The following is a 144,179-nucleotide window of genomic DNA, read 5'->3' as shown; positions in this document are numbered from 1 at the left end:
TGTTTCTTTTTATGACATTTTTCTTATTTATGTGATACTACTCATGGGGAAAGGCATTATTATTTTCATAACCAGAGTTGACCAGGCTTTCCAGCCCCCCATGTATTTTTTCTGCAGTAATATTTTCTTCCTGGAAATCTGTTATGTTTCTGTCACTCTTTCCAGAATATTCATAAATCTTTGGACTCAGAAAAGTATCCTATTTTGCTTTGCCCATATGACAAAAGTATGTTTTATCTTTATGCTTGGGAACACAGAGTGCTTTCTCCTGACAGTAATGGTCTGTGACCTCCATGTGGCCATTTGTCACATTCTGCTCATGGTTATGAACCATGAGCTCTGTATCTTGCTGATGCTGACTGGTTGTTGGATGAGTGGGATTCCTGTCACATTAGGGCAGACATGCCATATTTTCTCTCTGCCATTTAGTGGATCTACTCAAACTAATCACTTCTGTGACATCCTCAAGCTGGCCCATGGGAACACTTTTCTGAATGAGGTGCTGGTCTTAACAGTTCTGTGCTGTAATGATGATCCCCTTTTTGTTGACACTTGGCTCCTACAGTCAAATCATCTCTACCATCATGAAGTCGCCAAAGCATTCTCCTCTAGCTCATTTCACAATATAATTGTGGCTCTATTCTGTGCATCTGGAATCATTACATATTTATAACCCGAATTCAAACACCCTTCCAGAACAAATTTATCTCTCTTTTCTATATATGGTTACCCTGATGTTTAACCCCATGATATACATTCTGAGGAATAAGGATGTCTTGATGGCACTGAGAAAATGTCTCAATTTTATTAAACACACATTAACCACTGATTTGAATATCTGCACCCCCTCACACTCTACTTCAGCTTTCAACTAATCAGAAGGTATCTTTTACTATTCTTTTCTGCTTACTAATTCTTGAACTTGCCATTTGTGGCTAGACTTTTTGATATTACAGTTATATCCCAAGTGATTGTATTTTCAATAAAAAAAATCCTAATATTTTAGGAAATTGTATATTTAGTGGACTAGTCTGTCAGCACAAATTCACTTCTGATTTGACACCATTTACAGAAAACATATAGTATCTTTTATCTAATAATGCATGCCCCAGTATTTTCCCCTAAAAACCATAGTGTAAGTTTAGTTCCTATCTCCATTTACTGTTATTAATTACTTTAAAAAGATATCAGTTAGTAAAGAGTACTGTGTATGGAAAGCCTATAGAGAATATTTGTTGAATGACTATAGGACACTTAAATATGTATTAGTTTTCAGTGTTGAAAAGGTGGTATTTTAATACATTATATTCATTTAAATTCTACATTAATTCTACATTAATTTAAATGGTATAATGTATTAAAAAAAAAAAGAACATGACCTTTACTTCACATAATTTAGGGGAAAAATCCTGATAATTTGTAAACCTAAATATGAAATGCAGCATAATTCTTTTCAAGGTTATGTATATGGTCTTTCGTGACCTTGACTATGAAAAAAGAAATCATTTAAATAAGAGTAGTAGCCATAGTGAACAACAGTGATACGTTGAACAGAATTGATGATGAAGTACTCCTCATCCAAAGAAGCCATTCAGAGTGAACTTTTCAATTCACCGGGTCCATGACATATGGACCAGGAGTACATATGAAGAAGTACTCCACATTCAAAACACAGAAAATTCAGGAGGAAAATTGAAAGGAACCGAGATGAGGGATTTTACATAAAATAAAGGATAATCCAAGTGACAAGGAAAATAAAAATAACTCATTAGTAAACAGTAAAAGGCAATTTAAAACCAAATGAGATCTATGACACACTCCTCAGAAAAAGAAAAAAAAAATGTTAACTGTATAAATCAAGACTAGCCATACTGCAGGTGTAAAGGACATGGAGCAATGGGAGCTCTCATGGCTGCAGGCATGTGGATTGGGACAGCACTCTAGCAGACAACCTGCTTTCATCTAGATCAGTGTTTCCCAAACTTTTGACATATGTGTACCCCTTCTATAATTTTCATAATTCTGAGTACCCCTCGCACTCATGAGAACGTAGAATTAGGCGCAGCTAAGCACGGTGCAGTGCATATCCCCACCAAACTCCGGTGCAACACGTGCCCCCACCAAACTCTTCCCATACCCGCGGGGGTATGTGTACCACACTTTGGGAAACACTGATCTAGAGAAACTATTTTAAATTTTATTTTATTTTACTCTACCTTTTAATGAAATATATTGGGGTGACATTTGTTAATAAGATTATATAGGTTTCAAGTGCACACTTCTATAATATGCCATTGTCTGCCCACCAGCCAAAGTCAAATCTTCTTTCACCACTTATTTGACCCCCTTTACCCTTTACTTCAAACTCCCTACTCCTTCCTTCTGGTGACCACCATTCTGTTGTCCCTGTCTATAAGGTTATGTTTGTTTGTCTTGTTTGTTCATATGCTGTTTTCAGTTTTACCTCATATATATGAGCAATATCATATGGTTCATGACTTTTTCTGTCTGACTTATTTCACTAAGCATGATATTCTCAAGATCTATCCATGTTGTTGCAAATGCCACTATTTCAACTTTTTCTGATGGCTGTGTAGCATTCCATTGCGAATCTTATTCCCAGGCATGTACTAGCGGAAATACATACATGTGTGTACCAGGCAAACATCTGAGAATTTTTATCTTTACATCATTTTATAAGGTTAAATCCTTCTCAAATTAGTATGGAAATTATTTTGACAATATCATACAAGGGAGAACCAATCAATAATAAAAGTTAATAAAACATAATTACATACAACATAAATCAAGTATATTGTTGAGAAAAACAAGTCATAATCTTACTGTATATATTCCTTTGGTTAAGGTTAAAAGACAGTATTTAGAATGCCCATTACATATTTTTCCTCTCTTTTCTAAATGTTATTTAACATATATTTATGATGAACCATAATCTAATACTCTTTATTTTTATGCCACACTTCTATTTTTCCTGAAACTAATTCAGAAAAATGAGTTGCCTTTTACCTTAAAAAATAATCAACAACAAAAATATATTCCAAAGTGGCAATAGTACTGATTTGTTTTGGATAAATGAATCAAGCCTATGTAAGAACTTACTAAAAACCAAGCCACATATATTTTCCAAGATTTAAAACAAATAAAGAAATAATGTCCATGTTTGTTTATGACTCATCGAGTCATAGAAATCCAGCCTTTCTGTTGAAAGCACTAGAAAATTTTGCATAAGTTATAAAACTCATATTTTAGAGGCATCATAGAGATCTGTGCGAAAAATGAATACATGACAATATCAAAATTAAGGTCAATTAACCCAATAAGAGGTAACCCACATGATTATTTTTACTTAGTTGGCTTACAATCTTTTGCGATTTCAAACTTGTTGCAATACTATATTATTGCATAACTTTATATGCATGCATGTTTTATTCATTGAAACAAAAATAAACACAATTGGTCAATGGTGCCTGCTTCATTTTTTTTTTTAACATGTAATGCATAGGAAATATCTGAGATTTTTTTTTAACTAAGTCATTGTTCAGATTAAAATATAAAATTTTACAAATAAAGTTTAGTATCTGCAATTATGTTTAAAGGATTATTTTCCTATCTTTTCTGTGAAATATTTCTTCATTTGTTTATTTTGTTTTTCTATTTATAGTTTGGACTGTTCCTCAGTATTTATGAATAAGCCAAGAGCACTTTACCTGAAATATCATTTGTAACTATTTTTTTCCATTATATTAATTCTACCTTATTTTATTTTAGGGAGTTTGGGTCTTTTTATCATGCAGAATTATTTATTATTACTTAGGAAGCTTTTTTTCAACTTCTGTGTTCTTTATTCTAAATTTTGAGTGATAGTTAAACCTTCTTTACTCCAAAATTATAAAATTCTTTTTTTCTTTAGAATACTTTTATCATTTTACTCTCTAAAACCTTTAAGCTTGTATATTATTTGGAGTTTTTCTTGCTACAATATGGAGTATTACAAAAATATAAGGTTTGTTATTTTTCCCACTAACACTGCTATTATCCCAGGAGCATTTATTCTTTATGTCCATAATTTGGCAATTTGGTAAGCTCTCTTCATTAAGTAAATTCTCGCTTGTAGTTGAGCCATTTTTTGGAATTTATACTCTGTGGCATCAGAAGATCTTTCTACCCACGCTTGAGATTACTCTGTGCTAATTATTAGGCTCAGAACTCCGTTTCCGCTGCGCGGCTTGTTAAATGTGCATCTGCAGTAGCTCAGCCCTGGCTGCCTCTTGCCCCTTTGCTGTGCTGTGCCCCACCTGGTTCCCCTGAGGCCTCTCACCACCTTCCTCTCTGTTTTCCAAGGTGACAAATGGGTCCTGATACTTTGTAATAAACTTTCCTAGTCACTTTCCAGCGTCACGTGACCACAGGAGTTCCCTATCTTGTCAATGTTTTCTCTTCATAAGCACAAACCCTTAGAAGTCACTACTTACTAAATAATAGGAAGCAACAGCCTATATTTATTATAAGAAATTGATTCCAATCAAGATCTTAAACAATATCTGTTGGGGAAAAAATCTATCTTCCCCAGAATTGAAGCCTGTTTTCTTGGCATCTTTTCTATTACCGCACCTGGACTTGTGCCATATCTCATTTTATTAGAAGTAAATTTTGGAAGTATAATTGAAAATTTAAATGTGTTGTTAGGTGGAAGAGATCCCTAAGGTAGAGATGACTACTTTTATTTAAAGAGCACCTTTGATTTATACAGAACAGAATATTTTAAAGGTGGCTTCAATATCTTTGATGAAACAAGTATGTCACCTACATTATTTAAATGTTTAAACCTGTATAGTGAGAAAAATCAGCAACAAAGTAAGAAAGGTAAATATTAACTACTTTATAAGATATTATGCTTTAATTAATATTTCTTAATTTAAAGTTAATATTTAACCTATAGAAAGAAATGTGTCTGTTTTAAAGCAACTCATATATTCTAATTTTATTAAATTTTACAATGAAATGATTATGTTAAATTAATTTGAAATACTATAAACTGTAGTATTGAAGAATTATTTTCTAGGTACAGTTAATATTTTAAAATACTTCATTTTGAGCTAACATGTAACAAATGAGTATAATATTTATGTATTCAACTTGATATAATAACAGGAGATTTAAATTAAAACAGACCATGAATAAAGTACAACTATTAGGAAAGCTTAAAAAATATTTGAAAGAAAAAAATTAAATTAAGGACTTCTAATATAATAGAAATGTTTAAGTTCCATATGTGTTTTATTAATTTCAAGGTTTAATTTGAAATTTTATATCAAATATATAAATATATTTGAAGCTTGGATAGCTCTTGATAGCTAGCAAATTATAATATTTTAGACATTTCCTTAATTATTTGGATTTACACAAGGAATTGAGACTGGCATTTAAAAGGAAATGACTTTAAAATTATTTAAAATAATCAAGTTTTATTTTCCTTGATTAATAAGTACTTAAAAATTTATAAGAAAATAGAGAAATATAGGTAATTGTGTTAAATCACAAGAGTAGATCTCTGCTTTTTCAACCTTGCTCCCCTCTCGAGAAAAGCATAAACAAATCTGACATATTTTATGAAACAGATTTATTATTTCATCACCAAAACTGGGTTTGTACAGTTAGAAACTGCATATATATTTTAGCACCAGAAATCACTTTATTCAAATAAGGGTTAAATTATTTTATTAAATGCTGCCATTCATAAATGCAACACATAAAAATTGGAATTTTATTACATTGTATATTTATCCTTTTCTCCCTTTTAAGAATAATGATTTCACTTAAACAGTTTTTGATGCTTTATTCAGTTTGGGAATCAGGCATTTTCTAAGACCTATATTGTTCCCAGGTAGAAAATAGTCACAGCCCTTGCCTCCAGATCATTAGTGATGGTAAAAGAAAAATCATCAAAAGGAAGTAGCCAAGTTGCAAGACTATGGGATGGATAGTGAGAGTGATTGCGGTATTAGGCCCACCGATTAGAGACAATAACATAAGCAAAAATATTGGCAGAGAATTAATCCAGTTTTAACACCCTGATGGATAGCTTTAAGATCTTAGTCCTTTTTCATTTTTAACATGTGCTACAAAGAAAAAGTAGATTAGAGGGTATTTTTTCATGCAGCTTAGAAGAAAGAGTAAAATTTAATTCAAATGAGTTTGAAATAACAATAATAATAGCTAGCATTTAGCAATGCTTTCATAAATGGCAGAACTTCTTCAAATTACTTTGGATATCTTAAATGCATTAACTCACAATCCTGTATTTATACATTAGTTAGCCAAGAAAAATTAAGCAACTTGCATAAGGCCACACAGCTAGCAGGTGGGAAGCCAGAATTAAAACCCTGTCCATCTTGGTAGGAATATATTGTTTATCCATGACACTATAGTTTCACCGTGTTTGGTGAACATAGTTCACTAGGACAGAGAAATGAAAGGCAGGGCTGGGAGATACTTGGGATACAATATCTAAGGAGGAACACACGTTCAGGATTGTATAATATGGAATCAGCCAGCCCTGAAGAAAAGTGAGTGCCTCTTAAATTTTGTACCTGAGGGGTGTCACTCACCTTCCTTTATTCCTGTCCTGATGAAAGAAAAGAATGGAAAAAGTATTCGCCAAGTAACTCAATAACTGTTAAGTACATTTTTTTGCTAGGCAATGTTATATAACACTGGGGACTAAAAATTTAAGAACATAATATCATATTCATAGTTATAATTATAGGATAATAATTAAAATTGATAAGCAATTTTACCAATAAGACTTCTTTAATTATCGCAAATAAAAAAGCAAACCGTATTAAACACTGGCTTTATTTAACACAGATTTAGGAATTAGGATTCCAACTGGAGTCCAATTAAGCACACACACACAGATTAAAATATAATAAAATAATAAAATAAAATAAGGCCATGATTTGCAATCATAAAACCTTTGTGCACATGATCAAAGTAGCCATCATTAGTCAGTTTCAATTACCTTTATCCCTTAAAAAAAGTAAGAGATGGTTACCTAAAATGTTGTGTTTTAAGAAACAACAAAAACAGTGGGGGGGCACACAGGGTAAATATCACAGGCAACATCATTCTCCCGCTGCTCACACACATGCACATTCCTGGCCATTCCTGTTTTCCCAGGGTTTCCCTCTTTGCTGTTTCTATCTGTATCTGTGTTCCCAGGCAACTGTTCTAGAATAAAACTCTCTTATTTTCCCCACTCAGTAATCTACTTAAAAATACTTTTGTTTTATACCACTATGTACAATAAAATATTCTCTCCTCTTTTTTAAACTACCTAATAATATGAACTGTACAATAAAGACATGTATGTTCAAGATAATTGGGTGATATAAGGGAAAGAAGGATTGCCACAAACAGTGGAAAATGTATGCAGAAGACAATTTTTGACATAGAGCTGTATTGTCAAGAACTGTAAATCATTAAAAGTTAGATCATATGGCAAAGGTATGGATCTATCTTCAACAGTTCCCAATTTTGTCAGTCTCTATGCAGAGCATGACATAGTTTGGTTTATTTGGGGGTCTATTCAAAAAATACAAATAATGATCTTAAAGGAAATTTCAAAGAATTTTACTGTGATAACTTATAGTATCTATACTGAGAGAATGGGAAATGTATCAATAGTAATATTCTTACATTAGAAGTAATCACAGTGATCATGAAAACCAATCTCACATCCACAAACGATTTAAAGAATAGGCACTGATCCATGAAGATAAAAATAAAAGCACACAGTAAATGTCCTCTTCCCACAGATGAAAAACCAAGAAAAAACACCGGAAGAAAATCTAACTAAATTGACAGAATTTGTTCTCTTGGGCTTTTCTGATGTTCCTCATCTCCAGTGGTTTCTATTTGGATTATTCTTATTCATCTATATCATTATCTTGATAGGTAATAGCACCATATTTGTAATTACAAAACTGGACCCTGCTCTCCAGACCCCCATGTATTTTTTCCTTGGCAATTTTTCCTGTTTGGAAATCTGCTATGTATCAGTTACACTCCCTAGAATGCTCACAGATCTTTGGACCCAACAAAGAACAATATCTTCAGTTGCTTGTGCTACACAAATGTGCTGGGTTCTTATTCTGGGAACCACCGAGTGTTTCCTTCTGGCCGTGATGGCCTATGACCGTTATGTGGCCATTTGTAACCCTCTGCACTACCCTCTAATCATGAGCCACAAGGTCTGTGTCCAGCTGGTGGTGGGCTCCTGGATCAGTGGAGTTCCAGTCCAAATAGGGCAGACCGTCCAGATTTTCTCTCTGCCTTTCTGTGGTTCTAACCTCATCAACCACTTTTTCTGTGACATCCCCCCAATACTCAAGCTGGCCTGCGGGAACATCTTTGTAAATGTAATGATCGTCTACCTAATTGTAGTGTTGTTTGTCATGGTTCCATTTCTGTTGATACTTCTCTCCTATGGCAAAATCATCTCCACGATTTTTAAATTGCCATCAGCCACAAGTCGGGGCAAAGCCTTCTCCACGTGCTCATCTCATCTTATAGTGGTGGCACTATTCTTTGGATCAGGTATCATCACATATTTAAGACCCACGACCCAAGACTCAGCAGGAACTGACAAAGTGCTGTCTCTTTTCTACACGATCGTGACTCCCTTATTTAACCCCATGATATACAGCCTAAGGAACAAGGATGTCATAATGGCACTGAGAAAACTGCTAGGTAAATAATTCCCTACATTTAAAACATTGGTCCATTTATAGGAATTGATATCATAGATTTTTTTTTATTAAATTTAAACAGCTATTTTTCTTAAACTCAATATATTTATTTCCAAATTGGAAGTTACTTATACTGTTGAGATACTTTTCTGTCTTTAGTTTTAAAGTTATGTATGTGTCAACTAGTACAAATAGCAAATCACTGTTTTGGGAGCTGTGTAATTTTATTGTGAAATGTTCATTCTCAATAAGAACTTCTGACAAGGATCAATGTAATAGACTCAAGTGTAATATCGTATTTCTTGTATCACATATTGGAAACCATATCACTCATTTTCATATAGTTGTCATAGTCATTTTTAAAACTGGATTTGTAATGGAACATTAATTAAAATTTTATATGCATTTAGGCAAGCAATGACTCTACAGAGAAATTATTTTTTAGAGCTATAAGCACCTTTCATTAGGAATGTTAATGATGTTTGTATAAAGATACTAGTGAATGTTAGGCTATGTACTAGTATATATCAAATATTTCCATATAATACAATATAACAACTATTGTTATTTAAATGTTTGCATATAAAAAGAAGAGCTCAGAAGTAGTCCTGGGAAGGTTCACATTATTATTTTTAAATATATTTTCCTAGAGATGATAGTTGAAATAGGAAAACTGGGGAAAAGGAAATAAATGTTTATAAAAAAAAGTATTTCCTATACAAACACAGTAACTATTTCCTATCACACACATACTTTGTATGCAACATATACACACACATCAGAAATGATCAATAAAAATATAATCATCAATGTTAACTATGGAAACCTCAGAGTAAATCACTCTACCACTTTTTTTTGTTTTACTGAAATTTTGTAGCTTATTACAATAAACCTGAGATATTTGTATAATCATACAAAGCAAACAATAAATTTATATTCATTATGAATAAGGAAAATCCTAATGGTTAATTGTTTGTGCTATTTCTCTATTTATATTATTTTCAAACTTTCATTCTTATCTAATGAATCCTTCATATAGGTAGGCAACAGATCTCTGCAGTACCTGGACCTGAGATGCAACACCAAGAACTGAGACATTCACAGTTAAAAAATAAAGTGGTGAAGTTTGACGGGGAAGGGCTGGAGGTGGTCAATGGGGGAACAAAGGGAACATATCTAATATTTTCAATAAATAATTATTACCAAAAATAAAATGTTTTTTAAAACACTTAAAAAAAAGAATGTGGTGAAGCTTGCGATGTTTTTCAAGATTTTGTCACATTTCTTTTAAATCTCAATTTTATTCACATTTATATGGGCCTGACTCGCTCCATGAAAGTAGGCAAGAGTAGTATTACTTTCTCTCTGGAAGAAAACAGCCAGAAGATGTATGAAAACCCCTGATAATAAATCTAAAAAGCAAAGCAAGTAATTAATGAGTCACAAAGAATCTCAAATAATATAGCTCTTAGAAACTATATAAATCTAATAATAAAATAAAAGTGTAATAACAACAAAAAATTCCAAGAAAATTTCCAAGCAAAAATTGTGAAACCCTGAAGCTATTATACATGGAAAGAGCTGAGACAGAAATTGAGAAATCCTTGCATTTGTCATTGTTCTTCCTCCCTATTATAGTTAAAAATAATGTTTAAGAGAGAAGAAATAACTGGCAAAAGAAAAAAAACATTAAAAATATTAATATCTTGAATAGATGTGAATGAATACATTTCTTTTTATAGAGAAGGGCAAATAAAAGCTATGTTCTTGGAGAAATGTTATTTTTTGCTAAATAAAATTTCACTCAGTAAAATTCAGTGGAGAATTTCAAAAATTATTTTGTCAATAACTAAGCAACTAACAAACATATCTAAACATTCACTACATTTAGTGGTAATAATGTCACAGAAAAGCATATATGTCACTAGTTTTTTAAACATAATGAATTTGTGCAGCTATGTTCTTTTTGACACTCAATGTTATTTTATATTAGTTCCAGGTGTGCCAGGGTTCTTGTCCCAGCATTACAAAGGGTTCTGCAATCTGGAAAAAGGAGCTGATGCATAGATTAAGAAGGAGTCTAAGGATGAAAGATAATTTTGAAAGGCATTGGGTGTCAGAAGAGCTTCAGCTAAAGACTAAAGACAACTCTTTGTCTAAGAACACCCTGCTATTTATTAACACAATTTGTCCTAAGGCAAGGTGGAGATAATACTACACTTCAAAGGGTAGGGTTTATAGAAGCATTGTCAGTTTTAGGAATAGCCTACAGTTGTTCAGGTGTTTGGCCAACAGGAGGCTATCATATGCAAATGCTCTGAGTTGTCTGGCAGCATGCAATAATTCTATTCAGGTTTGGGGGAAGTGCCTTTCCAGCCATTCCAACAGGTAAAATTTATATGTGGCTCAGCCCTGGTTGAGTCCCCCAACCTTCACCAACCTTTTGATGAAACTTTTGTCATTATGACATGTTGGAATTAGTTCCCAGCACAGGTGAACAGCATATTGGTTAGATATTTATATAATTTACAAAGTTCCCCGGTAAGTATAGTACCGTCCTGGCATCATATACAGTTACTATAATACTAGAGTGGACAAAATTCACGTATGGGTGGGGTCCCTAGACCAGGCCAGCAATCAAAACCTATCAGTTTTCCTGCTTCCCCCTCCTCCTTCCTTCACTGCCCATGTCTGCCACCACTGCTGCCCACCCCTGGTTCCTGCCAACCAGGGAAAGGGGCCAACCACCACTGTTGTGGGCAGGCAGCAGGGGTATCGGGGCCTGCTGGTGGGGGGGGGGGGGGAAACAGGGGAGAGACCTGGGAGGTTGGCCACCAGCTCTGAAGAGGGAGCTAATCCTCAGTCACCCCAGGAAAGGAGCCACATTCACCACCACCCACCCCTGGTTCCCTGTCCCAGCCCCAATCAAGCAATCAGGGTCTGCTGGCCGGGGCTAGGGACAGGAGGGTGGCTGGCAGGCCCTAAACGTGATCATCTAGCTAGCACATTACTTTCCCATATGACAATTAAAATGAATATAAAATCAGAGTTTATCTGCATCTGAGTTTCCATTTTCAGATCTAAATCTAATATGTGACCTAAAGAGAACTAAAAAGAAGGGAAAAGTAGAAGGCTTTAGTGATTCTGACAATGTTCTGTTTTTTGGTCTGGGTCCTGGTCACTAGGGTATTTTTTTTTTAACTAGTTGTCAACTTACCACTTAAGTATTTTCTATGTGTACTTAGTGTACCATGAGTCACCTAAACAGAAGCTAAAGTGAAAAAGATTCACAATACTAATAGCAAATTCCTGTTTGAATGTCAAATAACTACAGCTGTCACTCACTGACAGAAGTCAGAATTGATGTTCGACTTTGGAAAATTAGATGACAATTATCAGTTATGACTGTCCCTAAAATTCCATTTTTAGTTCTGTCTCCAATAGAAATGAGAAAATATGTACACTCAACGCTTATATTAATACAAAAATGATCAATGTTGCATTATTTAGGATTTGACAAAAAAAATTATAGAATGATTGTTCATTGGAATATGACACAGTAAATAGAAAGAATAAAATAGCATCATGTGCAACAGCCTGGAGGAATCTCATAAACCTAATATTGAATAAAAGAATACAGCTACTATTACAGGATAAAAACAGAATGATTTTAATTCTGTATATTTTATAAAACACACAAAACTGTCATATTGGCATTGATTTGTGCTAGGGCTCACAGATAGTCTCTGAAAGGTTTGTGGTTTTCTGGTTTTTGCTCAGGGTTTGGATGTAGGAACATTTTAATTTTCAAAAATTTACTATATATATAACTTTAAATGGTTTTCTAAAAACAAAGACTATTTACTGTAATATTGTAGATAACTGCAGGATTTCATTATTAACTTTTAAATCTCTAAAAGTTTCATATACACACATTTTCAAAATATTCTTATAAAATTAATAAAGCATGCAACTTCCATAGAATATTTCATTAAGTGATCATCTTTTATTACCAGATAGTACTACCTTGCTCATATATGAGATGTGTTAGCAACCCACAGTCCCTGCTTTTCCTATTTCTGCAACAGGAAGCCTTACAAAACCTGGTTGTCCTTGATAGCATGTCATGCACTGAACTTATATGATAATGGTCCATGTCTCAGGGGCAGGCAACCATTATCTGGAAGGAGAAGATTATAAGTACACAGTAGTATATTTCGGGGCACCAGTGATATCAGGAAAGCCATGTAGGTACAGGATATTTTTCTCACTTGTTTGTCTCTGATACCTTAAATTCTACCTTAACACTTCACCCTCACCCATAGTTAAAGAAAGTCTTTCTATTAGAACACAAACCCATTGGGAAGAAATTGAAATTATCCAATTTTCAGGAATATATTGCTACCCATGCTCCAAATTTAATGGGGACTGGGCATTAGGTCCAGAGGGCTTCCATGTTTATAAAGGAAAAGCAGATCCTGCCTGAAGGAAGAGTAGCCTGAGGAAATTGCCATCCCTGGAGAGGGAGCACCTGAGGGCAAAGTAAGTGTGGAAGGGAATCGGGCCAAGGATGACCCCCGCCTCCTCCAAATATACTCCAGAGAAGCAGAGACTGCCTGCTAAGGTCTTGGATCCCACACATACAGCACTCTCTTGCGTTTTCCTGGTAGAAATTGTTTAGGTGGGTTTTTAAACCACCTAACATACTTTTTAAAGGGCTGTATTTCTTTCTCAGTCACCCAGCCTGCAGAAAACAACTGATGATAAAACCTATAATTATAGCCAGCTGTCATTCCTGAGAGACGACGTGTTCAAGGTTCTCATTCCTGAGAGACAACGATGTGTTCAACACCCAGTGACGAGGCACAGAGATGGTGATATAAGGTCATTGAGGAGACAGTGCTGAGCCGTCCTGCGCATAGACCAGATGGAACAGAGAAGCTGGTGTTCTGAGATAGGTGCTGCCATTTATTGTTGTTTTTCTAATTTATGGTTTATATTTCTTTTGTTTTTTATCTTTATTGACTGAAAGCATGGCATAAAACTTAAGAGGGTGTGAAATAATACACAAACTTTTATTTTGATTGATTTATCAGTCTATTTCAAAGGCATATTCACAAACACCAGGGAATACAATGAAATCAAGTATGGATTCTGGAGGTGGTAAAAATTTTTTAGTTTTAATCTCTTACCTGTAATTTTTATAACTTTTAAATGTTGTTTTAAGGAAAGCATATTTTTTAAAAAAAATTTATTTATATTTTTACAGAGAGGAAGGGAGAGGGATAAAGAGTTACAAACATTGAAGAGAAATATCAAACAGCTGCCTCCTGCACACTCCCTACTGGGTATGTGCTTGCAACCAAGATACATGCCTTTGACTGGAATCAAACCTGGGACCCTTGAGTCCTCAGGCCAATACTCTATCCACTGAGCCAGACCAGTTAGAGGAGGAAAGCATATTTTTTAAAAGATGTGTCTACAGGAGCAGATATCGAAAAGGAGTTTACACCAAGGGTTTGAAGAACTGCACCTGATCACTAGATCAATATTCATATTCACTTTCATTGTATTCTCACAGAATAGGAGTGGTCATGTGTGACATTATATATAACATAATTGGTTGGATAAAATATAACTGTAGAATGTAGAATTCAACTGGCCTCTCCATGATCAATTCTTTTAAAGCAAAGAGAGGCATATTTCACAGATATTCAAGAAAATTAGGGATCCAAAAAATAAAAATAAAAAATACTTCAATTCTTAGAAAATGGTAGCACAGTTTAGACATGATTTCTCTCTGAGGTTATCAGACTATGGACATATGAGAACTTTTATCATCTATCTGACACATCTTTTCTGTTGGTGGATAAATCATGTGGACTTGAGTTGATTAGGAGAAAGTAACTCACATAGAAATCCATCAGGCCTTCCTTGTGTCTCTGTCACCCTTGCTACCAGCATGCCTATGATCAGGTCCCACATATTCATTATAATCTCTGCTAAAAAGGAGCTGCCAAGCAAGCAAGGTTAGTCCTGGCACATAGCTCATGGAGACCCTGCCAGCATCTTCGCCAGCAACCACCACCCTCCCTGCTCCACTGGGTCCTAAATCACAGACCATCTCTATCCCTATTCATTGAGACCAGAAAGGACATGGGACAGTGTTATATCCAGAAGTCCACCATATCTTTGCCTACCCCACAAGTAAATGATGAGGGGGAAATAAAGTAATATATTCATTATTTTTACCCCTCACTTAACTATGTTTCTCTATTAAAGGATATAATAATTATACTGAAAAACAGCAACAATCTTGTCAGAAGTTGTGGATAACTGAACCAATTAATTTACAAACTATTGTCTCGACTATGACAGCATCTATGTCCTGATCTGTAACACAAGATTAACAAAAAATACCATAATACAATTAAGGTTCGTAAGGAAATAGCATGGTTAAACATAAAAGCGTGCCATAAACTCGCTTTGAAGTGCTACAGAAATGTAAGAGATATTATCATTACCATTTACTGATTTATGTCAGATTGCATATACTTCCAAAGAGTCAGGTTTCCTCATGAAGCCCTAGCAGTGTTTACTTCTTTTTATAATTACTAAACAATAGAAAGAATCAGCCACTTAACCATTAAGGTAGATGATGTTAACTCTCCACATCCATTTCGTTCCTCCACAACCAGGAGTTCCCAGACCTGAGTGATGGCTGCTGAAAACTGCACTGTGTTTACTGACTTCATACTCTTAGGACTTTCTGGAAGACAAGATGTGCAGCAAGGTCTCTTTGTGCTCTTCCTGCTGGTTTATGGCATCACCATGATCGCCAATCTAGGGATGATCCTGCTGATCAACATGGACCCCAGGCTTCACACACCCATGTATTATTTCCTGAGCAACCTGTCTTTCTGTGACATCTGCTACTCCTCCACTGTCACTCCTAAGATGTTGGTTGATTTCTTATCTGAGCAAAAAAAGATTCCATACAACGTATGCTTTCTTCAGATGTTTCTTTTTGGGCTCTTTGCAGCTGTGGAGTGTGTCATGCTGTCTGTCATGGCATATGACCGTTACGTAGCCATTTGTAATCCACTGCTTTATACAACTGCCATGTCCAGAAGAGTGTGCTTCCGGCTTGTGGCCACTGCCTACATTGCAGGTTTGATAGATATGACAATCTTCACCTCTTTCACTTTTCCATTATCATTCTGCAATTCCAACGTCATCAATCACTTCTTCTGTGACATCCCACCCTTACTCACCCTCTCCTCCTCAGATACAACCATCACTGAAATAGTGTTGACCATTTCCTGTAGCTGTGTTGTGGGGTCCAGCATCGTCACTGTCCTCCTCTCCTACAGCTACATCCTAACTACCATCCTTAGAATGAACTCAGCAGAGGGCAGACGCAAAGCCTTCTCTACCTGTGCCTCCCACCTTACTGCTGTGGGGATATTTTTTGGTACACTCTTGTTCATGTATTTCAGACCCAACTCCAGTTACTCCATGGATACAGACAAAGTGGCTTCCGTTTTTTACACAGTTGTCATTCCTATGTTAAACCCACTGATCTATAGCTTAAGGAATAAGGATGTGAAAGGTGCCCTGAGAAAAGCACTAGGCACTAAATTGTGTTCTGGGTGAAAGCATGTTAACTCAAAGAGTTTTTTATTTAGAGATGTTGAGAGCTCAAGTTCAGGTACTTTGATAATATGCTATAGTCTCACCAGTACAATTCTGGATATTTCTTTATCTATCTTTGTGTATAAATTAAGTGTAGGAAACACTCTTATTTTTTTTTCTTTATTGATTAAGTTATTACTTATGTGTCCTTATCCCACATTGCCCCCCACCTTACCCCCACTGATGCTCTCACCCCTCCCCCTGGTGTCTATGTCCATTGGTTAGGCTTATATGCATGCATACAAGTCCTTTGGTTAATCTCTCCCCCTTACCCCTACCCTCTCCTACCTTCCCTCTGAGGTTTGACAGTCAAATCGATGCTTCTCTGTCTCTAGATCTGTTTTTGTTCATCAGTCTATTTTGTTCATTATATTCCATAAATGAGTGGGAGATCATGTCATATAACACTTAATCTTTTCAAACTAAAAAAGAGTATCAATAGTTTTATTATATTGTTTTGCAAAGAGGGTCTTTTTATACCATTCTCTCTATTCATCGGAATGTCCCAGAGAGGTATAGGCACAGTCACATCACTCCCCATATCAATTAAATATATCCTTCTTAAAGTTCATTTTTAAAAAAACAACAACAACAATGAGTTTAATAAACTTGTTAAACCAGAGGGAGTTTTGGTGGTTTAATTTAGCTCATTTTTGGCTTCTTTCTATGTACTAGCATCATATTGTAAGTTTTATATCATAACACCTAGAAGTATTAAGTAGTAAATACTAAGGATAAATTTAAATCATCCTGCCTAACTCTAAGTTCCATAAATACAAGGCCTTTGCATGTCTTGTTCCACCATTATTTCTACTTTTCTGTTTACAATGCTCATTTTCAGGATGCCATTCAAAAACATTCATTGCAGCAATATTCACAATAGCCAAGACTTAGAAGCAGCACAAATGCCCATCAGTAGATGAGTGGATAAAAAAGTGGTGGTACATTTATACAATGTAATACTACTCAGCCACACACAACAAAAAAGCAATTTTACCTTTTGCAACAGCATAGATGGGCCTGAAGATTATTATGCTAAGTGAAATAAGCCAATCAGAGAAAGGCAAATACCATACGATTTCACTTATAAGTGGAATCTGGTGAACAAAATAAACTAATGGAAACAGACTCATGGATAAAGAGAAGACTGACAGTTGTCACAGGGGAGAAAGTTGGGGGCTAGATCAGAAGAGTGAGGGATTGAGCAAAAGAAAAGAAAAAGGACTCCTGGACACAGACAACAGTACTGTGATTACCAGAGGGAAGAGGGGTGGAGGGCGGGAGGAGAAGGTAAAGGGGAGATAAATGTTGATAGAAAGAAACTTGACTTGGGGTGGTAAGCACACAATACAATGTGCAAATGATGTTTTATAGAATTGTATACCTGAAACCTGTATTTTATTAACCAATGCAACCTAATAAATTCAATTAAAAATTATTGATTGAATGAATGTGTGTTCCCCTGCACGACTGATATTAAAATGACCCTTTATCAACGAAGAAGGCAAAAAAAACCCTTTCTTTGCTTAAATTAAGTCTTGTATGTTCATCTTAAACAAAATCCACCTGCACTTTTTCTTTTGGCCCAAGCTGTGTATCAGACACAGGGATCATATAATGTAGAGAACTTCTGGAATCCTTCATTTCTAAACATTCTGTCACAGGGATCAGCAGGATCAGCAGTTCTAGATTAAACTTTTTAAATTTTAATTTTAAAGAGGGGAGGAAAGGAACATCAATGTGAGAAGGATACATCCATTAGTTGTCTCCCATAGGCACTCTGACCAAGGAGGAACCCACAACCTAGGTGTGTACCCTGATGGAAAATTGAACCTGCAACCTTCTGATGCACAGGACTATGTTCCAACCAACTGAGCCACACCAGTAAGGAAGCAACTCTAGATTTATATTGCACTTCATAGTTTTTGGGGGGGGTTTGTGTGTGTTTTTTTACTTTTTTTTTCTTTTTTGTTAATTAAGGTATTATATGTGTACATATCTTACCATTGTCCCCAGCACTTCATAGTCTTGACAACATACTGTGGCTTTTCCTGCTTGCCCGCACTTTGGAGAACAGATAAATGTTCTTAACAACTACACAGAAACTGCATGAATGAAGTCGGGGATATGGGACCTTGACCTTCTCTAATGGCTACTGGGAAAGAGAACCTTATCTTCTTTTACATGTTCATGGCATTATACTAATTAATTTTTTAAAAGGGAAATACCCAGCCGAAACCGGTTTGGCTCAGTGGATAGAGCGTCGGCCTGCGGACTGAAAGGTCCCAGGTTCGATTCCAGTCAAGGGCATGTACCTTGGCTGCGGGCACATACCCAGTAGGGGATGTGCAAGAGGCAGCTGATCAATGTTTCTAACTCTCTATCCCTCTCTCTTCCTCTCTGTAAAAAATCAATAAAATACATTTTTTTTAAAAAGGATATACCCAGAGTTATTAACAAAAATTTATGTTCAATGAAATAAAACAAAGAACAAATAGTATTTACATTGCTTATCTATTTGCAATGTCTTAAATTGGTTCTCCGTGTATCTGTGAAATAAATCGAAACTGTGTTCTGAACACAATTTTGATAGTAGTCATTACTTCGTGGTTGGATGTTAAGCAATGCTAAAATCTATTCTAATAATTTAAGGTAATTGTACATGAAGTTTATACTATTATTGATCAGCTATTAATCCAGTTATAGAAAACAATATACAATTTCAGGTTTTCAGAGTACTCATTAATATTATGCCTAAACCAAATGTACAGAGTAGTCATTATTGACCTTAATCTGCTTTCCAAACTAGAAAAAGTATTAATAAATTCATTTGCAAAAAGTTCTTTTTATACACCTTTTCTCTGTTCATGGGTATGCCCCAGTGAAATGTCATAACCTCTCTACCCATGTCAATTCAAATTATTCTTATTATGATTCAATTTTGTTAATGATTTTAATAAATTTGCTCAGGTAGAATATAATATTAGTGGATTATATGAGGTATGTTTGTATCCTTCCCATGTACCAGAATCAGCCAATAAATATTCCATCATCACAGAAATATATAAGTAGTAAAAAATGAATAAGAAAATTTTAAAAAGCTGCTGCTCAAACTCATAGTCCATAAATGCAAGTCGCTTTTCTGCCTTGTTCATAATATTTTTACTTTGCTATTTACAATGTTCAGCTCCAGCATGACATTTTAAAACATTTATTGAATTAATGATTGTCCCCTACAAAATTGATGCATTTGAGCCTTAGTATATTCATCCCCCGCAAAAAAAAAAAAAAAAAAAAAAATCTTTTTATTTTATTTTGGAGCTTTTGTAATATTTTTAAAATTTTCAATTTGTTTTATTTTATTCTAGTATGTCATCTTATAGAGATTCATCTCTACTGCTTCATTTGGCCTCAGCTGAGTATCAGGGGCAGGGATCATTTCATGTCGAGAACTTCTCAAATCCTCTGTTTCTCCTCACAATGTCCCAATTATATCAACAGACATCCCCAGGATCAGCAGCTCTAGATTTTCATTGCACCTCCGAGTCTTCCCAACAGCCTGTGGATTTCTCTTTCTTCCTCATTTTGGTGAACAGATAAGGTCCTACTGACAACACTACAGAAGCTGCAAGAACGAAGGTTGGGGATTAAGGAGCAGGGTATTCTCCAATGTCATTGGAGGAAAGGACTCCATCTTCCTTGAAGTGTCCATAGCATTGTATTAGTTAAAATCATAGAAATAAAACTAAAATGCCTAATTTATAAAGTTTAAGTTGTAAGGGAATAATTATTAATAAACGTATGTACTTAAAATTTTTAAAAAACAAAGTAGTATTCACATGGGTGTTCAATTTGCAACAATTTATATTTGCTTTTGTAACACTAGAGATATTGAATTTAGAGCTAAGAAGGTTGTATAAACAAAACTTTCTACTCCTTCACTATCCCAACCTTAAACCTCTTTGTCTTGTCAATACCTCAGTTTTTCACACATTGTTGTTTTCTTGTCTAAAAGGGACATAAACTGCATCCTTTGGTTACCTCTTTGAGTCTCACAATTGGTATGGGTCTCCTCTACATGCAAAATTCAATTTGTCTTTCTCCTGTTCATTTGTGTTATGACAATTTCTTATTAGGCCAGCGGTATATTCATCCCTAAAAACAAAAACAAACAAAAAAAAAACCACCCTTTTTATTTTGTTTATTAAAAAAAAAAACAAAAAAAAAAAACAAAAAAAACAAACAAAAAAAAAAAAAACTTTGCAATGAGGGCAGCTGATGTGTACTTGTGGGAAAGAATCCAATGATGACTAATGGAAATGACAATATGTGAGATGACCATAATTCTGAGAAGTGAAGGAGATGTTGCAGAGGTGGAAGATACAAGCTAAACAATGAAAATATGAAAACCTAATTTCATTAGACATCTGCTTTCCCTGGAGGAGAATGTAGACCATGGAGGCCATGAAGCACAGCATTGAAATAAAGTCTGGTAAATGTCTGACACTGACCAATTTAGTCAAGGGAAGTGAAGAATTAAAGTTGAGTCTTTGGTAAAATTGTTGCAGCATTCACAGGGGAAAACACAGAAGCGGCATCTAATTAATCATGTTCTCACAGCACAGAAGAGTGGAGGCAGATCTTCAGAGATTTGTCCCAACAGTCATGAGGTAGAAATAAAATGCAATCTGCCTACTGTTGGTGTACCAGAGATAAGGACAGAAAGACCTGCTCATTTCAGGTAGGTTTCTAAATGGCTTAATGTAAAGAGTGTAGGACAAGGAAAATCCTTAGTTTTTGAGAAATGAAGAATCCTATTTGAGAATTTGGCTAATGAATTATTTTATATCTGCATACTCATTTAAATAAATTCTTCCTTCTAATAGCCAATAATATTTATTTGTTAAAACCTGGGTGAATTTGTATGACCTCATTTGTTTCTAGTATAAGAAAGTTAAATATTTTATTTATATTTTAATAAAAGTTTATAAGTAAACCATTACCTTTTATCGCTGTATAAGAGATATCACTGTACGTTTGCTCTTGTGTTTTTCAAATAATAACATAGATAACACATTAAAAGTATCCATGTCATTGTTTTTGTCTAGAAAAATAAAATAAAATTAGACCACTCACTGTCCACTTTCAAATTCTCATGTATCAATAGATACAGATGAATATACTGATTTTCATAGAAATAAGACAGAATCTTATATATCTCAAGAACACTTATTTATTTTATTTTTATCTGTACTTATTTTTATTTAAATGGAACAGACAGCTTAAAATAAGAAGATATGTCAATTTCCACATTTTATTTTGTTTACACTTCTTTTTATCACATCTCTTTGGTTTAAAAGGGAATTTGTCCTTTTGTCAAAAGTCAGTCCTACAAATGGCTTCTAAGTGCTTTTACAAACCAGGGAAGGTGAGTGATAGAATCCTTCTGCAAAAGATTTTTCAGGTTTCAGTAAACAGTATGATGCCACACATGGAAACAGTAGCATAAAAAGTTTCATTTAGGTGAGCAAGGGGGCAGGAGGAATGGAGACATCTGTAATAGTGTCAACAATAAGCATTCTATCTAATATAAGAGTAATATGCAAATTGACCATCACTTCAACACACAAGATGGCTGCCCCTATATGGACAAAGAATGGCTGCCACAAGATGGCCAGCAGGGGAGGGTAGTTGGGAGGGACCAGGCCTGCAAAGGAGGGCGGTTGAGGGTGATCAAGCCTGCAGGGGGGGTGACCAGGCCGGCAGAGGAGGGAAGTTGGGGGCGACTAGGCCTGCAGGAAAGTACAGTTAGGGGGGACCCAGGTCTGCCAGGAAAGGCAGTTGGAGGGGAGGGGTCCAGGCCTGCAAGGGAGGGCAGGTAAGGGGCAAACAGGCTGGCAGGGTAACAGTTAGGTATCAATCAGGCTGGCAGGGGAGTGGTTAGGGGGTTATCAGGCTGGCAGACAGAGGCGGTTAGAGGGAATCAGGAAGGCTGGCAGGCAAACAGGTAGAAGCCAGCAGTCCTGGATTATGAGAGAGTTGTCCAACTGCCTGTTCAGGCCCGATCCCACTAAACTGGCAGTCGGGCATCCCTTGAGGGGTCCCAAATTGGTAAAGGTGCAGGATTGGTTGGGGGACACACACCCTTGCACAAATTTCATGCACTGGACCTCTAGTAAAATAATAAAAGAAAAGAAAGATAATTTTTTATCATTTTCTAACATATGTAGTACCATTGTCAGTGATAAAACTAGAGTTTTTTTCTTTAGTGAAAATCTAACACATTGGACATCTATTAATGTTAAAGCATTAGATGGTCTCTGAAATGCTTATGTTCTTTTTTTAACTCAGAGTTTAGTTTTGGGATGTGTTCATTCTGAAAAATCATTTGCTTTTTAAAAAAAAACTGGAACATAATTATATTTAATGTACAACTTTCATTCAACCAGAATCACTACAGTAAAATAATAACAAAAATAGGGTATTTCATCTGCAAAGCATGAGAAATGGTAAACATTTTTAGTCTTAAACCAAGCTCTTAGAAACCAGAAACAGAGAGACTATAATAGAAGGAAACTGAAAAAAAGGAAATGAAATAATACAAGTGATAATCAAGGATTCAGCATTTATGATGATTGTGCTAAACAGTGACAAAATAATTTATCTGCAATATCACACTGTAACAGAATTAAAACACTGACATCTAATGTTTTTCAGTTTTTAACAGTGTTGTATAGTTTTAACTCTCATAATTGAACATTGGGAGACAAATTGATGAGGAAAATCTACAATTAGGGGGAAAGCTAGTTTTTAATCAAAATATAAATTTTGAATATGTTTTGCCCTGACAATGCTAATTCATTGAAATTATTTTAAGAAATTAGTTGAACGAATTCAAAATGAGTCATATAAAAGCATGTTTAATGCAGAGAAAATATGTAGCCAGTATATGCACCATAAATACTACTTGCCTATCAATTTATTAACACAAAGGTAATGCAAAAAATCCAATAGTAAATAATAGTGTAGAGAGTACAAAAAATAAGGATAGTATATATATATATATATATATATATATATATATATACACATATATATATATATACATACATACATATATATATATATATGTGTGTGTGTGTTTAAGTGGTTGTATAAAAGCAAGAATTATCTACTATCAGATTGTAGACAACTGCAGGAATCCATTTTTAAATCTTTAGCAGTTTGTTTTAGACAATATGGTTTCAAGATATGCTTTTGAAATTAGCAAAGCATATTAGATTCACAAAATGTTTAATTAAATCATTATTTTTATGTTGTTAAACACTACTTTGCTTATAGTACAGAGGGATTTTTGGCCACCTACTGAGCCTTCTTTTCCTGTTCCTGCAACAGGGAGCTTTAACTAAACCTGGTTCCCTTGGTAACACTGTCATGCACTTATATGACAATGGCCATCTCTCAGGATCAGACAACCATTTTCTGGAAGACAGACTTTATAACTAGGCAGTTGTCCTTAGGCTTAAGGACACCAGTGATATGAGGAAAACCATGTAGATACAAATATATTTTATTTATTTAATTTAAACACATGTACATGGATATAATCACATGAAATGTTAGCATGGATTGGGGAGGTGGTAGCTCATTTTTAATTATTCTTAAAATTCTAACTTCTATTTTTATACATTTTCTGAAATAGATTAAATTTTACATGGAAGATATTTTTTGGTGACGTTATCTAGAGAACTTAAGACCAAGGGTTTGGAATCCTGCACATTGATCATAAGATCCTTACGCATATATTCTTTTTCTCACATTTATATACCCTCAACTCCACTTTATATTCCCACAGAACTAAGAAGGTCACACATATTATACATAACATAACTGATTGGGTAAAATATGGCAGTGGGATGTAGAATTCCATTGGCCTCCCAAAAATCACCAAAACTACAATTTGGAGATCTTCCCATGAAATAAGAGCCAATGAAAATAATAAAACCAAATTATAATTTCTAGGGAATTGGTTTAAGTATATAGGTTAGGTATGAATCTTTCTAAAATAATGGGATTGTGCAACAGTGAGTATTTTTAAATGTCTTAGAGATCTGGTCTGTTAGTGGATAATAGATTATGTGGATTCCAGTAAATTAGAGTTGAAGGGTTCATACAGTAGTCCATAATCTCTTTCTTTCTTCTAGGTCACCTGTGCTAATAGTAACCCAAAAGCTTCCCATCGTTTTCCCTGAGCAACAGCTACTGTGAGAAGAGGCATGGAAAGCACTGGTATATTTCTGACTGTGAACCCTAGCATAACGTTGTCAGGGACCTTACAAAACTACTCCAGGAACCACCACTCTCACTGCTCCACTGGGTACTGGATCACAGACCATTTCTATCCATTCTTTGTTAAGGCTGAATAGGATCCGAGGGGCTGATGGGGTATTGGAGGAATGTTATATCTAGGAACCTACAATCACTCTGCTTGCTTCACAATTGGATTAACAAAGAAATAACAAAGAAATATATTCATTTCCTGAACCTCTTATTAACTATACTTCTCCATTACAGCATAGAATAGTTCTACACACTAAAAAGAAAAACAATCTTGTCAGAATATGTGGGTTATCTGAACCAAATGACCTTAAGAGCTATTGCCTATACAGAACACTGAGGACATCAATTTCTTAATGTAAGATAGAAATAGTAAAAATTATCATACATACTAAATAGGTTGGTGTGAAAATAGTACGATTGATTTTGAAAGTGCACTGCAAACTCTATCCAGTGCAATACAAATGTAGGCAATATTATTAGCATAATTACTTCAAAATTTTTTAATAAATTGGGTATATTTCAAGGAAAGTCATTTTAACTAAAGCATACTTAGAAATGTTTACCTCTTCTAGTAACTGGGAAAAAAATGGTAATATGATGTCAACCTCACTTCCACTTCCTTCTTTAACACGAAGGGGTTTCCAGACCTGAGTGATGGCTGCTGAGAACTGCACTGTGTTTACTGACTTCATACTCTTAGGACTTTCTGGCAGACAGGATGTGCAGCAGGGGCTCTTTGTGCTCTTCCTGCTGGTTTATGGCATCACCGTGATCGCCAATCTAGGGATGATCCTGCTGATCAACATGGACCCCAGGCTCCACACACCCATGTATTATTTCCTGAGCAACCTGTCTTTCTGTGACATCTGCTACTCCTCCACTGTCACTCCTAAGATGCTGGTTGATTTCTTATCTGAGCAGAAAAGGATTCCATACAATGCATGCATTCTTCAGATGTTTCTTTTTGGGTTCTTTGCAGCTGTGGAGTGTGTCATGCTGTCTGTCATGGCATATGACCGTTATGTAGCCATTTGTAATCCACTGCTTTATACAAGTGTCATGTCCAGAAGAGTGTGCTACCAGCTTGTGGCTATTGCCTACATTGCAGGTTTGATGGATGTGACAATCTTCACCTCTTGCACTTTTCCATTATCACTGTGCAATTCCAACGTCATCAATCACTTCTTCTGTGACATCCCACCCTTATTAGCTTTCTCCTCCTTGAATAGAAACATCATTGAAATAGCGACAACCATTTCCTGTGGCTGTGTTGTGGGGTCCAGCATCATCACTGTCCTCCTCTCCTACAGCTACATCATAACTACCATCCTTAGAATGAACTCAGCAGAGGGCAAACGCAAAGCCTTCTCTACCTGTGCCTCTCACTTAACCACTGTGGGGATATTTTTTGGTACACTCTTTTTCATGTATTTCAGACCCAACTCCAGTTCCTCCACTGACACGGACAAGGTAGCTTCTGTTTTTTACACAGTTGTCATCCCCATGTTAAACCCACTGATCTACAGTTTAAGGAATAAGGATGTGAAAGGTGCCCTGAGGAAAGCAGTTGGCACTAAGTTATGTTCTGGATGAAAGCGTGTTCACCCAAAATTCTTATTTAGAGATGTTGAGAGCTCAAGTTATTTGACAGTGTCCTATAGACTCACCAGTACAATTCTGCCTATTTCTTTATCTATCTTTGTGTCTAAATTAAGTGTAAGTTACAGTGATTACCAATCTTAATCACTTCTTATTTAGGAAGAATATTAATAGGTTTACTCTACTGTTTTTGCAAAGAGGATCTTTTTATACCGCTCTCTCAATTCATGAGGTATCTCCCAGAGAAATATGTGCATAGTCTCATCTCTCTCCATGCCAATTAAATTTATTCTCCATAAAGCTCCATTTTTTTCCCAAAACAATGAGTTTAATAAACTTGCTCAGTCACAAGTGAGTTTTAGTAGTTTAAGTTAGGTGTTTTGTGTGTGTGTGTTGGGGGGGTTATCTTCTTCCTATGTCCTGGCATCATACTATAAATTTTACATCATAACACTTAGAAGTAATTAGTAAATAAATTAATAATATAAATTTAAAAAATTTTGCCCTAACCTGACTTGTTCACCATAATTTCTACTTTGCAACTTACAATGCTCTTTTTCAGCATGCTATTCAAAAACTTTCATTGCAGCAATGTTTACAAATAGCCAAATTTGGAAGCAGCCCAAGTGCCCATCAGTAGATGAGTAGATAAAAAAAGCTGTGGTGCATTTACACAATATAATACTACTCAGCCACAAACACACACACACACACACACACACACACACACACACACACACACACACAAACACACACAGGGAAGAAGATAATGTTGCCTTTTTAAACAGCATAGATGGACCTGGAGATTATTGTGCTAAGTGAAAAAGCCAATCAGAGAAAGGCAAATATCACATAATTTCACTTTATATGTGGAATATAGTAAACCAACTAAGTGGAAACAGACTCATAAACACAAAACAAACAGCTGTCAAAGGGGATGAAGTTGGGGGTGGATGAGGAGGATGAGCAATTAAGCAAAGAAAAGAAGGAAAGACTCATGGATAGGAACAACAATATGGTGATTACCAGAGGATTGGGGTAAAGGGAGTAGGAGAGGATAAAAGAAGGATAAATGGGATGGAAGGAGACTTGACTTGGGGTGGTAAACACACAATACAATATATAGCAGATGTATTATAGAACTGCATACCTGAGACCTATATTTTATTAATCAATGTCAACCCAATAAATTAAAAAAAATGATTAAAGGAATGCATCTGTGTCCCCTGGAAGACTGATATAAAACAGAGCCTTTGGCACTAAATGGTTTGGCTCAGTGGATAGAGTATCAGCCCCTAGACTGAAAGGTCACATACATGGGTCAAGGGCACATACTTTGTCTGCAGGCTCCATCCTTCGCCATGATCTCTAGTGTGAGTGTGGGAGGCAATCAACTGATGTGTGTCTCTCTCATAGTTGTTTCTCTTTGTCTCTCCCCCTCCCTTCCACTCTCTCTACAAATCAATGGGAAATATCCTCAAAATATAAAAATATATATTTTTTAATTATTAACAATTTTATTAACAAAAAATAAAAATAAATAAAAAGGAGCTTTTATCATTGAAGAAGAAAAAGACCTTTGTTTTATTTTATTCTAGTATGTTCATCTTCTCAAAATTCACCTGTACTTCTTCCTTTGGCCTAAGGTGAGTATGTATCAGATAAGGGATTATTTTATGTAAAAAACTTTTCAGAATCCATTAATTCTGTTCATTCTGTATCAAGAATTGGCAGTTCTAGATTTAGATTATTTTAATTATTTTAATTGATTTTAGAGGGGGGTGAAGGAAGAAAGAAAGAGAGAGACCCATGTGAAAGCGATACATCAATTGGTTACCTCCCATATGTGCCCTGACTAGGCATGGAATCCTCAGTCTAGGTGTGTGCCCTGACCAAGAATTGAACCTGTCACCATCTGGTACATGGGAGGACACTCCAACCAACTGAGCCACTTGGACAGGGCAGCAGTTCTAGATTTATATTGCACTTATTATTATTCACACCTTTCCCTTCTTGCCCTCACTCTGGAGAACAGATAAAGCTCTTGACAATTATACAGAAACTGCATGAAAGCAGTGGGTGGTAAAGGATCTTGACCTACTCTAATGGCTACTAGAAAATAAAAATTTATCTCACCTTACATTTTCATAGAATATACCAGTGATCAGCAAACTCATTAGTCAACAGAGCCGAATATCAATAGTACAACAATGGAAATTTCTTTTGAGAGCCAAATTTTTTAAACTTAAATAATATATGTAGGTACATTGTTGTTAACTTAATTAGGGTACTCCTAAGCTGGCCTTTGCTAAAAGCTTCAGGGGCCAAAGATCCACATGTGGCTCAAGAGCCACAGTTTGCTGACCACTGGAATATACTAATTAATTAACAAAATAAAATGCCCATGGTTATTAACAAAATTTGTTAAGAAAACTAAAATGCCCTAGGTTATTAACAATAATTTATGTTCAATGAAATAAAACAAAGAACAAAATAATATTTACATTAGTATTCCACTTTCAATGAGTTAAAATGATTCTCTGTGTATCTGTGAAATAAACTGAAACTGTATTCTAAACACAATTCAATAGTTGTCATTGCTTTATGGTTGGATATTAAGCAATGCTAAAATCTATTTTAATAGCTTAAGGTAATTGTACATGGTGTTTGTACTATTATCAATTAGTTATTAATCCAGTTATGAAAACCATTATACAATTTCAGGTTTTCAGAGTATTCATTTATTTTTCAGTTTTCCATTATGTAAGAAATATGGAGGTTCTATCTAAATATGGAGGTTTTTCATTTAGGTCCTTGATCTTAGTATAATGTAAAAGCATACTTAATGTAATATACTTTAAAAAAAACATAAGAATGAAATAATACATTAAAACATGCTATTTTAAGCTGGTTATTTTACTTGCCTTATTTATTGAACACAGTTTTAAGACCAAAAAAATTTTTACTATGTCTTAAGTATTTCCTTTAATAATCTCAAACATTTTATTTTTCACAGACTGTATCACATATCAGAACCTCTCAATCACTGTTCGAATCTTTAGCCAACTTAATGTACTTTATTAAAAATATTAAATATGTTTATTTCTACAAAAATTAAACCAGTTCGCCAACTCTCCGACAGGCCTGATGAGCTGCACTAACTCCAGGGCAGCACGGGCTTGGGCTGCTTTGACCTGGGCCTGATTTTATGTATATAATATGTATAACACGTATATATACATATGCATATGCACCCACATATATATATATATATGTATGTATAACTTCTGATAACTCTAATCTTCTAATCATCAGGGCATGTAGAGTTATTGTGCTTCTAAAGCAAAATCCCTAAAATCATGAAACATACTGTGTAAGATTTGTGGGAGAGGTAGAAGAGGGTCAAGGAGAGATAAATGTTGATGGGAGGAGACTTGACTTGGGGTGATAAACAAACACAACACAATATACAGATGTTGTGTTACAGAAGTGTATACCTGAAATCTGTATCATTTAATTAAGCAATGTCACCCCAATAAATTCAATTTAAAAATTAATGTAAAGATCTCATCATCATGCCATTAAAAACTATCTTTGACTGATTCCTGTGCAAACTTCCTACTTATAAAAAAAGTCTTTATTGTTGAGAATATTACAGATGTTTCTCACTTTACCTTAATTACCCCCCTCCACCTAACTTCCACCCCCCCCCCAGGTCTTCACTGCACCATTGTCTGAATCTATGAGTTATGCATATATGCATATAAATTCTTTGGTTAATCTCATCCCAACCCCCTGATCCTCTTCCATCTGAGATTCACCATTCTGTTCCATACTTCCACATTTTTTTACTATATTTTATTTGTCAGTTTATTTTGTTCAATAGATTCCATAGATAAATGAGATCTTGTGAAATTTGTCCTTCTCTGACTGGCTTACTTAACTCAAAATAATAATATAAAGATCCATCCAGGCTGTCTCAAAGGGTAAAATACCTGTTTTCCAGCTAATGAAAAGAAAATAACATTCCACCAAATCTCCTATCTACCTATTCCAGGACTTCTGTGAGGGTCAAATGAAATGAGGCATGGGAAAATGCTTCACAGACATTTGGTTAAAGTTTGATATGTTTGCACCTGGCTTTAAAGTCATGTTCCTGGGCTGAAGAAACTGCATGGAGGCTAGTCATCACCAGGGAGAGGAAGCTGGGCGTTGCCATGTGATGTCATTACCTGGCGCCCACAGCATCCATTTCTGGGCTGGGCTGGGCTGTGGGCCACATTTTACGCCATGGGATCTTGGTAGCATCAGCTGTGATTTAGTGAGCTGCTGCTCTGGGATGGTGGCAGGGCCTGTGTTCCACTTGAGGGAAGCTGAGTGTTGCTTTGTCCCTAAATACATGTATAAGAAAAAATTTGAAAGCTCTTCCAACTCTTAATAAATAAATGCAAGTCCCTTTTCTGCCTTATTCACAATATTTCAACTTTGCTATTTATAATATTCAGCTCCCGCATGACATTTTAAAATATATGTTGAATAATGAATGACTGTTCCCTACAAAATTGATGCATTTGAACCTTGGTATATTCATCCCTCCAAAAAAAACTTTTTTATTTCATTTATTTGTTTATTTTAGAGCTTTTGTTAATTTTTTAAAAAGCACAATATGTTTTATTTTATTCTAGTACATAATCTTACAGAGAGTCATCTCTACTGCTTCGTTTGGCCTGAGCTGAGTATCAGGGGCAGGGATCATTTCATGTCAAGAACTTCTCAGATCCTCTGTTTCTCTTCACTCTGCCCCAAATGTACCAGCAGACATCCCCAGGATCAGCAGCTCTAGATTTGCATTGCATTTCAGAGTCTTCCCATCAGCCTGTGGATTTCCCTTCTTTCCTTCATTCTGGTGAACAGATATGGTCCTGCTGACAACTCTACAGAAGCTGCATAAACGAAGGTTGGGGGTGAAAGGAACAGGACATTCTCTAATGTCACAGGGAGAAAGGATCCATCTCCCTGGAGGTGTGCACAACATTGTATTAGTTAAAATTATAGAAATAAAACTAAAGCACCCAATATATAAGCTTTAAGTTGTAAATAAAATTTATTAATAAAAGTATGTATTTAAAATAAAAAAGAACAAAATAGTATTCACATTTGTATTCAATTCGCAATAATTTCTATTTGCTTTCTTATCACCAGAGTCAGGAATTTCAAGCCCAGAAAGTTGTATAAGTAAAACTTGTTACTTCTTCAGTCTCCCAACCCTAAACCCCTTTGTCTTGTGAATTCCTCAATTTTTCACTCTTTTGTTGTTTTCCTGTCTAAAAGGTATATAAACTGTGTCCTTTGGTCACTCTTTGAGTCTCACAATTGGTATGGGTCTCCTCTACATGCAAAATTCAATTTGTCTTTCTCCTGTTCATTTGTGTTATGACAATTTCCTATTGGGCCAGCGGTATATTCATCCCTCCAAAAAAAAAAAATTATTTATTTAAAAAAAAAACTTTGCAATGCGGGCAGCTGATGTGTACTTGTGGGAAGGAATCCAACAATGACTAATGAAAATGGCAACATGTGAGATAACCATATTTCTAAATGAGAAGTGAAAGAGATGTTTCAGAGGTGGAAGAAAAAGGCTAAACAATGAAAAAGAGATGAAAATCTAATTTCATTAAATATCTGATTTTACTGGAGGAGAACTTAGAACCATGGAGGCCAAGAAGCACAGCATTGAAATAAAGTCCGGTAAATGTCTGACACTGACCAATTTAGTCAAAAGAGTGAAGAATTAAAGTTGAGCCTTTGCTAAAGTTGTTGCAGCATTCACAGGGGAAAACACAGAAGCGGCATCTAATTAATCATGTTCTCACAGCTCAGAAGAGTGAAGGCAGAGTCTTCAGAGATTTGTCCCAACAGTCACGAGGTAGAAATAAAATGCCATCTGCCTATTGTTGGTGTACCAGAGATAAGGACAGAAAGACCTGCTCATTTCAGGTAGGTTTCTAAATGGCTTAATGTAAAGAATATAGGGCAAAGGAAAGCCTTACTTTTGGAAAAACGAAGAATCCAGAATTGGGAATTTGGTTAATGATTAATTTTATATCTGCTTACTCAGTCAAATAAATTTTTCATTCTGATGGCATATAATGATATTTCTTTGTTAGACCTGTGTGAATTTGTCTAACCACATTTATCATTAAATATCTGATTTACATTTTAATAAATGTTGATAAGTAAACTATTACTTTTTTGCACTCTACAATAGCATGTCATAAATGCAAGAAGTTTCATCAAAAGGTTTTTGGAACCTTGAGGATAGTCTGCTGGAAATGGCGAAGGGCATTTTCCCACTTCTAAAGATTTGTACCAATCTGACAATGGATTCTGTATACTAAACCTTGCCTTTGATAAGTACATCTACTTTTGCGTTAGGACAATTTGTGTTAATAAAAAGCAAGGGGTCCAGAGAGACAGGAGAACTTTGTTTCTTTAGTTAAGTCTTCTCTGGACCTCCAAAATGCCTTCCAAAATTATGTCTCATCTCTAGAATCTTTAATAATTTACAGCAGCCCTTCTCCAAATTCCTGAACCCCTTGCAGATGCTGAGAAAGACCCCCAGCATCACTGTACATATGAATTTAAGTTTTGCTCTTGTGTTTTGCAAATAATAATAGAGGTAATACATTTAAAAATATCAATGTTAATCCATATCATAGTTTATAAGTCTAGAAAAAATAAAAATTAGACCACTCACTACCCACATTCAAATTTTCATATATCAGCAGACACACATAAACATAGTGATTTTCATAGAAAAAAAAAGACAGAATCCTATATATCTCAAGAACATTTATTTTTCCTGTACTTATTTTCATTTAAATGGGAAAGGTCACTTAAAATAAAAGGATAGGTAAACTTCCACATTTTATTTTGTTTTCACTTCTTTTTATCACAACTCTTTAGCTTGAAAATGGCTTTGTCCTTTTGTCAAAGGTCAGTCATACAAATGGGTTCTAAGTGCTTTTACAAACCAGGGAATATGAGTGATAGAATAATTCTGCTAAATATGTTTCAGGTTTCATTAAACAATAAGATGCGACTCACCAAAACAGCAGCATAAGAAGTTTCATTTAGGTGGGCAAAGGGGGGCGGGGAGTGAATGGAGATATCTGCAATATTGTCAACAATAATATAAAGTAATAAAGGAAAAGAAAAACAATTTTTGTCATTTACTTATATATACAGTATCATTGTCAGTGATAAAATCAGTCTTTTCTTTAGTAAAAACACAAAACTATCATTTTGGCCACCTATTAAATCTTTTGACTGTCTCTGAAATGCTGATGTTCTTTTATTAGTTCAGAGTTTAATACAGGGCTGTTTTCATTCTGAAAATTCCTTTGCTTTAAAGAAAAAAAAAACATGATTATATTTCATACACAATTTTGGTACAACCAAAAAATAAAACACCACAGTAAAATAATAACAAAAAAATGGTATTTTATCTGCAATGACTAACAAATGGTTAACATATTTAGTTTTAAACAAGCTCTTAGAAACCAGTAACAGAGAGACTATACTCCAAAAAAAACTGGGAAAAAAGAAAATGAAATAACACAAATGATGATCAAGGATTAAGCATTTATGATGATTGTGCTAAATAGTGACAGAATAATTTATCTGCAATATTACACTATCACAGAATAAAAACACTGACATCTGATGTTTTTCAATTTTGAATAGTGTTGTACAGTTTTAACTCTCATAACTGAACACTGGGAGACAGATTGATGAGGAGTATCTACAATTAGGGAGAAAGCTATTTTTTATCAAAATATAAATTTTTAATATCCTTTGCCTTGGCAATTCTTATTCATTGAAACTACTTGAGCAAATTCAAAGTGAGTTACATAAAAACATGTTTAATACAGAGAAAATATATGGCCAGTATATGCACTCTAAAACACTACCTACCTATCAATTTATTAACACAAAGGATTTGCATGAAATCCAATAGTAGTTGGAGTGTATAGAGTACAAAAGAAAATAAGTATATGACTTCAAAAAGTATAAATAAATAAATAAATGTGTGTGTGTGTGTGTGTGTGTGTGTGTGTGTGTGTGAGTGTGTATACATTAAGGTGGTTTTATAAAAGAAAGGAGTATCTGCTCTGTGTGTTTCTTACTTTTACAAGCATTGCTTATTAGGCTGACAAAGGCTTCCTTATTTAGTCTCTAGTGATACATGATGTATTGGCTTTGGCATGAGCCATTTAAACAAAAGCCATTACTTACAAATAGATGTGGAGAGGGTTAAGTACTACCAAGGCCTACTAAATTGGCAGGAATGTGTAATGAAGTGATGAGAAGCAGTGTGGCTGCTCCTATCAAGTAGTAGCTTTTGTTTGGCTCAATATCTTTCTTCCTTTCAGGTTAAATGTTGTAAACTGAAAACAAGTATAATAGCTGCCCAATCAAATTATAGAATGAAGGCTGAAAAGGTCAAAACAAGCTAAACACACTATGGTAATATATGTAACGTTGAATATAGTATAGTCAATATGTTTATTGTTAAGGAGGCATGAGAATATGCACTAAAATAATTAAAGCCACATATTTTACTCATTCTCATTATGCACTTGATACTGTAGTCATGAGGACAAGAGTAGAGAATAATGTCTTCATTTGGGGGGAAAATTATATGTTGATGGCAAGTTTGAATTAGGTGGAATGCGCAAGTAGGGACATTTGTTATATTTGCCTTGATGTGACTAATTAATTTATAGAAAGAAACATGTATGGGTTAACTAAATAAAATACCTTATCATTTAAAAAAAAAAGAAAAAAAAAGAAAGGAGTATCTGCTATGAGATGATAGACAATTACAGGAATTCATTTTTTATTTTAAATCTTTAGCAATTTATTTTATACAATATGGTTTCAAGATATGGTTTAAATTAGTAAAGCACACCAGATTCACAGAATGTTCAATTAAATTATTATTTTTTTTATGTTGTTAGAACACTAGATTGCTTATAGTACAGAAGTATTTTTGGCCACCTTTGGTGCCTTCTTTTCCTGTTTCATGCAATAGGGACGCTGAACTAAACCTGGTTTCCTTGTTATCACTGTCATGCACTTATATGATAATTGTCATCTCTCAGGATCAGATGACCATTTTCTGAAAGAAAGACTTTATAACTAGGCAGTTGTTCACTTAGTATTAGGCTTAAGGACACCAGTGATATCAGGAAAGCCATGTAGATACAGATATATTTTATTTATTTAATGTAAACACATGCACATAGATATAATCACATGAAATGTCAGCATGGTTGGGAGGCGGTAGCTCATTTTTAATTATTTTAAAATTCTAACTTCTATTTTTGTACATTTTCTGAAATAGATTTATTTCTACATGAATGACATTTCTTGATAATGTATCTAGAGAACTTGAGACCAAGATTTTGGAATCTTGCACATTGATCAATAGATCCTTATTCAGATTTTTTTTTCTTACATCATATACCCTCAATTCTATTTTGTATTCTCACAAAACTTGAGGTCACACATGATATTACTAGAGGCCCACTGCATGAATTTGTGCATAGGTGGGATCCCTTGGCCTGGCCAGCAATCAGGGCCAATCGGGGCAATCTCACCCACTCCAGATCAGGACAATAGGGGCCAGCAATTCAGGGAGGAACCAAGGAAGGTCTCCAGGGCATTTGTGGCACTCTTGTCCAGTCTGGATTGGCCAGATCCCAGCAACAAGCTAACCTACCCATCAGAGCCATCAGAGCATCTGCCTCCTGGTGCTCAGTGTACATCATAGCAACTGGTTGAGTGGTCAACCAAAGGGTCAACCAATCCATCAGACACTTAGCATATTACACTTTTATTAGATAGCATAATTAATTGTGTAAAATATGGCAGTGGGACATAGAATTCCATTGGCCTACCAAAACCACAAACACCACCAAAGGGTGTTTTAATTTCCAGGGGATTGGTGAGAGGTATAGGTTAGATATTAATCTTTCTAAAATAATGGGATTGTGCACCAGCGAGTATTTTTAAATGTCTTAGAGATCTGATCTATTGGTGAATAATAGATTATGTGGATTCCAGTAAATTAGAGTTGAAAGGTTCACAAAGTGGTCCATACTCTTTTTCTTTTTTCTAGGTCATCTGTGCTGATAGTATCCCAAAAACTTTTCATCATTTTCTCTGAGCAACAGCTGCTGTCAAAAGAGGCATGGTTAGCACTGGCATATTTCTGGTAGTGAACCTTAACATTATCAGGGACCCTACCAAACTACTCTAACAACCACACTCACTGCTCCACTGGGTCCTGGAACACAGACTATTTCTACCCCTTGCTTGGTAAGGCTGGATAGGATCTGAGGGGCTGATGGGGTATTGGGAAAATGTTATATCTAGGAAACCATAATTACTCTGCCTGTTTCACAATTGGATTAATGAAGAAATAATTTAAAAGTACATTTATTACCTGAACCTCTCACTAACTACACTTCTCTATTAAGGATAGAATAGTCCTCCAACACTAAAAAGAAAAACAATCTTGTCAGAATATGTGGGCTACTGGGCCAAATAATTTTAAGAACTATTGCCTATACAGAACATTGAGGATATCAATAGTATAACATGAGATAGAAGTAGTAAAATTATCATAAGTACTACATAGGTTGGTGTGCAAATAACATGAGTGATGTTTAATAAAAGTGCCCTAAAAACCCTATTCAGCGCTATCCAAATGTAGGCAATATTATTAGCATAATCGCTTCAACAATTTGTAATAAATTGGGTATATTTCTTTTTCTAATTACCAAAAACTAATAATACGATGATAACCCCACTTCCACTTCCTTCTTTAACACCTGGGGTTTTCAGATTTTCAGTGATGGCTGCTCAGAACTGCACTGTGTTTACTGACTTCATACTCTTAGGACTCTCTGGCAGACAGGATGTGCAGCAAGGGCTCTTTGTGCTCTTCCTGCTGGTTTATGGCATCACCATGATTGCCAACCTAGGGATGATCCTGCTGATCAACATGGACCCCAGGTTCCACACACCCATGTATTATTTCCTGAGCAACCTGTCTTTCTGTGACATCTGCTACTCCTCCACTGTCGCTCCCAAGATGCTGGTTGATTTCTTATCTGAGCTAAAGAGGATTCCATATAATGTATGTGTTGTTCAGATGTTTATTTTTGGGTTCTTTGCAGCTGCGGAATGTGTCATGCTGTCTGTCATGGCATATGACCGTTACGTAGCCATTTGTAATCCACTGCTTTATACAACTACCATGCCCAGGAGAGTTTGCTTCCAGCTCGTGGCCACTGCCTACATTGCAGGTTTGATGGATATGACAATCTTCACCTATTGCACAGCTCTGTTGTCATTCTGCAATTCCAACATCATCAATCACTTCTTCTGTGACTTCCCACCCTTACTCGCCCTCTCCTCCTCAGATACAACCATCATTGAAATAGCAATGACCATTTCCTGTGGCTGTGTTGTGGGGTCCAGCATCGTCACTGTCCTCCTCTCCTACAGCTACATCCTAATTACCATCCTTAGAATGAACTCAGCAGAGGGCAAACGCAAAGCCTTCTCTACCTGTGCCTCTCACTTAACCACTGTGGGGATATTTTTTGGTACACTCTTTTTCATATATTTCAGACCCAACTCCAGTTCCTCCACTGACACGGACAAGGTAGCTTCTGTTTTCTACACAGTTGTCATCCCCATGTTAAACCCACTGATCTACAGCTTAAGGAATAAGGATGTGAAAGGTGCCCTGAGGAAAGCAGTTGGCAGTAAGTTATGTCCTGGTTGAAAGTGTGTTCACCCAAAGAGTTTTTATTTAGAGATGTTGAGAGCTCACATTCTGATACTTTAACAAGTGTTCTGTGTAGTCTTGCCAGTACAATTCTGGATATTTTTTTTACCTCTTTTTTCCTAAATTTAGGCTACAGTGATTATTAATCTTATTCTATTCAAACTAAGGAAGAGTAGTAATATGTTTGCTCTACTGTTTTGTCAAGAGGGTCTTTTTATGCCACTTTCTCTATTCATGGGTATGTCCCAGAGAGATATGGGTATAATAGCATCTACCTTCATGTCAATTAAACTTATTCCACCTAAAGCTCCATTTTTTCAATACAATGGATTTAATAGAAAAGAGTTTTAGTGTTTTAAATTAGATGTTATTGTTTTGGGGAGGTTTTTATCTTCTTCCTATCTGCTGGCATCTTACTATATATATATTTTCCACCATAACACTTAGAAATAATGAGCAGTAAATAAAGAAGACTAAATTTAAATTCTCCTGACCTAATTCAATGTTCTATAAATGCAAGGTTCTTGACTGTCTTATTTCGAATTATTTCTACTTGGCTATTTGCAATGCTTATTTTCAGGATGCCATTCAAAAACATTCAGTGCAGCAATATTTACAAGATTTACAAGATTTGGAAGCAGACCAAGTTCCTATCAGTAGATGACTGGATAAAACAGCTGTGTTGCATGTATACAATGGAATAGTACTCTACCACACAAAAAGAAGGCAGCATGGTTAGACCTGGAGATTATTATGCTTAAGTGAAATAAGCCAATCAGAGAAAGGCATGTACCATATGATTTCACTTATATGTGGAATCTAATGAACAAAATAAACTAACAAAGTGAAGACATTCTCATGGACACAAAGAACAGACTGACAGCTATCAGAGGGAGAAGTTAGGGGCTAGATGAGAAAGGTGAGAGATCAAGCAAAGAAACAAAAGAAAGACTTCTGGACACAGGACAATATGGTGATTACCAGAGAGAAGGGTTTGGAGGGGGTAGAAGAAGGTAAAGGGAGGATAAGTAGGATGGAAAGAGCCTTGACACTGGGTGGTAAATACACAATACAACATAATGATGGTGCATTGTAGAATTGTGTACCTGGAACCTGTATAATATTGTCAACCCAATAAATTCAATAAAAAAATTACTGAGTGAATGAATGTGTGTCCCCTGCAAGACTGAAATAAAAAGGAGCTTTTGGCCCTAGCTTGTTTGGTTCAGTGGATAGAGCATAGGCACTCACACTGAGGAGTCCTAGGTTCGATTCCAGTCAAAGGCATGTACCAAGGTGTCAGGCTCTGGTGTATGTGGGAGGCAATCAACTGATGTGTCTCTCTCACTGCAATGTTTCGCTTTCTGTATCTTTCCCCCTCCCTTCCACTCTCTCTAAAAATCAATGGAAAAATATCCTTAGGTGAGAATGAACGAAAATAAATAAATAAATAAATAGATAAAAAATAAATAAATAAAGCTTTTTTCAATGAAAAGAAAAAACACATACTTTTCTTATTAATTTTATTCTAGTATGTTCATCTTCATAAAATCCAACTATACTTCTTGTTTTTATACTGAGTAAGTATCAGATACAGGGATCATTTAATGAAGAGAACTTTTTGCATCCATTAATTCTGATCATTCTGTCCCAAAGATTAGCAGCTCTAGATTTAATTTAATTGATTTTAGAGAAAGGGAAAAGAAGAGAGAGAGAGATGTGAGAGACATCAAGTTGTTGCCTCCCATACACGTCCTTGAGATGGAATCCTCAACCTATGTATGTGCCTTGACCAGGAATTGAACCTGTGACCATCTAGTACATAGGAGGACACTCCAGCCAACTGAGCCACTTGGACAGGGCAGCAGTTCTAGATTTATCTTGCGCTTGTTATTCTTCACATCAGACTGTGTCTTTCCCTTCTTGCCCTCACTCTGGAGAACAGATATAGGCTTTTGACAACTGTACAGAAATTGCATGAATTATGTTGGGGGTATAGGACCTTGACCTTCTCTAATGGCTACTAGAAAAAAGAACTTTATTTCCCTTTACATGTTCATAGCATTATACTAGTTAATTTTTTACAAAGGAAATGAAATGCAAGAATTATTGACAAAATCTGTTTAAAAACTTAAATTCCCAGAGTTAACAATAATTTATGTTAAAGGGGGGAGAAAAACACAAAGAACAAAATAGTATTTACATTAGAATTCCATTTGCAATGAGTTAAATTGGTTCTATGTGCATCTGTGAAATAAACTGAAACTGTATTCTAACACAATTTCAATAGTTATCATTGCTAAATGGTTGGATATTAAGCAATGCTAAAATCTATTTTAATAACTTAAGGTAACTATAGATGCTGTTTATACTACTATAGATTAGCAATTAATCCAGTTATGAAAAACATTATACAATTTCAAGGATTTTGCAGTATTCATTTATTTCTCAGGTTTCTGTTACATGTAAAAAGCATGGAGGTTCTCTTTTCTTCTTTCTGGAGGACAGGGTTACAGATTACACAAGGTTTTTCACTGAAGTCCTCTACCTTTATATACATACTAGAGGCCCAGTGCATGAAATTTATGCATGGGGGCAGAAGGGTTCCCCTCAACTGAGCCTGCACCCTCTCCAATCTGGGATCCCACTCACAATCATGGACCGTTAGCTCCTAATCACTCACAGTCCTGCCTGCCTGGTTACCTCTAACTGCCATCCCTGTCAGCCTGATTTACCCCTTACTGCCTCTGTGTGCTGGCCTGGTAGCCCCTAATTGACCCCCTCTGCTGACCTGGTTGCCCCCAACTGCACCCCGCCAGCCTAGTCACCCCTCATTGACCCCCTGCCAGCCTAATTGCCCCCAACTGCCCCCACTGCCATCTTAGTTGCCCCTCATAGCCCTCCCACCAGCCTGGTTGCCCCACACAGCCTGCTGGTTCCGTAGTTTAGTCATCCCTCAGGCCAGCCCTGGGCGGCTGAGCAGCCACCATCTGAAGCTTTTCTGTACCTCAGGCTGGCCCTTGGTGGCTGGGGGCTGAGGGGACTGTGGGAATCTGGAGGCAGGTGCACTGAGTAGCTAGACCCACCTGGACGTGGGCCCGGCTGTGCCACATACTTGCTGCCCTGGCAGGGCTGAGGGGTCTGGCAGCCACCATCTTTGAGGGTGTGGCAGTCAGTTAGCATATTCCCTCCTTATTGGCTGTGGGCACCACCATCTTTGTAAGGGCGTGATGGTCAACTAGCATATTCCCTCTTTATTATTAGATAGAATATATATATACATATATATATGCATACATATATATGTGTATATATATGCATACATATATATATATGGTTTCAGAATAACAAATACAATTTACTGTCAGATTATTTACAACTGCAGGATTTCATCATTAATTTTTAAATCAAGAAGTTTATTGTACACAATATACTTTCAAGACATAGGGTAATTGTGAACTTAATAAAGCATACAACTTTCATAGAATATTTTATTAAATGGTAGCCTATATTTACTAAAATACTGACTTGTTTATAGGACAGAGACATATTTAGCAACCTACAGTTCCTACATTTCCTGTTTCCTGCATCAGGAAGCTTCATTAAACCTCATTTTCATTAGTAGTATTGTCATGCACTGAACTTCTATGATAATGGTCACTCCCTCAAGAACAGACAATCATTCTCTGGAAGAAACTTATAAGTTGACAGTTAGCTATGCACTATTACGTTTGGAAGCAACAGTGATATAAAGAAAAGGAATATTTTTTGCAATTGTTTGTGTCTGATATCTTAAATTATTTTGTAAATCTTCATCACCACCCCATAGTTAAAGAAAGCTATTCTGTTAGAACATAAATCCTTTGAGAAGAAATTTACATTACCCAATTTTCAGGAATATATTACTACCCATGTAATGCATTTAATGGGAATTGGGAGTAAGACTACCTGTCTGGAGGGGCTTCCCTGTTTTCAAAGATAGAATTTGGATTCTGCCTCAATGGAGTACATCCTGAAGAAATTGATATCCCTGGAGAGGGAGTACCTGGGGGAAATATAAGTATGGAAGGGAATCAGAAGAAGATGTTCAAGAATGACTCTGCCTCCTCCAAATACTATACATACCAGGGAAGCAGAGCATGGTAGTAAAACTCTCAACTACTATAAATATAGCATTTTCTTATGTTTGTCTGCTGGTACATTGCTAGTCATTGCTTAGGTGATTTGAGATTTGCCTTAGCAATATCTCCCACAGGAGTACATTTGGTGTTTCAGCATGGGGATCATCACACATGCAAGAGCAATACATTGTGAAAAGACATTAAAACTAGTCTCTAAGAGCAATTTTACAAAATTAAAAATATATTAATTTCACTGAATTGTGCCGAGATTATTCAACCTTTAGAAGCTAGGCGTAACTACATAACAACACACAAGAAAAACAAGTGAGAGAAAAATAACAGCAAACCTATGTTCCTGTGTACTCCAGGTGAGGTTTCAGAAGAAACATGAAATTTCCTGAATGATTGGCTTGCACAAACTCTATATGCCTTACACATTTTATGTTTCTTGTTGTTTAAACAAATTCTGCCTTTACAGATCTCTGGCAATTAAGTGAACTCTGGTAATATTCAAGATGTACAGCTAATGTAATGATGATTATACATCATGTAAATGATTCAAACTCAAACTAAAGTATTACTCAACAAATGGACAATGTGAACATAATCCCCCAAGGCTGCCCAGCTGTACAACAGAAAGAAACACGCCATAGTTTTCACATCAGCCTGTGGATTTCCTTTTTTCCCTCATACTGGTAAACAGATATGGTCCTGCTGACGACTCTACAGAAGCTGCTTAAGTAAAGGTTGGGGGTGAAAGGAATAGGACATTCTCTAATGTCACTGGAGGAAAGGACTCCATCTCCCTAGAGGTGTTCACAGCATTGTATTAGTTAAAATTATAGAAAAAACTAAAATGCCCAACTTATAAAGTTTAATTGTAAGGGACATTTACTAATGAAAGTATATATTTGAAATAAAAAAGAGCAAAGTAGTATTCACATTAGTATTCAATTTGTAACAATTTCTATTTGCTTTCTTATCACCAGAGTTGGGAATTTCAAGCCCAGAAGGTTGCATGAACAAAACTTGTTACTTCTTCAGTCTCCCAATCCTAAACCCCTTTGTCTTGTCAATTCCTTGATTTTTTTTCACACATTTGTTGTTCTCCTGTCTGAAAGATACAATGAAAACGTAATTTCATGAGACATCTGATTTCTCTGGAGGAGAATGTAGAACATGGAGGCCAAGAAGCATAGCATTGAAATAAAGTCTGGTAAATGTCTGACACTGACCAATTTAGTCAAGAGAGTGAAGAATTAAAGTTGAGCCTTTGCTAAAGTTGTTGCAGCATTCACAAGAGAAAACACAGAAGTGGAATCTAATTAATCATGTTCTCACAGCACAGAAGAGTGGAGGCAGAGTCTTCAGAGATTTGTCCTAACAGTCACGAGGTAGAAATAAAATGCAATCTGCCCATTGTTGGTGTACCAGAGATAAGGACAGAAAGACCTGCTCATTTCAGGTAGGTTTCTGTACCTGTTTTCATTTAAATGGGAAAGGCAGCTTAAAATAAAAAGATACATCAATTTCCACACTTTATTTTGTTTTCACTTCTTTCTATCACATTTCTTTGTCTTGAAAAGGGATTTGTCCTTTTGGCAAAGATCAGTCGTACAACCAGGGAAGGTGAGTGATAGAATAGATCTGCAAAACATGTTTTGGGCTTCAGTAAACACTAAGATGCCACACACCAAAACAGTAGCATAAAAAGTTTCATTTAGGTGAGCAAAGGTTTGGGGGATGGAGACATCTGTATTAGTGTCAACAATAAAAATAAACTAAAATATAATTATAAATTTTTTTTTCATTTACTAACATACAGAAGCATTTTCAGTGATGAAATCAAGTTTTTCTTTAGTGAAAATACACAAAACTATCTATTATATTGGATGTCTTTAGTGTTAAAGCTCAAAGACTATCTCTGAAATTTTTAGTTCAGTGTTTAATGCAAGGAACTTTCCATCCTGAAAAATTTTACAAGTATATAACATATATATATATATATATATATATATATATATATATATATTCACATATTTAGTGTCTAAAAAATATATACACAAGCTCTTTGAATAATTGTTTCCTACAATGAGTTATATCTGAAAAGAAAAAAGAAACATTAATCCAGCTATCAGCTGTTAAAGTACAATATGTATACATTTTGGGGGGTACCCTGTATATATAACTTTATAAGGTTTTATAAAAATAAGGATTATGGACAAATAAGGATATGGCAAACAACTGCAGGATTTCAGTATTAATTTTAAAACTTTAGTAGCTTATTTTATAGTTTGGAGATAGGCTTGTGAAATTAGTAAGGCATACTACATTCAGAAAATATTTTAAATAAATAATTATTTTTTATTTTCCTAAAACACTACTTTGCTTATAGTATAGATATATGTGTAAAACATGCAATGCCTTTCTTTCATGCTTCATGCAACAGGGAGACTTAACTACACCTGGTTTCCTTGGTAGCACTGTCATGCATTTATGACAATGGCCATCTTTCAGGATCAGACAACCATTTTCTGGAAGAAAGACTTTGTAACTAGACAATTGTTCACTTAGTATTATGTTAAGGGGCACCAGTCATACCAGGAAAGCCATGTCCATACATGGTGTTTTTTTTTAATTTATTTAATTTAAATACATGTGCTTAGCTATTAGTACAATAAAATGTAAGCATGGATTGGGGAGTTGGTAGATCATTTTTATTATTTTTAAGTTGTAACCTTTCCTTTTGTATATTTTATCAAATATATTCATTTTTACATGAGGGACATTTTTAATATGATTTTATTGATTTCAGAGAGTGGAAGAAAGGGGGAGAGGGAGAGACATCAATGATGAGAGACTTTCATTGATTGTCAGCCTCCTGCATGTCCCCACCAGGGATGGAGCTCGCTACCTGGGCATGTGTTCCGACCAGGTATCAATTCCTGACTTTCTGGTTTATGGGTCAATGCTCAACCCTTGAGCCACTTCAGCTGGGTATAAAATATTTTTTGCTGATCTGTGTGTGTAGAGAAATTTAGGCTAAGACCATGATTGGCAAACTGTGGCTCACGAGCCACATGCAGCTCTTTGGCCCCTTGGGTGTAGCTCGTCCACAAAGTACCATGGCCTGGGTGAGTCTATTTTGAAGAAGTGGCATTAGAAGAAGTTTAATTTTAAAAAATTTGGCTCTCAAAAGAAATTTCAATCATTGTACTGTTGACATTTGGCTCTATTGATTAATGAGTTTGCCAACCACTGGGCTAAAGTTTTGGAAGGCTGAACATTAGTCACTAGATTATTATGTTTATGTTCTTTTTTTTTCTTCTTCAAGATATTCTCACCTCTACTCTCTTTCTATTCCCACAGAACTGAGATGGTCACAATAATATTATATACAGCAATTGATTGGTTAAAATACAACAGTGGGACATAGAATCCCATTGGCCTCCCAAAGATCACCAACACCATTGAAGAGAAGGAGAATTTGGAGATGTTCATGTTAAACAGAGATCAATGAAAACAGTATTACAATTCTGAGGGACGTGGAATGGGGATATAGTTTAGACATGAATCTTTCAGGGGTAATGGGACTGTGCACCAGTGAGTATTTTTAAATATGTCTTACAGACATGACCTGTTTGTGATTAGATAATGTGGATTATGATTAGAATTGAAGGGTTTACACAATAGTCTGCACCCTCTTTGTTTCCTCTCAGTCATATAGGTGAGCAGTGTCACAAAAACTTTTCATCATTTCCTCTGAGCTACAGCTGCTGTCAGAAGAGGCATGGTTAGCACTGGCATATTCCTGACTGTGAATCCTAACATAACATTCTCAGGGACCCTACAAAACTACTCCAGCAAGCACCAACCTCACTGTTCCACTGGGTCCTGGATCATAGACTATTTCTATTCCTTGGTTAAGGGTGAATAGGACCTGAGAAGTTGATGTGGTATTCGGTGAACATTATATCTAGGAACCTATAATCACTCTGCCTGTTTCACAATTGGATTAAGGAAGAAATAAAAAGTGAAATATATTCATTACCTGAACACCCCACTAACTACACTTCTCTATTACAGGATAGAATAGGTTCTACAACACTAAAAAGAAAAACAATCTTGTCAGAATTTGTGGGTTATCTGGACCAAAAAACTTTAAGAAATATTGCCTATACAGAACATTGAGGACATCAATTTCTTAAGATAGAAATAGTAAAAATTATCATAAGTTCTACATAGGTTGGTGTGAAAATAACGATTGATTTTGAATGAAAGTGCACTGCAAACTCTAGAAAGGGCTATACAAATGTAGACAATATTATTAGCATAATCACTTTATCAATTTACACTTCTTGGATTTATTGGGTCGGCAAGTAAGTAATTGCGGATTTTTTAAAGAAAATCAAAGACAATTTTTTCATGGAACTAAATAACTTTATTCTGTAATGTATTGCCCATTTTGATCAATGACCTTTTGCCATCTTTCAGGCAGCATCATAATCCCACGTTCAAAAAACTTCTGGTTTTTATTAGCAAAAAACTGAATCAGGTACGATTTGACATCATCATCATTATTGAAATTTTTACCATTCAAGTTTTGTAAAGATCGAAACAAAAAGTAATCAGATGGTGCAAGGTCAGGACTATATGGTGGATGTGGCAAAACATCCCAACCAAGCTCCATTAATTTTTGCCGAGTGACCAAAAATGTGTGTGGCCTTGCATTGTCATGATGGAATACAACACCTTTTCGATTTGTCAATTTGGGCCGCTTTTCTTCAACTGCATTGTTTAATTTCATTAGTTGTTCAATGTAGACATCAGAATTGATCGTTCGGTTGGGTGGTAAGAGTTCAAAGTAGACAATTCCTTTGTAATCCCACCAAACTGATAACAAAACCTTCTTTTGATGAATATCAGCTTTTGATGTTGTTTGAGTTGGTTCACCTGGCCTGCTCCACGATCTTTTCCGCTTGATATTGTTGTAAACAACCCATTTTTCATCGCCAGTTATCAGTCGTTTTAAAAATGGATCATTTTCATTACGTTTCTTTAGCAAATCGCAGCTGCTAATGAGTTGCGTTAACTGTGATTCTTTCAGTTCGTGAGGAACCCATGTATCGAGTTTTTGAACATAGCCAAGTTGTTTTAAGTGATTTTCAATGCATGTATGTGATACATGAAGCTTCTCTGCAATCTCACGTGTTGTACTGTGACAGTCCGAATTGATTATTGCTTTGATTAGGGCGTCATCAACTTCAACTGGACAACCAGAGCGTTTTTCATCTTTGAGTGAAAAATCACCAGAACGAAATTTGGCAAACCAATTTTGACACTGCCGTTCTTTTAAGGCTTCGTCACCATAAACAGCACATAACTTTTTATGAGCTTGCGATGCGTTTTTCCCTTTGTGGAAATAAAAAATCAAAATATGACGAAAATGTTCCTTTTGATTTTCCATTTTTCAACGAACGCCAAACGAAAACTACAAAACAGATCAAAAAACTTTTTTTACTGATTAACAGCTGAATAGCCAACTATCAAATAACAAAATGTGTTTTACATTTTTACTACGTCTGCAAACCTAAAAATTCAACTGAAGCCATATATGTGTGAAACCCGCAATTACTTACTTGCCGACCCAATATATCAAGGAGAGTCATTTTACCTAAAGCATACTTAGCAAAATGTTTATCTCTTTTTCTAGATACTGAAAAAATATTGCAATAGTAGTAATATGGCAACCTCACTTCCACTTCCTTCTTTAACACGAAGGGTTTTCCAGACCTGAGTGATGGCTGCTGAGAACTGCACTGTGTTTACTGACTTCATACTCTTAGGACTTTCTGGCAGACAGGATGTGCAGCAGGGGCTCTTTGTGCTCTTCCTGCTGGTTTATGGCATCACCGTGATCGCCAATCTAGGGATGATCCTGCTGATCAACATGGACCCCAGGCTCCACACACCCATGTATTATTTCCTGAGCAACCTGTCTTTCTGTGACATCTGCTACTCCTCCACTGTCACTCCCAAGATGCTGGTTGATTTCTTATCTGAGCAAAAAAATATTCCATATAGTTTATGTGCCATTCAGATGTATTTTTTTGGTGCTTTTGCAGATGTGGAATGTCTCATGTTGGCTGTCATGGCATATGACCGTTACGTAGCCATTTGTAATCCACTTCTTTATACAACTGCCATGTCCAGGAGCATCTGCACCCAGCTTGTGGCCATTGCTTACATCACAGGCTTGGTGGATTCGTCCATCCACACGTGTTGTACATTTCGATTATCATTCTGCAATTCCAACATCATCAATCACTTTTTCTGTGATATCCCACCCTTACTAGCTCTGTCCTCCTCAGATACAACCATCAACGAGATAGTTATGTTCACTTTCATTGGCTGTGTTGTGGGGTCCAGCATCGTCACTGTCCTCCTCTCCTACAGCTACATCCTAACTACCATTCTTAGAATGAACTCATCAGAGGGCAGACACAAAGCCTTCTCTACCTGTGCCTCCCACCTTATTGCTGTGGGGATATTTTTTGGTACACTCTTGTTCATGTATTTCCGACCCAGCACGAGTTACTCCATGGACACAGACAAAGTGGCTTCTGTTTTCTACACAGTTGTCATCCCCATGTTAAACCCACTGATCTACAGCTTAAGGAATAAGGATGTGAAAGGTGCCTTGAAAAAAGCAGTTGGCACTAAGTTATGTTCTGAATGAAAGCATGTTTACCCAAAGGGGTTTATTGAAAGATTCTGAGTACGAAGCTTCAAGTACTGTGACATAGGTTCCTGTAGTCTCCAGTACAAACTTCTGGATGTTTCCCATTTCTTATCTTTGCGCCTGAATTTCAAGTAAGGTGTATTGATTATTGCTTTTAGCTTTTCCTCCCAACCCAGGGCAAGTAATAATAGGTTCATTTCACTTCATCTTTTGCAAAGAGAATCTTTTCATACTTACATTCTCTGTTCATGAGTATGTCCCAGTGAGATATCATGCAAATAACAACTACTTCTCTCTTGTCATTCAACATGTTCTCCTTAAGATTCCTTATATATGGGTTTAATAAACTTGCTCAGTCAGAGGGAGGTTAAATGGCTTAAATTAGGTTTAGTACATAGGAAGGTTTGTCTCCTTCCTATGTACTAGGTACATAACCCTATAAATATTCTATCCTAACACTTAAAGGGATAAAAAATATTAAGTAAATACAATAAATAAAAATAAATCAGAAATCTCTATATTCAAAGTTCCATAAAGGCACAACCCTTGCCTGCTTTGTTCACCATCATTTCTCCCTTGCTATTAATAATGCCCAGTTCCAGGACATCTTTCAAAAGACTTGGTTAATATTAATGTGTAAGCTGAAATATGATGCAAAAACAAATTCTCTTATTCAATTTTATTCTGATATCTTCATCTTAGATGAAATCTATCTGAACTTCTTATCTTTTGGTATTGGATGTGATAAGAATTAGGGGGCAATTATTTGATGTAAAAATATTCTTGGATCCTCTATTTCTCATCATCCTGGCCCAGTTATATCAATAGACAAACCCCAAATCAGCAGCTCTAGATTTTTATTATACCTCACAGTCTTCATATCAGCCTGTGGATTTCCCTTCTAGCCTCACTCTGGAGAACAGACATGATGCTATTGACAACTGTACAGAAACTGCATACATGGAAGTTGGGGATAAAGGACTGGGCCTTTTCCAAAGGCCAATGGATGAAAGGACTTCATTTCCCTTGTGTTCATATTATTACACTAGTTAAAATAAGTAGAGAAAGCAAAATTCCCAACTTATACAGTTTAAATTAAAAGATAAGATTTATTAACTTAATAATGGTTCAATGAAATAAAAACAAATAACAAGATAGTATTTATATTTATATTCCATTTGTACTTATTTATATTTATTTTCTGTATATCTGTAAAATAAACAATAACTGTATTTTAAACAAACTATTGATGAGTAGATAAATTAATTCTATAATATATTCTAAAAAATAAGTTTGTTACATATGTTGTTAGCTCATGATCAATTAAGAATTTATTCCATTATGAAAAACAACACAATTTCCGATTCTCAAGAGTATTCATTTTAATTTAAGTGGCTGTCAAAAAAAGAAACATGAAATAATGGGCTTTTTAAATCCTCTTCTGTAATTTTATATATACCTGAATTGTATAACATGAGCTATTATGTATTTCAAAATATCATGAGAATGAAACAACACAATAAAAATATTCAGTTTTCATCAAGCTACTAGTCTTACATTACTCTTTGAACAGAGATTTAAGATAAAAATATTTCAAATAAGTCTTTTAAATTCTGAAGATTTTAATTGCCTTTACAGATGGTTAGGATACCAGGTTTTTGGTTTTTTTTTTTTTATCTATATTCATTGTATGAAAATGATAATGATAGGAGAAGGAATAAGATAAAAACTAGACTTTGAAGTGAAGTTGACATAAGTTCATATCTGAGTTCATCATGCTCTATTCTGTGACTGAGGCTTTGTAACTCACATATTTAGGGAACATGCATGTTAAACTAACTTCTAATAGTTTAGAACCAAATATAAAATATAGACAGTGTTGAAAACTTATCAGGCCCATTTTCATCCTTCCTTAAAGAGAAAGAATTTTTGAGCTAACCACTTTCCTAAAGGCATTCTTTACATCTTTGTTCCTTAAACTATAGATTAAGGGATTCAACATAGGTATAATCAATGTATAGAACACAGAGGTCACTTTGTCAATATCCAGTGAATGACCAGTGCTGGGTCGCAAATAAATAAAGATGAGGGTCCCATGGTAAATAGTGACCACAGTCAGATGGGAAGCACAAGTGGAGAATCCTTTTCTTCTTCCCTCGGCAGAACCTGCTTTAAGAATAGCTGCTATGATGCAGACATAAGAGAGAAGAACCGTTAGAAGACAGATAGCTTCCACCAAACTAGCAAAGACTATCAGGACAATGTCATGCTTGTAAGTGTCAGTGCAGGACAAAGAAAAGAGTGGGGAGATATCACAAAAAAAGTGGTTGATTTCTTTGGAGCAGAAAGACAGGTGGAAAGTATTAGTGGTGTGAATAACTGAGCTCATGGTGCCCCCCAAAAATGCTCCAATCACAAGCTGACAGCAGATCTTCTTAGACATAATCACAGTATATAGCAGTGGGTTGCAGATTGCTATATACCGGTCATAAGCCATGGCAGCCAAGAGGAAAGATTCTGTGTCGACCAAAGAGCAGAAAAAATATAACTGTGCAACACAACCATTGTAAGAAATGGTCTTCTTGTTGGAAACCAAGTCTACAAGTAATTTGGGGGCAATGACAGAAGAGTAGCATGCATCTATGAAGGACAGCATGCAGAGGAAAAAGTACATAGGGGTGTGCAAATGGGAACTGGTTGTGATTAACAAAACCATCCCAAGGTTCCCTGTCAGGGTGACAGAGTAGATGGAAAAAAACACAGCAAAAAGAACATTCTGCAGTTCCGGATGGTCACTAAATCCCAAGAGAAAGAACTCAGTCATCACAGTGCCATTCTCCAACTTCATTCTCTGCAGTGCTCTTGAACTTCTGAACTTGAGGGAGAGCAATGATGGCAATAGTAATGATAAGTTCAACACTGATGAAAAATAGGGGGGAAAATGGTCAAAATAAATAGAAGAATAATTTTAGATCTATTGGGCATCCTGATAATTCCTAGGCATTTCTACAGTTAATGTAGTATAATGCATAGATTTTCCTTTTTATTAAATTGATAAATTTCACTTCTTTTTTTCTATTAAATTTATTGGTGTGACATCGGTTAAAAAAATTAAAGCTACTATTTCCCACATTAAATGGCACCACCATCAAACCAACTGTTGAACTCTAAACCTGGGCTTCATTCTTTTATTTTCTTCAACTCCCTCATCTTCCACCAATGTCAAGTAATAATAGTTAACCACTTTATTATAAAGCAAACTCTGAATAAATAGCCTCTATTCCTATTTGTGTTGTTTTTATTTCCACAACAGATAAAGCATATTGTTTAATGTGAAGCCTTGTATAGGTAAAGGTATTTCTCATCTTGATACCTGGCTTTGCCTCTAAGGAATGAAGTAACTCCTTGGAGTTGTTTGAAATCCACTGGTAACAGAAAGAAGATTCTGAATTAGTTATAAAAGTGGCTCTGACTCCTACCTCTGTCATCTACTGGTTGTGAAACCTTAGGCCAATTAATCACTGAGTTTCAGTTTCATAACCTATAATAGGAGAACAACAGTACTTTTCTTATCAAATTATATGTTAAATTCTCTTCTCCAGCCTCCATATCCTCAGCACCTGATTTCTCTGCTCTAAGTTGGCAACATAGCAATACGAAGTCCTTTCAGACATTTTATTTTATCTGGAATCTGGGCAATGGAAAATAGTTAGAGAAATCCCCATGCTTACAAACTCATTAAATTCAATCCAGGCAATATGATAATGATATCCAGAAATGTTTCTATGTTGTCTGTAGTAAAAAATTGTAAAAAATGTTGAAAAGTCTTTCCTACCTACCTTTCGAGTTATCTCTGCTTTTCCTTGTCTTTTCTCTAGTTTACAAATCTGTAAGTTGTAGGTAATTGATAGCAGTTTGTAATACTTTACTTCATACATATTTTGTCCAGTGTAGATAATTGATTTCCCTCCCCCACTGTGCAAAAAGCCAATTTTGTATTTGTTTGTAGAATACTTTATCTATAATTCTTTGAATTATCTTTTAAACCAATGAATTAAGTAAAATATTTGACACATGTTTATTTTATATTTGTATAAAATTCACCACATTGTTATATTTATGTGTGTGTATATATATATGATTTATATTATATATATTTATATATAATTGTTCTTTAACATTTCATATTATACACTTTTGTTTCCCTCATGTAATAATTATTCCAAACCTTCATATTTCTCTTTAGGTCTCATTCTATGACCCTTTTCTCACTACCAGAAAATGATTTCTATTTTGTGGAGAAAATATAGAATACCAAATAAGTTTATCCTCAACTATCCCATCTTATAATTATATAAGCATTTGAATTCATCAGTAATTCCCTGTCTCCCTCCTTTCCTTTTCTGGGAAAATTTTGTCCCTCCTCTCTAGTTAATATCTCCAACTTTGCACCACTGAATTCTGACTGTTTTTATCAATTAAGATACTTATTAATTATTGCTCTTAATCTTTACTATTATATTAATAATCTTTCAAAAAATGTCAGCACATAGCAGCATTTAAGTCAATTTCATCCTCAAAAATGTTTCCCTGTACTTACTTTTATTTGTTTTCCTTTATTCACTTCAATGTTTCATTATATGCATCTGCATTGGTTTCCTCTTTCTGACTTTAGCTTATTAAGTGAGGTAGGATTTTTGTCTGAATATAACAAATTTATTTTGGTCCACACCCAAATTACATCCTAATGTTAAATCTAATATCTTTCAATGTATAATAAACTTTATTTCTCTATTCTCTGTGATCACTTTGATGTCTCCTTTCTTCATTAAATCCCTTCCAATAATACTGAACATTGTTTTAGGAATATCACATGCACTTTTTTTGGTTGTTAGTCTATCGTTTTTGTTGAAAATACCTTGATGATTTAAAAGCTGTGTTATCCCAGGAGTTTTTCCTCAAAAGAATCAGTTTCCTTTGTGTAAAGTAAGTGACTATAAGAAGATAAGCACCTAAAATCTCATAAAGTTCTTACATCCTAGGTTTAAGGTAAGAACACTTACCAGGTCATCTTTTTCACTCACCTATTACACTGTTGTCAGTATCAGTTCAGTTTTTACTGAAAAAAAAATTGTGTGACTTAAAGATTAAAAATTGACCATTGCCATATTTGTTATAATCCATTTGGGTAGGCCTTCTGTGCTCATAGAAGAAAAATGTGCCTCCCTTAGGAAGGCTATGGTTCCCTTAGATAATGCAACACCTTTTATATTTTGCTTTGAAGCTTTGAAATTAAGCTTTCTGAGCTCACATCAAATCCCAGAAACACACACTCTGATATCCAAATCCCAGTGGAAAAATTTATGTGAGCAATTAGACAGTTCTACTGAGGAGCTGATTAAACAAAAATGAGATGATGTAATGTGTTTTTCTACACCTTGAGAGGGACTCCAAAAATATTGGCTCTCAAAACAGTAAACTGTTATACATAAAATTGAATTATGATATTTGCTATCTAGTTTAATTTAACCAGCTCAAGCCAATTTATGAAACAACAGAATATGCTATATGATAAGATGGTGAAAAAACTCAATAGCTAGCCATGAACACCTCACCAAATCCCATTTTCCTGGGAAAGAAATAAAAATGTATCTATCAGGTCGCTGAGATTTAGAGATCTTGAAAGTCAACATGTAGATTAAAAAACAATTATAAACAAAGTTAATGATTCTGGCATGTGTTATCTATGTATCATGTGGAAATGGAATTCTGCCTATCCAAGGCCAGAATACACCCTAGAGTCTTCACTCAGTAAACACATGTGCTCTGTGAATATGTTGTGTCAGGCAGTGTTCTACAGAGAAAAGGAGGATACTTTCAATGGAATAATCTCAGAAGAAAGAAACTCTTATTTCCCAAAAATTCCTGGAAAACCCCACACTTAAATCACTAGTTCCCTAGTGTCCACTCAGAAAGCAATCACTGGGTCTTCGATGGCTAGCCAGGAAAACTTTACCAAATCCCATTGATGCAAAAACAAAGATTCACCAAAAATATGAGAGGCTGGGTGCCCATCAGAAAACTGAAATGCAATTAGTAAGGGGATGATAAATACTCTATCAATTCCTATAGTTTGCAAATAAGGGAGTAGCCAGTTTATATATATAGTAAAGTAAAATCGCTTAAAGAAATGGAAAATTTTTATGTGCTTGTTTTTCAGACATGTCTGAGAAGCACTCAGTGTTTATCGGTTATCCCCAGACAACTGGAAGTGTTACCCATAAAGAAACTTTGGGAAGAAAATAGAAATCTGACATTCCAAGATTTTGTGAAGCTGAATATAATGTGACTTCTTTTTTGCTAATAAAACAAAACAATCAGCTTTTAGGTACCAAAAGTATGCTTACATATTCAAAAGATATGGAGACCAATCATTATCCATGCTAAAGTAAGAATAACTCTGTGTCCCTAAAGCCCTACAATCAAAGATCTCTGAAAAAAGACATGATAGATTCTGGAGAGAGATCAAATTAGTAACTGGCTAAAATTTGAGGGCCTGGGGTTTGGTAAATGTTCTTAAATACAGAGAAGTTCAATACTGAAGGTTCTTCTGAGAGACCAGAGCTCAAGCATATTGACACACTCTAGGTTAGTGAATCCAGATCAGGATTTGCTTTCTAGGGGAGATTTAACAATATCTGGAGACATTTTTGCTTGTCACAAATGTGACGAAGGATGGATCAAACATCTAATGGGTAGGGGCCACGGATGCTGTTAAATACCCCCTAATGCACAGGAAAAACCCTATAGAACAGAATTGTCTGGCCCTAAATGTTACAAGTAGTAAGGTTGGAAAACCCTATTCTAATTAGAAAACCAAAGATAAACTATTTTCTCCTTTCATCTTAAAATGCAATTCTCATAGGTGATAAGGGAAATCTCACTCCACTGAAAGTATTTGAGTGCTGTCTGGTGTTTCTCAGTGGTTAGAGCACATGTGTCAAACACAAGGCCCGCAGGCCAAATCTGTCCCGCCAGGCCTTGCAATGTGGCCTGCACCGCGCTGTCATCACTGCACTCCGCTGCGTTTCCATCACAATGACAGTTTATGACTGTTCAGTAAACCATTCGGCCCGCGATTTAGGCTGGATTTTAGATTTTGGCCCCTTCTCTAATTGAGTTCGACACCCCTAGGTTAGAGTGTTGGCCTGCCAACCGAAGGGTCATGGGTTTGATTTCAGTCAAAGGCATTATCTGGGATGCAGCTTCCCTGCCCCCCTTGGGGCATGTGTGGGAGACAAACCAATTGATGTGGCTATCTCACATTGATGTTTCTCTCTTCTCTCCTCCTCCTCACCTCCCTTTTACTCCCTCTAAAAAAAAAGGGGGGGGGGGGAATATCGTTTAGTGAGGATTAACAAAAAATAAAATGGTATTCAAAAACCAATGTAGAACCATGACATTTTTTATCATTAAGTAGAACAAATCTTCATTCTTTTAGTACTTACTTAAACACTGAGTAGCTGTCTTTGCCAGTAATAATGGAATATTTTAAATAACCCTTGCTCTCAAAATGTCCTTATTAAGAAACATTCATAAGAGTGTATTTTATGGGCCAGGTCCTTGCATTATGTTATACTTAAGTTCAACAATAACTCTTTGAGGCTGTCAGGTTATCCCCAGTTTATATTTGAGAGACCCAAGATTAAGTAAATTTGAGCATCTTCCTCAAAGTCACTCATCAAGATCTAAATTGGCCCCCAGGTGTGTTATCTCAGGTCAAGTGCTCTTATTTATTATATTGCATTGAATAAGGGACCTTAATAAATACATGAACAATAACAAATACCAAAGGACATGTTAAGAAATAATAAAACAAATGAAACATTGTAGAAACATAGAAAAGGTAAATTATGATTTAGCCTTAAACAGATGGGTGTGTTAAGCTTTAAAATATACTCTCATATATTTCAGGTTCTAATCCCTAGAACCTGAAAGTGCCACCTCACTAAAAAAAAACATTGTTTAGAAATGTGATTAGGTTAATGACACTGAGATGAGGAGGTTATTCTGCATTATCGGGTGCTCTCTAGATGCCATCACAGATGTCCTTAGAATATAAAAGCCAAAGGTTGTTTCATACACATACACACACACACACACACACACACACACACGCACACACACACACACACACACACACACTTTCATGAGAAGATGTACCAAAACTGGAACATAGTATGGTTTGAAGATGCTAGCCTTTAATATTAAAAATATGGTCACGGGGACTCTTTCCCTGTTCCCACATTGGAGTCTGTGCTGTGAGAATCTATTTCCCCATGTAGGAGTCTGTACTTGTTCTTCATTAAATATCTCCCTTTGCTATACCACCCCTCAAAAAAGATTTGGTTCATAAGTCAAGGATGTCTGCAGCCACCAGAAGCTGAAAGAGATAAAGGTTGCCCTCTAGCCCCAGAAAGAGTGCTGTTAGTCTTCTGATCCTTGATTTTGACCCAATGATATTGATTTCAAATTTATGAACTGCAGAACCACAAAAGAAGTAAGATCTATTATTTAATCCACCAAATTTGCAGTAATTTTGTTCATTAGCCTTAGGAAACTAATACAATAGGTTTAGAATATACTAGATTTAGAAAGTATAAGCCAAAGTGAATTTTTAAAAAATTAACAAAGACATAGAAACTTTAAAAAGGTATGGAATCAAAAGCATGATCTACTTGCTTAATCCAGTTTTAAAGTAAAAGAGAGAACAAAAGGTAAAAGTAAAAACTAGCAAAAACAGTTGATAATGTATTAATCAGTTATACCATCTATTATGCTAAGAACTAAGATAGAACTTTTAATTTTTATGAAAATGTTATTATATTAGAGTGTTATTATCTATATTTTGCAAAAAAAAAGGTTTTAAAAGTTTTAAAATTATAATCTTGCAATAAAAAGGGTACTAAAAAATAAAATAATTATAATTCCTGAAAACTAATACCCCAAATACATACAAACATATAGGAAATTTACTATAACTTTTCATGAGAAAACATAATATGAGACAAATGTATACTGATGTCTTGTTAAAAAAAATGAAGTCAGTTTAATAAAAATAGCTGTATTCAGTAAGGTTGATAAAGACATGTGTCTATGTGTACTTTGCTAGAAATATATTGATATATATTTGAATATATTAAAAACAAAAAATTCATGTTAACAATATCACATCCAAAACCCATTCAAAGCAACTAGATATTGGAGAATATAGCAAAGGTATCAGATACAGCTGAACTAGCCAATAAAAATAATAAGATATGGCTTTAAACTGAAAGCAACAAATGAACAAATAAGAAAAACTAACAAAAACTAGTAGACAACCAGACGGCATGGTGGTTACTAAAGGGAGAGATGTGTAGTGTATTAAAGGGTAAAGAGTGTCAAATATATGGTGATGGACAAGATTTGACTTAGGGTGGTGGGTAAAAGGATAATGTATCAGAATTGTACACTTGAAACCTATATAATTTTTTTTAAAATATATTTTATTGATTTCAAAGAGGAGGGGAGAGGGAGACAGAGAGATAAAAAAAACATCAATATTGAAAAAGAATAATTGATTGGCTGCCTCCTGCACACCCTCTACTGGAGATCAAGCCAGCAACCCAGGCATGTGCCCTTAACTGGAATCAAGCCCTTGACCCTTCAGTTGACAGGCAAATGCTCTATCCACTGAGCCAAACCAACTAGGGCAAAACCTATATAATTTTATTAACCAACTAGGGGCCCAATGCACAAAATTCGTGCAAGGGGGCTTGGCCCTCACATCCTTGGCTGCCTCACTGGCTCTCACAAGCCCCTCTCAGCTCCAGCCAGCCCTTGCAGCTCCAGCTTTGTCCAGAAGGTCGTCCAGACAGTCATTCTGCTGTTTGGTCTAATTAGCATATTAGCTCCTTATTATATAGGATGTCACACCAATAAATTTCAATGAATTAATTGATCAAAAAATAAATACAGGCAAAAATGTTATTAAAATATGGCTTTAATAAGACAGAAGCATGGATAGATCTCGAGCATATAAAATCCCTTCTTTTGCTTTTCTGTAATATCCACCCCAAAAAGCTCTCTTTAAACATCTCTGATGAAACCCTGCATTAGCTAAGAAAAGAGCTCCTCAAAACTTTCTTGAAAGCTTCTTTCACATCCTTGTTCCTCAAGCTGTAGATCAGTGGGTTCAGCATGGGAATCACTACAGTGTAAAACACTGACGCCACTTTCTCAGTATCCACACTGTTGCCAGAACTGGGCCGGCAATAAGAAAAAAGGAGTGTTCCCTGTAAGACAATGATGGTTGTGAGGTGGGAGGCACAGGTGGAAAAGGCTTTGTGTCTTCCCTCGGCAGAGTGCATCCTGAGGATGGTGATGAGAATAAACAAGTAGGAAGTAAGGATGATGACAATGGTGATGATCTCATTGAAAGTAGCTACAATGTATAGGAGCAGTTCATTCATAAAGACATCAGTGCACGCAAGAGACAAGAGAGGGGGCAGATCACAAAAGAAATGATTAATCACATTTGATTTGAAGGATGGGATCTCAAGAGCTAAACACAAGTGAATCAAAGAACACACAGTCCCACAGAGGTAGCAACAAGTCACCAGCTCCACACGGAGACAACGGGACATGGTGACCATGTAGAGCAGTGGGTTACAGATGGCCACAAAGCGGTCATAGGCCATCACGGCCAGCAGGAAGACCTCAGTGATTCCATAAACACAAAATAAATAAAACTGCACCATGCACCCCAGGAAGGAGATGGTTTTATCCTTGTTTAGCATGTTGAACAACATCTTTGGAACGATGATTGTGGAGTAGCAAAAGTCCACAAAGGACAGGTGGCTCAGGAAAAAGTACATGGGAGTGTGAAGTCCAGAGCTGACCTGAATCAGCGCGATCATGCCCAGGTTGCCCAGAACCGTAACTCCATAGATCAGAAGGAACAGCAGGGAGAGAAAGACTCTCAGCTCAGGGACATTAGATAATCCAAGAAGAATGAACTCTGTCACAGTGGTGCAGTTCCCCTGCCCCATTTCCACATCTGTCAGGTTTAGAAAGCCAAATGATACGTTTTGTGTGTCTTCTGAAATAGAAATCATAAAGAAAGCTCACATTTATATTGAAGAAAAATACAAAATGATGTCAAACACAATGCATTTGAAATAGAATTGTCAAATAATTCAAAATGTTCAGGGTCAGGAGATATCCCTCATCAAATTGAAAGTATCAGCAGACACCTGTGTGGTTCCCTACTGTTATCTACCACAAGACATTGAGTTAATGAATTAACTCTGTTTTTATGGTCTTTGAAATAGATCCAATGATAAACTTTGAAAAAAACATTAATCAACTCCTGTTACCCCAAAATGTAATTAATTCTGTTCCAGTAAGATTACAGCTACTATGATCTTAAGTAATTTATACTAACATTTTTAGGTCAGTCTTTCAGTAGCACAAGGTTTTAGCAGGTGAGGTCCTGTACAGTTTTCTTGTTGGGAAATGTGACAAATCTCTGACATTAGTGGTTCATCTGGACCCTAAATTTTTAGTCATGCAAAATGAAAGAAGAGACATTTAAAATATGTACTGAAATCCATCATCATTTTCACTTGTTAATTTAACAAAGTGACTTAATTAATTATAATGGTAGTAATCAATATCAATAATAACTCAGAAAAATATAACTTCTTGAATACATTTTTCTGGAAAGCAATTAGGCAACATATATCCTTATTTATGACAATAATAAAAGCTACATAATATATTTATGAGAGATTTTATTTTTACTATGATATTGTAAGACATCTTTAATTCCATTTACAAGTTATAAAAACTATACTTAAAATTACACTGTGGCATTATTATATTCACAATGTGGAAAAATAATTATCAAAATAGAGCAATTTTTAAACTATATTATATCAGATCTAAATCAGAAAGTTATGTTATAGTATTTAAAATATTGTGGAGTTGGTTATTCTTATAAAAAATAAACTAGTATGCTTGGTGTATATATGTAGATTTAAATAAAATGTATATGTTGAGGTCAGAATATATACATATATATTGGAATTGACAGATGCTATTACTTTGATTTAGCTACAAGCCCTAAAAGATAAAGATAAATCTTTTACCCATATTGAGAAAGAGGTAAGTGAAAACTTTCTACAATTCTACAATTCTCTCTAATAATTGGTTGGGAAAGTAGTTACTTTGTATGTTTTATAAGGTCCCATTTTCCCTTCAAACCTCTCTTTAAAGAAAAGTCATATGTGAAAATGATAGATCTTATTCTCTGCTGTGAGTATACCCATGAGTTCATACACATATCTGTAATGAAAACTGAGTGAAGAGATAGTGGACTGAAAATCTCCATATCTTAAACTAAAGAAGTGAAAACATAAGACCTTGCAGAAGTCACCGTTTTCTCATTACTTGACCTCTCCAAAAATCTGAATTATAACCCACTTCAGAATTCAAACAGAAAAGTCATCTTGGAAACACTTCTTCCTAATGTTTCAGGCTGATAATAAGAAACTACAATAGTTTACGGTAAACACAAAACAAATTTAAAAGAATTCATTTCATTTACTGAGCAGGCAAATTTTACATATCCCTTTTTCCCAAATCAGGGGACACATAAATTCAACCCTCAGATTTAGAGTGACAATTAGGAAGCTCTCAATTCCATGACAGAAATTGTTGTGGAGAAAGACAAAAATGAGACAGAGAGAAAGTGAGAGGCGAGGGAGAATACCGTTTGTTTCCTCTGTATTCTTTCACATACATCATCAATGTTTGGTGTTCCAGATGAAATTATTCTAATTTCACTATCAATGGTCTGTCAATACTAAAAGACAAACCAACATTTGAATCAGTAAGTGCACAGGAATAAGATCTATGAAATCATTTTCTAAGTAGAAGCCAGATGAGTTAAACTTATCCTACATATTTGTTTGCTGGGAAAATATATTCATTTCCACTATGAAATAACCAGAGCCTACCTAGCTCTAGCTAACTAACCTGAGTGACAGATAGTTCTTCAGTGTTGCTGGAGATGTTGGGATAAATGTAATACCCTGTTAGATACTTATATGTAATTTTAACAGTAAGAGACTGCTACTGTAATTTTAACCCCTGAGGAATGGTTCCCTATAGCTCCAATTCCATCATTAGTTATTTATGCTATACAAATAAATTAAAATTCAACTAGTACTTCATGTGGTATCAGACACATGAATAATTAATCTCTAAGGAATATCATCAGGATCTTTTTATATGCCGTAATTTGTGAAACAATTGTTAGAAAGCAAATAAGTCTCCTCCCAGATTTCATGGTGCTGTATGATATTCCATCCTAGTGTCATATGTGTGGGTCACAGATCACATTGCCATAATGAAGACACAGGAATGTTTCTCATTCATTTTAATCCCCATTTCTTAAAATATTACAAGCTCTCCTAAATTCCAGCAAGTTACAAAGACTAAAGCCACACAAATTTTAGGAAGGAAATAACCTCCTGGTCAGAAAACTATTAATTGCCACTTCTTGGGTTCTTGTTATATGTAGAATCTATTGCATATAGGTTCCCCCGTTAATCACTCCTGCCTTCCCTATGAAATACATGAGCCTGTCCCAAGCTTCTATGTCTCTGGATCTATTTTGTTCATCAGTTCATTTTGTTCATTAGATTCCACATATGAATGAGGTCATGTGGTACATACCTTTCTCTGACTGGCTTATTTTGCTTATCATAATACTCTCCAGGTCCTTCCATGCCATTGCTAATGGTAAGAGTTAGGGTTAGGGTTATGGTTAGGGTTAGGGTTTCTTTTTTACAGATGCATAGTATTATGTTGTGTAAATGTACCACAGTATTTTTAACCACTCATCCCCTGTTGGGCATTTCACTAGATCCTCAGTGTGAGGCATGCAATGTGGAGCATGCAGGAAGGTGGGCTAGATCTCTCTCATGATTGATGTTTTTTTTTTCTCTCTCTCCCTTTCCCTTTCTCTCTGAAATCAATAAAAATATATTTAAAATTAATAATGTCAGCTTAATGCTAAGAGGTTATCACTATTGTTCAATGATTAAATCTGAGCAATGAAAAAGTTTAAATTACTAGTCAAATTTTAAAATTCATGGTCAAGTCACAAATCTTTTTTTTATAAAATCAAACTTATTGTTTTTCTAACATTATGATAGACTAGAGGTTCTGTGCAAGGGATTTGTGCACTGGTAAGGGGTGTGGCCTGCAGGGATTAGCCCGCTGTGAGAGTGCTGCTCATCCTGGTCAGCTGAGTAGTTATGGACCCACCCTCTAAGCAGCTGTTCCCACTGCAGGAGTAGCTGCTCATCCTGGTCAGCCAAGTGGTGCTTCCAAGGCAAGAGCACACTGACCACCAGGGGGCAGCTCCTGGGTTGAGCATCTACCCCCCTGGTGGTCAGTGCATGTCATAGCGACAAGTCTTTCCATCCTTTAGTCTATTTGCAAAGTAGGCTTTTATTATATAAGATACTAGAGGCCCAGTGCATGAATTCATACACAAGTGGTGTTCCTTGGCCTGGCCACCAATCGGGGCCCAGCAGGTAAGGGGTTGGGGCCCCTAGAGGCTGGCGGATGGTTGGGGGTAAGGGACTGCAGGAGGTACATAAAATCAGGCACTATTCTATGCACTTTACTTTCATTGTCTTTTTGAATCCTTACATCATGAAATAGTATCATTATGATTATTACCATCCCCGTTTTGTAGGTGGAAAAAACTAAGGCTTGAAAAGGAGCATGACTTTGCCTATGCTCACTGTGTCAATCAGTGCTGGATACGTGCCATTCTGATTTTTTGTTCGTAAAGGTCGCTTAAGCATAGATAGATAGATAGATAGATAGATAGATAGATAGATAGATGAGAGAAGCTTCATTGACTAAGTAAAGATAATGTAGAAATTGACATAAACATACTAAAAGAATAAATTATCAGCAGTGCATATAAATCAGGATTGAGTGAAAAATTATAGTTTAGACCCATAAAGGAAGGATAAACAAAGGTCATTTATTTCACCAACAGTAAAAATAAAGAGCATAAAGTCTTATGTCCACCTATAAGTCACAGTAAATGTTTGATCCACAAGTTGTAAAATAAGCATGATGATAAGTAAAAAACAAAGTGATTAAAAAGGCCAAGGTCAGAAATGCTGCCCCTCATGACCATAGTTATTAAATGCATGTGTACATTTTATAAACATATATATATACACACACACACATGCACACTGAGACAGATAGAGCAATAGAGATAGAAACAGGGAACTAATTAAGTGCCATAAGTTGTTCTATGTGCTTTACACATAACATATAACTTATTATAATTTCCCCAACATTTCTGAGGAATAATTATTGTTTCTATTTTTTAAATATTACTCTCTGAAGTTCCAAAGACATTAGACACTGCAATGACAAACAACAAAAATAATGAGGGAAGTAAGCAGTGAACAGCAAACAGAATAGACACATATATGGGGGTTCTCACTCTGTGCATAAACTGACAAAGGTGATTCTTCCTTGGAAAATAAGAGGAGTTCCATTTTCAAATGAATCATACTTGCCATAATAGGTCAGAAACTATTTCTCAAGAGTTTTCCATTAATCTTATGCAGCTTTTAGAGCAAGCAAAATGTGTGTATCTTAGCAGTCCAATACCCAAAAATATTTAAAACATTTTATTTCTTAAAATCTTTCATGTTGAAAGTATTACATATGTCATCTTTTCCCCCTTGATCTCTTCTAACCAGTTCCAGCCCACCTCCCTAGGTTTCCACCACCCTGTTGTCTGTTTTCCTAAGTGATTTATATCTGCATACAATTTCTTTGGTTGATCTCTTCCCACCTTCCCTCTGAGATTCCAGTCTATTCCAGTACAAGACTCTCTAGGTCTATCCAGGCTGGTTCAAAAGATAAGAGATCCATCTTTTTTTTAGATTAAATAAAAGCAAAGACCAAAGCTGCAAATTTTGAAATGTATTCAAACAGATCCCGGTCAATTGAGAAAATAAATAAAATTGAATGTAAAAGACACATGTAAAGACCTGACCCCCGGCTGTTCTCTCTACTCTATAACACAGCAACCAACCAATTCACCCCACAATAGCCTCTATAATGGGACCCTGGGTCCTACTAAGAAAATATTCTCCAGGAAAACATTTTGGAGCTCACCACTTTTCTGATAGCTTCTTTAACATCCTTGTTCCTCACACTATAGATCAGGGGGTTCAGCATGGGAATCACTACTGTATAGAACACTGTGGCCACCTTGTCAGTATCCGCACTGGTGCCAGAACTAGGCCAGCAATAAGTGAAAAGGATTGTTCCCTGAAAGATACTGATGGCTGTGAGGTGGGAGGCACAGGTGGAAAAGGCTTTGTGCCTTCCCTCTGCAGAGTGCATCCTCAGAATAGTGATGAGAATAAACAAGTAGGAGGTGAGGATGATCACTATGGTGACGATCTCAATGCAAGTGACCACAATGAACACCATGAGTTCATTTATAGAGACATCATAGCAGGCAAGGTTCAAGATTGGGGGTAGGTCACAAAAGAAGTGGTTAATCACATTAGATTTGAAGGATGGGATCTCAAGAGCTAAACACAAGTGAATCAGAGAACACACAGTCCCACCAAGGTAGCAGCAAGACACCAGCTCCACGCAGAGCTTCCGGGACATGGTGACCATGTAGAGCAGTGGGTTACAGATGGCCACAAAGCGGTCATAGGCCATCACGGCCAGCAGGAAGAACTCAGTGATTCCATAAGCACAAAATAAATAAAACTGCACCATGCACCCCAGGAAGGAGATGGTTTTATCCTTGTTTAGCATGTTGAACAACATCTTTGGAACGATGATTGTGGAGTAGCAAAAGTCCACAAAGGACAGGTGGCTCAGGAAAAAGTACATGGGAGTGTGAAGTCGAGAACTGACCTGAATCAGCGCGATCATGCCCAGGTTGGCCAAAACCGTGACACCATAGATCAGAAGGAACAGCAGGGAGAGAAAGGCTCTCAGCTCAGGGACATCAGATAATCCAAGAAGAATGAATTCAGTCACAGTGGTGCAGTTCCCCTGCCCCATTTTCACCATCTGTCAGGTTTAGAAAACAATAAAGTTTTTTTTGTTTTTTTTTAAATAATCTTTATTGTTGAAAATATTAATGCTATCTCCATTTTTTCCCCTCCATTAACTCCCTCCACCTCTCTCCACCCCCTTTACCTCATTGTCATATTAGCTTAAGAAAAATATCACATTGATGTCAGACACAGTGAATAAAAATATCATATCAATGTCAGACACAGCATATTTGAAATATAATTAGCAGATAATTCTATATGTTCAGTGTGACAGCATATCTCCCTGATCAAATCTAAGGTATCAGCAAAAACCTGTATGATTCCCAATAGTTATCTACCACAAGAAATTGAGGTGATGAATTTACTTATGTGTTTGATGGACCATGACATAGATTCAATAATATACTTTGAAGCCACATGAGACCAACTCCTGTTTCTTGAAAAACATAATAATTTCTGTTTAAGTAAGACTGCAGCTATCGTGACCCTACATAATATACTCTAATTTTTAAGGTGAGCTTGTCAGCAGCATAAGGTTTCAGCAGGTGAGGTGCTACAGGGATTCCTTGTTGGAAAATGACAAATCTCTTTGAGATTAGTGACTTATAAACACTCTTGAAATTTGGAATTTAGGAGAATGAAAAAAAATTAATATATATAAAATTCATCATGACTTCTAACTTGTCAATTTAACAAAGTGACCTAATTTAATATAATTGTAGTGATTAATACCAATAAAGTCTCAGAAAGATATAACCCCTATATAAAATTTTCTAGAAAGCTAGTAGGTAGCATATAACCCTGACATGATATATTTATAAGAAATTTCATTCTTAGTAAGCTAAAAAAAATGTTTTAGAAGAAATGTTTAATTACATGTACAAATTGTGAAAAACTGTATCCAAAACTTTATTGCAGCATTGTTTATTATTTTGACAATGGGAAAAAATATTGTCAAAATAGTGCAATTGTTAAACTATACTATATCATATCTAAGGCAGAAAGTTGTGTTATTTAAAATTATCTTGTGGAGATGGTTACTTTTTTAAAAATTTAGTACAGTTGGTGTGTATATTTAAATTTAAATGTAATATATACTTTGGGGTATGGATACTTGTGGTAGATAGAATATGTTATCACTTTTATTTGGCTACAACCATAAAAGATAAATCCTTTACCCACATCGAGAAAGAGGTAAGTGAAAACTTTCCTAAATTCTCTCCAACAGTTGGTTGGGGGAATTATTTACAATATATGTTCTATGGGTCCCATCTACAATCAGACCAGTCCTTTAGCAATAAGTCATATGAAAGATGAAAAATTTTATTCTCTGTCCTCTTTCCTAGAGGAGTACCCATGGCTTCGTATACATAAATATAATGAAAACTGAGTGAGGAGATTCTGGACTGAGAGCATAATCTGGTATTTTATCCATATCTTGAACTAATTTTTTAAAAATGAAAACAAAATATCTTGCTGAAATCATGATTTTCTCATTACTTGACCCACCCATTGCCCCCAAAATGAATCTGAATTATTAACCCACTTCAGAGTTAAAAATGAGAAAATCAACTTGGAAGTCCTTCTTCCTAATGTTCTAGGCTAATAGTAAGAAACTAGTTTATGGTAAAACAAAAACTAAAAAACAAACAAAAAAAAAAAACTAAAAGAATTCACCTCATTTACTGAGCAGAGAGAATCTACATGTCCTGATTCCCCCATGAACAACACAAGGACACATAAATTCAACCATCATATTTAGGGTGACAATTAGGAATCTCTCAATTCCATGAGAGAAACTAGTGTGAAGAAAGTAAAAAAGAGAATGAGAGAGGGAGTGGGAGAGGGAGAGAGAGAATACCATTTGTGTTCTTTCACATACATCAACGTTTGGTGTTCCAAAGGAAATTGTTCTAATTTCACCATCAATTCTCTCTCAATACTAAAAGAGAAAAAAACATTTGAATCAGTAAGTGCACAGGTATATGGTCTGTGAAATCCTTCTCTAAATAGAAGACAGATGAGTTAAACTTACCTAGTTTATTTTCTGGAGAAATATATCCATTTCCACTTTCAAGGAATCGAAGCCTAGATCTGGCTAACAAATCTGAGTGACAGACAGTTCCTCTGTGGTGCTGGAGATGTTAGAATAAATGTAGAACACAGCAACTTATATTGTAATTGCTACCCCTGAGGAATGGGCCCCTTAAGTTCCAAATCAATTACTAATCTTTAGAGCTATAAAAATAAATTAAAATTCAACTAATACTTCATGTAGTATAAGACACATAATTAATCCCTATGGTATAGTATACAGAACATTTGTTAATGTCCTATTTTATGAAACAGTTGTTTAAAATCAAACATGTATCCTTGCAGATTTCATAGTGTTGTATGACATTCCATCCTAGTGTCATATGTGTGGGTCACAGATCACATTGCCATAATGAAATCACAGGAATGTTTCTCATTAATTCCCATTTTTATACTATTACAAAATTTCCTAAATTCAGCAAAGTACAATGACTGAAGCCACACCAGAATTCCTTTAAAATGCTAGGTAGAAGATAACCTACTGGTCAGAAAACTAAGTTTGCACTTCTTGGGCACTTGTTATATGTTAGAACCTATTCTAAATACAATATTACACAATATTGACTCATTTCAGTCGAGAGAGTAATCTTGTTTCTAGGTCTCTATTCCAAAGGAGATGATGGAGGCACAAGCACTGACTTGTAACTTGAATAAATTCTAAATACATCGCAGAAAAGGGTCTCATGCAACTCTGGTTTTTCCCCTTTGTGACAAGCCAAGACTGAGGCTGCATTTCCCTAATGCATGTCCAATGCTGGGGCCATGAACTGGGACCCTTTCAGTGATCTGTTGTGCGTGTGCGCTTCTTCTCACTGTCTACTGTCGAAGTTGGCCACTACTGGTCTGTATGTATACTGAGTGTACACGTAAACTTCTCAAAGAATGTATATAGTTACAAGGTAATTTTAAGTAAATCAATTTTATATTCTAAAATATCATACAATATTCTCCTAAACTTGACGTGTCAGAGACAACGTCCTAGGCTGAGGAAAAATTCTGGTTCTCCATTCTCACATAATCTTTCACAATTAAAAAAAAAAAAAACACCTCTCACCTGCCCATATTTCATGTGTTACCCCCATGGGCATATATGTGTGGGTCAATATAGAAATAACTTGGGATGCTGTTGGTTTGAAGGATTTCTTCAAGTTTTCTGGGTTTTCTGCAATTGAGGCACCTTAAACCCATTCTTCTTCGGTGAAATGTCTTATGCAAATGTTTTGCCTGTTTGACTTTCTATGCTCTAGTTGCAAGTGTTCTTCACATATTATAAACCTCCCGTCAGATATGTAACTTGTGCCTTTGGTTCTCATTGTGTCTATGATCCATTTTTAGTTAGTGTTTGTAAATGAAATGAAGTATAGATTTCCGTTCATCTTTTTACATAGGAATAGCCAATTACTCTTCATCATTTGTTGAAAGTAATAGCTCTGGTAGCTTTGTCCAAAAATACTTGAACATTCACCTGTTTAATTTTTAATGATCTGTGGTTTGATGTTGCCATATACATGTACCTTACACGAAGAAAAACACCATGTTTTGTAATTTGGGTATTAACTACTGTTGTTTTATTAAACAGCCTGCATTGCACAGAATAGTACAGTAGGTCCTCGGCTTACGTCAGAGATCGGTTCCTATCCCCGCTATGTAACGCGATTTTCCGCCATAAGTCAGAACCCACCTACGTAAGCATCTACACCACTCACTTGGAGCACATAACAGCAGTAATGAAGTGAAACAGTAAAAAATAAAAAAAATTAAATGAAGATAACAATTCCTGACCTTTACTTTTGGTAAATAAATAATAGAAAACATAAAGCACATATTTTCATATCCCAAAAAGATGGAACTTTTTTAAAATAAATAAATGGGAGATGGCAACATAAACACAAAACAGCCTCAGGTCAATGGTGTTGAGGTTGAACAGACCCAGAGACCTGCTCATTATAATTTGACCTTGAACACCATGGACTTCAACAGTGCAGGTTCACTAATCCCCCACATACACACACAAATGAAGGTCTCTGGCTGCAGACAGCCAACTATATGCATTGATCTGTGCCATTTTATGCAGAAAACATGAGCATCTCTAGATTGTGGTATCCACAGGGGACCTTGAACCAACAGATACTGAGGATAATTAAATTTGGGGGGGAGCCAAAGTGATATGCAAATTTTTCATTGCATGGATATAAGCACCCTTAATCCCACGTTGTTCAAAGGGCAACTGTATATTGGTTTTCTATCCAATTTTCTCTTTTACTTTCCTTTCCTCTGTGTATGTGTATGTATGTGTGATTTCTTTCTGCTTTATCTGAGCTTCTTGAATCTGGGTTTGGTGTCTTTAGTTAATTTCAGAAAACCTTTAGCTATTATCTCTACAGATATTTCCTCTGCTGGGACCTTCTCTTTTATTTCTGAGTTTTTAATTATAGTTATTCTTACTATTTGATATTGTTACCAAGTTCTTAAGTGTTTATTTTTATTCCTTGTTTTATATCTGGGTAACTTTAGATTATTCATTTTATCTTTAATTTTACTAATTCTTTCTTCATATATGTTGAAGTTACTGTTATACTCCTTAAAATATCCTTTTTTAATTAAATATTTATTGTAGAAAGTAATACATGTCCCCCCTCCTCCTGATTGAGCATTAATAGACAAGTGAATTAAAATAGTATCACATTTATATAATAAAATATTACTTGGGCATAGAATAAAAGAATAAAATATTTCTGTTTTCTACAACATAAATAGATGTAGATGGTATTGTGCTTAATGAAATTAGTCAGTCAGAGAAAAACAAACACCATATGACTTCACTTAGTATAATATAGAAATTGATATAAACATAATGAAGGTACAAATAAATTATCAATGGTATATATAAATCTGGATTGAATGAAGAAATGTGTTTTAGACACATATAGGAAGGTTAAACAAAGATCATTTCATCACAAGTAAAAATACAACAAAGAACTTAAAAAGAGGCTACAAGTTCACATATAAGTGACAGTAAACATTTGATCCAGAAAATGTAAAATAAGCATGATGATAAGAAGTAGAAGATAGCCCTTGCATGGTTTTGCTCAGTGGAAAAAGCACTGCCCTATGAACTGAAGAGCCCTGAGTTCGATTCCAGTCAAGGGCACATGCCCGGATGGCTGGCTCAGTTCCTAGTTGGAGGTATGCATGAGGGAGCTGATCAATGATTCTCTCACATCACTGATGTTTCTATATCTTGCTCCCTCTCCCTTTCTCTCTGAAGTCAAGAAAATATATATTTTTTTAAAATATAAACTGATGAAAAGGCCAAAGACAGAAATGCTGCCTTCATGACCATGGTTATTAAATGCATGCATACATTTTCTAAACCTATAAATACATGCAAACAGAGACAGGTAGACAGAGCAACAGAAACAAAAACAGAGGATTAATTAAATGCATAAATCATCCTAAGCTTTTTACACATGACCTGTCACCTAACTTTCCTAAGATTTCTCTGACATAATTATTACTAGTTCTCCATTTTTAAAATATTAGTCCCCGAAGTTTCAAAAACATTAGAAACTGCAATTAAAACAACAAATATATAATAAAGGAAGCAAGCAGTGAACAATAACAAAGAGAATACATACATATGGAAATCTCACTCTGTGCATAAACTGGCAAAGATGTACTCCTCATTGTCAAATTAGAATAATTCAATTTTGAAATGAATAGTACTTTCAATAATGGATCAGAAGGTGTGATTTTACCACAAAATATCTTTAGGCGTTTTCACAGTCCAATACCTTTTAAAATATTTTATATTGAATAAAAGCAAATGTATAGGGTGCAAATTTTGAAATATGCTCAACCCTGCACTGGTTAAGTGCAGAGACACAAATGTGAATGAAGGTCCTGCTAAGAAAATATTCTCCAGGAAACTATTTTGGAACTCACAACTTTTTTGAGAGCTTCTTTCACATCCTTGTTCCTTAGACTATATATCAGGGGGTTCAGCATGGGAATCACTACTGTGTAGAACACTGTGGCCACCTCGACATTACCTGTGCTATTGCCAGTACTGGGGCGGAAATAAGTGAAAAGGATTGTACTGTGGAAAACAACAATGGCTGTGAGGTGGGAGGCACAGGTGGAAAAGGCTTTGCGTCTTCCCTCTGCAGAACGCATCCTGAGGATGGTGATGAGAATAAACAAATAGGAGGTGAGGATGATCACAATGGTGGTGACCTCATTCAGTGAGGCCACAATGTATAGCAGCAGTTCATTCATTGAGACATCAGAGCAAGCAAGAGATAAGAGAGGGGGAAGATCACAAAAGAAATGGTTCATCACATTTGATCTGTAGGATGTGATCTCAAGAGCTAAACACAAGTGAATCAGAGAACTCATAGTCCCACCAAGGTAGCAGCAAGACACCAGCTTCACACAGAGATCCCGGGACATGGTGACCATGTAGAGCAGTGGGTTACAGATGGCCACAAAGCGGTCATAGGCCATCACAGCCAGCAGGAACACTTCACTGATTGCATAAACACAAAATAAGTAAAACTGCAACATGCATCCCAGGAAGGAGATGGCTTTGTCTTCGTTTACAATATTAGCTAGCATCTTTGGCACAATGATTGTGGAATAGCAATAATCTATAAAGGACAGATGGCTGAGGAAAAAGTACATGGGAGTGTGAAGCCGAGAGCTGACCTGGATCAGAGCAATCATCCCCACATTTCCCAAAACTGTCACTCCATATATGAGAAGGAACACTATGAAAAGAAAGACTCTCAGCTCAGGAACATCTGTTAATCCAAGAAGAATGAACTCTGTCAAAATAGTGCAATTCTCCTCCCCCATTTCCACCATATGTCTAGACGAAAAACCAAATGATAAGTTTTGCATTGCTTCTAGAAAGAGAAGAAAGGAGACAAAAAGCAGGCATATAATTTTAGAAAATATAACAGTAATGTCTATGGAGCAGTGTATTTCTGAGATATAACAGAAACAATATTGCACATAATAAAAAATATTTTCTGGGTGGTCCCACTGATCAAAATTGACTTAAATATTACCAGAACCATTGAATGATTCCAACCTTTCTTGATTACAGTAGAGTAAGATGATGGATAAAAATTCAGTAGTTCCATGGATTTCAAAACAGATTCAATGTTCACTTCAAAGACACGAAGAAATTATCTCCTGTTATCTGACAAAATGTAAATTCTGTCAACCAAGTAATACTTAGTGTGGCTCTATAAAATATATACTTTTCTTTAATTAAATATATCATGAATATAAATTTTAAGCAAAGTTCTTCACAATTCTATTTTTTAGGTTTGTGGCTCATAAAAAGCCTTTAAATTTTGAATTATGAAAAAAGAAAATTAAAATATACACTGAAAATTATCATTTTAGCAAAGTGGTTTAATCAGTTATAATACCAATGACCAATGCTATTAAAGACTCAAGAAGATGGAACTTGTCTTAAATTTTTCTGGACTATAATTAGGCTGCATATATTAGAAGACTTAACCCTAATAACAATAAAAACTATCTTATACTGTAATGGGAGATTTTAATAAGATATATTAATCTCATTGACAAAATTGTGAAAACCTACATCCAAAGCTACATTGCAGCATTGTTTATAATATTAACAATCAGAAAATGTAATTGTGAAAAAGAGCTATTGTTAAACTATGGAGCATCATATCTAGGGTAGAAGGCTATTGTGCTATTTGAAATTATGTTTTGGAGATGGTTCATTTTTAAAAGATGGATACTAAAAAATATGGTGTATACAAGTAAACAGAAATGAAGATATACCTGTCAAGCTATGAATACATGTGATAAATATTTTAAATGTTATCACAGTAATTAGACTATAATCGAAAGGTTAATTCTTTATACACATTTTTAAAAAGGGTTAAGTGAAGAATTTTCCCAGATTCTCTGAAGTACTTGGTTGTGAAAGTGGTTACATTTGTGTATTCTATATAAATTAGATCTACCTTTCAGACCTATTCTTAAAGGAAAGGCATAAGAAATTAAATAATCTTATTCTTATACCCATGATGTGATACACATAACTGTAATGAAAACTGAGTGAAGATATTCTGGACAGAAAACATAACCTGGTATTTTACCTATATCTTGAGTTAATTTTAAAATGAAAGCATATCACCTTCCAAAAGTCATGGTTTTCTCATTACTTGACAAAACAAACAAAAAACCACCAGAATTATTTGCCCACTTAATGGTTAAATCAAGAAAATTAACTTGGAAAAAGATCTTCCTATGTTCTAGTAGGCTGATAATAAGAAACTATTTTATGGTAAACTGAAATAAATCTTAAAGACCTCATTTAATGAACAGCCATAATCCTCATGTCCTGACAATCTGTCCATGACCAACTCTCAGGCACATCAATTCAACCTTCAGAATATAGGGTAAGAAAAGGATGGTGGTTACCAGAGGGAAGGAGACGGAGGGCAGTAAAGGGCGAAGAGGGTCAAATATATGGTGACAGAAGATCTGACATTGGGTGGTGAGCACATGATGCAATATACAGATAGTGTATCACAGAAACGTACACTTGAAACCTATGTAATGCTATTAACCAAGGTCATCCAAATAAAGGTAATTAAAAATAATTAGAGCTGAAACCAGTTTGGCTCAGTGGATAGAGCCTCGGCCTGCGGAATGAAAGGTCCCAGATTCAATTCTGGTCAAGGGCATGTACCTTGGTTGTGGGCACATCCCCAGTAGGGGGTGTGCAAGAGGCAACTGATCGCTGTTTCTCTCTCATCTATGTTTCTAACTCTCTATTCCTCTCTCTTCCTCTCTGTAAAAAATCAATAAGATAAATTTTTTAAAAAATAACAATAATTAGAAAAGTCACTCTATTAATATAAAAAAAAGAATAAGGGAGTTCCTCCACGGTGATATATTTTAGATTCCATGACAAAAATTGGTGTGAAACAAAGTAGAAAGGGAGGAGAGAGAGAGAGAGAGAGAGAGCGAGAGAGAGAGAGACTAACATTTGTTTACTCTGTATTCTTCATTCACATCAACATTTGGTGTTCCAGAGGAAATTATTCTCATTTCACCATCAACTGTCTCTCAATACTAAAAGACAAAAGCATTTGAAACCGGAAGTATACATGAATATGGTCTGTTAAATCATTCTCTAATTAGCAGACAAAAGAGTTAGATATATCTTTAAAATAATGTTTTCAGGGAAATCATGTCCATCTTCATTTTCAAGTAACCAGAGCCGAGTGGTAGCGAACAAACCTGAGTGCCAGACATTTCCTCCCTGGTGCTGGAGATGTTAGGACAAGTGTGGTACACAGTTAGAGACTTGTACGTAATTTAAGCTCCCAGGGAAGGGTCCCTCAAGTTGCAAATCAATTATTAATTTATATGGTATAACAAAATATGTAAAAATTAAACTAAGACAATGTATGGTGTAACATATAATGATTAATCTCTATGGAATGCCATCAAGAGATTTGTTTTTTAAATTATCCCCATTTGGGAAAAACCTGTTTACAACCAAAGTGCCTCTTTCTAGATATTATGGTGCATTACACTCTTACACACTGGTATCATATAGTTGGGTCACAGCCTATTATTGCCATAACAACACAAATATTTCATATAAATTCTCCCTTTCTTATGACATTATAAAATCTCCTAAATTCCTGTGGGGCACATTGACTAAAACGATAGCAGAATTCTTTAAATACCATAAAAGCAATGAACCTATTGGTCAGAAAACTATATAATAGTTTACATTTATTAAGCACTTATGTGCTAGAAATTTTTCTAATTATTACACAATATTCATTCCTCGTGATGATAATCAATAAAAGGATGTATAAGAGGTTGAAGAATATTAGCTTGCTTTTTGAAATTGTGAAAGCAAAAGAAAGAAAATATATTCATGTTCTCTTTTATGCTTCCTTTCTATCAACTACTGATCAGTATAAATATATTATCAATTCTTCTGGCCGCTTAACTAAGGGTATATCTGTTTTCTTCATTGCCACTATTATTTTTTTTCTTTTTTATACTCAACTGCCTGACAAAATTCAATTAAGGAAGCATCCATTTTGAAGAAGAATGAACACATCAACCACACAAATATATAAAGAGTCAGGCCACCTTGCTCCACTAGGCTCCTTTGTCTTAGAGAAGTTAATTGATTTCAATAACTGACCATGAGAGCTACGTTTTCTTTCTCTTCCTGTGTTTTGCATACCCACTCTATGTTTTAAATTCAATATTAAATGTAAACCCACACACTTTACAAAGTGTTCTCTCCAATATTTCCAGTACCCAACTAGCACCATATAGTTATTGCAATAACTATTATTGACTATATTCTCTATGTTGTCCTTTATATCCCTGTGACTATTTTTAACTACCAATATGTACACTTTCAATCCTCACTGGAGGATATGTTTTTATTCATTTTAGAGACAGAGGAAGGAGAGAGAGAGAGAGAGAGAGAGAGAGAGAGAGAGAGAGAGAGAGAGAGAGAGAGAGAGAGAGAGAGAGAGAGAAACATTGATCAGTTGCCTCCCCATAGATTTCCTGACTGGGACCTTTTGGTTGGATGGGATGGCTCTTCACCCAAATGAGCCACCCAGCCAGGGACATGGATTATTTTTTATAGTCATAACTAGAAGTGGGTGCTTTGGCATCTAGAGCCCATGGATGCTACTTAACATCCTACACAGCAACTGATACACTCCACAAGTAAATTATTATGTTGACTGCTGAAAATCATTTCTCCAAATGTAATGGTTCTTGCATTTCGTATTTACTGTTTTACTTAGTTTCCTTCTATGGTGTGTGTGTGTGTGTGTGTGTGTGTGTGTGTGCCCCACTCATTCTGATTGGTGTTATCTGAGACTCTTGAACCTGTGGTTTGGTGTCTTTTATTAATTTTAGATAACTCTTAGCCATTATCTCTACATATACTTCCTCTGCCCTTACATCATTCTATTTTACTTCTGAGTTTTCAAATAGAGTTATTTAGACTGTTTGATAGTCATACAGCTTAAATACTTTCCTTTGTTTCTGCACTTTTTTTCCTCTACGTGTAATTTTGAATATTTTCTGTTGATCAATCTGCATGTTCACTAATACTTTCCTTGAGTGTGTTAAGGCTACTGCTGTGCCCATATTTATCTCTGGTGGTTTGTTTGTTTGTTTTTTATTTCTAGCAAATTGAGTTTTCATGACTTAGTTGAAATTCCTTATTTATTTATACATGTTGATAACTTTCACTCTAGTACCCATAGAATTATATTAGATAGCATGTCTGATATCTCTAACATCTAAGTCATTTTCCAAATCTGAGTCTGCTAATGTCTTTGATTCCCTGTAACCAGTCATTTTCTCCTGCTCATTTGTGCTATGTCTATAGCTTTTAAATGCATATCATGTGAAGGTTAATAAAGACTCAAGTAAAATTAAATGGCATTTTGCCTGAAAATAATTTCTATATTTTGCTTAGCATCAAGTATAGTTTTGTTAATAATACAATTACCTCTGTGTTCCACAAACTTCAAATTCATCTATTACTACCTTATTTGATGGTGGGAGTTGGTTTGCCAGAGATTCTCAAAATGTAGCCCATCCTAAGGTTTAGGTCTTCTCTTTGCATATGGACCTCTCCCTGGATTCTTTCCCCTCTCCTAGCAATAAATTCTGCTACTGGTAACTCTATTCTTTTGTTAGCTGGTTACCCAGTAAGCTCAACTATCTGATGGGTTCTCCATAAAGTTTTTAAGCTTACAGAATATCTAACTTTTTGCATGATAACATAAGAAGCAAATTTCTTTCTAACCTACTATCTTTTAAACTTCAGCTAAAAGTCTGATTACATTGGTGTAAACAACATTCAACTAAGTATAATTGCAATACGTTTTTTATTTGTCATTTAGAATAATACTAGAGATATTTTAAAACTTCTCTGAATCTGAGAAAGTAAATTTTTCTACTGACTACATATTAATTCCATTTTAAAATAAATATTACCAGAAATATGATTATATATATATTAAATTATTAAAATGAACATTGTTAAAAAATGCTCATGAAAATGTATAATAAATTATGCTTTTCATGTAGTCTACCACCAGTATATCCTCAAATATAGCAATATGATAATAGGAATGCATAATAAATACTAGTTCAAACTCTGTTACAATTCATATTATATTGGAAAGGACAGTTTTTAATTACAATTATTCTTACTGTTTCCACAGCCAGATCCTCCTATCACTGTCCATACCTATATAAAATATGATAAGTATCTCAACATAATAAAGGCCATATATGACAAGCCTATAGCCAACATCATTCTCAGTGATGAAAACTGAAAGCATTTTCTATAAGATCAGGGGAAAAAAAACTGGATCTACTCTAGCCAATTCTACTCAACATAAGACTGAGAGTTCTAGCCAGGGCAAGGACAATAAATATAAAGAAAAATAAATACATGTCAATCTAATGCAACTCTGTAAAATAGTTAAAATTAAATATGACTCAAGTACAAAAAATAATGTGAAATCTGATGATCCATGTATTTTAAATTAATTGTGATGGAAATAAAACCTATGGTATACACTGAAAATAATAGGTTTTTCTTTTTTCAAGTTAAATTTATAATGAATTTTTTATGTCAACTAAAACCTGAACCAACATATAGATTTCAAAATTTGATTCATTTAAGAGACACATGAGTAAAAAATTAAATAACACCAATATAAATCATGTTCTGCAAGGCAGGTGTAAGAGGTGCCAAAGAAAATTCTAAGTCTTAAATGATAGAATGGAATAAGATGAAATGTTACACTTGTGTTTATTGAAAAGTGTAGTGCTTCTGTGGTTGAAATCTCAATCAACTTTATTTTGTCACTAACTCTAATACATTGGTCAGAGCACTTAAACTATACATTTTCATTTACTGAGAATAAAAGTTTATTTGTACCTCTAAATTTATGAAAATATAATCATCCTACACCAAGATAGAGAAAAATACATGAAAACGTTTTAAACATGAGTTTTTCATAGATTCCAATCAAGAGTAATATAACTTTTTTGCTATTTTTTACATTATTGTTCCAGATAACTTAAAATTAAGTTAGTGACAATATACAAAGGAAGGTAGCTTATTTGGAAATATTTAAAATATTTTGGTTATCATTGTATATGTAAATATTTAGAAAATTTTGATAATATTTTAATTTATCATTGTACGTTTAAAATTATATAATCATACTTTCATGAACCCATATAAGACTGTTGTCTGGTTTTCATTTTACACACACAAATATAACCAGAATTTTTCCTCCCAATAAGTTTCTGAACAATTTTAAAATTTTATCCAAATACAAACAGTGCAGGACAAAAAAAAAAAAAAGAAGAAGAAGAAAATATAAGGAATTCAAGTAAAATTGATGATGGAATTTAAAAAGATGTACATGGTTACAGAATTTTAAAAATTAGATACCTGTGTGTATGAGGGCATATTCAGTAAATATGATTACTACTAGAGAAAAGTGAATCCTCCCTAATATACATAATAATCTAGATTTGTTATTTCTTTTTTTAGATTGTCATTGAAATTGGCATTTAATTTAAAACAGCATTCCAACCCAAGGAAAGCAATTAGCTCTCAATAATTACAACAAATACACTCAATTATTTAATGAAGACTGCCTAGAGAGTCTGGGTGAAAAGAACTGATATATATTTGTGGTCAAGCTGCTATGTATATTAATTATACATTTTGCTGGTTGTCAGGTAATCAAAAGTAAGTATAAAGAGAAGTGAACCAAAATGACTCACTCATAAAGACCTACTCCCTGGCTGTGAAGAGGAGAGCTGACCTGGATCAGTGCAATCATCCCCATATTTCCCAGCAGCCCACCGATTCAGCACAGCAGCCCAACGATTCATCCCTCTACCAGCCTCCCCTATGGGACCCTGAGTCCTACTAAGAAAATGTTCTCAGAGAAAATATTTTGGAGCGCACCATTTTTCTGAGAGCTTCTTTAACGTCTTTGTTCCTTACACTATAGATCAGAGGGTTCAGCATGGGAATCACTACTGTGTAGAACACTGTGGCCACCTTGTCAGTATCTGTACTATCGCCAGTACTGGGCCGGCAATAAGTGAAAAGGATTGTACCATGAAAAACAACAATGGCTGTGAGGTGGGAGGCACAGGTGGAAAAAGCTTTGTATCTTCCCTCTGCAGAGTGCATCTTGAGGATGGTGATGAGAATAAACAAATAGGAGGTGAGGATGATGACAATGGTTATTATCTCATTGAAAGTAGCTACAATGTATAGGAGCAGTTCATTCATAAAGACATCAGTGCACGCAAGAGATAAGAGAGGGGGCAGATCACAAAAGAAATGGTTTATCACATTTGATCTGTAGGATGGGATCTGAAGAGCTAAACACAAGTGAATCAGAGAACACACAGTCCCACCGAGGTAGCAGCAAGACACCAGCTCCACACAGAGATCCCGGGACATGGTGACCATGTAGAGCAGTGGGTTACAGATGGCCACAAAGCGGTCATAGGCCATCATGGCCAGCAGGAAGACCTCAGTTACCACACACGTGCAAAACAAGTAGAATTGCACAGCACATCCCAGGAAGGAGATGGCTTTGTCTTCATTTACAATATTAGCTAGCATCTTTGGCACAATGATTGTGGAGTAACAGAAATCTACAAAAGACAGGTGGCTGAGGAAAAAGTACATAGGAGTGTGAAGGCGAGAGCTGACCTGAATCAGTGCAATCATGCCCAGGTTTCCCAAAACCGTGACTCCATAAATCAGAAGGAACACCATGAAAAGAAAGACTGTCAGCTCAGGGACATCAGATAATCCAAGAAGAATGAACTCTGTCGCGCTGGTACAGTTTTCCTTGCCCATGTCCCCACTTCTTTGGAGTTGGAGAAAAATATTAAGTTATTCTCCATATCATGATCCCAAATTCAGTTTTGACTGTCTCCTAAAAAAAAGACATGAGAATAACTAGATAGTTAATTTTTTCTGCAAATGGGACATGTCTCTTGTGAAGTTTAGAAAATGCCCAAACATTGTATCTTACAAATGCATAGAGCTCACAATTTCATTCACAGATCACACAAAAGCATTCATATCCATAGAGTCAGTGTGAGTCCTTACACTGGTCCTATATAATTTTGGGCCTGGACAGGAATCATTGTAAGACATCCAATATTATTTAATTAGCCATTTTGTTTTATAAAATTTCAATCCATTTTTCCTGCTGACTTTTTAGTCAATACTGGGAAAATTGGGATCCCAGGAAATAATTTTTTAATTATTATACTGTTTACCACTGAAATGCTGAGAGGAATGCTTAATTAAAATTGCTAAACCACAAGTGTTGTTTTTACCAATATGTTTTAGAAGGCAAAAGTAGCTTTTATGCATTTTTCTATGAAATTAGTATAGTAATATTGTTAATTAGATATTTAATATCAGCCATTATTTAGTGAATTTATACACTTGGATTCAAACTTCCTGCAACTATGACTCTGAAGCCTTATAATGACCTATTTGACAAATGAATTCACTGCTTTAAATTTATTTGAAGAATTAATCAAAAATGTGAATATGAAATTATTAATAAGAATACTTGCTGCCACACTGCAGCATTATTGATGATAGTCAAACTTAGAAATACAGTGTCGAGTAGGATGGAAATGGTCAGAGTTATGGTACCTGCATATTATGGAAAAGTACAAAGCTATTAAAATTATATTTTTTAATAACTTAATGACTTTAAAATGACTATACTAAAATGTCAAGTTATAAAATAATAAGCCATATTTCACAGATATATGTGTATGCATAATTTTTAAATTGCATATGTAAGCCTCACAACATATATAAAATGTAAATATTTTATCCCAATTGTTACTTTAAACACACAATATAGAAACTTGCCTGAATTCTTAAAAAATATGTTGTGAGATTGACTCAAGAAGAATGGTGTGATTTTTTTAAAATATATTTTTGTTGATTTCAGAGAAAAAAAAGGAGAGGGAAAGAGAGATAGAAACATCACTGATGAGAGAATCATTGATTAGCTGCCTCCTGCAAGCCCCACAATGGGTATTGAGCTCACAAGCTGAGGATATGTCCTGACATGGAATTGAATCATGACCTCCTAGTTCCATGGTCTGCAAACTGTAGCTCGAGAGCCACATGCGGCTCTTTGACCCCTTGAGAGTGGCTTTTCCACAAAATACCATGGCCTTGGCAAGTCTATTTTGAAGAAGTGGCGTTAGAAGAATTTAAGTTTAAAAATTTTGGCTCTCAAAAGAAATTTCAATTGTTGTACTGTTGATATTTGGCTCTGTTGACTAATGAGTTTGCCGAGCACTGTAAGTTCATAGGTTGATTCTCAACCACTAAGCCACACTGGCTGAGCAGAAAGGTATGATTTTTTACTAAGGGATGGATACATTCAAGGCCTTTGACATATAGAAGATGCCAACAGAGGGTGAGGACACCCTCATTTATTCTCTCTCTCCTGACCTTGGGGCGATACATGCATTCCTGTAGAGGCACCAGGTAATTACTCCTGGAAGAAAGAGAATCTAAACTGAAACCCAAGACAACCAAGTATTGTTCTCATTCTTCAAATGACTTCTAAGAAATAAAGTATATGTGCCTTAAGAAATCCCAATTTAAAAACAAATAGTAATTTTGATAATATGGTTTTCTTTCTTCAGTGGCCAGTAAAAGTGAGTTGTCTTTTTCTGAGTTCAAAGTAGTACATAATTTTGAAAAACCTTTGGAAAATGTTTTCAAGTCTAAAGATGCTCAAGGCAAAAACCCAATGTGAAGACATTTTTCACCAAATATTTAATCACCAACTCCTGTATGATCATTTTTATTATAATTATACTTTTTTATTAGGCATCATCTAGGAATGTAGTATTCCACAAAAATGATTTATAAAAAGAAAAATCAGGCTGCTGGTTACATATGGAACTGGTTACATATAGGTTCTTAATCAGCAGTGATTTGTATTCCCATGGGACATTTGTCAATGTCTGAAGACATCATTTGCTGTCACAATAGGGAGGGTGCTATCTAGCAAGTAGAGACTTGAGATGTGGCTAAATAACCTATGATATACACAACTGCCTTCCCCATCCCCCATCCCCCAACACGCACATACCAACAACAGATGCAAATATCAAAATATGGAGAGACAGTTCAAAATGTTTGCACATGGCCAAAGCAATCCCTCCCCTTTGTGCTTCAGAGGGGGTTCAGCTGCCTGTGCCCCGCCATAAGCAGTCCTCAGGGCCCTTGCTGCCACTCAGCCTCAGAGGGACCATCAGGAGGGTCTCCATGCAATTTTTACCAGGTTTCCTGGATGGCATTAGTGAGAGTAGGAGGATGAAAGGAGAGAAATCAAGCATTCTTTCCAATTTGTTTACACTCTCCCTTTTGCACTAAAAGCTGTTACAAGATCTTTGGTTCTGCGATTCAAATTGTTCCCATTTCTTACCGAGATTGTAATAGACAGAGAAAATATTTTCACAAAGGTGCTCAAAATATGACATTTCTTGAGACACTAATTAAGAAAGAGGTAAGTTCAGGTTTTAAAAAATATGACTAATACTACTGCCCTCCTTTGCAATTCTTTCTTCTATTAAATGAGGCTTTAATAAGTTACCTCGAGGAGAAAATAAAAAGCTTCCAGATCCCAGAAAATAACATGTAAATCCACTCCCAAAACACTGAGTGTATAGTCCAACCAACCAACCTGTGGGACAGGCATTGCTTGCCCTGTTTCTGAAGGTGTTATGGTGGGAAATATTATAGGCTTTATGGCGTGTGTGTGTGTGTGTGTGTGTGTGTGTGTGTGTGTGTGTGTCCCTGGGGCCCATGTTCCTTAAGCTTCCCTAAATAATTGTTGATCTCTGTGGGACATCAACAAGTTATCAGGAAAACACCACCATCTTGGGACTCAAATCAGTAATAACATCCATGAAATATTAACAGGGGGAAAACTATCCCAAGTTGGTATATATTGCTATATTCCAATATGATGCCTTGAGAGCTCAGGGTGAATTTTAGGGTGTTGTATGCTTCATCCAAGCATTGATCTAAAGAGCAAAATAAATAAAAACAGACTCACAAATATAGAGAACATTTTGATGATTGACAGATGAAAGGGAAACTGGGAAGTTGGGTGAAAAGTGTGAAGGGACTGAGAAGTACAGATAGGTAGATACAAAATAGTCATGGGAATGTAAAATATAGCATAGTACGTTATATTTAAATAATATTATAATATCATGTATCATGTCAGATGGGCACTAGATTTATCAGGGTCTTCACTTAGTAAGTTATATAAATGCTTTATCACTGGGTTGAACACCTGAAACTAATATAATAGTATGTATCAACTATAATTGAAAAATAAAAAATATTGTTCAAAAGACATTTTATTTTTATAAAAATAAGTGAGACTAGTACAGTTACACACCTTTACAAATGAGGTGACTGAGGCAGGCTGGTGTAACTTGCCTGAAGTCACATGTGGAATGGCTGATAGGATGAGGCCATATGCTGTTTTTTGGGTTTGTGCCACCCATAAGACTGTGTGAGGAAAAGCAGAGCTACTGAATGGTGCTGGATGGCATACGCCCTACTCAATGCCAGAGGCCGCAAAATGGGATTGCCTCTGGTGGGTGAATGGACTACACTCTGGTTTTTTTGAAATGGATATGTATGATACTTTCTGGGATCTGGAAGCTTGTTCTTATTTTCTCCTGGGGGTAATTTATAATAGCCATGTGTAAGAGAAGGAAGAATTATATGGGAGGGCAGTAATATTAGAAATATTTTCTTAAATCTGTATTTAGCCCTCTCTTAGAGAGTGTCTTAAAAAATGTCATGTTTTACCGAAGCCATTTTGGCTCCGTGGTAGAGCGTTGATCTGTGGACTGAAAGGTCCCAGGTTTGATTCCGGTCAAGGGTATGTACATTGGTTGCGGGCACATCCCCGGTAGGGGGTGTGCAAGAGGCAGCTGGTCAATGTTTCTCTCTCGTCGACGTTTCTAGCTCTCTATCTCTCTCCCTTCCTCTCTGTAAAAAAAAATCAATAAAATATATTTTTTTTAAAAGTGGTGATGTTAACAACATCAGGTATTTTTAATTAGCCAGTTTGAACAGGTCTCAATGCTAACAACGCTCTAGTTTTTATTTTATCTCAAATAAGATTGTGTAGACTATTAGTTTTCAACAAGTTAGGGCAGTTCCAAGCACATTTTTTAAGATGGGAGCTCGGTTTGAGGACTCAGAGATTATGCTAATGTTCAGACTAAAATAATAATTGATAATGTTTTTAATCTTTTCATAGGCAGAAAAATAGCTTGCAATACAGGTAGGGCAGGTGCTAAACGTGCTTACTTCGGAATGTTTCTAAGATTTTCTGAGATCCAATCTACCATTTGAATGGTTGGTGAATCTATCATATCTTATTATACTGCGACATTGGAGCTCCTTTGAAAACACATTCAGGCTATAGACCATTTAGTTTCAATTTCCCAGTCATGCCAAGTTACCTGTACATACAATACAACTCATGCAGACAGACACACACATACACTATGTAGTATTCTCTCAATTAAAAATTTGTTGGGTCATTGACTCAGTATTACATTCTGAACTCTTTATTTTGTTAGGCTTTTGTCTACTGAATAAAAATCCTATCGTATTGAACCGAAGCCGGTTTGGCTCAGTGGTAGAGCGTCGGTCTGTGGACTGAAAGGTCCCGGGTTTGATTCCGGTCAAGGGCATGTACATTGGTTGCAGGCACATCCCCAGTAGGGGATGTAGGAGATGTACAAGAGGCAGCTGGTCGATGTTTCTCTCTCATCGACGTTTCTAGCTCTCTAGCTCTCTCCCTTCCTCTCTGTAAAAATTAAATAAAATATATTTTTTTAAAAATCCTACCGTATCGAAATTTGTCTTTTTAAACTGTCTATTCTGCTATCCAAGGCCAAGTGCAAACAATACCTATTTTATGAAGGTATCTCTCCAAAGTCCCTAAATAGATTTGAACTTTGTTTATCTCAAACCCTTTAAGATACTTATTTTCTATCATATACAATGGCCACTTTCTTAATTGCCCTACTGTCAACATTAGATGTTGCATTCCTTGAAAATGACGACTATGATATCTTAACTGCTATTTGTATTTTTTATAAGAGAAATCCATCTGTTTATTGAAAGCCTAGTCTATTTCCAGGCATGTTATATGAAAGAGGGATGAAATTAATGTTTATTGGGATTCTATAAGGTATTTCACGTGCTGTCTATACTATCTTTTAATCTTTACAATCAGATTAGGAGTCAGCTTATGTTATCTCAAATTTGTAAATGAAAAATTAAAGTGAAAGAAACTGATGATTTTTCTTCAGTAAGAGACAGATTTAAGTTTGGTCTCTGAATCAAAATCCATGTCTTTTCCACTATGGAACATTAGCTCTTCAAGAATTTAAAAAGCATCTCTTTAAAATAAACCTTTAAGGACATACTTTATTTGCATTTAGGTACAAACTCTACTAAAACAATACACTCAACAAGAAAAGACTTTAGTGTCCATTAGCTTGCTGACTGTATCCTTGATATCTTTATTTCTCATACTGTAGATCAGGGGGTTCAGCATGGGGATGACCACCGTGTAAAACACAGAGGCCACTTTGACTGTGTGCCTGGAGTTTTGGGAGTTGGGCACACAGTAGAGGAAGAGAATGGTCCCGTGGAAGATGGTGATGGCCGTAAGGTGGGAGGCGCAGGTGGAGAAGGCTTTGCGGCGACCACCGGCTGAACGCATCTTGAGGATGGTGACGAGAATAAATACGTAGGACATGAGAATGATGAGGAGTGTGCTGACCTCATTAAAGGTGGCGAAAATAAAAAGCAGCAACTGGTTGACATAAGTATCAGAGCAAGAGAGGGAGAGCAGTGAGGAGAACTCACAGAAGAAGTGGTTGATTGTGTTGAGCCCCTCGAATGATAGATTGATAGCAGAACATGTGAGTATCAAGGAGCACACTACTCCCCACGCATAGGATCCGACCATGAGCAATGCGCAGAGTTTCTGGGACATGGCAACTGTGTAGAGCAGAGGGTTGCAGATGGCCACAAAGCGATCATAAGCCATCACAGCCAATAAAAAGGATTCCGTTACCACAAAGGTACAAAAGAAAAAGAATTGTACTACACACCCTACAAATGAAATGGTTCTGTCTTCTATGACTAGGTTCACCAGGGTCTTGGGGGCAACGATGGAGGAATAGCAGAAATCCACAAACGAGAGGTGGCTGAGGAAAAAGTACATGGGTGTGTGCAGCTTGGGGTTAATTTTGATGATGACAATAATCCCAATATTCCCTACAACAGTGACACTGTAAATGGCCAGAAAAATCAAGAAGAGGGGGACCTGCAGTTCTGGGTAATCTGAGAAGCCCAAGAGAATGAACGTGGTCCCACTTTTGTTTCTCTCTGACAGTATCATCGTTTCCGTTTCTCAGAATCTGAATGAGTCCTGAAGAGAAAAATATCAAATCAACTGAGGGTATAAAAAGCTGGATTAATATTCCTTATCAAACTTATAAATGGAGCAAAAATATCTTTTAGAATTTTTCTATGGGTTTATTATGCAAAATATGTTGAATGTATAATATTTTTAAGCATGATAACATTTTTTAAACTTTTCTGTACATAAAAAATACAATTATTGAATTATTTTTAAAGTTTTCAATTGTATTGTTTAATATTTAAAAATAGTATGAGATCAAGGGATTTATGGTATTTTAAACCAAATCCACCCATCACACTTTCAGTTCTCCTTTTTTAATGACATAGAAGATAAGCGTAACATCACTGACTTTGTCAACCCTGCAATCAGCAAAAAAATGAGAAATTTCTAAAATTAATGTTTGCTTCATACATTCGCACTGTAACATTAAGAATGAATACTCCTAACACTTTACATTTGTGCCTTGTTAATTTCATATAATACTTTAATACAGTAGCCCAGCGACAGTGTAAATCTGAAAGCAGCAGCAATATGAACTGAGAAAGGGATTTATGGTGTTGGTTTTTTGTTTTTGTTTTTATCCCAGGAATAATAACTATAAATCTGACTTAGAGATTTCCTTTTCCTAGATTATCTCTCTCTCTCCCCCCCCCCCTTCCTTCAACATCTGTAAAATATTCATTCTGTCACTATATCACCTGTAAAGGAGAACTAAAAACTGCACTAGAAAGTCATTTCAAGAGACAAAATAGTAATACAGAATTACACAAGGCAAAAGTAGATTTTAATAGAAATTAATACAATACTTAATAAGTAATAATATAAGAAATAACTCTGGCCCTAACTGATTTGGCTCAGTGGATAGGGCCTCGGCCTTTGGACTGAAGGGTCCCAGGTTCAATTCCAGTCAAGGGCATGTACCTTGGTTGCAGGCACATCCCCAGTAGGGGGTGTGCAGGAGACAGCTGATTAATGTTTCTCTCTCATTGATGTTTCTAACTCTCTATTCCTCTCCCTTTTTCTCTGTAAAAAAAAAATCAATAAAATATGTATTTTTTAAAAATAATAAACTGTTTTTCACACTCACAACTTTACAGGGCAAAAGCCTCCTTTTGCCTGACCCTATATTCTCTAATTGCTGCCTAACACCTCTAAGATCCTCCCATACCAGGAAAACCTCTATCTGTTATTTCTAGGAAGGTTATCCCTAGTCCCACAACCTTTGAAATAGCTTCAGATGGCCCATCAGTGAAGGTGTCAGATCATATGTGAAACTGAGACACTTCAAAGTCCTATCTGCTCATATTCTCATAAGTTTGAGTATTAAAGACAACCTCAAAATACAATCCATCACAAAGCCAGACATTCTCACTATCACACTTTTTCTTAATACAATTCTTAATTTATCTAAGCCCATTAAGAATTAATGCTAAGAACACATATATAATACCTTAATCAATAAAATAAAAAGTAATGCTACATTTAATGTAATGTCCCAAAAGCTATTATTAAACTACTAGTAAATTTTTCTATATATTTGAATCCAGGAAATATAATAGCTGAAATATTCTTTCTTATAATTTTCCTCCATTTTGTTGTAATTTTTGCTCTCAAGGGCCAATGTGTCCTGCTTTATAATCTTAATTAAAGCTGGTATCTTTTATTTTTTTTCACTAGTCTATTTATTCTCTGCTTACTTCATTTTATTTAAATACAGTGTGACTACTCCTCCAAGAAATTACAGAAGCAAGACAGTGCACAGTTCCAAAATTCTCCAAGCTCTTCTTACCCCCACTCTAGGTACCTGCTTTTCGTGGGGCTGCTACTGGGGAGCTCAGCTGAGCCAGGCCTTCTGATTGCAAAGCTCTGCAGGACAATGGCACATCCTCTTCCTGGTGTGTTCAGATATGCAACTTTTGCAGTGATTAAATATTTCTCAAGAGCTGCATAGATCTAAAGGGTAAATGTCCCCCTCTCACGTTGTTTTCTAGATGCCATACATTGAAATTAATATCAATCTGTCTTTTGAATCTTAAAACAAACCTGCTGATGGCAAAAATAGGACCTCTCCTGGATGGAAGGGATACATATATTCTTATATCTATAATCACAACCTTTGGGATATGGACCCTCGAGACCCTCCATTGTCTCATGCTCTTGAGGTCATGAAATAAACAATTAAAATTAATCACCTTCCTCTGATGTTATTCTTGTGTACCAGAAATCTAGAGTGGCATGAAGGGCATTTCAAATGAAATTTATCTTTTAAAGTCAGTTCCCCCAGCTCTCTGATCACTCCTATACCTTCCTATAGATACCAAAATTACATAATTATAAAAGTAATCATTATCAAATATTAACCAAGTGGCTACTATATGCCAGAAATAACCCTCTTCTTCCATTCCACCCACTCTATGTTGGAGAAGTGTGAAATGCATCAGTTAAGTCATCCTGATTCATTGAGAGCTAAAGCAGAGATATTTACGAAGTTCAATATTCAATCAGAAAAAATGATCTAGTCTCCTTCAAATCTCTTCTATTCTGTTATCTTTTCCCTCCTCGGTCTTCTCCAGCTAGTCAGACCTCCTTGCTACTTTTCAAAAACAAAACAAAACACTCATTCCTTATGGCCTTTTTTATTATTATCATCCCAGATAATTTCTATAGTGCTTCAGGGAATGTTTCCCCTGAAGTATTTGCTCAAATGCATGTTTATTTGTTTTTTAATTTACCTTTATTGTTCAAAGTATTTCAGATGTCCCCCTTTTTTTTTCCATTGAACCCCTCCACCCTCCACCTGTCCCTCCCAGGCCTTCACCACACTATTGTCTGTATCCATGGGCTATGCATATATGCATATAAAGTTAATCAGTTAATCTCTTCCCACTCGCCCACTCAGATCTTCTGAGATTCATGTCTTTTCCATGCTTCTATGCCTCTGGATCTATTTTGTTCATCAGTTTATTTTTTTCACTAGATTCTACATATGAGTGAGATCATGTGGAACTTATCTTTCTCTGATGGCTTATTTTGCTTAGTATAATACCAGGTCTCTGCATCTGTCTCAAATTGATTTTTAGTGAAACCTTCAATTACCATGCTATTATACTTCTGCGTTACCCTACTTCCCAATTTCGCATTTAAAGTACTTATCATGGTTCAAATATATATTTAATGCATATTTATTGGATTTATTGTATATTGTTTGTTCCCTCCTGCTAGAGCAAAAGCTCCAGAGAAACAGGGATTTTTTTTATTGGCTTTTCTTTACTGATATAGTTCAATCTCCCAGATCAGTGACTATTACAAAGTACTATGAATATTTATTGAATGAAAAATACGACTTTCCATGGAACTGGGATAGAGGCAAAATGAGGAATTTGAATGCAGAGAAGAGATAGTTCATAAAGAATGTTTTTAGAAGACATTATTAAAACTTGGACAGTCAAAATAAAATAAATGTCCACTCTGATGAATTTTCTATCTCTTGTCAGGTTTATTACAATAGAAATCTTAAATTTTCAAAATCAAATACAGCATGGTGAAATTGTCTACAAATGGGAAAAAGCATCTCAAATATTCTCCTTTAGATCAGTGTTTTTCAACCTTTTTTGGGCAAAGGCACACTTGTTTCATGAAAAAAATCACGAGGCACACCACCATTAGAAAATGTTAAAAAATTTAACTCTGTGCCTATATTGACTATATATAAAGTAATTCTCTTGAATAGGAATCAAATAAACACAAAGAAAGTATTTTATAATTACTTTATTATGAAATATTAAGTAAACAAAATAGTGAAAAATTATAAAATTCTTGTCTTGTCTGCACCTACGGCACACCAGGCAACATCTCGCGGCACACTAGTGTGCCACGAAACAGCGGTTGAAAAACGCTGCTTTAGATCATCTTAAAACCAAAGTTTTATCCTGTTTGTTCATTCAGCAAACATTTTTGCATACCTATTAAATGCAAAGCTATAATATTGATATAAGAATAATACAGATATGAATTATATTAAAACCTTTATCTCAAAGGATATATAATCTCTCTGTCGTAACAAGCAATGCCATTGAACATAGACTGGTTGAAGGATGTATATTAACTGATCAGACTTAACAAAGTGACTGATTTGCTAACTTTTCTTTCTGGTGCAGGAACCAGGGAAAGGAGATTTGAGCACAAAATGAGAATATGTAACTACTCATTCAATCATTCTTTTATTCATTCAAGAAACAAATATTTATTATAGACATATCCTGAGACAGATACTATTTTTGGTATCAGGGGAAAAAGAAAGAATATCCCTTTATCAATAAATTTATACTTAATGGAGAATACAAAAATAAATAACTATGTAATCATTTTCTGGTAATAATTAATGCTGAAATATATATAATTGAAGGAATCATTTTTTATATTTTCTTCGTGGTACATTTATGTTTTTAATCTTTATTGTTAAAAGTATTACAAATGTTCCCTCTTTGTCCCCATTAACCTCTTGTAGCCTGCCCAGCCACCCACCCCAGGCCTTCACCACAATATTGTCTATGTTCATCGGTTACGCATATATGCATACAAGTTCCTTGGTTGATCTTTTAGGGAGGTTAGGCAAGACCACAATGAGGTGCTATTTGAGCATAGACCATTATGAAGTTATTCAAGTAACTGGGGGAAGAGTGTTGAGTCTAGAGCAAAGAGTACAGCAAATACAACTCATTGTCAAATAGTCAGCTATTTTATGTTATCTCAATAATTCTGCAGTTTGTGTTGCTGTTCTATACTTTCTAAATACCTTTATCAAAAATATAACATGGATATTTCAGGATAACAATATCTATGGCAGAAAGAAAAAGAAGGAAGCCAATTTGGGTGTATCAATGGGTGTCCTTTAAGATGTATTTATATAATTAAGTTGGAATTCCTTAGAATACTAAAAAAAAAATGGAATAATACTAGTAGAGTATTATTACAGTATTCTTTAATTTAAAAGTTATCATGAAATAATTCAGATCTTCAGAAATTACCTGGGATGATAGAACCAAAAGTTTTATCAGTGTAATTTTAAACCTTTTATGTGCTATAGGTAGTGCTTTTTTTAATTTAATGTTTTTCTATTGTTTTTGCCAAGAAATTTTGTATATTTATGTAATCTAAATGTTAAACCTGTACTTAGAGTTCTTATGGCATGTGAAATAAAGATAATATCTAATTTTATCTTTTCCTCACATGGCCATCTATTTGTTCCAATATGACACTGTTTTAATAATAATGTCTATAATTTATTTTAAATTCTATAGGAACAGACTAACTGCTATAATTTGCTCTGATTTTTAAGGTATTTGTTACTGGATATTTGTGCTTGTTTAACCATTCATAAAAAACAGTAGAACAGAAATTTTGAAATATGAGTCCTTAATATTTCCTGATATTTACATTCACTCTGATACATATACTAGATAATGCTAAGACATCATTCCCAGATATGATAAGGCTGGGCATGCAGGCTTTTGAGAAATAATATCCAAGCACGGCTAGAAGTATTAAAGTGACTCCAGGAATTGCCATTCCAAATGACAAAATTAATTTTCATGACCTCTCACACCAATAGCTTCAAAGGTATTATAGTGAAAAGGGCACTAGTTTTGGAGTAAACAGTAAGTTCCTGTCTTAAATCAATCATTTTAGTCATTTCTAGACTAGTTTCTTGATCTTCTGTGTCATCATCCACACAACAGTTTTAAGAATCCTTGCCCCAATGTACTTCTCAACACAAGCTGACTGTCCATTCATAGAATTCAGAGGAAGAAAGGTGTCAGAAAAGGCTTATTACCCCTTTTATCAAAAAGCATATTCACCTGTATCTCCAATAAAGACACAGTGCTTTAGTGACACACAACACAAGCACATTTAAAGGCAAGTTACCCATGGTCACTTGCAGTAACAAAGCAAAAAGGCCTTTTCTAAATTGAGTAAAGATGATTCTCTCAGCTTTGTAGTATTTTTATTGTGTGGTTGTTGTATTTTATAGAATTTGAAGGAACAAATGTTTTCCAGATCAAAATCCAATGGAATCCATCCCAAAATTAACTTTTCTGGCATCATCAAGGGATTTGAGCTAACCAATCTACAATATATTAACATCACAGCCACCTATAAAAACCTCATGCAAATATATGCTATCTTAGAGGTATTATAAGCTCCTATTGTTCATGGGGATTGAAAACACCCTTTGAGGTTGGTTCAGTGGGATGAAACTTTTGTGTCTATGAATTTCCAGAAGGCATCCTTCACGTCTCTATTCCTCAGGCTGTAGATCAGAGGGTTCAGCATGGGGTTGACCACTGTGTAAAAGACAGAGGCCACTTTGACCGTTTGCCAAGAGTTTTTGGAGTTGGGCACACAGTAGAGGGAAAGGATGGTCCCATGGAAGATGGTGATGGCCGTCAGGTGGGAGGCACAGGTGGAGAAGGCTTTGCGACGCCCGCTGGCAGAACGGATTTTCAGTACAGTCACAAAGATAAAAGCATATGAAGTGAGGATAATCAGCAGTGTGCTCACCTCATTGAAGGTAGCAAAACCAAAGAGCAGCAGGTGGGGGATGTGTGTATCAGAGCTCGAGACGGCAATGAGAGCAGTATATTCACAGAAAAAGTGGTTAATTACATTATATCCAAAAAAATTGAGTTGGAGAGCATAGCAAAGGAGTACCAAGGGGCCAAACATACCCCAGAAATATGACCCAGCCACCAGCAAGGCACAGAGCCTTAGTGACATGGCCACTGTATAGAGCAGAGGATTGCAGATGGCCACAAAGCGGTCATAGGCCATCACTGCCAACAAGAAGGACTCAGTCACCACAGCAGTACAGGACAGGAAGTACTGCAACATGCAGCTAGCATAGAAGATACTTTTATCAGCCATGACCAAGTTCTCAAGCAGTTTGGGAGTAACGATGGAAGAATAACAAAAATCAACAAAAGAAAGGTGACTAAGGAAAAAGTACATGGGGGTGTGAAATTTGGGGTTAATCTTGATGATTAAGATCATTCCGAGGTTGCCTACCACAGTGATGATGTACATGATCAGAAATACGAGGAAGAGGGGGATCTGGAGCTCTGGGTAATCTGTGAAACCCAAGAGGGCAAAGATTGTGTCCACACTCCTATTTCTTGCAGCCATCACTGCAGTACATTTGAAGAGAGGGGTGGGGAAGAGAGTTGTTTCTGTCAAAGAAATGTATGGCAGTAAGCAACAAACATATCATGAATTTCTATGATAGATCAAAGAAAATTATATTTTTTTAAAAAAGGGTTTTGGCTCCTACTTTATTCCATACAGAACATGTCTCATGCAGATTATTGCTACAGGTATAACAAACCAAGCTGAGTCTCTAAAACTTCTTTGCACTTCCATTGCAACTTGTTTCCAAAAGAAGTGAGTTCTCTCAGAACCAATTAATACTCTTTCTTATGAAAATTTATATATCAAAAGTAAATGCATATAAGGAGGCTATGAGTATATATCGATTTTCAGGTAAAATGTTTACTCTGTTTTTTGTGAAAAGCTTGTCAATGGACTTGAAACTAAATATTTCCATGAGTGTTAACTTCTTTTGTTAATGTAATCAGACTCAGAATTGGATAGCATTTCCAGTGATTTACTATCAAAAGAAAACCCTATCATCACATTTGGAAAATATGTTCATTGTTTCATAGAAACCTGAATAAACTTACCTGCTACAGAAGAACAGGCCACCACACTCCTGTTCTCATAAGCTAAGTGTAATGGAGGCATCAAGGCCCTTACATCTAACTTGTAGCCCTGGGGACTCAAACCCTGGAGAATCCCTAGCAACTTATTTCTCACAAACATCAAAACAGATAATTAAGTCCCTTGTGCCATTTTTAATGACTAGAATTTCTTTGAAATTACATAGAAAAAATGCTGCTTGAAATGCACTACCAGCCTTTGTTTGCACACAACCATATGCCCTGTAGAATTAATAAAACTAAAGTAAATCCCTATTTCTCAAATTGTGCTTCCTCTACACCAAAATTCAGTAGGCCTCTTTTGATTTCGTGGATAGCATACACCCATTTTAGGCAAGTTACTCCAACTCATTTACAAAGTTACTCAAAATATCATCCATTTGTTGTGAATCCCAAAACAAGACAAATGCCAACAAGTCTAGTCTGCCATGCCAGCTTCTGTGTTATTTCAGACAAATGACCTGATAATATGATTGTCCTTGAAGTGTATTCACAGATAAGGATTGTGCATAACGTTGGATAAGCCTCTATAGTGAATTACAGATTAGACATATATTTTTAATGGGCCCTAATAGGGACTAAATGAGTGACCATAGGCTACCACATTACTATGCAACCTACACTTCCTCAGCTGGGTGTTATCTATCCCACCAGCCCATAACATTAGGCATACACAGCATTCGATAGCATTCCTGTTCCTGAAGACACAAGCAATTTACATGAGTGAGTGGTTCAGGTGCCCATGATCAATGCTATTGTTGCTTTGTCCTTCAAAGATTGAACTTATAATGTATCCTCATGAGGAATTTTTTTATGATAATCTGATTATGGAAGAAAGCATTGGGGCCTTATTTTTTGATGATTCTACAAAAATGGACAGCTGTAACATTACAGACCTATTCTAGGGTGTCCCTAAAAGACCATGGTGAAGAACAACTCTCCTAGTATTCAGTAATTCAAACAGTGTGCCTGGAATATTGGAATAGCCTTTCAAACCTCAGTTATGGGACAAGCTATGTTGGCAATAGAGGAATGGAGTAAAGGCCTACAAAATGTGTTATGTGCTCTAAATCTGCAACCAGTACACAACTACTATTTTTCCAATAATTTATGGGACCCAGAATTTATGGGTGAAGGTGGAAATGGGATGGGCTCTTCTACCTGCTAATCCATAATGATCCACCAGCTAGATCTCTGCTTCCATAAGGTGAACCATAAGCTGTAGTAGCTTAAAGGAGAAATACTTCCACTAGGGAGCACAGGGATTGGTTCAGCAAACTGGAATTGTGACTTGTTTCAGCAAGAAAATATGTTGGGAGTGATGTTAAATAGATTCTGGAGCAGAGGCACCAAGGTGCCTCATAGCTTCTACTTCCAGTCTCTCCAAACACTGTTCAGAGGTTGCTGCAAAAGGCAGCCAGGGTATCCTGCTAGCAGATAGAGACTTCATGGGAGAATACTGAGGCACCCCAGACAACAGCCAGCACCGTGTAACCTAACAAAACAGTGACATCATTATGGAAGTTTAGACCCAGAAGAGCTCCCAAATGATTGCAGCCATGTAATGAGGCCAGGTGAAGCATTCAGCCAGAAGGATGGCATACAGCTTCTGGGACATGGCAACTGTGTAAAGCAGAGACTTACAAAAGCCAAGAAATGGTTATAAATCAGCACTGTTGAGAATGACTTTTTTTCTTTTCTTTTTTTTCTTTGAAATGCATGTGGTTTGGGAGGTAAGAGCGAACAGAAGAATGCATCTTTTGTGCATTATATATCCCCTTAAGTCTGGATAGTATGATAAAGTTATGTGGAAACCCTGGTTTAGAACTGAAGAAAATTAAAAATAAAACGTGTGTACCTTATGTTATACAATTGCCTACTTGTTCACACATGTGAGACAAGGCTTTGTGGTATATCTTTATAGTATAAAGTGAAGTCAAAATTTTATTCAAAATCAACACACTGGGTTAAGGCCAGCAGATAAATCATCAATGTAGAGGACATTTCAATCAAAACAGTGGCAATAATGCTGTACTTGTCTGACAGATATGTCATGCAGGTAAAATGATTAATTAATTAAAAGTTAACCTATAAGAACAAATCAAGATTATGCAAATTATTTCTGAAACATGATATCTTCTGTGTTAACAAATAGAATTACAAAATCAAGTTTAATACATCAGATTGCAAGATTAATAACTACATAGTTCTCATTTTTGGTAATCCTCCCAGAAATTTCTATAAAATCAACATTTTTACTTGATATTCAGAGTCATCATGTTTACCATCACTTCCTACATTATAGTAAAAGTACATGAGGCCCTACAGAGAGCCCCAATAAGTTGACCAGATCTGAGAGATTGTGTCTCTAGGCTCTCATTGCTAGTCTTCAATATTCACACTCCTACGTACAACATTTCAGAATTCTTCTATAATCTCAACATTCCCACTGCTTAAATGAAATTAAAGAATGATTTAAAAAATAATTTACTTAGAGTTGAGAAATTTGGATTTTATGGTCTTATATTTACTGTTAAGTAAATTTCCTAGAGTTGCTACAGTGAATTGCCCCAAAGTTGGTTGTGTAAAACAATGGAAATTTGTTTTCTCATACTTCTAGAGACCAGAAGCCTGAAGACAAGGTGCTGGCAGGGTATGCACCCTTTCAAGATGCAAAAAGATAATCCTTTGCATTCAGGTAGTTCCTGAGTGCCTTGGCTGGTAGCAACAAAATGCCAATCTCTGCTTCCATCTTCACTAAGCCTTTCTCCTTGTGTGTCTCCTTGGGTTCTTTTCTCAATAAGAGCATGCTCATTTGGATTTGGGCCTACCCTATTCCAGTATACTTTCATCTCAATCTTTACCTTAATTACATCTTCAAAGAGCCTATTCTCAAATAGTGTCACATTCTGAATTTCTGGATAGACAAGAATATTTGGGAGGACATTATTCAACCTACAACATTTATGTCACTTCGTTTACAATTCACACTGAAATGAATAGAAATCAAATTATCACCCTAACTGGTTTGGCTCAGTGGATAGAGTGTTGGCCTGTGGATTGAAAGGTCCCAGGTTCTATTCCAGTCAAGGACATGTACCTTGGCTGTGGGCACATCCCCAGTAGGAGGTGTGCAGGAGGCGGCTGATCAATGTTTCTCTCTTGTCGATGATTCTGACTCTCTGTCCCTCTCTCTTCCTCTCTGTAAAAAAATATATAATAAAATATATATTTTTAAAAATTATCACCTAAGTGGTTATTGCAAGAGATTTAAAATTCTGGTGAATTGACTAAGTAATTTAAAACATCATCTCTACTAGAAGCACTGAACAATTCTCAATATAGTAAATTAAATTCCTCTTGGAAATATAAATCTTCAACAAAATTGTTTTGAGTGATGAATTAACTTCCTGACACTCTCCTTCACAACTTTGTTTCTGAGGCTGTATATCAGAGGGTTCAGCATGGGAATTACCACCGTATAAAACACAGAACCTACTTTGATTATGAGCCTTGAGTTTTTGGAGTTGGGTACACAATAAAGGAACAGGAAAGTCCCATGAAAAATGGTGATGGTGGTCAGGTGGGAGGCACAAGTGGAGAAGGCTTTTTTGCGCCCACTAGCTAAAGGCATTTTTATGACAGTGACAACGATGAAAACATAAGTAGTGAGAATGATTACCAGGCTGATCACCTCATTTAATATGGCTATGGCAAAGCAAAGCACTTCGCTGATGTATGGATCAGAGCAGGAGACAGAAACAATGGCAGAGTGCTCACAGAAAATATTGTTTATGATATTAGACCCACAGAAGGATAATTCCTGGAGAAAAAAGGTGAGTGGCAGGGAAAATAATATTCCTAAGATGTAGGGTCCAGCTACTAGTGATGCACAGAGCTTTTGGGACATGACTACCGTGTACAGCAGAGGGCTACACACTGCCACAAATCGGTCATAGGCCATCACTGCCAACATGAATGTTTCTGCCACCGCAAATAAACAAGCCAAGAAGAACTGCATGATGCATTCTGGGAAAGAGATGGTTCTCTCTTCCACAACCAAGTTCTCCAGCAGCTTGGGTGTAATTGTAGAGGAATAACAGAAATCTACAAAGGACAAGTGGCTGAGAAAAAAGTACATGGGGGTGTGGAGTTGGGGACTGGTCCTGATGATCATGATCATGCCCAGGTTGCCCAGCACAGTGACCATGTAGATGATCAGGAATACCAGGAACAGGGGCACCTGGAGACCCGGAAAATCTGAGAAGCCCAAGAGAGTGAATGTGGCTCCAGCACTCCGATTTCCTTCAGTTAACAACATGGTTGTTGCTGGAGAACATCTGAAACAGTGATAAAAATAACAACAATGATAATGATGATAGTACATTGATATACCAGTTACCATTTGGCAGGCACTATGCTAAAACATTAAGCTAGATTAACTTCTTTTTTATCTTTATTGTTAAAGGTATTACAGATGTTCCCTCTTTCCCCCCATTATTATGCTGAGCAAAATAAGCCAGTCAGAGGAAGATAAATATCACATGGTCTCACTTCTATGTGGAATCTAAAGAACAAAATAAACTATATTAATTTTCATCTCCAAACAGCATTGGAGGTGAAAATGGTTCTCTATGAAGAGATGGTTCTGTCTCCCACAGACCATGAGTTGAACCATAATGTCCAACGTGAGGATCACAAGAAAGGTAGCGTCTGTGAGTCACCACAGAATTTTCAAGCTTTGAAAAAATAATGGATATTGAAGGAATATAATCCTGTATATCATCAAACTCTGGATTAATCCATCCTGAAGCTATAATAATTGCCTTAGTACTCTACAATGTGGCAACCTGATAAAATAATGAGGTTATAGTTTTGACATGTTGTTCCCTCAAACATCTGTTTTCTTTCCTACATTAAGTGTTTTTCTCATTGATGCTATCCACATACTGATCTAGATTCCTTATTAACTTTTAAATGTCTATTATGTTTTATTTCATAATTTTATTGGGCATATTAGAGCATTAACTGCTCATAGGATCTCTGAATTGGAGAGCAACTTCAGATATATTTTTGCTCAAGCCTTTCATATTCGAGGAAGCTAGAGAATGTGATAATAGTTACCAATGGTTACATAATCACCCTCAAAATTTCCTGCCACTCTAAGTATTGTAGACGGGTTTTGATTAAAGTTACATAAGTCATTATCTTATTTGGAGTCAGACAATCTTTGTTATATTCTCATGTGATTTTGAGAAAGCAAAAGCACCTTCTATTCACAGCAGTTCATAACTGCAGAAATATCCTTAATCATGTAACGATTTTTTTTTCTTTTTCTTTTGCAGTTTATTTTGGGTTCCCTTCCTTTGCAACTAAAGACTCATGATAAATCACGTTATTTCATTTAATCCTGCAACAAATTTTTGTTTTCCTTCCTTTTAAATATATTTGTATCATTGACAGTATTAAAGATATCTCCCATTCCCCCCTCCCTTTACCATTAGCCAATAGCATGCACATGTCTGAAATGTTCAGATGAATATAAGACAATTAGTATGAATCTCATAAACAAAGATGATGTTTTAGTTTTGCCTAACCAGGTCAAGGTAGAAAGAAACTATTATACCCTTCATAGCTAAATGCCCCTTGTGACAACATTCCAAAACTTGTATTTCCTACGTGAGGAAAAGGGAATCAGCAGGCATGAAGAGCTAATGACAGGTCAGCATAATTTACAAAGCATGGTTTTGAAAACATATATTTAAATTTATTTACTCTGTGATCTTTAGTGAATTACTTGAATTGTCTTTGCCTTAACTTCTTTATCAATAATATTGACATGGTAATAGATATTTCATAGGTGTGTAAAAATTAAGTTAGGAAATGATATTAATATACTGAGCACAAAAGCTGGTAATCATGGAATCCAGGAGCTGTAGGTTTCTCTATCCTCAACCCTTTTTATCATTACTGCTATGGCTAATTGGTATTATTTTTACACCCTGATATTTTTTTAATATAAGGATCAGATCAAGATTGGAAGTGGGCAGCAATGAATATCTCGGTACAATCTGGAATGTCAAAGTCTAGCTCAGCTCTTTCCTGGATCTCCCCTTGGCCCTATTTGTCTTAATTTACCAGTTACTCTGCTTCAACAAGTTCTCTGTTTTCCCCTTTGCTTTCTCATTACCTGACTCTTTCTTGTCCTCTGTTTCCAATTGCACCTTGGTGCCTTTGAGAGGCTTAGCAAACTGCAATCATTACTTGGATGAATTATGGTAGCTGAGTACCAGCCAGCTTCCCTGCTGCCAGACTGCACTATGGGAACATCCAGCATCAATTTCTTCTTCCGTTGATTACAGTGATTATCATCATAACAGGTTTTGCTCTGAAAACTTTGATTTCTTCCTAGAAGCTAATTTATCAAATCTAAATTCCTCTGCTCAGTTTTACCTAAAGCTTTGTCCTAGCTATCCCCCTGTAGTCAGCCTTCTTTATTCATGCCAAATAAATGAGAGGTAACACAAGATAGATCTCAGAGCCTGAAACCAACTCACCTGAAGAATCTGTCTTTGCTATTAACAGTCTTCAAGGAAGTTCCCACTCAGAACTCAAAATTATATAAAATATAAAGACGTTGGTAAATATGGGAGAAGTTTACAATAAATTTTAATTGTTGCAATAGCAACATTTTTCCTTCTTATTGTCCAGAAAAACAAAGAGAGAAAGAGAAATTGAAATTGAAGCTGAATCTGACTCCCACAACTTATATAGGGCTTATGTGCACTTCCATGACCTTGGGGATTTTGACCCTAGAGAATCTTTAATGAACTATTTTTTTATATCATAAACTACAAATTAGATTGAATGATCTCCTATGTGTCTTTTTTTATAAGAATGCAATTTCTTCTAAAAGATGAAGATGCTTCTTCAAGCCAAGCCTACCTTATCAATTATTTTTAAAATGTAATTATATAAAATATACAAATTGATGTAGAAAATATGGTCACTAAAGTAAACTGCAAATGGAAAAAATAAATAAGGTAAAATGCAACTATTCAGAGATCATTGCTGTTAACATTTCCTGTGTGATTTTTCTATCTATTCTATGCATAATATGTGTGTGTTTTTGTGTTTGTGTGTGTGTGTGTGTGTGTGTGTGTATAAATAATATAACTTTTATTATGCCTTTTTCATTTCACATAATCATTATTGTTCTTGGAAACATTGATGTACTTTTTTGAAACCAATGTGTTATCTTCCATATATGAACAATCTACCCTTTCAAACTTATATTAACCTAACGGAATAATATAATCTCTTTGTGTCTATACATCTTTAAAATGAAAAATATATTTTAGAAGCATGTTTAGCTCTCTAAAGCTACTGAGTACCAAACAATCCAGTGGTCTCACTATGCCCAAATACCACCCAATTAGGCTCATGTAAATTCTCCCTGGGCCTTTAACAACCAATTCACCATTGCCACACACTCTAACAGAAACCCCTAACATAACAGAAGCAATTTTCTTGATTTATTTTTATGGTTGACACTATTACAAATATCGCCATCCCCACTTTGACCACCTCCACCCAGCCCCCACTGTGCCTTCTCTCTGGCCATCATCACATTACTGTCTGTGTGTATAGATTATTATGTTCTTCAGCTAAACTCATCACCTTCTTTCACCACACTCCCTTTCCATTCCCCCCTCCATGATTCCTCTCTCCTCTGAGATCAACAGAATCTATTTATCATGGGGAATAGAATTATTTGTTGTAATGGCATGGCTTTGCTCCAGAATCCTAGTGGGTCTGCATTGTTACTCCCCCCATAGGATTGGCTTGAGTTCCACACTGCATCTGTTTCTCATCACTGACACCTCTACACCCTAGACCAGCTCTGGACCCAATTTCTGCACCAGAGTGACTCAAAGCTAGCAACTTTCTCTGTTATCTGGTATATGATCTTTCTGTGCTACCTTACAAATTATCATCTACTCAGTGGTTTAAACTAATACAAATATTTTATATCACACTTTCTGTAGGGCAGCAGTCTGGGCATCACTTAATTGGTCTTTCTGGACTCCATAGATTGTCATTAGGTTACAAATTAGGTGTCAGCTATACTTGTAATCTCATATGAAGATTAGCTAGAGAAAGTAGAACATTGTTTTATTTAATTCTGTTTACTAGTCAGCGGAGGAGGGTGTGCACAGCCTATTTGGAGCAGGGATGTACTTCACATGCTCAGCTTGAGTGATAAGGGAGACTGTGCTACTGGATCCTATAGAACTACTACATTAGGCTACTCTACCAAACCTGAGAGGGATAGAAGCTCTACCTAATACATAAAAACAAGCACAGGGAGGCTGCCAAGAATGAGGAGACAAAGAAACGTGTCTCAAATGAAAGAAAAGAACAAAACTCCAGAAAAAAATAACTAAACAAAATTGAGACATGCAATCTTCTAATTGCAGAATTCAAAACACTGGTTTTAAGGATGCCCAATGAACTTAGTAAGACCTCAACAATATAAAAATAAATAAATAAATACCAACCAGAAATGAAGAATATATTAACTGAAATAAAGGACAATGGATCAACATTAGAGTAGATGGAGTCAAGTACCAAATCACTAATTTTTAATATAAGGAAGTGAAAAACACCCAATCAGAACAGGAAAAAGAAAAAAAGATTTAAAAAATGAGGCTAGGATAAAAAGCATCTAGGATTATAACAAGTGTACCAACATTTTGCATCATAAGAATGCCAGAAGGAGAATAGAAGAGCAAGAAATTTAAAACATATTTTTAAAAAATAGTGACAATAAACTTCCCTAACCTGGTGAAGAAAATAGACACAAGTCGAGGAAGCACAGAGAGTCTCAATCTTTATCTTAATTACATCTTCAAAGAGCCTCTTCTCAAATAGTGTCACATTATGGACTTCTGGATGGGCATGGATATTTGGGGGGACATTATTCAACCTACAACACTTATGTCACATCACTTATAATTCACTCTGAAATGAACAGAAATCAAATTATCAGATCAGTGGTTATAGAAAGATATTTAAAATTCTGGTGAATTGACTAAGTCAGTGGTCGGCAAACTGCAGTTTGCCTCTCTGTTGACTAACGAGTTTATGCAGACCAAAGGACTAAGTAATTTAAATCATCATCTCTACTATAAGCACTGAACAATTCTCAATATAGTAAATAAAATTCCTCTTGGAAATATAAATCTTCAACACAATTTTATTGAGTGATAAATTAACTTCCTGACACTCTCCTTCACAACTTTGTTTCTGAGGCTGTATATCAGAGGGTTCAGCATGGGAATTACCACCGTATAAAACACAGAACCTACTTTGATTATGAGCCTTGAGTTTTTGGAGTTGGGTACACAATAAAGGAACAGGAGAGTCCCGTGGAAAATGGTGATGGTGGTCAGGTGGGAGGCGCAAGTGGAGAAGGCTTTTTTGCGCCCACTAGCTAAAGGCATTTTTATGACAGTGACAATGATGAAAACATAAGTAGTGAGAATGATTACCAGGCTGATCACCTCATTTAATAAGGCCATAGCAAAGCAAAGCACTTCGCTGATGTATGGATCAGAGCAAGAGACAGAAACAATGGCAGAGTGCTCACAGAAAAAATTATTTATGATGTTAGACCCACAGAAGGATAATGCCTGCAGAAAACAGGTGAGTGTCAGGGAAAATACTATACCCAGGGTGTAGGGGCCAGCTACTAGTGATGCACAGAGCTTTTGGGACATGACTACCGTGTACAGCAGAGGGCTACACACTGCCACAAATCGGTCATAGGCCATCACTGCCAACATGAATGTTTCTGCCACCGCAAATAAACAAGCCAAGAAGAACTGCATGATGCATTCTGGGAAAGAGATGGTTCTCTCTTCCACAACCAAGTTCTCCAGCAGCTTGGGTGTAATTGTAGAGGAATAACAGAAATCTACAAAGGACAAGTGGCTGAGAAAAAAGTACATGGGGGTGTGGAGTTGGGGACTGGTCCTGATGATCATGATCATGCCCAGGTTGCCCAGCACAGTGACCATGTAGATGATCAGGAATACCAGGAACAGGGGCACCTGGAGACCCGGAAAATCTGAGAAGCCCAAGAGAGTGAATGTGGCTCCAGCACTCCGATTTCCTTCAGTTAACAACATGGTTGTTGCTGGAGAACATCTGAAACAGTGATAAAAATAACAACAATGATAACAATGACAGTACATTTATATAAGTTACCATTTGGCAGGCATTGTGCTAAAACATTAAGCTAGATTAACTTCTTCTTTATCTTTATTGTTGAAAATATTATAGATGTTCCCTCTTTTCCCCCATTATTACACTGAGCAAATAAGCCAGTCAGAGGAAGATAAATATCACATGGTCTCACTTCTATGTGGAATCTAAAGAACAAAATAAACTATATTAATTTTCATCTCCAAACAGCATTGGAGGTGAAAATGGTTCTCTATGAAGAGATGGTTCTGTCTCCCACAGACCATGAGTTGAACCATAATGTCCAACGTGAGGATCACAAGAAAGGTAGCATCTGTGAGTCACCACAGAATTTTCAAGCTCTGAAAAAATAATGGATATTGAAAGAATATAATCCTGTATATCATCAAACTCTTGATTAATCCATCCTGAAACTATAATAATTGTCTTAGTAGCAACCTGATAAAATAATGAAGTTACAGCTTTGACATCTTGTTTCCTCACACATCTGTTTTCTTTCCTACATTAAATGTTTTTTTCACATACTGTAATTGATGCTGTCCACATACTGATCTAGATTCCTTATTAACTTTTAAATGCCTATTATTTTTTATTTCATAATTTTATGCCCCTTGTGACAACATTTCCAAAACTTGTATTTCCTATCTGAGGAAAAGGGAATCAGCAGGCAAGAGGAGCTAATGACAGGTCAGCATAATTTAAAAAGCATGGTTTTAAAAACGTATATTTAAATTCAGTTTCATTCTTTGTCATTTACTGTGTGATCTTTGGTGAATTACTTGAATTGTCTATGCCTCAACTTTTTTATCAGTAAGATTGACATGGTAATATATATTTCATAGGTGTGTAAAAATTAAATTAGGAAATGATATTAATATACCGAGCACAAAAGCTGGTAATCATGGAATCCAGGAGCTGTAGGTTTCCCTATCCTCATCCATTTTTATCATTACTGCTAAGGCTAATTGGTATTATTTTGAAACCCTAATTTTTTTTAATCTAAGAAACAGATGAAATATGGAAGTGGGCAGCAATGAATATGTAGGTACAATTTGAAATGTCAAAGTCTAGCTCAGCTCTTTCCTGGATCTGCCCTTGGCCCTATTGTCTTAATTCACCAGTTAATCTGCTTCAACAGGTTGTCTCCGTTTTCCCCTTTGCTTTCTCCTTGTTATCTGAGGCTTTCTTGTCCTGTTTTCAACCCCAGTTTGGTGCCTTTGAGAGGCTTAGCAAACTGCAATCATTACTCGGGTGAATTATGGTAGCCGGGTACCAGCCAGCTTCCCTGCTGCCAGACTGCTCTATGAGAGCGTCAAGCATCAATTTCTTCTTCCCTTGATTACAGTGATTATCATCATAACAGGTTTTGCTCTGAAAACTTTGATTTCCTCCTAAAAGCTAATTTATCAAATCTAAATACCTCTGCTCAGTTTTACCTAAAGCTTTGTCCTAGCTATCCCCCTGTAGTCAGCCTTCTTTATTCATGCCAAATAAATGAGAGGTAACACAAGATAGATCTCAAAGCCTGAAACCAACTCACCTGAAGATTCTGGGTTTTGCTATTAATAGTCTCCAAGGAAGTTCCACTCAGAATTCAAAATTATTTAAAATATAAAGAAGTTGGTAAATATGGGAGAAGTTTACAATAAATTTTAATTGTTGCAATAGCAACATTTTTCCTTCTTATTGTCCAGAAAAACAAAGAGAGAAAGAGAAATTGAAATTGAAGCTGAATCTGACTCCCACAACTTATATAGGGCTTATGTGCACTCCATGACCTTGGGGATTTTGACCCTAGAGAATATTTAATGGACTATTTTTTATATCATAAACTACAAATTAGATTGAATGATCTCCTATGTGTCTTTTTTTATAAGAATGCAATTTCTTCTAAATCACAGGAGCGGTTGCTTCATCAAGCCAAGCCTACCTTATCAATTATTTTTAAAATGTAATTATATAAAATATACAAATTGATGTAGAAAATATGGTCACTAAAATAAACTGCAAATGGAAAAATAAATAATAACCTAAAATGCAACTATTCATTGCAGTTAACATTTGCTGTGTGATTTTTCTATCCTTTATATTCATAATGTGTTTGTGTATGTGTGTGTGTGTGTATAAATAATATAACTTTTATTATGCCTTTTTCATTACACATAAAATAATCATTATTGTTCTTGGAAACATTGATGTACTTTTTTGAAACTAATATGAGCAATCTACCCTTTCAAGCTTATATTAACCTAATTGAATAATACAATCTCTTTGTGTCTATGCCATCTTTTAAATGAAAAATATTTTTAGAAGCATGTTTAGCTCTCTAAAGCTACTGGGCACCAACCAATCCATTGGTCTCACTATGCCCAAATACCTCCCAATTAGACTCATATAAATTTTCCCTGGGATTTTGATAACCAATTCACCATTGCCACACTCTCTACCAGAAACCCCTAACACAACAGAAGCTATTTTCTTGATTTATTTTTATTGTTGACACTATTACAAATATTCCCATCCCCTTTTGCCCACCTCTACCCAGCCCCCACTCTGCCTTCTCTCTGGCCATCACTACATTATTGTCTGTGTCTATGGGTTATTATGTTCTTCAGCTAACCTCATCACCTTCTTTTATCAAGTCCCTTCCTCACCACAACACACCCCCAATTCCTCTCTCCTCTGAGATCAACAGAGGCTATTAGTCATGGGGAATAGAACTATTTGTTGTAATGGCATGGCCTTGCTCCAGAATCCTAGTGGGTCTGCATTGTTACTTCCCCATAGGATTGGCTTGAGTTCCATACTGCATCTGTTTCTCATCACTGACACCTCTACATCTTGGACCAGCTCTGGACCCACTTTCTGCACCAGAGTGACTCAATACTAGCAACTTTCTCTGTTACCTGGTATATAATCATTTTATGCTACCTGACAAATTACCATCTACTCAGTGGCTTAAAATACACATATTTTATAACACACTATATCAGGGCAGCAGTCTGGGCACCACTTGGCTTGTCTTTCTGGACTCCATAGAGAGTCATTAAGGTACAAATTAGGTATCAGCTAAAGCTGTAGTCTCATAAGAGTAGCTAGAGAAAGTGGAACACTATTTTACTTAATTCTGTTTAACAGTCAGCAGAGGAGGGTGTGCACAGCCTATATGGGACAGGGCTGTACTTCACATGCTCAGTTTGCGTGAGAAGGGAGACTGTTACTGGATCCTAAAAACTACTACATTGGGCTACTCTACCAAACCTGAGAGGGATATAAGCTCTATCTAATACATAAAAACAAACACAGGGAGGCTGCCAAAGTGAGGAGACAAAGAAACATGTGTCAAATGAAATAAAAGAACAAAACTCCAGAAAAAAATAACTAAACAAAATTGAGACATACAATCTTCTAATTGCAGAATTCAAAACACTGGTTATAAAGATGCTCAATGAACTTAGTGAAACCTCAATAGTGTGTGTGTGTGTGTGTGTGTGTGTGTGTGTGTGTGTATATATATATATATATATATATATATATATATATATCCAGCCAGAAATGAAGGATACACTAACTAAAATAAATGACAATGAATCAACAGTAGAGTAGATGGAGTCAAGAACCAAATCAGTGATTTTTAATATAAGAAAGCAAAAAACATCCAATCAGAACAGCAAAAATAAAAAGAATTAAAAAATGAGAATAGGGTAAAAAGCATCTACAATAATATCAAGTATACCAACATTTGCATCATGAGAATGCCAGAAGGAGAATAGAGAGAGCAAGAAATTTTAAACATATTTGAAAAAAATAATGATAGTAAACTTCCCTAACCTAGTGAAGAAAATAAACATACAAGTCCAGAAAGCACAGAGAGTCTCACTCAAGATGAACTCAAAGGCCCACAACAAGCCAAGACACATCATAATTAAAACGCAAAGGTTAAAGACTAACAGAAAATCTTAAAAGCAGCAAGACAAAAGAAGTTAGTAATCTACAAAGGAGGTTCCATAAGACTGTCAGATGATTCATCATCAGAAACTTTGCATGCCAGAAGAGATTGGCAAGAAATATTAAACGTGATGAAAATCAAAAACCTAAAACCAAGATTACCATACCCAGCAAAGCTACCATTTAGAATCAGAACTGAAAAGAGCTTCCCAGACAAGAAAATGCTAAAGGAGTTCAACATCAAACCAGTGTTATATGATATGTATATGGTGTTCTTTAAGAGGAAGAAGAAAAATATATATAAAAAATATGAACAATAAAATGGCTATATATATATATATATATATATATATATATATATATATATTTGAATCTAAAACAAATAAGGAAAACAGTAATAGACTCATAGATGCAGAGAATATTTTGGTGGTGGCCAGATGAGAGAGAAGTAGGGAAGTTGAGGAGATGGATGAAAGGTGAAGGAATGAAGAAGTACAAATTAGTTGTTACAGAATAGTTATGGGGATGTAAAGTACATCATAGGGAATATAGTCAATAATATTCTAATAACTATGTATTGTGTCAGATGAGTGCAAAATATATCAGGACAATCAGCAAGTTATATAATGTTTAATCAGTGTGTTGTATACCAAAAGCTAATATAATCATGTCAATTGTATTTTAAAAATAAAAATTATTTTAAAACAAAATAAAATATTGACACATTAATCAAGTAATCGGAATTTCTATTATATGACATTTAAATTTATTTTCTCAGAAAAAAATGGTTCGCTATCAGAAAATTCAAAAAAAGTAAAGTGTCATATTAAAATGTTCAAGAGTTAAAATAAAGAAAAAGCAGTTTAGTTTAACACTCGCCAATAAATAAATAAATAAATAAATAAATAAATAAAGAAAAATTGCCAATCAGGGGGAAAGGGTTCCACAAACACATAGGAAGCAACATTTTAAATATAAAATATTCAATGCTTTTCTGTGACATCAGAAAGTCAAGGATGCACAGTTTTACTATTTGTTCAACATTACACTAAAGTTCCTAGCACTGAAGTTAACCAAAGCAAGAGGAAAACGTAAAAGAAATAATATAGGAAACAGAAAAATAAATATCTAGTCAGAGATTATATAGTGTGCATTTTGAACATCCAAAATAATCTATAAATTATAAAATTACTACATTATAAGCTGTCATGCTCACATCACCTCAAAAATCCCATACTTCAGATGGCTTAAATTGAACTGAAATTTGACCTGGACAATCACTTGATCATGTATACAACCACAGAAAACTTTATACTCCAATTTTTTAATCAAAAACTTAGTTTAAGTAATCAGAGCTTTTGTCCCTAACATAATTTGTCATGTTAAAGTTGTTTTACTAAATATTAGGGTGAACAGATGTTGGAATATCGATTGCAAGCTTACCATAGATTCATGTACTGATTTACTAAGGAATAACTCTCACCAATGCTCTCAAAAAAGAAATAACTAATATTCTAGCTTTACATTTATCACAGGACAATTTGGTGTTGAATAACTTCTTGACTGTCTCCTTCACATCTCTGTTCCTGAGGCTGTATATAAGTGGATTGAGCATGGGGATGACCACCGTGTAAAAGACAGAGGCCACCTTGACCATGAGCCATGAATTTTTGGAGTTAGGAACACAGTAGAGAAAAAGAATGGTCCCATGGAAGATGGTGATGGCAGTCAGGTGGGAGGCACATGTGGAGAAGGCTTTGTGGCGCCCCCCAGTTGAAGGCATCTTCATGACTGTGATAAAGATGAAAGCATATGACATAAGAACAATCATCAGGCTGCTTACTTCATTGAATGTGGCGGTAACTAAAATGATCTTCTGGCTAATGTAGGGGTCAGAACAAGACACAGAGACGATGGCAGCATGCTCACAGACAAAGTTATTTATGATATTATTTCCTCTGAAAGATAATTCCAATAGAAAGTAGGTAAGGGTCAGGGAACACACAATACCCCAGGAATATGATGCAACCACTAAGAGGGAGCAAAGCTTGTGAGACATGACTACCGTGTAGAGCAGAGGGTTACACACTGCCACAAATCTGTCATAGGCCATCGCCGCCAACATGAATGTTTCTGTCACCACAAATATGCAGGCAAAGAAGAACTGTGTGATGCATCCTATGAAGGAGATGGTTCTGTCTTCCACAACCAAGTTTTCTAATAGTTTGGGTGTGACGACTGTAGAGTAACAGAAATCAACAAAAGACAAATGGCTGAGAAAGTAGTACATAGGGGTGTGGAGTTTGGGGTTGATCTTGATAACCATGATCATGCCCAGGTTCCCCAGCACAGTGACCATGTAGATGGCTAAGAATAACAAGAACAGGGGCACTTGGAGTTCTGGATATTGTGAGAAACCCAAAAGGATGAAAATCATGTCAGCGCTCTGGTTTTCTTGGTTCCTGTGGACAAAACAGGAAAGTTGGCTCAGAGAAATGAGAAACAAAATTTGGATAAGGCAGGTTAAAATAAACAAATGTGGAGAGATGTAAGTGAATATATAAAATGTTTTGGAAAATACTTTGCTTTCATTTGCTATATTATTTTAGAAGCTAGATTTGATGATATCACATTACTAGAGTGAATATGACATTTGCGCAGGTAAAATAATAAAAGAAGGTAGTTGAAAGAGAAGAACAAAAATAGAGTTCTCTGTTATATTTTAAATGCTCAGACTCAGTATTCTCAGAGACAATTAGCATCATGAGAAGGATCAGTCTAGCTTTTTAACTGAATATGAGGAAATACATATCATAAGTTTCTATAATTTCTTCCCTGCCTAAGCAATTTAACAAGGAGAAGTTAGAACTCAAAAGAAAATTAATGTTATAACAAAATGATCATTACAATTTTTCTTTTTTTCTCACTATTGTTGCTAGAGCTATTTCTAAAGTTCCTTTTGGGATAAAAGCTTATAATAATACTAAAGAAGTTAGACTTGCCTATTAAATCAGGACCACTCTGTAAACTCACAATGCACAGAGATATATCTTGAGTCCTGCTAAACAAGTTATCATAAAAACCCCATGGAACCTAATCTTCCTGAAGTAGCATAAAATAAGGACATTTAGAGGGGAAAGGATGCAGTGGATTTTTTTTTTAATGTCTTATGCTCTTCCAAAATGCTTCAACTGCCTTTTTCTTCCATTATAAGCAATTATTCTCAACACCATTTCCTGACTGCTGACTAAAACCTAACATGGAACTAAGCATAAAGGCAAAGTCATTCCATGTAGAATTCTACAAAATTCTAGGTCTTATTATGAGCTGAAATTAAATACCCCATAGTTTTTATTCAATTTTCACACCTTTCTCCTCCATGATCACAGGCAGCACTGAAAGGTTTCCTGCATATATAACCATACCATTCACATCTCCTTGTACCTTTTCTTCTTTGTTTCTTTAAATTCCTTTTATTTAATCCTTGTGGTTTGATCTTCCATGGCATTTATTATAATTTTCTGACTGTATTTTTCAACATCACATAAAACTCATTGAATGCGAATCCATCACTGAGCACATTTTTGCTCACTTTTTACAAAATCTATATTTATTCCCTATGGTTGTTGTAAAAATGCCTGGACATCTCAAGGTTGACAAGGAAACAGTCATCATCAAAGATAAACATACCAAAGTGTTCTTCTATAGATGATTGGATAAAGACGTGTTGCAAATATACAATGGGCTATTACTCAGCCATAAGAAAAGATTTAATACTACCATTTGCAACAACATGGATGGTTCCTGACAATATTATGCTAAGCAACTTAAGTCAGAAAAAGTAAAGAACCATATAATTTCACTCATATGTGGAATATAAAACTGAAAACAACAAATGAACAAACAAGAAAAACAAATAAAAACTCATAGACAGAAGGGAGGGATTGAGGGGTAATAAAGAGTAAAAGGAATCAAATAAATGGTGACATAATATCTGACTTTGGGTGGTGGGCACACAGTGAACTATACATATGATGTTTCATAGAATTGTTTACTTGAAATCTATAAAATTTTATTAACCTATGTCACCCCCAATAAATTTAAAGAAAGATAAATATAATTTCTGATAAATATTCATCTCATTCCTATCCACATTATTTTTCCACGTGTGTAGCTTTTCATTCTACCTCCTTCCCTCTGTATTTACACTATCAGACTGGGGGCCAAAGTTCACAGTCCCTCATTTAGGCCCATGAAGTGTCAACATGCTTATTAACTGAAAGTGCTATGCACCCTCTTTGCCTTCTTTTCAGGGACATCTAACCTGGAGTAGCTTTCTCATTTTATATCATTTATTTTCTCATTTAATAGTTACTCTGTGCTCAACACTGTTATAGGCATTTTAGAAAGCATGCATTATAAAATATGAATCTCACCCCCAAATCTGTCCCTTCTGAGAATTATCTTGAGGGATTATATATATATAATTACAAATGTTAATAACACAACATGTAATTCTTGTTTGTCATTAAAATTAAACCTTATGCATATAAACAGAAGGATAAGAATATTGTGATCAACAAAAACTGAAATGTTCCTAATGATGTAGGTCAGTGAATATTCAAACACTTCCAGTTGGCTAAATAGGTATCCTGGCAGTTAGATTGCCACACGTTTTTGCCTCCTGCAAAGATTACTGGAGTACTTATCTTCTTTCAAAAGTGAAATAAACTAAGATTGAATAAACTCACCTGAGTGTAGAAGAATTTGACTTATTCATTTGCTAAAGCTGCTTTGCTAAAATTAATGAATTCCAGGAAAGTTCCTGCTGAGAATTCAACTTTTAAAAATATATATATGGTAACAAACCTGTGAAAATATTAACAGGGGTCTACAGTATGTTGTAATATTTAAAGGAAATTTTATTTCCTCTAATCTTTTGTAAATAAACTTAGAGATGACAGACAGAAAGGGAAATCAAAAAGCTGAATCCTAGCACCAACCAGTGTGACACTTATATGCCACCCAGACCTTAGGGATGTTAGCCCTGGAGAATATCATTGAAGTATTGCCTTGGAGACCACAGAGCAGTTAGATGAAGTAATGTCTCATGTGATATTTTGGTTGCATATAATTTATTCTAAAGATTGGGAAACAATTTCATCATCAACTTTAACCTATTAATCTTTTAAAAATGTTAAACCAGAATTAAAACGTTTTGACTTTAAAAACCTATAAAATACAGAAATGTACAAAAGAAAACTCAACTACTGGATCAAAATTTAGAAAGAACTATTTTTAACCCTGCTTCTATTTCTGGTTTTACCGCTCTACGTAAATATATATTTATTACTGTGTACCTTGATATAAAACTTACACAATAAGTATCATATTATTGTTATACTGCCTACTATCCCTTCCTTAACATTATACTGTGAGCTTCATTTTCCATAAAAACAATTTTCTTAAAATAGTACAGTTTGCATTACTCTTCTAAATATGAGCACAGTGATACTCACTGCTTACATTTATTATTGACAAATAATAATATTTATTGAATAAAGGACTTAAACCTTAAACGTCAGACAGGAAACCATAAAAATCTTAGAAGTCATAGGCAGCAAAATAGCAGACATTTGTTGTAGCAATATCTTTAGCGATACAGCCGCTAGGGCAATGAAAACTAAGGATTAAATAACCAAATGGGACTACATCAAATTAAAAAGCTTTTGCATGGCAAAAGAAACCATCAACAAAACAACAAGAAAGCCCATTGCATGGGAGAACATATTTGCCGAAGTTATCCCCGATAAGGGTTTAATCTCCAAAATTTATAGGAACTCCTACAACCAAACAAAAGGAAGATAAACAACCCAATCAAAAAATGGGTAAAGGACCTAAATAGACACTTTCTCAAAGCAGACATACAGAAGACCTCTGCCAAGAGACATGAAAACATGCTCGAAGTCACTAACCATCTGAGAATGCAAATCAAAACACCTATCAGAATGGCTGTCATCAACAAATCAATAAATGACATGTAAACACTCCACAATTGGATAATTATAGAAAAACACCTGCTTCTAATTGTCACTGTCCCATGGTAGCTGACAGCCATATGCAAAAACAAGAAGCAGTCATCACACTGGATGATACTAACCACGGGACCCTAAAGTAAAGGCTTTGGAGTGCCCTCGGTGGTCATGGATCTGTCTCTAACTTCAGCAGTGTTTTAGAAGGAACAGACCTAGGGCTTCCTCCCCTTCTTCCAGCATCCAGACACTCTCCAGTTTCTCATCTAGTCACCACCTTCAGAATCGCCTCTGAAACCAGCCAACAAACAATTTTTTCTACCTTAATTCCTTATTGCCGAACAACCACGAGCTCCCAAATTCATCAGGATTATTCCACCCAGGTGGAGGCTGCCGTCAACCGCCTGGCCAACCTGCATCTGCGGGCCCCACACCTACCTCTCTCGGGGTTTCTATGGATGATGTGGCTCTCGAGGGTGTGGGCCACTTCCTCTGGGAGTTGGTGGAGAAGAAGCGAGAGGGCGCTGAGCATCTCTTAAAGCTGCAAAACCAGCGCCCTGGCCGCATTCTCTTCCAGGACGTGCTGAGGCCTCCCAGGATGAGTGGGCAAACTCAGGACGCCAGGGAAGCCGCCCTGGCTTTGGCGAGGAGCCTGAACCAGGCCCTTCTGGAGCTGCGAGCCCCGGGTTCTACCCGCGCGGACGCTCAGCTCTGTGACTTCCGTGAGAACCACTTCCTGGGTGAGGAGGTGAAACTCATCAAGAAGATGGGCAACACCTGACTCACCTCTGCAGGCTGGCGGCCCCCAGGCTGGGCTGGGCGAGTACCTCTTGGAAAGGCTCACCCTCAACAGGACTAGGAGCCTTTGGGGCCCAGAGGCCTTTGCGGGGCCCCTCTGCCTCCCCTGGTGTCTGGCTTTTACCTGAGCCTCTTCCCGAAACTACTAGCCTTTCTTTTAACCACCCTAGACTCCACTTCCATACATTGGACCAAATGAAACAATAAACGTTTTTGCAGCAAAAATGAAAAAGAAAGAAAGGGAAGGGAGGAGAGGAGAGGAGAGGAGAGAGGAGGGAGGGGGAGGGGAAGGAGGAGAGGGAAGGGGAAGAGAAAGAAGGGGAGGGGAGGAGAGGGGAGGGGAGGCGAGGGAAGAAGAAAGGGTATCATTAGCATCTGCCCAGGGTGAGCTTTGGCCACCTCCTTTCTGGCATGGATAAAACTCATCTTTGGTGCCTTCATTTATTATTCTTTAAATTTTGCTATTATAAAAATATGGAAATATGAACTGAGTGTATTTCATTTCAGAAATGTCTAATTGTATCAAAAGTCTTTTTTTAATCATTCAATTTGAAATTTTAAAAGCAATAAAAATGTAAGTGGTTGAAGAAATAAAAAATATTAAAAAAAGAAAAAGAACCTATATATTGTTTAAGAATCTGTCATATCTTAACATACAAATATCTCAATCTCCTTACTTGATTTAATAGAAAGGTGTCAGCAAACTTACTGTGAAGATTCATCTAGTAAATATTTTAGGCTTTGCAGGCCATATAGTCTCTATCTTAACTCTTTAATTCTATATGTCTTAGCATGCCTGCCGCCCTAGGCAATACATCAATAGGCATGGCTCTGTTCCAATAATATTTTATTTATAAAAAGATAGTAGACAAGATTTGATTTGTAACTAATAGTGTGTCAACCCATGCAAAGCAAATTGATTACTTGATTGTGTAAGGTCCAAAATTATTTGCAGTTCAGTAGGCAGATGTCCTTTGAGTAGTAATACAGAAACATGGCTTATAATGTGATTATTATAACGTAATTATAATATAGTGGGACAAACAATAATTTGCTTTAAATATATTTCACTTTTCTGCATTGTCACTATGCATAAATTGTTTTTACTTGTTTTAATTTTTTACTTAAACTCTTATCAAGCATATTAAGAGTTCTATTTTTAGATCATTGAATAATGTCAAAGATTTTTCCTGTTTGGCAAAATCATAATATGACTTTGAATTTGAGGGCAGACTATACTAAGATAGATTACAGGAACAAGGAAGAAAAGCAAAAGACTTTTTTTTTTTTATTATTGTTGAGAGTATAACAGATGCTCCCCCTATTTTTCTCCCCCTTAGCTCTCACCATCTGATTCCCTCCCTGCCCCAGGCCTCCACCACCCTATTGTCTATGTTCATGGTCAATGCATATATACATATAAATTATTTTATGAAACTCTTCTCCCCCCACTTCCCTCTGAGATTCATCAGTCTGTTCCATGTTTCCATGCCTCTAGTTCTATTTTATTAATCAGTTTATTGTGTTCATTAGATTCCACATATAAGTTAGATCATGTGATATCTGTCTTTCTAGTATACTGCTGGTTTGAATACAGACCTGTACAGCCACTGTGGAAAACAATGTGGAATCTCTTCACAATTAAAAATGGAACTGCCATTTGACCCAATGATCCCACTTCTAGGAAAAGATTTTTTAAACAGAGAAGATAGTATGGACCAAAGTAGGAATTTGGATGTTCATATTTCTATCAATTAGAAGTAGGTTTTAAGCAGGTAGCAGTACAAGATAAGGTTGGAGGATCAGAGGAGCCAAAATTTGTAAGGAATGCAGTTGGGATTTGTGTTGGTTGTAATATGGTTTTGTGCCAAAAGGACAAGTGTGGAATCATGAAGAGGTTGTGGTTGTAAAAAGGTGTAGGTATTGGGAATGAAATTTGGTTCTAATATTATAATCACAGGATTTAATTTTACTGCATAAATTGTTTATGCAGACAGAAGGAGGTAGGCTCCCATTCTCATTTTAGTTCAGAAGGGAGCATTTTATTCTTGATAGCCTTTCATCGCAGGTAAGCCAATGGTTCCAATAACTAATGATAATTATACAAGTGCCTTGCAATGTCAAGAAATCAACAGTGGTTTTATATATGAGAACTACAGCATCTAGCATCTCATAACCTAATCAAGGGCCTGAAGATGTCTCTAATACAGAAGAAAAACAGAAGGGAACTCTCAGTAATGTCCAAACATTTCAAGGCTAAAATGTGAAAGGCTGACCTTGTTTTTTGTATCTTCAAGAGAAAGAATTCATTCTATTACTTTAAAAACTACAGAAAAGCCAATTCAATACAACAAAATATAACCTTCCATAGAATCCAAAAACTCCTATAGCCCCTAGATTGTTCAATTGCACTAATGGGACATAAGAAAGGGCTATTCAGATAGAAACTTCAATGTAAGTGAAAGGAAGGGAGTAGCTCTTGAGAAAGAAAACAGAAACAATAAAACTGCATTTCCCATCTCCTGTTACAACTAGTAAACCTCGTGTTTGTATCATGCTCTCAATAAGAGCACTTCATTTTTGGTATTCTCAAAACATCCTATTGTTTTTAAATTATCTTCATGCTTCTCAAAACCCAGAATGTGGCTACCGAAAATCATCTTCTTAATCCTCTGGAGGCCGCAGTTTACACTCTCCTGGCCCACGGATAAGGTCCCCAAAGTGGGTCCACACCGTGATGCAAAAGAAGGTGGGAGAGCGGGAGGGCCCCCACCCCAGCCCTACACCCCTGAGATCCGAGGCACGTGTGCCTTGCTGAACCTCAGCCTGGCCTACCACTCCCTGAACTTGCACCAGTATTGTGGCTCAAGGCTCCTGAGGCCACCTTTACCTTGGCCGGAATCTGGGTTATCCTTTTGGGAATTTCTTAAGTCAGATGACTGTGGATGTGCAATTCTTAAAGTAGGGGCAGACCCTGGGTGAATCAGAAAACTCTGAAACAGCTGTAGACAAACTGGCCAATACTCTGCTTATTGCCGATGTGTATTACATTGTTGGTGGCCTGTTCCCAGGATCAGGAGCCGTCATCACAGGGAGCAGAAGTGGCCTAAGGGCATTTGGCCTCTAGATCCTTTCAATGGAGCGTGGTTCCGAGTTGAGACAAATCATAATCCCTGGAAGCCAGCACTTGAGAAGGATGACAGGAACACCTGCCCTCAAACCCTTCCTCCCACAGGCCAGGCAAACCTCTTCCAGGTTTTTCCAGTGTTTCTGACTGCATGCTGGCCACCCAGGCAAGTGCATGACCAGGATCAGAAATCTGGTTAAAAGGAAGGAAACAGAAGAGTGAACTCACCTGCTATGAAAGGTGGTTTTTAAAAAAAATGAAATTACTGAAGAGCTGTACTTTAAAAAAATAAAACTGTAAGGACAGTATTATTTTATGAGCAATGCAGGCTCCTTCCTCATTAAACTTCTCAAGTGTGTGAGATGGGGGGTGGGGCAGAGAGGTCCCTTTGGAGCTCCATTTGGTAAAGTGAGTAGCAGGCTCCCTGCATTCCCTTCCCTTCACCATTTGCCTTGCCCTCCCCACCCTTCCTCTATCCTGGCTGGAACCACTGCCTCATAGATAATTGGTCTCAGAGGTCAACCGTATCCCAGCTTCTCGCCATTACACAGCAATTTGTCATACCTCAACTTACAAAGAAATAAGCTCTTTGTTCATTATGAAGTGTATGTAGAAGAGTCTGAGAGAGAATATTCTTCTCAAAGAAATGGAGAGTTCTCATTGGAACAGAGCCAGTTTGATGTTTGTTAGTCAAACCTTTGACCACGTATTTCCAAGTAATGGGATTCTCATTTTACATAATGTTTCTAACCTGATGTACCCCCTTTTTCTAAATAGCTACTTTCTTACTGCCTTTTGAAAGCAATATACAGCCAAATAATTTCAGATGACCACATCATTAGTTAATAAAATGCTGGGAAATAAAAATTTCCAAGATAAAAAAAAAACAACAGCACAGAATGTACTCACATCTGACAGGTTGGTTGAACTGCCCATCCTATAAAAATAATTATTATAGAATTATTATAGTAACTAGAGGCCAGTGCACAAAATTCTTACACGGGGGGGAGGGGGGGAGAGGGGAGAAGTCCCTCAACCCAGACTGCACCCTCTGCAATCCAGGACCCCTCAGGGGATATCCAACTGCCTCTCTCAATCTGGAACTGCTGGCTCCTAACCACTCACCTGCCTGACTGCCTGATCACCCCTAACCCTTCTGCCTGCCTTCCTGATTGCCCTCACCCCCGCAACCATGGGGCGGGCACCTTATTCCTCTCTCCAGCTGCAGCATGGCTGGTCCTCATTCCTCTCTCCCAGTGTTGAGTGACTGAGCCTTATGGAGTGAGGACCATTTGCATATTAGCTCTTTATTATATAGGATTAAATAGGCATACTCTATCCTTGCTAACCAATAAGGATTTGGTTTAATTCAAGCTTTATTAATTTTTGTGTATAAATGAGGAGACCATTCTTGCAAACATATAGAAGTATAAAAATATAGCATACTATGAAAAATAAGAAATGCAATTCGAAATAGCCTTTCAAATCCAGATGATGATAGGTGACAGATGATAGATGATAGATAGATAGATAGATAGAGCCAGAAAAGAGATAAATATGAAAATAAAGTTAGCAATATCTTTAAGAATTGAAAGTATACCCATGACTAGTGTTCTATATCTAGAATAACTCTAAGTTAAAGAGATTAGACAATTTCCTTTATCTTTCCATGATTTAAGTGGGTCTTTTGTATGGATTAAATAGTAAAGATAAACTTTATATGGATTTCTTAATTTCCATTTTAATATTATTTCAAGCAAGAAACAACTTTTTGTTTGTTTTCATTTATTTTAGTTTGACATAGTCAGAAAAAAATGTTGGTATTAATTTCCCCCAGTATTGCAGCTTAAGCTCTCATCTATTTGTGGTATTATTCTCAACAGAATTACATAATAATTAGATGGTTCTTCAAATAGTCCACTACAAAATCCCTCTGCAAAAATAGTAGCAGAAAGTCTGAATTTGTCTTTCCTTTGCAAACCATACAAATAACATATCCACTAGATGGCAGGGTGACACCATAATTTAAATCAAGACACAACTCAGCCTATGGATTGCTTTAAAGACAGTAACAGAGAGACCAATGGAAAGCAAAATGTTCATAGTTTGAATATATTTATTCCACACCCTTTTCTTTCAAGGATAAGGGCACAAACGTTCAAAGAGAGTGAATTACTTGACCACATTCAAGCGTAGACACCTTTAATGTTTATCTTTATTTTTCCATTAATTAATTTTGAACTACAAATAATGTGTAGTAAGTCACTTACACAGCCACATAGTTCGGGGAATAAAGATATTAACAGCTTACTTAAATTCACTTATAATAAATAAATGCACAAATAAAAAGTGGATTCAAAATATATACAGATATTAGTATAAAAATAAAAATCTCTTCAAAGATACAAGCCTTTCTAAAAGCAAAAAGCAAACTAACATTGAAAATTCATTTACCTACTTATATGACATACACGTGTGTCATATATATGCATGCATTTATAAGATGTAAGGTGTCATGTATACAACATTCAATATTGCAGATTTGAAACAGAACATTTAATTACTAGATTTAATGACAAAGTTAAATCCAACCTGTCCTATATATATTTGAGAAAGTAGGAAACAAAGAGATTCCTCTCCTTTCCTCTCTGTGGAAAATCAATAAATTATTTTTTTTAAAGAAACAAACACTATATTACAATAAGCTAGAATCCATAATGAAGTTATAGCAGTTATTAATATGTATATATCCAATGACTAAGTAAGAATTAGCCACTAAGCAGAAACTATAGGAGATGAGAAGAGACATACACAGAGATTTTTGATCAAGGCAAAAGAAAAAAATAACAAATGCTTAGTAACTAGAGATACAATCCCAAGCAATATAACCACATATATCTCAAAGAACACCAATAATAAGGAATATCATTTTTTTTCAATTTCATATGAGCAGTTATAAAAATTGACTGTATTTTAACTGATGAGTAAAGCATAATAATGTCAGCAAAATGATGAAAATGTAAGTAGAATTTTGGAACATTAATAATTCATCATATAAATTAAAATAAGAAATATAAGAAAAAAAATTCTTAGTGAAGTATCTTCAAGGATTTCATCAGTCAAAGAAGTTTCTTAAGAAGAAAAATTCCTCATATTTGAGGAAAGACATTTGACAATCCTTAGAGACCCTTCTGGGGAGAAAATCATTTGTGAAATCCTTTGAAGGAATTTAATGCCATTAAGAGAATCTTTGGGGAATTCAATTCACTCACCCAAACATATGTTTTGCTTAAAAATGTTTTCCTTTATTAATGTTTTATTTCTAAAATTTTTATATGTCCCTCTTTTGTAGTGTCCCTGCCCCCCTTGTTTAATTTTTTTAACCATTCTTTCTTGTATCTAATCGAAAAATCTCATCCAACTCTACTTTCTACCTTTTCTTCTATATCTGTTACTATAAAGAATAATATCTGGGATCTAGTTTTTATGATGACTTTCTCCTTGGTAGCAAGCTTGAAATAGAACATTGATAGTTTCATCAATTTATTTGAGATTTTTTGTGGGTTTTTTCCCTAATTTCTTCTATAGGTTGTTTGATGAATAGATAAATTTTAATTCTCATAGTTTCAGCTTACTCGGTTGGTAAATAAAGCAGATAGTTAAATCATTACTTCAAAACTACAGTTCTTAAGCTTTTTAAGGGAAAAAAATTTTCACAAATATCAAATGTTGATTGAAATCATATTTTATTACAATGTTACTTAAACATGCATGGATATAAGTCAGAAAAACCTTATACTTAAATTTCTAATATGATTAAAATATTTGAAATATAATATGAAATATTATGTTAAAATTCTCAGTTCAAATGTTTCACAAAATTAATTTACACAAATTAAAATAAAACAACAATAATAAAAGTATTTTAAGCAGTTTTTATTTGAAGAGCAATACTCTTTTTCATTTATCCTCACTATTACCTTATGAGGTAGTTACTATTATTTTTTATAGAAGAAGAAAGAAAAATTGTCTTACTAGGCCCCTCAACTAGGATGATATTATTCATCTACATTTTAGTGTTCAGCTGTACCAATTTTATATTTTTTTATTTTGAGCATGATGAGAGAGCATTTGCCTATAATTGTCATCTCAGTTATTAGTTCAACTTTATAATTACTCAATAACTATAATAATAAAATGTATTTTACTGGATGATAGAGTTAAAGGTTTAATCAAAATAAAGTATTAAAAATAAAACTTGTTAATAATTTTTCATTGCTTCAAAGTAACTTCTAATAAACTAATGCAAATTGACATGTATCATGGTGTAGACTGCATAATAATTTCACTCTAAATTCAGTTATTAATGCTCTTTTGCTTGACTTTTTAATACATCTACAAACATGTTACTTTTAAGGACAAGTCTCCAATAATATTTCTCTATTCGAAATTCTCTACAATTTTTCATTTTACACATGACATTATTTTATCATTTTATTTATATACTAGAGGCCCAGTGCACAAATTCATGCACAGGTGGGGTTCTTCTAAGTGGCCTGCAAGGATCAGGCTGAAACCCACAATCCAAAGCTGCCTGCAGCTCCTACCTGCCATTCCTGCTCATCCCAGCCCCACTGTGCCTGCCACAGGCTCGCCCAATCAAGTTCTGATCAGGAGAGGCTCATGCTGCTGCTGCAGCACTCACTAGTCATGAGCCCTGTGTTTGGTGCCCTCCCAAGGGAAATGGCCTGTGGGATCGGGTTGAAATCAGCTCTCCAACATCCCCAGAGGAGTCCTAGATCTTGAGAGGGTGCAGTCCAGGCTGAGGGACCCTACTGGTGCACGATCAGGCCTGGGAGGGACCACAGGAGGGCTACAGAGCATGTCTGTCCCATCTTACTCAGTCCCAATTGGCCGGACCTCAGCAGCAAGCTAACCTACCGGTTGAAGTATCTGCCCCCTGGTGGTCAGTGAACATCATATCAACTGGTCAACCAGTTGACTATCTACCCACTGATGCTCAGTGAGTAGTTGAGCAGCCTTAGCATATCATTAGCATATTACACTTTGGTTGGTTGTTTAGTTGTTCTGCTGTTTGATCTATTTGCATATTACCCTTTTATTATATGGGATTAATTTATATATTCATTCTATATCCATTTTTTCTTTCTCATTTGTACAATATAATGTCTTACTCCACTCCACCATGTAATTTTAATGATGTTTAATGAGTCTTCTTTTATTAAATAGTTAACAAAATTGTTATTTAATCAATTATTTGAAATTTTCAAATATATAAAACTGTATAGCTATCTGAATGCATAGAAGTCTCCTAGAAACTGGAAGTTTTTCATTCTCATTTTGATGGTAATAGAAAAAAATTTAAGCATACTCTATATCAGGTAATTTCAATACCAGCATTTACATTTGATTTTACAATCCACTGGCTCAAAATATGTTTTCACTAGGATATCCATTCTTCTCAGACATTTAAAAGTAGCCAGACATCCTACTCTTCTGGCACAATCCCATTTGTGTCTAATAATAACTAGACCCCTGTTATACACTCAAAAATGGCTTAGTTTGGACAATAATTATATGGCTATTTTATTTATAACCAATGCCACCATTTCATTACCACATAAAGACGAGTTTTATAGCAAATTTTTTGTGGTTTTTAAAATGATTTTATTAAAATCACTTTAGAAAATCTTCCAATTTTTATATAACCACCATTTTTACATAAATAACATTTTTATTATTTAGTGCCTGCATGACTAATTTTTTACTTTTAAATTGTTACAATGAATGTGGAAATCATAAGCTAAGTGGAAAAAATGATTCTAAATTTCTGATGCTTCTTTTTGATGAGAATGCGGGGACGGTAACGAAGTCGTATAGACCCTCTGGATCTAGGATGATCAATATGAGTATTGCTTGTGTTCATCTGGAGATTTATTCATGGAATCAGAGTACAGGGAGATTCAAAAGTTTATTCACCAGTTAGCAAATTAAAGATATCAAAAGGAAAAAAAATATAAAAGAAAAAGCATACCATAACTTAAATAAGGAAATGATGACTCAAATCATTTGAAGATGTAAATAAGAAATACAAATCAATCAATAAAGAAGAAAATATGTTATAGTAAATTACAATGTTAATAAAATGACAGCAGTGTCATTTTCTTACAGCATAGTTCCTGGTTTAATAAATTTAAGTGAAACAAGTCTCACTGGAACCTGGTATGTAATGAGGAGGTAAAGTGCCTTTCAGATGACCTGACTTCCAGTCAAACATAGTTTCTGGCACCACACTTTCCTCAAAGCATTCTTCATCTCCATGTTTCTGAGTGTATAGATTAGAGGGTTGAACATAGGAGCAATGATGGTGTAGAAAAGGGCAAGCACTTTATCTTCTGGAAAAGTTGTGGCTGGTCTAATGTAAATGAAGAGAGCAGGCACAAAGAACAGGACCACCACTGTGATGTGAGAACTGCAAGTGGAAAGAGCTTTGGCACGCCCCTCTGCAGGGGAAGTCCTGATGGCGTACAATATCATAAAGTAAGATGCCATCAAAATCACGAAAGTCACCAAAGCGATCAGACCTGAATTAACAACTACCAGGAGACCAATTCCATAGGTGTCGGTGCAAGCCAATTCCAGCAAAGGATACACGTCACAGAAATAGTGATCTATCTCATTGGGGCCACAGAATGGTAAAAAGATGATGAGAAGAAACTGACTGGCAGAGTGGACAAATGCCCCAGTACAACAAGCTATGATGATCCTGTAACACTTTTGCCTGCTCATGATGATGATGTAGTGCAGGGGCTTGCAGATGGCCACATAGCGGTCATAGGCCATCCCTGTGAGGATAAAAATCTCAATGCCTCCAAGGAAGTGAAGGATAAAAAGCTGTGTCATGCAGTTATTATAGGAAATGGTCTTCCTTTCTGCAAGTAAATCAGTCATTAGCTTAGGCACCACTGTTGATGTATAGCAAAGGTCAGAGAGAGAGAGGCAATTAAGGAAGAAATACATGGGTTGGTCAACCAGTGGGCTGCATGTGATAGAAATCATGATGAGCAAATTTCCCACCCAAATAACAATATAACAAAGTAAAAACAATACAAAGTAAAGGATTTCAATGTTCTTGTTTTGAGATAGTCCCAGGAGAATAAACACAGTTACATTATTCCTATTGTCCATGGCCCAATGCAGATAAAATGCATTAATAGTTCCCTGCAAAGAATGCATAAGTCATAAGTCAATGCATAAGTCAACGTTGGAAATGTTCATGGATAAAACTGATGATAACACTAATATCATGAAACTACTAGTATGTTTAAGGAAAGGAAATTCTCCCAGTGTTTCAGAAAATAAATATTTGATATTTAATATTTTTTATATTAGTCTCATGGTGATATCCATAAGTCAGTAGGATAGGACATTATGTTCAATCTTGATATTAATAAAAATGAATGCGTTCAGTCCTGGCCAGTGTAGATCAGTTGTCTGGGCATCATCTGTGTACTGGTTTGATTCTCTGTCCAGGCAAATGCCCAGGTTGCAGGCTTGATCCCCAGTAGGGGGCATGCCAGAGGCAGCTGATAGATGTCTCATTCTCACATCGATATTTCTCTACCTTCCTCTCTCTCTCTAAAAGTCAATTAAAATATTTTTTAAAAATAAGAATGCATTCAATCAATTTAAAATGTTTTACAATTATTAGTAATTAGGGGTTGCCAAATATTTTCCAATTCTAAAGTATCAATAATATATCTCTAAGCCCTTGGAAAGACATTACTCTGGATCTTTTCAAATTCATATTTGTTTAAGAGGCAAGTATTAGTCACACAAAGTTTTTGTTTAATGGTATAGAAGCAAAGATTCACATAGTGACACGTCTACATTTACATAGTGGAAGCCAAAAACTCTACAAGGGGCCCATGCAATTGGTTTGAATAATTTTTTGATTGCTTGCTTACTTTTATCTTACTGACTCATGAAAGTAAAATGCTGATATTGTATAATAGAAATGTAGCTTTTTCTATAGGGATGTCAATAATAACCATATATTTAAAAGAACCACAGAATAAAACATATAGGCAATAGCTAAAATTTTAAAAGAGAAGCAGACATGCCCTCATGCCCCTGTTGGTAATACCTTAATCAATAAAGAAATCAAAATTAAAAAAGAAATGCATACAATGTGTTAGAGAGAGAGGAAGAGAGAGAGAAGCAGACAGCAGTCATCTCTTCATGATTTTGCTCTTGACTTGGTGTATCAAATTTAACAAGTCAATTTCTTCTCAGTGGTTAGAATCAAAGTGTGAATTTCTATATTTGTCCAATCAATGCCTTTTGCCAAAACCCATAAAGAATCTTGATACTGCATAATTCATTTTAAAAAAGTTTGTTGGAAAGTTTTATATGAAGACAAACAGATGGGACCTAGGGTCTATAACTAATTATAGCATTGTTAATTTGAGTACCACTCACTTTATTTCTTTGAATTTGTTAGCTCATTTGTGAAATGAGGACACATGCTTGAATTTTGCCACAAAAATGAAAAACAAATCAATAAATGACCATTGATTTAGTAACCATAGCAGTATTCATTGCTGATTTTATCTCAATGTTTGTGTTACTAAGTCAGCAATCTGGTGACCACATGGTCCAATTCTCTTTACTATAAATTTTGACCCAAAATTGTATCATTAATACTCACTACCTTTTCTTAAAATGTTTGCTATACCTTCTGCCCTAATCTTATCAATTAAGTTTCAAATTCTCTCCTCCTTACTATTTTATAGATTTAAGTTATTTTGTCACCTTTCAATTAAAAATACCTTTGTAATGGGTCTTTAAAATGAATTTATTTCTATGGTGCAATTTTAAGATTTAGAATTAGCTTATAGAGATGCCATTGAAAAATAGCGGTTCATGCCTCCAATTATAGTATATAAATACTTCCTTACTTACAAACAAATACTACTTTAAAATAATGTTTTAAAAGCTGGTCTAATTTTTACTCTTAAAGCAATTGCTTGTTCATATGAATGGACATAAATAAAACCATAATTTAAATCATGTGCATAGAAATAACCTCCTAAATTATTCTCCCCTCTGATTCCCCCAGAAACTACCGCCTGTATTTCTGACTTCTCAACTATTGAGTATGAGATCTCTAGTTTCTATTCTTGAGGTAGTCATCCATTTTAAGTGGGAGCTCCTATCTTTATATCCTTCAACACTTTTTGTTATCTAAAATGGAGAAAAATACTTTTTTCCCCTAAATAAACCAGAGAGCTATGAGCTTTTCTGAGTCTAGATCCTAAGATCTTACGTAAAAATGTAGAAAAAGCAATAGAGTAAATTTATGTTAACAATACCACTTTTTCACCTAATTATAATATTTCCTTTTTTCTAATTAGTTTATGAAAAACCAGATAATGTCTAAAGTTATTGTCCTTGAACCATTTCAGGCATTCTAATTTTGATATGCAGATGACAAAATAAGATAATAAATTAATTCAGGAGGACCTTGGAACCTTTTGTTTGAGGAAGATGATTACAGCTAAACCAGATAAAACACCGATTCAGGTATTACATGAATATGGCTTAAAGACCAAGAACTTCCCGGTGCATGAATGTGAAAGATCCGATACGCAAATCCATGAGACCAGTTTCACTTTCAGAGTAACCACTGGTGACATAACCTGCACAGGTGAAGGTACAAGTAAAAAGCTGGCAAAACATAGGCTTCAGGGGCTGCCATAAACATTGTGAAAGCCAAAGTATGTATTCCCTTTGCAGTATCTGACCCCATAATGACTGACTCTTCCAAGCAATCAATGAATCAGCTTAATCTTATTGGTCGATTACAGGAATTGGCTATTCATCATGGCTATTCATCATTACTAAATATACAACGTGGGGGACATATCTAGGGAGGGGTTTGGGATGGGAATGGGGGAATAAGGACAATTATGTGAGACCATAATCAATAAAAATAAATAAATAAATAAATAAATAAATAAATAAACCCTTCCCCAGGAGGAAGGACCTGCTCATAAGAAAGAATATACAACAATTTGCAGGCTAGAGTCATTTATGGGAACTAGGAAGGGACATTAAAAAAACAAGCCAAGAAAAATGCTGCTGAATTTTTTCTTAACAAATTCTGTAATATTTATCCAGAGAATTACATTTTTTTTTTTTTTTTTTAGCAAATGTAGCAGGATATTCTTTAGGATGTACTTGGCATTCTTTAAAGAATTCTCTAGGTGAAAAGACCAATCTACTAAAAAGAAGCCTCCTCAATAGTCCAAATATAGATTACAACTAACTGCTTAGTGAAATCACCAAGGAACAAGGTTTCAATATAACATATTTGGATATAGACAAACTGAGTGCCAACGGACAGTATCAATGTCTCACTGAACTCTCGCCCGGTCCCAGCATAGTCTGCAGTGGCTCTGGGGTGTCCTGTGGCTATGCACAGTGATGCCACCCACAATGCTTTACAATATTTAAAGATAATAGCAGAAAGTAAACTTGGAGCAACTTAGAAAACCCTTAAGCAGCACATAAAAAGTTCCTCTGTCAACCCCTTCTCAAGCAAAGCATTGACGGTAATGTTTGAGTTTGTGTGTCATTTCTGAATCTCATAAATTCCATCAGCAAGCTAGAGTCAATTATTGCCTAGTTGTTATTAAACTCTTTTTAATGGCTTCAACTTTGTATTGGTGTGTTGTATTTATAAATTTTGTACCATAGGCAGAGTGTAGCACCCATTGGACAATGCCATGTACATAGAAGGAAGAAACTGCATGCTTATTGATGAGGAGAAAGATGATGAAATAACACTGCTAACAGCAGTCTTTCTTCCTGGTGCTTAGCCTCTTCTTTGTGCAAGACTTTGCAACGGGAACTCGAAGGAAGCCCTTGGAATTACAGTGTTGAGGATGCACTAACAGGCTTTGACTAAATGTGATTGTTAAATATCAGGGAACATGATTGGTCTGCTGTGTACTAGTATTTGAATTCATGTAATAAAAAGATGCTGTTATAATGCGTTCTACTCATTAAAGTGTTATTGACTTGAAAAAAAATGAGCAAGCTAGTCTTGATGATTTATATGATATGTTTCAGTTAAGATTTCACATAACCCTTGGCCTCCAAAATTGTTAAAAGTAAAGGTTTGAAAACCTTGAGCATGAGGAAATGAAATGAAAGTGCTTGGGTTTGTATTCTAGCTTTCTTATGAATAATCATATGGCCTTAGTACTTTTTTTAACTACACTAACAGTAGGTCTAATAATTCTTATATTAGTTTACAATTTGAGCATTCCTGTGTGCTCAACACTCTCCTGAACATGTTATAGGCATAAACTTTTTAATCCTCATAATAACACTAAGAAATAAGTATTAATTGTAAACCCATTTCACAGAAGAGGAAAGTGAATTATAGAGATGTTAATTAGGCCAAGACCATTGACATAAGACATAACAGTATCAAGATCTAAAACCACATAAATCTCACTTAGCAATACATTTAGCAAAATGTTATGTACTTTGAACAGTTCCTGGTGCATAGCCCTTACTGAATGAATAGGTGATACTATTGGTATTTAAAAGAGAGGGTCTCTGACCCCAATATGTCAATTTTTAATCTATGCTAAAGTGAACTATTAATATATACATCTTTAATTTGCAGGACCCTAAATTCCTGAAATACAGAGACTATCTTACATTCTGCTTTGAAATATTAAGAAGTACTTTCACAAATTTAATTTTGAATTTTAGCCACCTTTCCCTTATATGTATGATTTTTGGCAAGTACTATTTTTCCTCAGATCATCATATCACTGATGAGGACATCGATCTCCCAACACCGTTGTGAGAATTAACTAGATAAAGTGTATGTCACCCACTTCATGGGAGAAGCTCAATAAACATTTCAATTATTTTACCTTTGTTCTTTTCCTCATTTTCTTGATAACCTGTAAACCACTTTTATTCTTAATCAATACTTTGTCATTTCTTACCAAAAGTTTTGATAATGATTTCTTCTTATTTGAAATTGGTTACCCAGCTAAGCATCAATTAACTGTCAGTGTCTTCCTGTCCCTTTACAACATCTTGACACATCCTTAATAGGGAACTTCTTGAATTTATTGCTTTCATATCTCAAAACATATTAGTCTATGAAATTCAGAAAAGATCTCTGTATTTACCTTTAACTGCACCCAATCTCCTATCTACATAATAAAGACAAAATATATTCCACTGGCATCACACATTCAGGCAGGATCATGGAAAGGAAGGAGAAAAATTCACCACCAGTGCTCTTCAGTTCCAGCTGTCATTTTATCTCTATTCCTTCCTCTCAGTGCTATCTCTCTTTCCTCATTAAAATTCTGGTCATTCAACCGCTGCTCAGAATCTATCATATCAGCTTCTTGAATTCACATTTCGCTCAGCATAGTGAATTAGCCATTCATAGAGAGAGAAAAAAACTATATTATTTCAAAGATAATTGACACCTGTTAACCAACCGATATTCTCACATGAACAGTGAGAAGTCAGATATTCAGAGAAACAGTTTGAAGGCAAGGAATACTTTTAATATCCAAACAAGTCAAATCACAATCTATATTTCTAGCACTATATTATTTTTAGAGATGTCCAGGCTCACATGATTAAATACTTAATAGAAAATACATTCTAAAACTGAATTTCTTTGAGCATTGACTATTCCTCGCAAGTTGTTTTTTACTTACCTAAGCTCATCAGGTGGATTTCCTTTAGGTCCAAGTTATCAGACCTGATGCTAGAAAAGAATCTGGTTTATATAGTATGCAAGTGCAATTTTCTCTGTAGAATTACATTATCTCTCTTCCTCTCCTTCTCCCTCCCCCGCTCCCTTTCTTTCTCCTTATATCTAAACGTGTGTGTGTGTGTGTGTGTGTGTGTGTGTGTGTGTGTCTAGGTTTTACTAAGGAAAACACTATTAAATGTTTCTATATCATTTCTTGAATGCTCAAAATATTTACTAGAAGATATTTTATAACTGGACTACCAGGTTCAAGGAATATGAAGCACATTAAAGTAAATGGTGTATGAGGAGGGTCATATAATGAACATAGAATGGGAATGTCATGATCCATATGATCCATCGTAAGTTTATCTAGTCTACTTCTAACACCAGAATACACACACAGTAATTTGCATTTCTGATGAATAATTGAAGATAAGAGTTATAGGAAAAAAAGAAGTAGGCTAACATGGAAATGAAAGAATAACCAAGGTTGGGAAACAGGATTAGAAGAAGCTACAAGGAAAATAAAATCAGAAGGGTTAACATGATTTAAAAGTAGTTTTAGTCTAATTAAAACTGTGAAATGAAGCAAAAGTTTTAAAATTTCTGAGATAGCTTCTGGTATGTGTCCAAGGCTCTTTTTTTTGTTATCATATTGTGTCTCACAAAATAGTATGAAGTTATGTATTCCTATTGGAAATATGGGGAAGAAAAATCTGAGATCAGAGAAATAAACAAATGTCTTGAGGTTATTCAGCTTAGAAGTACCAGAGGGAAGATTTTTAAACCAGTTCTATGTGTCTCCCAAACGTCTTATTTTAAACATATTTGTAAATGGCCTAAAATAGGAAACATTAAGAAGTTGATGCAGTGATCATAAACTGCACTTATTTTAGCTTCAAGGTAGGTTATATATAATATGACCATTAAGAGTATGACACCTGGAGGTGGATTGCCTGAAGCCAAATGATAGCTCCCCCACTTTTTTTAACAGCTTTAATGAGATATTTTTGACCAAAAAAATTTTCAGGCCCAAACCGGTTTGGCTCAGTGGAAAGAGCGTTGGCCTGCGGACTCAAGGGTCCCAGGTTCGATTCCAGCCAAGGGCATGTACCTTGGCTGTGGGCACATCCCCAGTAGGGGGTGTGCAAGAGGCAACTGATTAATGATTCTCTCTCATCGATGTTTCTAACTCTCTATCCCTCTCTCTTCCTCTCTGTAAAAAATCAATAAAATATATTTTTTAAAATGTTTTCATATATTTATGATGACAGAAGAAGATTTGACTTTGGGTGGTGGGCACACATACAGATGTATCATAGAATTTTACTTGAAACTTACATAATTTTGTTAATCAATATCAGTGCAATAAATTTAATTTTTAATTGCATATACTTAATGTGTACAGTGCAATGTTTTGACATAAGTATAATGTGAAATAATCACAATTAAACTATTTAAAATATCCATTGTCTCTACATAGTTGTGAGTGTGTTGAAAAGATTTAAGTTCTATCTTTGCAGTTTCAGATATACAATGTGGTATTGCTAACTATAGTCACCTTGCTATATATTAGATCTCTAGAACTTATTCATTCCACATGACTGAAAGCCTGTACCCTTTTACCAGCATCTCTCCATTTCCCACAACCCCTAGGCCCTGGTAACCACCATTCAACTCTCTGCTTCTATATCATTTCCACATATAAATGAGATCATTCTGCATTTCCCATTCTGTGTCTTGCTTGTTTCACTTAACCTAATGGCCCCAAGCTCCAACATGAACTTGTAAACAGCAGAATTTTCCTCTTTTTTGAGTCTGTGTATGTATCACATTTTCTATGTCCATTCATTAGTCAAGAACAATGGGATTGCATACCTTGCATACTATGAATAATACTGCAATAAACTTAGGAGTGCAGGTATCCTTCAAGATCATAATTTCATATCCTTGGGATATATACCCAACAGTAGGACTAATGAATCATATAGTAGTTCCATTTTTTAGTTTTTGAGGAAACACCATACTCTTTTTCCATAATGATTTATTAATTTACATTTCTTTCAGAAGTGTACAAGGATTCCCTTCACTCCACATCCTCACTAACACTTATCCTTTTTTTAATTCTTTATTGTTTAAAGTATTGTATATAGTATTACATATGTCTCCTTTTCTTCCCATTGACCTCTCCCCACCCCTCAGCACATGCCCTCATCCCTCTAGTGTCTGTGTCCATTGGTTATGCTTATATGCATGCATACAAATCCTTCGGTTTATCTCTTTCCTCCACCCCACCCTCTCCTGCCTTCCCTCTGAAGTTTGACGGTCTATCTTGAATCTTTTCAATAATAGGAACCAGTACTCTGATAGGTGTGAGGTGCTATTTTTTTGTCTAGCTTTATTGAGATATAACTAATATATAAATTGAAGATATACAACCTGCTGATTTGATACATTTATATATTGCAAAATGATTGCCACCATAACATTAGCTACCACCTTTATCACATCACATAATGGCCATTTTCTTCTTGTGGTGCAACATTTGAGATCTACACTCTTAGCAGTTTTCAAGTATATAACAGTAGTATTATTGATATTTCAAATATATTAATACACTATAGTCATCATGCTGTATATTAGATCTCCAGAGCTTGTCTTATAACTGGAAGTTTGTACCCTTTAAAAACAATCTCCCTGTTTTTCCCAGCCCCAATGGTAACTATCGAATACCATTCTTCTTTGTTGTTATGAAGTTTGGCTATTTTATTTTTCACATATAAGTGATATTATTCAGTGTTTATTTTTCTCTGACTTATTTCACTTATCATAGCCCCTTCAAAGTCTATTCATGATATCACAAGTGGCAGGATTTCCTTCTTTTTCATGGCTGAATAGCATTCCATTTTATATATACTTTTTCTTTATTTTTTGACAGAGACTTAGGTTGTTGCCATATCTTAACTATTTTGAGTAATGTTGCAATGAACATGGAACTGTAAAACTCTCTTTAAGATCTTGTTTGTAGTTCCATTGGATAAATACTGAAAATGGAATTGCTGAATCATATGGTAATTTTATTTTAAAATTTTTTAGGGACCTCCACACTGTTTTCCAGAGTGGATGCACTAATTTACATCCTCATCAACAATGCATGGGGGTTCTCATTTCTCCACAGCTTCACCAACACTTATCTCTTCTCTTTTTGATGATAGTCATTTAACAGATGTGAGATGCCATCTCATTACAGTTTTGATTTGCATTTCCCTAATGATTATTTTGAGCACCTTTTCATGTACCTGTTGGCCATTTGAATGTCTTTGGGAAAATGTTATTTGTTTTTTGGTTATATTTTGGATAAAACCCCTTATCAGATAGATGGTTTTCAAATATCTTCCCCATTTGATAGTTTGTTTTTTTGTTGTTTTTTTTTTTAATTTTTTTTAATATATTTTATTGATTTTGTACAGAGAGGAAGGGAGAGAGATAGAGAGTCAGAAACATCGATGAGAGAGAGTCATCGATCAGCTGCCTCTTGCACACCCCCTACCGGGGATGCACCCGCAACCAAGGTACATGCCCCCGACCGGAATCGAACCCGGGACCCTTCAGTCCCCAAGCCGATGCTCTATCCATTGAGCCAAACCGGTCCCGGCCCCATTTGATAGTTTGACTTTTCACTTTATTGGTTGTTTCTTTTAATATGCTTTCGATTAGAGTTATAGGCCTAAATGCAAGAGTTGATTGGGTTTTTAAATTAATAAATAAAAGTAGCTTTAAATATTTTTCAACAAATCAGCCTTAACTGGTTGGCCTGCGGACTCAAGGGTCCCAGGTTCAATTCTAGTCAAGAGCATGTACCATGGTTGCAGGCACATTCCCAGTAGAGGATATGCCGGAGGCAGCTGATCAATGTTTCTCTCTCATCAATGTTTCTAACTCTCTATTCCTCTCCCTTTCTCTCTGTAAAAAAATAAATAAACTATATATTTAAATATTTTTCAACAAATCAAAAATGAGTCTGGAAATTAAAGCTCATTGGTAGTTCTCTGGTGTGGTACTGCTTGTGGAGGGAGACGAGGGGAAAGGAGTTCCCCAAGGTCATTAACATTTTGCTTCACTTTCTTTATATAGACTTTATAAAAGTAGAGAAAAGACTGTTTGTTGCCAAAGATCTGTGAAATGGCAGATTTCAGTAGGTGAGAGACAAAACCTGAGTAACAAAGACTTGACTTCTGTCAGCCTTTGGCTTTCAGGGGTCAGGAATTCTCTGGTAGTAATTATTCACAAAGCAATTCCTAAGGCTTCATTCTTGCATTATTTTGGACAGCTGCACCAAAATTATCTCAGAAGACATAGGAAAATAAAGCAAGATTCAATCTCTGGATAATACTGGTAAGATATTCTTTCTTCTAAAACTAATCTAAAAAGTTTGTGGAAAGGGGGAAATCAATCAAATTGCTATATTTTGAAAACCTGTAATATAATTGCAAGAACCTTATTCTCATAAATAAGGGGAGAATAAAGTAATTGTGATAATAAGATAATAAAGTGCTTCTAGACATGTCTATGAAATAGGGTAGCATGGTTGTGAATAAGCAAATGGCAATAATTTCAAAGGAACATGAGGCATCATGATTGAAATGCTCAGAATGTGGAGGAAGGAATTCTTCTAGATGAGTCTTGATTTGAAGAGAAGGAAGAATTCTTCTAAGACCTTATGGTATGAACAATGGAGGCACAATTCCCAAGCTTGTGTTTACACACAAAATTTCTTCCAGATGAGAACCAAGCAGCATAATTCATGGTTGTCAAAAACTGTGATTTGAGCTCTATTAAATAGAAAGATTTTCTCAGTAGAAAATATTCTTCTTTGAAAAATTCAGCAAGAAAATCCACAGAAGAATGAACATATAAAAGCAGGGAGTAGTGTTTAAATATGAATTTGAATTTCTATTACTATTACTATTATTATTATCTTTATCATTATCACTATCACTATTACTTTTACTAGAGAAGGCACATTTGTAATGACTGTTCTACCTACTCTTATACATAGATGTGAGGAAAGCCAGCCCTGTAGTTTCCCCAAAGCTGGACATGCCAAGTACAGTTTTGCTGCAAAGGGGGAGCTGAGGGCACTGAACTTGACAGACCTTGGGATGGCATGGCCTCAGGTGGACAAAATTTCTAATGACTACCTAAGACACTGTGTAATCCATCCTAACCAATAACTAACAGAGTCATTGCATGAATATCTTGCAAGCCCCCTGAAGTCAAAACTATTACACATACCCCATCCCACACATATTCTAGCAACCTCACTAGAGTACTTGAAATTCCACCACTGAAGATTTATCTATTTAAAGTAAATATTGTCTTCTTCTTAAACCCCTTTAAAGTATATTTGAGTGAAGATCTCTTCCAGAAATACTTAATTCATGTTTATCATTATAATTCAGAATTAATAATTATGTATAAGTATATAATTATAGTGGGAGGCCTAATATAAACTAGCATAAAATTGGAAGTTTAAAAGAATGCGTGAAGAGATGCAGACAACAGTATGGTTGTAACCAGAGAGAAGGGCAGGGGGAAGGGATGCAGGGGGAGGTGCGGGGGTTGGCAAAGGGTAAGGGGAGTCAAATACATGGTGACGAAAGAACATTTGACTTTGGATGGTGGGCACACAATGCAATGTACAGATCAAGTATATAGAAATGTGAACTTGAAATCTATTATTAACCATTGTCACCCAAATGAATTTAATTTTTTAAAGATGATTTTAAAAAAAAAGGTGCATGAAAAAATTCTGTGATTAAGGGCAAAGTCCTTCCTTTATTTCTTTGTCTTTCTGTGTGCGTGTTGCTTTTTTCAAGTTAACAGACAAATGCTTAAAATACCAAGTCAAAGTAATTCCTGTGGAATCCTCAAACACTGGGTTTGAAGACAGAAATTACCTGAGACTTTACTTCCCTTCCTTTCAAATCAAACAGGTCCTGAGCTGTCTCCAGAGGGTTTTTCTGTGACTTTATTTCCTTTTATCTCTGCCTCCTTATCAGGGTTTTAAGGCTATCTTAAGCTGACAGAACATATTTAACTTTATGGTAGAAATATAGATGATAGTGAAGTGAAAACCTTTGCATTTCACAAATGGGATAACAGAAGCCCCAGGAAGCTATGTGACTTACCTGGAATTGCAGCACCATTACCTCAGAACCAGGTTTGTATAATGCTGGCCCTCTTCCTACTGGCACCACACCACTCTTCACTAGAAGAACTCGATGTCAAATAGGGGACAATAAATTCATATACACAAAAATCAGCGTTTCACAAGAACCTGTAGAAGTCAACCTTTCTCAACTACTTGAAACCCTCATTAGCTGTACTCAGGAGGGAAAATGTGGGGATATGTTTTTATTTCTGTGTCAAATATAAGACAAACTTTTTCAGATATATAATTGTTACCATATCTCCAAACACAAAAGTTGTTTCAAAATTAAGCTGACTGCCTTCTACAGAAAAGGAAGTGAGTACATGTTTTAGAAACAAGCAGGAAAAAAAAAGAAAAGAAAAAAACAACCTTAATAAAGAGTGAGGGAGGTAAGACCCTTGACTAGATGTGTGACTTAGAGGATTTGCGTTTGTTTTCTGATCTGAAGTGTGAAGGGATGGACTCTCACACTCAGGTAGGATGCTCACACTCGTTTCTTCATTTAGGCCTGCTACACAGCAGGGATGGCCATTTTTCTGTTTCCAACTACTGTGATTATTTGTTTGTTCAAGTTGGAAGAACTAACTCTGCTGGTCTCTGTTGTTTTTTCTTTCAGATAACTGCATCGTCTCTCGGGACCTTGCTCTGCTAGATGAATTCAATGGGAAAAAGGAACAATGTGACTGAATTTGTTTTCTGGGGTCTTTCTCAAAACCTAGAGGTTGAAGAAGTTTGTTTTGTGGTGTTTTCTTTCTTCTACGCAGTCATTCTCCTGGGAAACCTCCTCATCATGCTGACGGTTTACAAGGGCAGCCTTTTCAAGTTGCCGATGTATTTCTTTCTCAGCTGCCTGTCTTTTGTGGACATTTGTTACTCTTCAGTCACCGCTCCTAAGATGATTGTTGACCTGTTAGCCAAGCACAAAACTATCTCCTACGAAGGGTGCATGCTGCAACTCTTCGGGGTGCATTTCTTTGGTTGCACGGAGATCTTCATCCTCACGGTAATGGCCTATGATCGCTATGTGGCTATCTGTCAACCTCTACACTATATGACTATCATGAGCCAGGACAGATGCAGCAAAATGCTGCTGGGGGCCTGGCTAGGTGGGTTCCTACACTCCATTATCCAAGTGGCCCTGATAGTGCAACTACCCTTTTGTGGGCCCAATGAGATCGACCACTACTTTTGTGATGTCCACCCGATGCTGAAACTTGCCTGCACGGATACGTATGTGGTGAGTGTTGTTGTGACGGCCAACAGTGGTACCATTGCTCTGGGGAGTTTTGTTATCTTGCTAATCTCCTACACTGTCATCCTGGTGTCCCTGAGAAGACAGTCAGCAGATGGCAGGCGCAAAGCCCTCTCCACCTGTGGCTCCCACGTCGCCGTGGTCATCATCTTTTTTGGTCCCTGTACTTTCATGTATATGCGCCCTGATACTACCTTTTCAGAAGATAAGACGGTGGCTGTATTTTACACCATTATCACCCCCATGTTAAACCCACTGATTTATACGATGAGAAATGCAGAAGTAAAGAACGTAATGAAGAAACTATGGGGAAGTAAGGTTTTCTGGGAAGCCAATGATAAATAGTTGGAAGTAGCAATTTAAGCTGGATAATCTTAAACTTCATCATCTGTACAATAAAGACAATGATAACCTCATAGGGTTTGAGGGAGGAAAAAATAAGAGAATAACACATTCTATAAAAGTAAAGTATTGTGTATCATTATTATTATTATATTTGTTCTAATATTTCATAATCAGACAATTTTCTGAAATATTTAGACCAGAAAAATCTTATTTAAACTCAGAAGCTCACCATGATTATACTTAGCACCATTATTTTCTCCCCATTTTTGCCTTGACACTTTCTTTAAAGAATTTATTGTGAAATTCTTAAGGGTGTTTTCTAGTGTTTAGAACTGTGATTGGTGCATACAAAGCACTCACTATGTATATGTTGTATGAATGAAATGATACGTGAAAAATAACAGAGATCTAAACTAAAGTATATTTGTGTAAGTCCTCCCAAACAGAGTGAAAATTAAATCTAATAATATTAGAATGGAAGGGGGTTTGTCTGCAGAATGTAAAAAAGATAAAACAAGGGCTTAAAAAATAGAATACTTGGGCCCTGGTCAGGTAGCTCATTTGGCTAGACTCCTGCAGTGTTTCCCAAAGTGTGGTACGTGTACCCCCAGGGGTACGGGAAGAGTTTGGTGGGGGTACGCGTTGCACCGGAGTTTGGTGGGGATATGCACTGCACCGTGCTTAGCTGCGCCTAATTCTATGTTCTCATGAGTACGAGGGGTACTCAGCGTTACGAAAATTATAGAAGGGATACACATATGTCAAAAGTTTGGGAAATACAAGGCTAGAGAGTTGTCTCATTTGCCAAAGTTGCAATTCAGTCAGGGTCAGGACACATACAGGAAGCAGCCAATGAATGCATAAATAAATGGCGCAACAAATGAGTTTCTATCTCATTTCCAGCCTCTGGTCTTGGGGAAAAGCTTTTCCTTTCTCTAGGACTCATTTTCTTTACTCAAATAATACAAAAATTGGGGAAAAATTACCTCTAAGATCCCCCTTTTAGTAACATTCCATTCGTTTCTTCTGATTCTAATCTTCACTTATATTCTGTCGCCTGCTGTCCCTATTAATGTAAAGTGACTAACAGGGGAAAAAAATAAAGAAACTAAATAAAAATTATGCCATTTGTAAGAATAGGTGACTGTCAATTTGCTGAAATGCAAAATTGGGAACTGTGTTTTCTCCAAAGTTTGGACCAAATGGCTCTATTATAACCTGATTTCCAGCTATGGATTCCAGAAAGACTCTTTCTGGACAGACAAGCATGTTCTTCTTATGTGGACTGATACTTGCCCTAGTAATACATTGCTCCTTCACAGAATCAGAGCTTTATTTTTCTATAGCAAATGAACACCTCTGCAATTGTTTCATAGTATTTTCCACAAATCTGATTATTGAAGTTACTGCCTCTACCTGGGTACATGTTGATGCCTGTGAAGTGTGTATGTCTGTGTGTCTGTGTGTGTGCACGTGTGACCTTTATATAAAAGACTGTGGATAGTGCTTTAAAAAATTATCTCTGATGTCGATGCATTCATAAAATTAAATATAAAAAAAATCAAAAGGCAGTCAATCCCAATCAGAGGAGCCCAGAGTCTCCTCTTCGTTCCTTGGAAAGAGATGACCAAGAATTGTAAGAACTCAGACTCTGCACAGTTTCAGTGGGGTTGAGGCTGGTCGTCAACACCATTTTATTTCATAGAAACATGATCACAGCATTGACTGCCAGCTTTGCAGTTTTAAAATCTTATTGATACAAGATGGAAGAAGTGACTTTGATTAGAGCCTTCACTGATGAAAATAAACGACCTTTCTCAGTTTCTAGATAAATAAATTAGCTTACGCATAGTAGAAAAATTAAAGCTGTATCTCCCTGTATCTTTATGCACTGCTCAATTTAATATGTAAAGAGAACTTTGATGGCATGTCTTCATATGGCATCCCTTTGCTCATTTAAACATATTCAGGAAGTTAAAACATTTATCACATGTCAGAGTCACCAGAATGTCACCATTTATATAGTATCTGAGAGGGAAAGCCTCATTTTTTACAATCTTCTGATCTGTTCAGCTCCTGCATGGGGACCAACTGTTTTTTGGATGTTTGTTTATTTGTTTGTTTGTTTTGTGTACTTGCACCTCATCACTTTAATCAAACCTTCAAAACAGTCTTTATTCCTCATTTTTAGTATTAAAAAAAATCTGCAAGTCGAGTACACAGCATAGAGAGATACAACACCGAACTTCCATAACAGTCAATGGTAATAGAACATGTACAAAACACAGTATCTAAAATAACACTTCTATTTTCCATGTGACAATAGGAGCCACGTGGAGTACATTGGAAACTACCCTACAGTCTGCAATTAAGCCTAGTCAAGACCAACCTACATCAGCTAATCCCCAGCTTCCCCAATGACACATGAGTAAGAATTAAATGCTTGCTGAATAAGCCAGAAGTTTTGAAATGGATTGCTACATAGCATTATTGAGCTGGCTGATCCACGAATACAATCAAACTGTAGAAGTGGAAATTGGCACAAGTGGAATGAGACACATTCTTAAATTAGTAAAACCCCGAGTATATTTAGAGTTGGATATTTTGAAAGGAGCAATAGAAAAGACCAATGTAGAGGGAATGAACATGGAAGAGGGCACTTAACCCTGGATATATACATAAAGCACAAATTCCAAATACCTTGCTACATAGCCAATCTCCATCCCACTATTTTGTCCATGGAAAACACATGGGAAAAGAAGACACAATATCAACCACCCTTGGATAGATTCCTGTTCACCGCTCCTTTGTTGATAAATTATAAGAAGAGAATTAACAAAAGATTAATATGAGCCATATTCAAAAGGTCTGTCTTCTTTGGGGAAAAACCAAATAGCTAATTTGTCAGAATAAGCCAACTTAATTCATTATGTGGATGAAAAGGGGCCACATGCTAACCTGACTAGTTCAGGGAAGGTCTGTGTGGCAGCCTTGCAAACTCTAGAGACCTAAAGTAACCACAAAGGATGGTCTGAAATTAAAACTTTTTTAACTAAAAGCGGTTAATGGCAGGTAGACATGTCCTAAACAACTAAACCTGTCTGTTGTCTTTTATATCTATGATAGCATATCATTGGAATGTCAGGATAACTTGTAACTTTCCTTTTTCCAGACCCTCAGGGCACAATCAATGCACCAGGGCACCAGTAGTATAGAGACCACAAATTTCTTCCTTGTTATTGTTATCATGTTAATTGTTGACTGTTAACTATCCTGTACCTACCTATGTAAAAGAAATGTGTGTCTATCATTTTACTATTTATCCAATCCCAGAGGTTTCCCTGCTTGCTTTCTCCCATCTCCCTAATCTATCACAAGTAGATTTCATGTAACCCACTTATGTCTCCTCCTTTGATTATAATATATAAAAATAGGTGGGGGAAAAAAACATTCTACTGAACATTATCTCCATATGTTGGGATTCTGCTTCCAGCAATTATCAACAGTTTGGCTTAAATAAACTCAGAAAAATTCTTTACAGGTTTGAAAGTTTC

The 144,179-nt window shown here is 35.6% G+C and overlaps 18 protein-coding genes and 2 pseudogenes across 18 annotated transcripts; 9 read left to right on the top strand and 11 right to left on the bottom strand.

The window, feature by feature from the left end:
* The first annotated feature begins 7,823 nt into the window (after nucleotides 1-7,823).
* Nucleotides 7,824-8,780, top strand: LOC118712646 (olfactory receptor 10AG1). The gene has a single exon (XM_036426576.1). It carries the CDS (start codon nucleotides 7,839-7,841, stop codon nucleotides 8,778-8,780), a length of 942 nt encoding a protein of 313 aa, XP_036282469.1. The 5' UTR covers nucleotides 7,824-7,838.
* Nucleotides 8,781-15,488: 6,708 nt separating this feature from the next.
* On the top strand, nucleotides 15,489-16,427 carry LOC118713087 (olfactory receptor 1020-like). Its single transcript, XM_036427449.1, has one exon. It carries the CDS (start codon nucleotides 15,489-15,491, stop codon nucleotides 16,425-16,427), a length of 939 nt encoding a protein of 312 aa, XP_036283342.1.
* Nucleotides 16,428-25,460: 9,033 nt separating this feature from the next.
* On the top strand, nucleotides 25,461-26,399 carry LOC118713086 (olfactory receptor 1009-like). The gene has a single exon (XM_036427448.1). It carries the CDS (start codon nucleotides 25,461-25,463, stop codon nucleotides 26,397-26,399), a length of 939 nt encoding a protein of 312 aa, XP_036283341.1.
* A 10,930-nt stretch (nucleotides 26,400-37,329) lies between these two features.
* On the top strand, nucleotides 37,330-38,268 carry LOC118713085 (olfactory receptor 1009-like). The gene has a single exon (XM_036427447.1). It carries the CDS (start codon nucleotides 37,330-37,332, stop codon nucleotides 38,266-38,268), a length of 939 nt encoding a protein of 312 aa, XP_036283340.1.
* A 9,924-nt stretch (nucleotides 38,269-48,192) lies between these two features.
* LOC118713084 (olfactory receptor 5W2-like) lies at nucleotides 48,193-49,131 on the top strand. The gene has a single exon (XM_036427446.1). The coding sequence runs from the start codon at nucleotides 48,193-48,195 to the stop codon at nucleotides 49,129-49,131; it is 939 nt and encodes a 312-aa protein (XP_036283339.1).
* Nucleotides 49,132-51,046: 1,915 nt separating this feature from the next.
* LOC118713083 (olfactory receptor 5I1-like) lies at nucleotides 51,047-51,985 on the bottom strand. Its single transcript, XM_036427445.1, has one exon. It carries the CDS (start codon nucleotides 51,980-51,982, stop codon nucleotides 51,047-51,049), a length of 936 nt encoding a protein of 311 aa, XP_036283338.1. The 5' UTR covers nucleotides 51,983-51,985.
* A 7,306-nt stretch (nucleotides 51,986-59,291) lies between these two features.
* On the bottom strand, nucleotides 59,292-60,227 carry LOC118713082 (olfactory receptor 5L2-like). The gene has a single exon (XM_036427443.1). The coding sequence runs from the start codon at nucleotides 60,225-60,227 to the stop codon at nucleotides 59,292-59,294; it is 936 nt and encodes a 311-aa protein (XP_036283336.1).
* Nucleotides 60,228-65,367: 5,140 nt separating this feature from the next.
* LOC118713081 (olfactory receptor 5L1-like) lies at nucleotides 65,368-66,318 on the bottom strand. The gene has a single exon (XM_036427442.1). The coding sequence runs from the start codon at nucleotides 66,316-66,318 to the stop codon at nucleotides 65,368-65,370; it is 951 nt and encodes a 316-aa protein (XP_036283335.1).
* A 5,996-nt stretch (nucleotides 66,319-72,314) lies between these two features.
* On the bottom strand, nucleotides 72,315-73,265 carry LOC118713080 (olfactory receptor 5L1-like). The gene has a single exon (XM_036427441.1). The coding sequence runs from the start codon at nucleotides 73,263-73,265 to the stop codon at nucleotides 72,315-72,317; it is 951 nt and encodes a 316-aa protein (XP_036283334.1).
* A 7,159-nt stretch (nucleotides 73,266-80,424) lies between these two features.
* Nucleotides 80,425-81,375, bottom strand: LOC118713078 (olfactory receptor 5L1-like). The gene has a single exon (XM_036427440.1). It carries the CDS (start codon nucleotides 81,373-81,375, stop codon nucleotides 80,425-80,427), a length of 951 nt encoding a protein of 316 aa, XP_036283333.1.
* A 5,683-nt stretch (nucleotides 81,376-87,058) lies between these two features.
* LOC118712627 (olfactory receptor 5D18) lies at nucleotides 87,059-88,035 on the bottom strand. The gene has a single exon (XM_036426553.1). The coding sequence runs from the start codon at nucleotides 88,016-88,018 to the stop codon at nucleotides 87,077-87,079; it is 942 nt and encodes a 313-aa protein (XP_036282446.1). The 5' UTR covers nucleotides 88,019-88,035; the 3' UTR covers nucleotides 87,059-87,076.
* Nucleotides 88,036-94,285: 6,250 nt separating this feature from the next.
* LOC118712630 (olfactory receptor 5D14) lies at nucleotides 94,286-95,224 on the bottom strand. Its single transcript, XM_036426557.1, has one exon. It carries the CDS (start codon nucleotides 95,222-95,224, stop codon nucleotides 94,286-94,288), a length of 939 nt encoding a protein of 312 aa, XP_036282450.1.
* A 3,966-nt stretch (nucleotides 95,225-99,190) lies between these two features.
* On the bottom strand, nucleotides 99,191-100,135 carry LOC118713077 (olfactory receptor 5D13-like). Its single transcript, XM_036427439.1, has one exon. It carries the CDS (start codon nucleotides 100,133-100,135, stop codon nucleotides 99,191-99,193), a length of 945 nt encoding a protein of 314 aa, XP_036283332.1.
* A 4,927-nt stretch (nucleotides 100,136-105,062) lies between these two features.
* Nucleotides 105,063-106,007, bottom strand: LOC118713075 (olfactory receptor 5D13-like). The gene has a single exon (XM_036427437.1). The coding sequence runs from the start codon at nucleotides 106,005-106,007 to the stop codon at nucleotides 105,063-105,065; it is 945 nt and encodes a 314-aa protein (XP_036283330.1).
* A 5,489-nt stretch (nucleotides 106,008-111,496) lies between these two features.
* LOC118713074 (olfactory receptor 5D13-like) lies at nucleotides 111,497-114,811 on the bottom strand. Its single transcript, XM_036427436.1, has 2 exons — nucleotides 114,783-114,811; nucleotides 111,497-112,517 (listed from the first exon to the last, which is right to left on the bottom strand). Exons 1-2 carry the CDS (start codon nucleotides 114,809-114,811, stop codon nucleotides 111,497-111,499), a joined length of 1,050 nt encoding a protein of 349 aa, XP_036283329.1.
* A 1,544-nt stretch (nucleotides 114,812-116,355) lies between these two features.
* LOC118712647 (ferritin light chain-like) lies at nucleotides 116,356-117,086 on the top strand. Its single transcript, XM_036426577.2, has one exon. The coding sequence runs from the start codon at nucleotides 116,518-116,520 to the stop codon at nucleotides 116,842-116,844; it is 327 nt and encodes a 108-aa protein (XP_036282470.1). The 5' UTR covers nucleotides 116,356-116,517; the 3' UTR covers nucleotides 116,845-117,086.
* A 1,488-nt stretch (nucleotides 117,087-118,574) lies between these two features.
* Nucleotides 118,575-120,188, top strand: LOC118713073 (annotated as a pseudogene).
* A 6,070-nt stretch (nucleotides 120,189-126,258) lies between these two features.
* On the bottom strand, nucleotides 126,259-127,197 carry LOC118713070 (olfactory receptor 4P4). Its single transcript, XM_036427430.1, has one exon. It carries the CDS (start codon nucleotides 127,195-127,197, stop codon nucleotides 126,259-126,261), a length of 939 nt encoding a protein of 312 aa, XP_036283323.1.
* Nucleotides 127,198-129,534: 2,337 nt separating this feature from the next.
* LOC118712649 lies at nucleotides 129,535-130,640 on the top strand (annotated as a pseudogene).
* A 9,011-nt stretch (nucleotides 130,641-139,651) lies between these two features.
* On the top strand, nucleotides 139,652-141,157 carry LOC118712633 (olfactory receptor 4S2). Its single transcript, XM_036426560.2, has one exon. It carries the CDS (start codon nucleotides 139,681-139,683, stop codon nucleotides 140,623-140,625), a length of 945 nt encoding a protein of 314 aa, XP_036282453.2. The 5' UTR covers nucleotides 139,652-139,680; the 3' UTR covers nucleotides 140,626-141,157.
* The last annotated feature ends 3,022 nt before the right edge of the window (nucleotides 141,158-144,179 follow it).

The sequence above is a fragment of the Pipistrellus kuhlii genome, unplaced genomic scaffold, assembly GCF_014108245.1.
Source record: "Pipistrellus kuhlii isolate mPipKuh1 unplaced genomic scaffold, mPipKuh1.p scaffold_m20_p_9, whole genome shotgun sequence".
Taxonomy (NCBI): Eukaryota; Metazoa; Chordata; class Mammalia; order Chiroptera; family Vespertilionidae; genus Pipistrellus; species Pipistrellus kuhlii.
The sequence above is the reverse complement of the archived record's forward strand: the minus strand, read 5'-3'. Positions and strand labels throughout refer to the sequence as shown.

Excerpts from the sequence above, each read along its gene's own strand:
- LOC118712646 (XM_036426576.1), top strand. The coding sequence starts at position 7,839 with ATGAAAAACCAAGAAAAAACACCGGAAGAAAATCTAACTAAATTGACA.
- LOC118713070 (XM_036427430.1), bottom strand. The coding sequence starts at position 127,197 with ATGGACAATAGGAATAATGTAACTGTGTTTATTCTCCTGGGACTATCT.
- LOC118712627 (XM_036426553.1), bottom strand. The coding sequence starts at position 88,018 with ATGATACTGTCAGAGAGAAACAAAAGTGGGACCACGTTCATTCTCTTG.
- LOC118713080 (XM_036427441.1), bottom strand. The coding sequence starts at position 73,265 with ATGGGGGAGGAGAATTGCACTATTTTGACAGAGTTCATTCTTCTTGGA.
- LOC118713074 (XM_036427436.1), bottom strand. The coding sequence starts at position 114,811 with ATGAATAAGTCAAATTCTTCTACACTCAG. Across the intron at positions 112,518-114,782 it reads TCAAATTCTTCTACACTCAG|CCAACTTTCCTGTTTTGTCC; the intron begins GTGAGTTTATTC and ends CATTTCTCTGAG.
- LOC118713075 (XM_036427437.1), bottom strand. The coding sequence starts at position 106,007 with ATGTTGTTAACTGAAGGAAATCGGAGTGCTGGAGCCACATTCACTCTC.
- LOC118713081 (XM_036427442.1), bottom strand. The coding sequence starts at position 66,318 with ATGGGGCAGGGGAACTGCACCACTGTGACTGAATTCATTCTTCTTGGA.
- LOC118713084 (XM_036427446.1), top strand. The coding sequence starts at position 48,193 with ATGGCTGCTGAGAACTGCACTGTGTTTACTGACTTCATACTCTTAGGA.
- LOC118713082 (XM_036427443.1), bottom strand. The coding sequence starts at position 60,227 with ATGGGGCAGGGGAACTGCACCACTGTGACAGAGTTCATTCTTCTTGGA.
- LOC118713087 (XM_036427449.1), top strand. The coding sequence starts at position 15,489 with ATGGCTGCTGAAAACTGCACTGTGTTTACTGACTTCATACTCTTAGGA.
- LOC118712633 (XM_036426560.2), top strand. The coding sequence starts at position 139,681 with ATGAATTCAATGGGAAAAAGGAACAATGTGACTGAATTTGTTTTCTGG.
- LOC118713083 (XM_036427445.1), bottom strand. The coding sequence starts at position 51,982 with ATGAAGTTGGAGAATGGCACTGTGATGACTGAGTTCTTTCTCTTGGGA.
- LOC118713086 (XM_036427448.1), top strand. The coding sequence starts at position 25,461 with ATGGCTGCTGAGAACTGCACTGTGTTTACTGACTTCATACTCTTAGGA.
- LOC118712647 (XM_036426577.2), top strand. The coding sequence starts at position 116,518 with ATGGATGATGTGGCTCTCGAGGGTGTGGGCCACTTCCTCTGGGAGTTG.
- LOC118713078 (XM_036427440.1), bottom strand. The coding sequence starts at position 81,375 with ATGGGCAAGGAAAACTGTACCAGCGCGACAGAGTTCATTCTTCTTGGA.
- LOC118713077 (XM_036427439.1), bottom strand. The coding sequence starts at position 100,135 with ATGTTGTTAACTGAAGGAAATCGGAGTGCTGGAGCCACATTCACTCTC.
- LOC118713085 (XM_036427447.1), top strand. The coding sequence starts at position 37,330 with ATGGCTGCTCAGAACTGCACTGTGTTTACTGACTTCATACTCTTAGGA.
- LOC118712630 (XM_036426557.1), bottom strand. The coding sequence starts at position 95,224 with ATGGCTGCAAGAAATAGGAGTGTGGACACAATCTTTGCCCTCTTGGGT.